Source organism: Sceloporus occidentalis, unplaced genomic scaffold (assembly GCF_023333645.1).
Source record: "Sceloporus occidentalis isolate IW3139 unplaced genomic scaffold, rSceOcc1.0.p SCAF_6, whole genome shotgun sequence".
Classification (NCBI taxonomy): Eukaryota; Metazoa; Chordata; class Lepidosauria; order Squamata; family Phrynosomatidae; genus Sceloporus; species Sceloporus occidentalis.
The window spans coordinates 84,038,758-84,163,087 of NW_028316986.1; the positions used below are offsets into that span (position 1 = coordinate 84,038,758).

The 124,330-nt window shown below is 39.7% G+C and overlaps 1 protein-coding gene across 1 annotated transcript; it reads right to left on the reverse strand.

The window, feature by feature from the left end:
• Positions 1-19,996: 19,996 nt before the first annotated feature.
• On the reverse strand, positions 19,997-120,455 carry ADGB (androglobin). Its single transcript, XM_089530233.1, has 35 exons — positions 120,316-120,455; positions 110,799-110,976; positions 109,705-109,797; positions 108,421-108,492; positions 105,150-105,359; positions 103,081-103,220; positions 102,072-102,158; positions 99,581-99,780; positions 97,468-97,584; positions 95,303-95,397; positions 93,840-94,014; positions 90,055-90,145; positions 87,633-87,765; positions 86,948-87,005; positions 77,125-77,293; positions 74,386-74,449; positions 68,553-68,655; positions 64,476-64,620; positions 63,329-63,443; positions 61,578-61,745; positions 60,207-60,342; positions 53,645-53,776; positions 50,002-50,095; positions 46,299-46,433; positions 45,198-45,351; positions 42,805-42,992; positions 41,077-41,261; positions 38,464-38,657; positions 34,352-34,463; positions 30,367-30,551; positions 28,410-28,565; positions 24,768-24,870; positions 23,458-23,569; positions 20,975-21,158; positions 19,997-20,353 (listed from the first exon to the last, which is right to left on the reverse strand). Exons 1-35 carry the CDS (start codon positions 120,387-120,389, stop codon positions 20,156-20,158), a joined length of 4,755 nt encoding a protein of 1,584 aa, XP_089386359.1. The 5' UTR covers positions 120,390-120,455; the 3' UTR covers positions 19,997-20,155.
• Positions 120,456-124,330: the final 3,875 nt, after the last annotated feature.

Here is a 124,330-nt window from a genome sequence, read left to right on the forward strand (position 1 = left end):
GAACAAACTGGGGACAGAAACATGACAGAACCCCACACAGCCCCCAACTGAGACCGGTCAGACATATCATCAACGAACTATAACCTATTCTGGACAATAATGATTGGGCTCTTGGTGGCAGGCTTTTAGTTGCCTACAGCCAGCCTCCAAACCTCAAACAGTTCCTTAACTACAGACGAACACACAACATTGATGTGGACCTGGCTACAAAGCCTTGCCTCAAGCCCAGATGCCAACTCTGTCCATACATCTATTTAGGAAATATCATCACAGGTCCTAAAGACGTCACACACCACCCACTTGCTCATCCTCTAATGTGTTTTATGCCATACTATGTCAGAAATGCACTTCAGCACTCTGCAATGGGCTGGTCCCTGTACAAGGGATAAATGGACATAAATCAGATATTAGGAATGGGAATATACAAAAACTGGTTGTAGAACACTCCTGGGCATTCCACCTTGGACTTCAGAACAGCAGTCCTTGAACAAAAATACCACAAAGGAAGATTTGGAAGAAAAACAGCAGAATTGGAGAAACAGCCGTCCATCAGCAGTGGGTAGAACAAAGGCAATGGTTTTCTGCCATAGTACACACATTTTAATACTAGTTAACCTACCAGCCTCATGAGGGCTCTCTTGGCCAGTTCATCACATCTTCTTTTTGGCATCCACACTATATCCCAATACTCATTCATGTGGTTATCTACTAACCTTGGTTTTATGCAACCTTGTCCCCCAATGACCATCTTATTATTAAAATGGAACTTGTCACCTCATCTCCACACCCACAAAGTTTTGCATTCCTATGGTCATTCTCACAGACGGACCTCTATATAGGTCTATCCCTGGGCTTTTCATTCCATCAAATGCATCTGAGGAAATAGGCTCAAGTCTGCAAAAGCTAATGCTACCAACTTCTATCATTCTCTTAGTCTCAAAGGTTCTGCAAGACTGCTTTGCATATCGATTACCTAAATAGACATTTGAACCTAAAGAGATAGCAGTTTTCAGCCCAAATCAAGATCCAGACAGTGGTTTTTGTTTTTTTAAAACATATTGACAATTGTTGATGGCTATTCTTTTGTGAGCCACCTTGGGCCCTAATCCAGGAGAAAGACAGCAAACATAGAAAGGAAGGGAGGGAGGGAGGGAGGGAGGGAGGAAGGAAGGAAAGAAAGAAGACTTCAGGGAAGTGAAGTCTTGGGAAATGACACAGAATTGCCTCAAAAGAAGTGAAATATTGAAACCAAATAGATTTATGAAAACAACTTATAGGTTGTATAGTGTGAACTCCACTTTGAGAGGTAATGTGACAGGTAAAGCTGCACAGAATATGGTCAAAGTAAATGCTAAATATTGGAAATCACAGGAAAAAAACCTGGAGAATCATGCTTGCTTTAATCAAGAATAATCCACTTGGAATGGAAACTCAGAGTTTATCTTCCTGATGCCTGAGGCAGCTGAATCTGAGTTTAATTCTGAATCAACCATCTTTATTTATACAAGCTGGGAACCTGAGGGTGCATTTGCCACACACCCTTGGACATCATTGCATGTCACAGTGTGATTGCATCTCTTGGAGGGTTGCTGTAGGCTTTGTGCTTTAGTAGCCGCGTGACTGATAGACATTCAGTAAATGGGTCTTTTTCCCCTAGCACAGAGATACCGTGAGGAGAAAGCCATACCTGTCAAATTTCTGCCCATCATACAGCTGTTAAAGGCATGGACACTTGTCAAAAAGCATCGTCACTGCAGAAATGCCAAAAGTACTAATCCTACATATACAAAAGCAATGTTGTTGTTGTCAGGGGTGATCTGCTGCTGCTGCTGCTGATGATGATGATGATGATGACGATGATGTGATATAGACTCACTTTTGCCAAAGAGAGAGAGAGAGAGAGAGAGAGAGAGAGAGAGAGAGAGAGAGAGAAGTCAAAGTCATTCACATTACAGGTCTGTGGGTACACTTTTCACTTTCTTTGTTACCAAGATGGGTTTTGTTGCGGTGGATTTAATGAATCAATAAGAAAATGCTTAGGACTGGTGCACATTGGTTGCTTTCTTTGCTTGGAGGAAGAGAGGAAGATAAAAGAAGCTACTTTAAACCATGCTAAGTCGTTGTCCAGCTAGCCTTGTGTTTGTTGACTCTGACTGACAATAGTTCCCCAGGGTCTTTGGCAGAAAGGTCTCTCCCATTCCCTGCTAGCAGAACCTTTTAGCTGGAGAGGCCTGCAACTGAACTGAGGACCTTTTGTATATAAAGCATATGCTGTGCTTTCAAGCTTATGACCTTTCAAACCGCTGAGTAATAGGTCCTCACATTGAGATTATACTGTGCAAACCAGATTCTCATGGACTTCATTATCTGAACTGGGAAAAAATATTTGAGAATTGCAAAGGTGCCATAATTAAGTATTGTTCTTGTTGAATATATTTCTATACTGCATTAAAAAACACAAATTGCAAATCATGCGACCAAGAAAATACGAAAGATCTAAAATAATAAAACAACAAAACAGTAACATATTTCATTAAAATCAATAAACAGCACAAGGGATAAGATTAACCATAAGAAGAATGGCTTCTCTTCATGGGCATGAAATAAGTCTTCAGCTGTTGGCAGAAACATCCGATATTGGAAGGCCACACGCTCATTCCACAGTGTGGGTATTAGATGGTAGAAGGCCCATTTCTGCTTTACATGAAGCTCACTAGACATTGTGTTGTAAGTGCACACATATCTCCCAATGAGATGAGATGGTCTATCTCAGGGGTGGGCAACCGCATGGGGGCAGTCTCCAATTTTCCTCACAGACAACCCCCTCTAGCATGCTATACCTTCTCCAAGGCAAGCCAAATGCTGCCTCCATTTCCCCCTGTAGTCCCTCTCAAAATTGTAACCAGAAAAGATATCATGCCACTTTCTGTTACCATTTTTTGAGAGACTACAGAGGAAAATAGAGATGTCTGGGGGTAATGACAAGTTCTTTGGGGTTGTGTGAGTGGGTTGGTCATGTTTTCCATTTTTTTCTTTTAGCTAGGGGAGCATCTGTGCAGTTTTCATACCAAAACTGTCCCCAAAATATGCTGACTTTTTAAAAATTAGGGAACTTGAGACAAGCTTTGGGGGACTGGCAATGGTCCTCAGGAACCACAGAGGTGGTGTCCAGGGCTGGATGTGGCTTGTAGGCCCTACCCTGCCTATCCCTGATATTTATGTAACAACATTGGAAGTCTTATGAAAGTAGATTACTTCCGAAAATGACATAATGTGACCACCCAGATGTTTTTCTTTATCCTAGGCTGCCAGCCCACATAGCCAAAGGTAGCTTACCTATCTATGTGATCTTGTTCTGAGCCCCTCCTTTCTTCTGTTCTTCCAGCCTCAAGCACAAAACAGTAGTACAAAAGGATCTGGAAACCATGCCCTACGAGGAAAGACTTAGGGAGATGGGTATGTTTAACCTGCAGAAGAGAAGGTTAAAAGGTGGTATGATAGCTCTGTTTAAATATTTGAAGGGATGTCATATTGAGGATAGAGCAAGCCTGTTTTCTGCTGCTCCTGAGAACAGGACCTGGAGCAATTCATTCAAACCACATGAAAACAGATTCCACCTAAACATTAGTAGAATATCCTGACAGTAAGAGCTGTTTGACCGTAGACCACACTTTCTCAAAGAACGGTGGAATCTCCTTCTTTGGAGGTCTTTAAGAGGCTGGATGGCTATTTGTCAGGGATGCTTATTGTGAGTTCCTGCATGGCAGAATGGGGTTGGACTGGATGGCCCTCTTAGGATCTCTTAGCTCTATGATTCTATGAAATGGAAGAGGAGGTTTATTGAGCCTCTGCTGGATTGTCACTGGGAGCTCTCTGTCTTGCTGAGTTCAGCTTGGTGGTCATAAACTGCTTTAGACCTGTTTTACTGTAAAATGTTGGCAGCAGAAAAAGTGCCTTTCATAGATAAGGTTTAAAAGAGCCAGCAGTGAGAAAAGTGACTAAAGAGCAACAAAATGTGGCTAGAATGACCACACTCTCCTGTCAGCAAATTGCCAGACAGCCCTCTAAGAAGACCTCTAAGCTTTGAGCATCTGCACAAATTTATAGCAACCTTTTGCCCCATTAGAAATGTTCTTTAAAAGAAAGAAAGAAAGAAAGAAAGAAAGAAAGAAAGAAATCCAGGAACTGTAAACCTTTCTGCTTTTCTACAGTGTGTCCTTAAACTGCATCAATAAAAACCAGTGATGTCAGTGCTAAGATGGACAATGAACAGAACCAACAATTCTTTCAGCTCTTTTAACAATAAATTGTACTTCGCAGAATTATTGTATTAGTACAGGGTAATTGACTATCAACGTGCCATCATTAAACTGCACTGCAGTGAGATCAATCCCATGTGTCTGGCATGTCAGGAGGAGGGAAGCCACCCAAGACATTATTCTGCCTGAGGACAAAACAAAAAAATAGCTGCTAATTACATTCAAACCTCAAAGGTCCATAGCAATTAGATTCAAGGACCATAATATTTCACAACAAGAAAGTTAATTATATTCTTTGGTTCACATAACAATTTTTTGGGTGTTTGATGAGGAATAATGTAATTACACCCATGCCAGAGCAGCAGCTCCGTGTGTCACACTGCAAATAATTTTTGCTGCAGTTTTCTGGGTGTCTCCCCTTGGAAAATTTGGTTAGCATCCTTAAATGTGCTTGGCTACAGCTACGGATGCAGTGCAGTCGGGAGCCCAGACTGGGCTGCGCCTTCCTAATTCCTGTTAGAAAGGTGTAAACCTGATATTTGCTGTAGAGTATTTGCTGCTGCAATCTAGTCTGAACTATGTAGAACTGTTCTGGATGGCTGAATGGTGCGCTTTGATCCAGTATTTACACTGAAGGCATGGAGCATCTTTTGTCAGCTTCGTTTGTAACTATCTTGCTGTGCATATCCTATTGTACAAGCCTCCCATCTGGTTACTGTAATTCATTATGCATGGCTGTGAAAAATAATCTACAAACCTGTTAGGCCAAACTGGAGGAGTGAGGTTGTTGACTGGAACTGACTGAAATGTCCATATAGTATGGATACTTCAGAATCTGCACTGCCTTACAGTCTGTTCTGCACCTGCTTTCATGCTAATACTAATCTTTAAAGCCCAATGTTGTTTGGGGCTAGCATATTACCTCCTCTTCTTCTGTTGTTGTTGCTGTGTGCCTTCCAGTCATTTCTGACTTAAGGCAATGGCAAACTGCCTCTGAACAAATCTTGCCAAGAAAGCCTATGATAGGTTCACCTTAGGGTTGCCATAAGTCTGAAATGACTTCAAGGCACACAACAAACACACACAAGGTGAATTTATCATGGGGGTTTCTTGGCAAGATTGTTTATGGGAAGTTTGCAAGGCCTTCCACAAGGTCACCCAGTGAGTTTCATGGCCGAGCTGGGAATCAAATCCTGGTGCCCAGAGCCATAGTCCAACACTCAAGCCACTATGCTACATTGGCTCTTGTGTATATCTGCTTGAACTTTAAGATCATCTTCTAACGTCCTTCACCAAATGCCTTGGCCAAAGGGGTTTATTTATTTTTATTTTACTTATTTTATTTCTTTGTATGCTGTCTTTTTTTCCAGAAGGGACCCAAGCCAGGTGACTAGCAGGGAAAGGGTCTTTTCAGTCTTGAATTCTTGCTTATGGAAAACCCGATTCAGAAAGGTTTGTCTGGAACTTATCATGTGGTTTCTTAGCTACCTGGTGAAGACATTTTTGCTCTCTGTTTTTCCAACATTAAAATGTTTAATGTTTTTCAGATTTTTGCACTAATGTGATCTCTTGTTGATGGTTTTAATTTTTTTAGCCTTTTGTTTTATTTTGTTGTACTCTCCTTATTTTTATTTCATGTCTTTTAAATGATCTTCCATTTTTTATTGAAAACAGTCCAGAGCACCTTATCAAAGTTTGCTCATCTTTTCATGTCTTAGAAGGCAAGCAAAATCTATGTTTGGGGAAGGATTGCATTTGTGAGGAGCGTAGAGAATACAATGAATAACAAGATTACCAATATGTTGTGTTTCCCCTTAACAATGTCTGCTTAAATAGATACTGTAAGGTGCAGCAGTTGCATCCTAGGAGTCTGGCGCCAGGATGTTATACAAAAAACCCCAAACAAATAAACAAAATGTGAGATTGCAGTTATGAAGAGAGAAACAAATACGAGTAACAAGATTACTAAAATGTTGTGTTTCCCCATAACAGAGTCTTCTTAAGGTGATGTTTTAAGGTCCAGCAATTGCATCCCAAAAGCCTGACTCAAGGGTATTTATACAAAAATAAAACAACTGTGTGTGTGGGAAGCTGAAGAACAGATTGTCAGGACTGAAATCCACCATAAAAGACACAATTGAGGCACAACCAGGAAGAGATGGACCCAGGAAACAGATGTAGGCTCAGTTGCTGCTGCTGCTTTATATACATAAAAAAAGGACAAAATTCCATCTATTAGTCCATTATAAAGTAAATTGATTGAAACAACAGAGCTTTTTTTTTTTTAAGTGAATCAAATTCCTATTGATTTCATGAATGAACTCTATTTTAGTTGTGATGAAATACTGAATTCTGGGTAGACACTGTAGGATGGTTTTGTAATGGGAATAATAAAAGGGAATAGGAAAATTGCTGCCGCTACGCAAATGGACCAACTGAATTGCAGAGAAGGAAGTTCAGAGTCTTCGAGGGTTTCTGCTGACAGACTGCAAGACCCAGTGAAGGAATGCATTCACTTTTGAAAACCCTCTTTACCAAGACCAGAACATGGTGAGGAAAGGAGCATAGTCATAATATAGAGAAATATGAATTACAAGTCTTTATGCCTGGGAAAGAGTTGCTGGGACAGCATAAAATTTTTGTTTTTTTGACAGCTAATGCCATGCTACTTTTTTATTTAGTGTTTTGTTTTTTAAATAGCCTATTTATAGCCACCACTCAGCAGCACTGAGTATACATCTTGCTGTAGGGAAAATACTGAGATTCAAAAGCTATGTTCTGTCCAGAGTGCATCTGAAACAAATCTATATTTGATACAGAACTAGCATCCCCCTACTTTTTTTGTTTGTTTGTTTTGTTATTTGCTTCATATTTGTCAAGCTGCCTTGGTTCATTTGGAAAAAAGTTCACTTACCTTTGAACTCAAGAAGGCTTGGAAGAAATCTTTTGTGCATTAAATAACCTTTCACAGTCTGGTTGTTAGCAATAGTTCAGTGTGCATAGGTGGGGTAAATATTACCTGTTCACCAAAAGTGAAAGGGCTTTCTTTTTGGATCAAGATGTTTTTATGCTGAGCACATATAGAAATACCTCCCTCTAGTGAGTAAATATGGTAAATGGTGGATGATTTCAACAGGCCACCTAGTAAAATGCATCCAAGAACTTTATATTTAAGAAAGTGCTTCACTGCATGCAGGGACGTAGCCAAGGGGGGGGGGGTTCTTGGGGTCCGGACCCCCCCTTCCGTTAGAAAAATGAATGGTGCGTGCTGCTGCGCCACCGCGCCCAATCCCCATTATAATGGTGGCACTTAGTCTGGACCCCCCCCCCCTTCCTAAAATCCTGGCTATGTCCCTGCTGCATGGTGTAATGGTTTGAGCACTGTGTGATCTTTGGCAAGTCACACACTCTCAGCCCCAGAAAACCCTGTGAGAGGTTCACCCTAGAGTTGCCACAATGAAGACACACAACAACAACAACAACAACTAGCTCCCAAAATGAAATAATATTGTTTTAAATCCAAATACTTCAAGTTTAATGTGACTAACAAAGGCAGCAATTCTTTTCAGATTCAGCTGGGAGTAAATGTCATTGAACCCCTATTGAACTTATTGAAATGTACTTCTGAGCAGATATGCATAGGGCTGCATTATAAATTTCTTTGTGCAAGTAATCCAACGAGAATTATGTCTTGAATTCTATATTTCTGATTCACAGCAGTGGATTTTCTTAAGAAATTCATTTGCTGTTTCAAATTTCAGATAACCCTGCAGATAACTTAACATCTGACGTTATTATTGATTTACTTAGGATGCATGTCTCCATGCCACCTTTCAGCTTCAAGGTCAGCTTGCTTAATTATAATATCAAAACCACACATAAATCTTTTTTAAAAAATCACAAATGCAACACAAACACAGCAGTGTTTACAGACCACTGATTTGAACCTCTGGGCAGGGCCTGACTTTTTAATCAATATATACTGCTTTGTAAAAAAAAATGTATTCTTTAAAGATTGTTTTGGTGATGGCGATAGTGATAATTATAACACAGCATATTTATTCTCTGTTCCTGTTACTGTATGTAGTATTATTTAGAATATCTATAAACTTTAATGTTTTTTCAAAGAAATTAATATCCTGATAAGTCTGAACAGAAAGGCAAGTTTTGGCTCACAACTGAAGAACTGTGAGGGATCCTAGCTGTACTGAATTAGGGGAGGCCCAACATTCTTGAAAAAGTTTGGGCAAGGAACATAGAATCATGGAGTCATAGACTTGGAAGAGATCACAAGGGTCATCCAGTCCAACTCCCTGCCATGCAGGAACACACAATCAAAGCACCCCAGACAGATGGCCCTCCAGCCTCTTTTAAAACCTTCAAAGAAGGAGCTTCCAACACACTCCGAGACAGCATGTTACACAGTCGGATAGCTATTACTGTCAAGACGTTCTTCTTAATGTTGACGTAGTTTTCTGTAGTTTGAATCCATTGCTCTGAGTCCTGTTCTCTGCAGCTGCAGAAAACAAAATTGTTCCATCGTCAGTATGACATCCTTTCAAATATTTAAACCGGGGTATCATATTATGTCTTAACCTTTCTTTCTCCAGGCTAAACATACCCAGCTCCCTGAGCCTCTCCTCATAGGGCATGGTTTCCAGACCTTTCACCATTTTAGTCATCCTCTTCTGGACCTGCTCCAGCATCTCAACATCCTTTTTGAATTTGAATTGTGGTGTCCAGAACTGGACACAGTATTCCAGGTGAGGCTTGACCAAGATAGAATAGAATGGCACTATTACATCCCTTGATTTAGACGCTATACCTCTATTGATGCAGCCTAGACTTGATTGGCCTTTTTAGATGCCACATCACACTGTTGGCTCATGTTCAACTTGGGGTCTACTAGAACTCCTAGATCCCTTTCACATGTACTGTTGTCAAGCCAGGTGTCCCCCATCTGGCATCTATGCATTTGATTTTTTTCTTCCTAAGTACAGTACCTTACATCTCTCCTTGTTGAAATGCATTTTGTTAGTTTTGGCCCAGCTTTTTAATCTATTGAGATCATTATGAATGTTGATCCTGTCATCTGGGCTATTAGCTATCCCTCCAAATTTGATGTCATCTGAAAATTTCATAAGCATGACCTCTATTATTTTATCCACGTCACTGATAAAGATATTGAATAGCACTGGGCCCAGGACAGAACTGTGGCACCCCACCAGTCTCTTCTGTCTAGGATGAAGAGAATTGGTGAGCATTCTTTGGATTCAGCTGTTCAACCAATTACAAATCCACCTAATAGTTGGATTGTCTAGCCTTTTTACAAGCTTGTTTACAAGAATATCATGGGAGACCTTGTCAAAGGCCTCACTGAATTCAAGATATGCTACATCCACAGCATTCCTTTCATCTACCAAGATGGTAATTTTATCAAAAAAGGAGATCATATTAATCTGTCATGACTTGTTTTTGAGAAACCCATTTTGACTTTTTGTGATTATGGCATTCCTTTCTAAACGTTCACAGACCCTCTGTTTAATGATCTGCTCTAGAATCTTTCCTGATATTGATGTCTGGCTGACTGGGTGATAATCTCCCCCCCCCCTTTGAAAATGGGGACAACATTTGCTCTTTTCCAGTCTGCTCGGACATCTCCTGTTCACCAGGAATGCTCAAAGATTATTGCCAATGGCTCTGATATTACATTTGCCAGTGCTTTTAATACTCTTGGAGGCAGTTCATGCTGTGTTAGGAGTTCAAGTTCATCTTGTTTATTTTCCATGCTCTGTGCATTAATATAGAGACAGCTAAGACAATGGGCTATTTACCCTAGCTGTCTGTTTAAGTTTTTTTCACTCCTACTGTTGGGTTCTTGTATTATTTGCCTGGTTCTTTCTATAACAATCAGGCTATTATTTCCAGCATTGATGAACTGCTGCCCTCCAGAACACTGTCTCCCTCCCATACATAAATCAGTTTAAAGCTCTCCTGATCAGATTTTTGAGAGTGTGGTCAAGTTAGCAAAGGTTATCAATGAGGAACAACACACAAGCTAGGAAGGGGGGGGGGGCAGCCATTTGCTTTTGCCTACTGAGAAGGCAAGATTCCATCCATTACTCTCCTCTCTTCCTGCTGACTTAAGAGAGAGGGAGATAGCTGCTGCATGCTTGTGACTCTCAAGCTTTCTCTTGTACTACAAACAGTAAAATGCAGGAGTGGGGTGGGGAGAAGGAAAACTGGATCACTGCACTGCTTTTCCTCACATTTGTAAAATATCTTTGGTTTGGTTGGAAAAACTTCCCCTAGAGAAGCAAGGTGGTGGAGGGCTGTTTTCCCTTGGCCCTTTGACAACAGATCTGTTGCAATGCAAGTTTTCCACCCTCATCCCCCAATGACCATTTGCCATATAGCAGAAAAGAAGTGAGACTAGAGATAGGGGCTTGCCTAATGTTGCCCATGCATTCATGGTTGGGGTGAGCTTTGAAGCAAGGGCTCCCCATCTCTCTCAATAGCCATTGTGCTGCCTTCAGCTCTGTTCAGCTTCAGCAGCTAGATCACTCAGATGTACAGACTGGGTCTGATGTGGGGTTTGGAGGCCGGTGAAGGGTTGCCATCCACTTAATACTCCACCGAGAGCAATTGTGAGAGGTTTGTAAATACATTTACAAGGATAAACAATTTATTATAGAGCTTCTGTTGGAATGGATGCAAGAGAGACCTGAAAGAAACGAGACTAACTAGCATATTATTTCTCACTAGTGCATGTTTCCCAGATGTAATGGGGTAAATTATACCTTTATAAAGCATCAACATCAATTACTCACATCTAAAACATAATGTGGATTACTGTGATGTTTAATTAAGAAGTAGTTTTTCTTTTCTTTTCTTTTCTTTTTTAAAAGCCTCACATAATTCTTATAATTTAGGAAGATAAACAGTTCTGTAATGCAGACCAGAGAAAGATATTGATAATGTACTCATTCCAGCATACTGATTTTGATGCTTTATTGCTTGTATCAAATAAATTCTTTTTTGTTTTGGAAGAAAGAGTTGCGGAGCAGCTGCTGTATCATCTTCTGAGGCATGAAAAATATCTGTTCGCAGCATGGTGGGAAAAGGTTGAAAGCAACTGAGAGCCATTTATATGCCAAATAGCCCTTCATTATATGCCTAAAGGCAGGGACTGATTATCACACTTTGTAAACAATGTTGGAAGCCTCTTTTATCTGAAGAGCAAAGTAAAAATGTTTCAAAATAAAAATAAAAACTTCAGAAACCACATCATGTGGATATGACAAGGAAACAGAGTTCTGCAAGAAGCAGTATGTCTTCTATTAGAAATTTGGGCCAGGAGGGCAAACAGCCTAGTTTAATGGTGGAACTTGGGAAAGGTGAGGTGAGGGGGATGCTGGTTGGGGGATTCTGGGAGTTGTAGTCCAAAACTCAGAACATTTTCAGGGCTTTTATTAGTCTATGAAATTCATGGGATCATCTTAAGTTGACAGGTGACTCCCCTGTGCTCATACACACAGGCATGGCTAAACAACATTCATAAAAATCCCATCGTGTGTTACGGAAGAATCAAAACTTCTGCTAAGGCAAAAACAGGGGAAAGTGTCATTAATTCAAAGGTCTGATAACTATCTTTTAACACAGCCTTTCAAGCCTTATCCTTTGAGCTGTCATTCATCTGCATATGTGAAACCTTCGTTCTATATTTTTTGAGGCACCTATCCAAAATCAGAGGTTGTTTGCCAGCAACTCTAGCTACATCATTTGGACTTTTTGACTGTTTGGTTATGAAAGAGTATGGCTGCTGTACTGTATTATAGAAATGCATTATTCACTGAAGTCAACCGAGTATTTTATTCTATTCAGGTTCTGCTATCGTTTGTTCCGGAGCTCATTTTTCCTTTCTACATTGTTGTTTTTCTCCATTGATATGTGTCTGTGTACCACCTAGTAGAGCTGGAAATAGAAACGACACTGAATTCCACCCTGAATGGAAATTGCCAGGGAATTTGCACTAGTGATATAGTTCAACTCTGCTTAAATCATATTTGCTCCACTAATTACAAGCATTCTCCATGTGTGATTTTTAAAGTGTTTTATTTTGAGAGCTCTACCCTGTTCTCCCACTTGGGAAAAAAATAACTGCTGACATGAACAGATCAGAGCATATTACCTAAACACTGGCTCATGAGGCTCCAGGAATCTCAATGCCCTGGATCTTGAGTGAAAATGTCAATGCAGAGGAAGCGTCAGCTGCTTTGATTATATTAAGCAATGATAGTTTTTCAGAGCAGATGGCAGGTGGGCAAGGCATCTGCATTAGCAGGACATATTCTTCACTCATCTCAATCTACTCTTGTCTATGGAAGTAGAGCCTAATGCCAGTAAGCAACACTACTGTTTCAGATATGCATAAGAACAGCAGGAACTGGGACCTGGGCTGTAATTGGGAGGCCACCTTCCTATTCTTGAAATGAGGATAAGAAGCTATGTGCATATCAGGGTAGAGGGATACTTTCTCACCGAGACCAGCTGTTAAAGTAATCAAGTTCTCAGCACGTGCCAACCATGCCTATCAGCCATGTTAGCCTGTTCAGATGAATGCTGATCATACAAGCAAAAAAGAAAAAGAAACAAACAGGACATCTGATCCAAATAATCTCAACATTAAGTACAAATGTAATTAGTTTCAGGATAAAAATGCCTAGCTTGTAATTAAAAATAAACATTATGACAAGCAAAGATTGCCATTATCAATTTACTTGTGAAATTCCTCCTGCTTTTATTATACATCAACTTCCTGCCAAGGAGGTCAAGGTGGCATGCACAGTTCTCCATACTTGCCCCTCATTTTCATCACAAACAGTCAGGTGGCTCACTGTGACCAAGCTGAGCTTTATAACTAAGAATCTGAACATGCATCTCTGTAGCTCTAGTTTATCACTTTATCTTTACACTGGATCTGATTTGTACTTTTGTCAAAGCAAATCTGATATCCAGAGGCTTTTGCTGAAAGCAGGAATGTTGCCTGAATGCCATATCTTACTTATACATAATCATGTGCCTTAATGTGACACGGTCACATGATGTTAGTACAGGGAATCTTTGTACCTGTGAAGGCTTCAGTGATGCCTTGGCCAACACTGTAGCTCACATAGGTACAAAAGATGGAATACAGAAATGCACATGTATGCCACAGAAGGTGCTGAAGCCAGGAACTGGGCTCCTGGAATTAAAGAATAAATGTTGAAATGAGTGGCAAAACAGCAGCAAATTTTCAAATGGAAAAATCAGAGCTTGCCAAATCTTTTCCAAGATGACCACTTCATATGAAAGTGACATTACTTGGAAAGAAAATTAGCTTATTAAAGAAAAAAGAGCTGAAATCAGTTTCAAGAACCACCAAGACATTGCCATTTTGGTTACTAGCCATTAAATATCTGAGACAATACTTTTGGAAAGGCTCTAGCTGTGTACTGAGAAAAGCCTTGACAAATGTCAGCACAAATATAGTATTATTGGCTGAATGAGAGCTCAGATTTTTATGGAGAAACAGTCTCTGACATATGAAGAATGAACATGGTTTATTATGTAAAGTTTATTGAACCATTCAAAAATTGTGGTGAAACCCCCCCCCCCCAATACTGTTATTTGATACAGGGTATCAATTATTTAAAGAAAACAAGAGCTACAACAAACAACTCATATTGAAACAGTTTAACACTGCATCAGAATTTATTTCTAAGGGGCACAAATTTGAAAGATAAACACCAGATATTTCTCAAGGGTGAGAATAATTTAGTTGCCACAAAGATTGTTATTCCTATTGTTCAAATCTAGGAAAGGAGAATAGGATATGCAGGTGATCTGAATGATCTAGCAAGATAGCAGTATGAACTATAGTTAACTGATTTCCATTGACCTTGGTAAATGTTTCTGTGATGTTAATTCTTCTCAAATACATTAGCTGCCCAAACCATAGCATGGCCAAAGCCAGACCATTACCACATCATCCTATAAGAAGTACAGTTGGCCCTCTCTATCCACAGAGCCTGCATCCATAGATTCAACTATCCACTGTTTGAAAATATATTTTAAAAAATACTTAAAATCAAACCTTGATTTTGCCATTTTATATAAGGGACACCATTTTACTACACCATTATATATAATGGGACTTGAGCATCTATGCATTTTGGTATCCCTGTGGTGGTGGTGGCCATGGAACTGGTCCCCGGTAGATACCAAGGCCCACAGTGTTTGATGTCAGTAAGTGAGGTGCTTTCAGCAACCTTAAAGAATGGTTATTGTTCTTGTCTTCCTCATTTCAGTATGGAGACAGTTTGTTCTTCTCGTTTTTTTCCCTTATCAGCTTTTTATTTCTCTGAGGAGTGTTGTACTATATTTCCTATTTTTCTTAATAGTGGGAACAACTGTCCTGCCATTCAATAACCGAGTGAGTCTAGTAACTGGATTTAGGCCAGAGGGTTTTAAAGAGCCACAGCCAATGCCTTCTAGCAGTGTTGTGGCAAACTTAGAACTTGCCTTGCCTCCCTTGATCTTGCCATGGCTAATTTTGCTTTGGTCAGGATTCATGCTGGGTAATGCTCATCTTGAAAACCATCTGGTTTATCCATGTGTACACTTGAAAAATTCTCAAACCACGCAATACTTTTCTGGGTTAGGTTTTTATCCCTTATTGTTTTCATGCAATTTCTATTGTGCAGATATCTTCTTGTGTAAAACAGTCCTGGTGTCACAGTGGTTAAATGCCTGTACTGCAGCCACACTCGAAACCACAAGGTTGTGAGTTCAAGACCAGCAAAAGGGCCCAAGCTTGACTCAGGCTTGCATCCTTCCGAGGTCGCTAAAATGAGTACCCAGACTGTTGGGGGCAAATTAGCTTACTTGCTAATTAGCTTACTTGCTGTTCACTGCTATGATCTTTGGAATAGCGGTATATAAATAAAACAAATTATTAATTATTATTATTTATTTTTTAAAGGAAACATTTTCTCTGATTTTTTTTCTTTTACACTGCTTGTTAACAATGCAGGCGATCTGCTGGACTATGGACTCTACTGGACTATTCTCCTGACCTGGTACTTTGCCCAATAACCAGGCTTCACTCCCCCACCCTCCTCCTTAGAGAAAGGGAAGCAGGAATGAAAAGGTCTCAGCAGACTGGAGGAGAGGAATACATTTCACTCACTTGTCCCCTTCTTAGACAGGGAAAAGGTTGGGGAGGAGTCTTTTTGCAGCTGGTGCAGCTGGAAGCTCCCTGAGAAGTCTATGTGGAGAAAGAGGAGTGAGAACAATCCTGCTGACTCTTGGGCTGAACTCCCAGGAACTGTCTGAAAGTACTGGCAGGAGAAGCCATACTGGGAGTGATCCTTGGTTACTTGGTGCTTCCCGAAGATGGCTGAGTCTTAGACTGGGACTCAGCCGGCTCATATAAGTGATGGCTAACAGTGGGATGGGAAATTTCTCCTAGTCCAATCAGAGGTATTAGCAGGGATTCTCTTTCAGACACAGGGGAATCCCTTCTGTCACTTGTGGGAAATCCTCTCCTTTAGGAAGTTGTCCAGCATCTATGGGGGCAACTAAGGCCAGCTGCTAAGAGCGATGCTTTCCTCTTTAGATCTCTCTCTCTCATTTTGTCCATCTCAGATCAGCCAGACCAGTCAACAGAAGATGCCCAATACTAAATCATTTTTGGTCTTAATATTGTCACTTACATTGATTCTTGAAGGAGTCTGTTCCTTTGGAGACCTCTGGTTTACTTAGCCTTTCAAATATACACAGTAATACTATCCTGGTGCACATTTCCTTGTCCCTCCTCTAGCATTTGTATGCAAAATCACAATATTTTGCTGGCCCTGTCTATTTTACCATGTTTCTGTTTTGTGCTCTATATCTATATCTATATCTTTCCTTCTCTCCTCTTTGAAGTTCTAGGAGAATATCCCAAATCTTACACAGGGGCAGAAAAAGCAGTGTAGAGGGAACCAGTGCAACTGCACTGCCACCATTTAAAATTAGTCAGGGCTCCCTCGAGGACTGGAAGCACCAGAAATGTAAGAAAGGTTCTGGAAGCTAATGTTTGTGTCACTGGAGAGAAATGAAACCCAGACTTAAATTTTTGCAGCTCTACTAAGCAGAATAATTTTCTTGGTTTCTTTCCAATTCAGATGAATCAGACTTGTCTTGACACATTGACCTTCATTAAACAACCTCTGTAGTCATTAGTATTACCTTTCCTGGAAAATGATTTCAGAGTTTAGGCACAAGTAGCAGGCTATATATGAAGTATGAGATCAAGTGTGGTGTAGTGGTTATTGTATTAATAATAATAATAATAATAATAATACTGTTTATTTATAGCCCGCTTTTCCAAGGGAGATCAAAGCAGGTTACAACAAGGGTATAAAACATTATACAATTTGAACAAACAGTATATACACATCATTAAAAACACTCTAGAGTTAAAAACACCATAAAATTACAGAGAATAAAAACCAAAACAAAACTAGCTGGAAGACAACTTAGATTAAGGGGGGAGAGCAGATATCACGACACATGGGGGAAAGCCTGTTGGAAGAGATAGGTCTTGAGCTTCTTCCTAAACAGGTCAAGGGAGGCAACAGAGCGGAGCTCGCCGGGAAGGGAGTTCCAGAGCTGCGGAGCCGAGTTGGAAAACGCCCTCTGTGCAGTCAAGGTGTACTTCGACTTAGGAACCCTCAACAATTGCTTCCCGGCTGATCTGAGAGTGCGGGACGGATTATATGGGGAGAGGCGGTCCTCCAAGTACCCTGGGCCCAAGCCATTAAGGGCTTTACACCTTGTATTGGGCCCGGAAGCGAATAGGCAGCCAATGAAGAGCTTGCAAAATAGGTGTTATGTGGCTAGTCCTGGAACATCCAGTGACTAACCTTGCTGCCATGTTCTGTACTAATTGAAGCTTCTGGGTTTGGTAAAAGGGTTGCCCCATGTAGAGCGCATTACAGAAATCCAACCGAGAAGTTACCAGAGCATGCACCACCGTTTCAAGGTCCCCCCGGCCCAGGTAGGGTCGCAGCTGGTGTATCAGCCGAAGCTGATAACAGGTGCTCCTGACTGTCGCATCCACCTGAGATGTGAGGTGGAGCGACGAGTCCAGAAGCACCCCCAGACTGCGAATTGAGTCCTTCAGGGGGAGCATGACCCCATTCAGGACAGGTGGAGAAATCTCCTTTCCCAGGCCAGGAGAACCTATCACGAGTACTTCAGTTTTCTCTGGATTCAAGGTGAGTCTGTTTTCCCTCATCCAGCCCATTACCGACTCCAGACAGGCATTTAGAGGAGAGATGACATCCCTAGTCACTGCATCAGTCGGAGACACAGAGAAACATATTTGGGTGTCATCAGCATACTGATAACACCGCGCCCCGTGTCTCCGGATGATCTCTCCCAGCGGTTTCATGTAAATGTTGAATAGCATGGGGGACAGAATGGCTCCTTGAGGGAACCAGATGTAAGTGCCCTCTTATCGAAGCACACGTCCCCCAGCTGCACCATCTGGAATCTGCCCGAGAGGTAGGAACGGAACCACTGGAGTGCAGTGCCCCCGATACCTAACTCCCTCAGGTGTTCCAGAAGGATACCATGGTCAATGGTATCGAAAGTACATTGCTATATATCGCAAATCAGGATATCTATGCAAAATTAGCTGTTGGAAAAGCTGCATGTAACAGACTCTTCCTTTACAACCAGATCTTTTCCAAAAGCTAATTTTAACCAGATATCCTCATTCACTAGAAATGAGAGAAGCTTCTTGGAAGAAAGCTATTACTAGATATTTGCCCAGACTAATGTCTGAAAAGTGTCTCCATAAAGAGCTGGTTATTCCTATAGTGTGGGAGCAAACTGGGAGAGGATTGAGCAGCAAAGCCCTAAATGGGAACAATGACAGATCACTGCAGTAGAGTTAGATGGTACCAGCTCCATGGGCTCTTTCCAACTGCTCAGTGTGCAGAACAGAGGTGACAGAAAAATACTATTTAATAATAATAATAATAATAATAATAATAAATTTTATTTTTATCCCGCTTTTCCACAATGATCAAAGTGGCGTACAGATTAAAATTTCAACATCGAAGTACATACATAGCAATAAAACAGTATATAAAAATATCATGTTAAAAACTATTACACAGCCAGCTGAGTTAAAAATCCACAAAACAATGCAAAAAGCATTACAAGATAGGGGGAAAAGGACATAATATTATAACTCAAGGGGGGAAAGCTTGTTGAAAGAAAAAGGTTTTAAGATTCTTATTAAAAAGATCCAGGGAGGTGGTGGAACGGAGCTTGTCGGGAAGGTTGCTCCACAATTTTGGGGCTGAAATGGAAAAGGCCCTTTGGGAGGTCGCCACGTATTGTGCAGTTGGGACCCTCAGCAAATTCTTCCCGGCTGACCTGAGTGTGCGGGGAGGATTATAGGGGGAGAGGCAGTCCTCCAAGTACCCTGGGCCCAAACCATTTAGGGCTTTATAGGTAACTACCAACACCTTGTATTGGGCCCGGAAGCGAATAGGCAGCCAGTGGAGATCTTTCAAGATAGGTGTTATATGGTCTGCCCTGGAACATCCAGCGGCCAATCTTGCAGCCATGTTCTGCACTAATTGAAGCTTCCGGGTTTGGTACAAGGGTTGCCCCATGTAGAGCGCATTACAGAAATCCAATCGAGATGTTACCAGAGCATGTACTACAGTTTCAAGGTCCCTCCGGTCCAGGTAGGGGCGCAGCTGGCGTATCAGCCGAAGCTGGTAACAAGTGCTTCTGACCGTCGCATCCACTTGAGATGTCAATTGGAGCGACGAATAGAGAAGCACTCCCAAGCTGCGAGCTGAGTCCTTCAGGGGGAGCGTGACCCCATTCAGGACCGGTGGACAAATTTCACTACCCGGACCCAGGGAACCTATCACTAGTACTTCCGTTTTCTCTGGATTCAGGCTGAGTTTGTTTTCCCTCATCCAGCCCATTACCGACTCCAAGCAGGCATTTAGAGGAGAGATGCCATCCCTAGTCACTGCATCAGTTGGAGACATAGAGAAACAGATCTGGGAGTCATCAGTGTACTGATAACACCGCGCCCCATGTCTCCGGATGATCTCGCCCAGCGGTTTCATGTAAATGTTAAATAGCATGGGGGTCAAAATAGCTCCTTGAGGGACACCAGATGTAAGTTCCCTCTTATTGGAGCAAACGTCTCCCAGCTGCACCATCTGAAATCTACCCAAGAGGTAGGAACAGAACCACTGGAGCGCAGTGCCCCCGATGCCCAACTCCCTCAGGCGTTCCAGAAGGATACCATGGTCAATGGTATCGAAAGCCGCTGCTTGGATCACTTGTATAAAAAATCTGCTTGGATCACTTGTATAAAAAGCCTGGGCGATGAAGGACTGAACTGTCATTCGTCGATTTGTGCCTTAATAACATACTCACTTCTTGGCCAAATTTAATAACCTAAGAGGTGATATCCAGATAACTATCCTCTCTGCTCCCACTATACTTTCTTTTTGCCTTCTTATTGAATCATCTTTCCATTTATTCTGAAAATCAGCTGAAAATAATGAAAAGCATGCAAACAATTTCATTTCAAACATTTATTGCTTTTAAAGTGTAAAAATCAATTGTAAAGTTAACCATAGAATTTTAAATCAGTGGCATCAAAAAAAGGGTGATGCAATACTAAGTAGACTTTAAAATAACACTTGAAAACAAGCCAGAACTTTATAATCTGCTGCTGAAGATGTGTACTCTGAAAAATACTGTGGAAAACGTATACTCTGTTTTTAATCAGCAAAGCAGTTTGTGCAGTTGATTGTCAGGTAAAATTATTTTTTCTTCCCTTTACCTTTACCTTTTCCTCCCTTTTTTTTCTGTACGTCTGGGGTTTTCTTCTCTTGTTCTGCTCGAAGGGCGGCTTCTTCAGCTGCTAGGGCTTCTAGTCTCAAACGCTCAGCTTCTAGTAGCTTAGCTCTGTATGCTTCCCGGATGCTAAGAACCCTGCCTCGTGCTTCATCTAAGGATGCCTAGCCAAAGACAAATATACCCATTGAGTGCCAAATCAGTCTTTAAGTATGTAGTAAGTGTAGATGTGGTCTCTCTTTTCTCCTCCCACTGACCCCTCATCACACTCACACCATCTCTTCAGCATTTTAAAGAGATACAGGCAAACACCACATCCTCTTTCTGCCAAAATGTAGATGTCTGAGGAGTAGTGGTGTCACAAACCCCATTAGATGTCACCTAGTGCAATCTGCACCCCCTGTACCCCCTGGTGTATAGTGTATAGAATGTAGAGGCTTGTATCTTTTTATGCCTAGAGCCCAAATAGATTTTTCTCACAAAATTATTAAGTATCTAATGAGCAGATGCATTACACTAAAGGTATTTCAAATGTGTCCTTATGGGCTGTTTGTTCATACATGTCCTAGTTTCTGTTTTTGCTATAACCACATATTGTACTTCTCCTTCCTCTTCATTATGTCAGATTTGGATAGATGACAAAAGTAAAAGTAGGGAAAAGTAAATCGATGAATTCATGGAGGAAAATACCAACTACATACAGTCTCCCAGCCCAAACAAAATTGGTTTCCATGCTCAGGAGGAGAAAGTCATCTCAGACAATTAGCAGAATTATATAGACTTACTTGAAGATCTTCATACATCTCAAAAACGTTTTGCTTTAACTGGTTCCTAGCCATGAGTTCTTTCTGTCTATGTTCCAGAACCACCTCTCGAAATTGTCTGAAGACATTGATTTCCTTTTCCTTAAGCATCTCTTGTTCTCGAATAATAGACTCATTCTTCAGCACAGGCTCAGGCAGTGTTTTTCTGAGGATAAAGATGAGATTATATAGCGCTCTTCAAAAAACTGCTATATAAGAATTTATTTTAGGACTCTCTATAGTTGTTGTTATTTTATTTTCTTATATCCCACCTTTTCCCAATATAAGGAGGCAAACAATAAATATAAAACAATACAACAACATTAAAATATATAAATATAAAATTTAAAAAGCAATTAAAACCATTTTAAGAGTTAAAACAGTTATAAATTAAAATGTAACACGTTAAAAATACAAATCTTAAAAATTTTATTGCACAACATTTAAAACCCAGCTCTTATCAGCTTAAAAGGCCTGACTGCACAAAACATCTTTTCCTGATGCTGGAAGGATAGTAGGGATGGCATCATCCTGGCCTCTCTAGGGAGGGAGATCCAAAGCTTGGGAGGAGCCACTGAGAAGGCCTCTCTCTTGTTCCCACCAAACATGCCTAAAAGGGTGGTGTGACAGAGAGAGGGGCCTGTCCAGATGATCTCAAGACTCTAGGGGGCTTATACAAGGAGATACAGTCCTTAAAATAACCTGGATCCAAGCTGTATAGGGTTTTATAGGTCAAAACCAGCACTCTGAATTGTGTCTGGAAACGGACTGGCAGCCAATGGAGCTGTCACAACAAGGGAGTTGTATGCTTCTTGTAGTCAGCTCCAGTTAACAGCCTGGCTGCAGCTCATTGAACCAGCTGAAGTTTCTGAGTACTTTTCAAAGGCAACCCCACATACAGCACATTAGAGTAATCCAAACGGGATGTAACCAAGGCATGTACCACTGTGTACCATCTCGGCCAGATGTGACTTCTTCAGGAATGGGTGCAGTTGGCACACAAGTTTTAGTGGTGCAAAATTACTCCTGAGCTTCTAGCTCTGAATCTAGAAGTACTCCCAAACTATGAATATGAGTTTACAGGGTAACCCATCTAACACAGTATGTAGACTGTATTCTACAGACTAGCACGGTTATATCTTTGAATTCTACCATCTAACACAGGATGAATCCTTGTTTCCAGATCTGTCTTCCAACTGACCAGGAGCACCTCTGTCTTGTCTAGATTAAGCTTCCATTTGTTTGCCCTCATCCAGTCAATTATACCAGCCAGACACCAGTTCGGCACAGGAACAGCTTCCTGGGAATTAGGTGGAAAGGAGTGATAGAGCTGGGTATCATCAGCATACAGGTGACACCTGTCTCCAAAGATGTCCAAAGTCTCCCAGCGGTTTCATGTAGATTGTAAAGTACAGTACATGGTGGCCAGGACTAAACCCTGAGGGACCCCACAGGCCAATGGCCAAGGAGTCAAACAGGAATCTCCTAACAACACATTCTGAGAATGCCCCTCCAAGAAAGAACAAAGCCTCTGTAAAACAGTGTCTCCAAGCCCCATCCCAGAGAGGTGACTCAGAAGGATACCATGGTTGATAGCATTGAAAGCTGCTGAGAGGACCAGTAGAACCAACAGGGACACACTTCCCCTGTCCAGTTCTTTGCATAGGTCATCCACCAAGGCGACCAAAACAGTTTGTGTTCCACAGCCAGGTCTGAAATCAGACTGACATGGACCTAGATAATCCATCTCATCTAGAAACCCCTGGAGTTGAGAAGCCACAACACACTCTAGCACCTGGCCCCAAAATGGAAGTTTGGAAACTGGCCTGTAATTTCCTAGTACAGTAGGATCCAGGGAAGGGTTTTTTTTCCCAAAAGAGGTCTTACCACAGACTCCTTTAGGTATGTTGGGACCCTGCCTTGTTGTAAAGAGGCATTAATCACTTCTCTTACCCACTCTACCAGTCCTCCTCTGGCCTGTTTAATAAGCCAAGAAGGGCAAAGGTCTAGCATACATGTAGTGGCTCTCACTTCTCCATGGATCCTGTCCACATCCTCAGGCTGTACAAATTGAAAAGTATCCATCAATATTGGACAAACAGGAGCCAAGGTTACATCCATCGAAACTGTAGCAACTCTGGTATCTAGGTCAGAGCAAATCCAGGAGATTTTAAAAGCAAAATGGTGGGCAAATTCTTTACAGCGAGCTGTTGAGTGGCTTACATTCTCCTCAGGACCAGATTGTAATAGATCCTTAACCAATTGAAACAGCTCAGCAGAATGTTTCTGTGCAGTTCAGGTGTTAGACTATGCACAAATGTGAAGACTCAATGAGTTGCTTAATATGAAGGCATAAATATAGGGTTAGATCAGCTGTTTAAAATATTTCTTAACTTTTACATTTTGAAATTTCAGTAAAAGGTATATCAGCCCAAAGTTACAATATGACACTTGCTAAAATTTACCTAATGTAGGGGGTGAGATCAAGAGGCTCCCATTCCTTCCTCTGAGTTGCTGAGCTGGCTTCAGTTGCTACTGGAGGGGACACCATTGGTTCAGAGGCAGGAGAAGCAGGTGCTGGCAAAATTATCAAAAAACCATAATTCTCATCAACGTCTTCTTCTTCATTATTGTCAGTTTGGCAAGAGAATAGTATTCCCCAAATGGGACCTTCTCTTTCTCCCAAAACTTTATTACAAAACTATCCCAAGGTGACACTGAAGGAAATATATACAGTAGTCCATTCCCTTACATGGGGGACCCATTCTGGACCACCACCACCTAACGTAAGGGAAATTCCACATAAGCTCAAGCCCCATTCAAGCCAAGAGGGCTTGGGCTCGTGGCGACATGGCAGTGCATGTGTGCCATGGGGGCTTGCGCCATTACTCTTTCTGGTGCGTGGAGCCATTTCTTCCAGCATGGCACGTATGCTGGAAGCTGCATATTTACATTTGTATATACAGTTAGCTACTGACTGTGATCCAGTTTTGTCTGCAGAATGACATGGTCAGATGGGAAGTGAAACTAGCCTTGACTACAGTAAACTCCTGATAGTTCAGTGGAAAGAAACAGATGATTAGTACTGTCAAACTGCACCTCTGGTAGACACTGCCTCTATAGTCCATGTGCAACACTGTCCATATAAGAGCCTTGGTCCCATAGCAAGTTTTAAGCCCTTTCCTTGCAGCCCTATTAGTGGATTAGTGTCTTCCCAACCCCTGAGCCGACTGAAATAAGTTAAATGCCATGCTTCCTCTGCAGTCTTTTTTCTCACTGTGTCAGAAGGATTGCCTGCAGGTTGCTGCTGGCTGTCTTTGGATTGTTTGGGCATTCAAGCTCTGATGATTGACATGTTGATGGCTGTCCTCTTGGATGCTAGGTCCTAACTGGCCTCTGAAATGGCTACAGGCTTTACTTGAATTAGTGATTGCCCTCTTACTCACTCCAGAAGGAAGGGGGCTTTTTTATATATGACACTCACCTAACATGAGAAGAAGGGGGGGGGGGGATTCCCACAAAGATGTGCAGATTGTCTTTCCTTGCTGTAGTACTAGGACTTAACTTTGGCTAGGATCCTGGCCTTAATTCTGCCTATGTGTCTATCAAAACCACAAGTTGGTCAAAGACACCCATGATTCATATTTTGTGGCTAAGAGGCACATGATTTTCCTTTCCAGGAATTCAAAACCTCTATGAAAATTCTACACCTGGAAAGCTTTCTTTTGAAGCTTTTATAGGCAAGAAGGCTTGTGTTGTGTAAGCATACACTTGCCTGTTTCTCCAGAACCCACTGCTGTGCTGGTACTTTCAGCTTCAGAGATCACGAAGCCTTTCCTCATGCATTTCTTAGCAAATTGCATGCGCTCCTGAGCAGCCTGGGGAACAGAAAAATATTATAAATAATTGGAAGAAAAGATACTGCAAGCAGTATTAATTAATTAATTATCAAGCCATTGATATCACTGAAAAAGATGCATTCAAAACTATGTGAATTTTATGTATCAACAGGGATTTATAGATTGTACATGCTTATCAATGCAATCATGAAGCTGACATAATTATCTCAAAACTGTTCTTTATTTCTATTCTATTATCCCTAAACAGTATTTATTTTCCCATTTTCATGCATTCTAAGAAGGTGTTTTCAAAGACAATAGCCCAGAAACTGGCAACTGAAGATGACTGATTCAATCCATTTTGTGGCTAGTACTGTGAACACACTTAAAACAGTAGGGTGAGCTTCAGTGGCAAGTACTGATTCTTTGGGTTGATTGTACCCAACACACACACACACACACACACACACACACACACACACTCTCTCTCTCTCTCTCTCTCTCTCTCTCTCCACTTATCTGGCTGAAATTTATCAGATGTTGTCCTCCCAAGAAGAAGCTACTGTGCCCATCCATTTCTTCCAAATTTTAAAAAATGTTATACTCATTTGCTGATTATAGTCAAAGTTGAGATATACAAATCTTCAGTTTTTGGGAAGAGACAGTCAAGTTCAGCCCTCTTGTGAATTGGCACTTGCCTAAAGCAGTCCAAAGTGAAGTGACTGGGATCAAAAATTTCTTTTTCTGTGTATGCCCTGAGTTGTTGTTCTGTAGTGAAACAGTGCAATACTGTGAAGGCTTTTTACCTACTGGAGATCCTTCTATTATCAGTGCAAATTGCCATGGCTCACCATACCTGGTAGTTAACTCTTATAAACAATTGATATGCAGCCTATGACGTTGAGAGCCAACATGGCATAGTGGTCTGAGCATTGGACTGTGCCTCAGGAGACCAGGGTTCGATTCCCACCTGACCATGAAACCCACTGGGTGATCTTGGGCAAATCACATACTCTCGGCCTCAAGGGAATGACAAATCTCCTCTGAACACATCTTGTCAAGTAAACCCCACGATAGGTTCACCCTAAGGTCATCATAAGCTGGAAACTTAGGAAACTAAAGCTCACTGTAGAATACATCCTGAAGAACTACTGCCAGAGTAGATAATACTGGGCATCATGCACAAATAGTCTGACCTGATGTAAAGCAATTTCCCATGTTACCCATTATGTTGTGACTGCTTATCTGACACCTATACACAAAAGCTCCCCACACCTCCACAGCAGCAGAAAAAAAGTCAACAGTTATAAAATTTGCCATATGTTACATGTTGTTGTTGGTGTATAACATGTAACATATGGCAAATTTTAGAATTTGGACTGAGTAGTTTAATTATTTTAATATGTGATGAAGTCTTCCCTGATGACTGGAAGATGAGTCACTGAATTAAAGCACACGTGTGGGTGAATGATTCATGTCACAACATTGAGCTGCTAGGCTTGGAATGACAGCAGCAGAAACAAAGTCAAATCAATATTTCTTCCTTATATTATGCAAGTAAAAATTGTTTAATGGTTAGCAGTTAAAAACAAACAAAAAACTTTCGATACATAAACAAAACACACAGACATTAAGACAAAATATTTTAAAATCATTTGTAAATGAGAATGGATTAGCAATGCTTACTAAACACTAGTATTAAGGTCAGTGTTTGCAATCATAGCTCTGCTGTGTTTCTGCAACAGTGTTAATGCTCAGTTAAGAATATAACTGCTGGAATGGACCAAGGGTCCATCTATTCAGCATTCTTAATCCAACAGTAACCAGCAGGATGATAGACCCCTGGAACTACACGATTAATTGTTTTGTAGATGTGATCACACAGCTACTGACAACCTGGTTCAAATCAGAAAGCAAGATAAAGGTCAGGCAAGGAAAGCAGCATCATAATGCTGAAGGAAAAAGATGAATATAAAATTAGTAGGCTAAGCTATAGGCAACTGCATTGCTAATATAATGAACCCTATTAAGAATGAACTAATATTTTAATTCTAAATCTTAGTGCAGTGCAAACTTATGTATAGTTACATAACAGGAAACAGAAGGAAAGCTAAATAATGCATTACTCCCTAATATACATTCTTAGCTTTGTAGTTTTATTATATGAGCTTATGAAAAATCCTTTAACTTACTATGAAGTTTTCAAATTTATTATCAATGTATTAGTACAAAGCAGTGGCGTGGTGCCTCTGATATCACCTGGTGTGGGTGCAGGGCTTACAAAGCAGAAGGGGTGGGTCTTCTGCAAAGGAGGTGTGGGGAGGCAGGGCTCAGTCTTGCTGTCTCCCTGCCCCTCCTTGCTGAGGCTTGGTTCTCGTCAGAGGAAAATAGAGCCTCAGCAAAGAGGGGTGGAAGGGTGTATACACACGTGCTCTCAGCAAGACTGAACCTGGCCTCCCCACACCTCCTTGCAGAAGCCCTAACGCTTTGGCCTTGCTGCAGCCCAATTCTCCTTCAAGGAAAACTGGACCATAGCAAGGAGGGGGGTTGGGGGGCAACCGGGTGTCACTCCCCTCTGAGGTGTCACCCGGTGCAGTCCGCATTCTCCACACCTGCCAGTGACACTACTGGCACAAACAGTACTTTAAAAAAAAGTTGGTGTATTGGGGTGGGTGCATGGCAGAGTAAAAAGGGCTGCAACACCTAATTTTCTGGAGCGCTGGACAGCCACAGCATATCATTCTGGCTGCCACTTGGGGGCAACTGGAAATGACAATGTGTCCACTTCTGGTTTCCTCCTAGGATATTTTAGAGGTTCTTTTGGGCTATTTGGGGATGGAGAGCCTCTGGAACAGCTTAAGGTACATACATTTTTCCACACTGTCAAGATGCTTTTCTGACTGAAAAACTACATATTTGGGTAGAATTTTGGGAGTTAGGTGCCAGGCACTTTGGAGATCCCAAGCATCAGGCTGGATCCTTCAAAGATCCACATGCAATCCCAGACATGCATGATTTATAATCCTGTTAAAGAAGACATCTTTTTCAGTCAGCAGTAAAGTCACCACAATTGCCATCATCACCAACTTGGGTTATCTTCCCAAATGAAAGAAAAGCCTAAAGTCAGCTTCAACATTTTAAATGTTGATCATGTTCAAACAATCTGTTCTCCTCAAATACAGAAACAGAAGAACAGGGTGAACAATGTATATTTTCCTATAATTTAGTAATCTAAAACTGTTTCTTGGTGCACTCTCAGCAGCAACCCCAACTCACCTAGCACTGGGATGGTATTTTTATAAGGCAAATCCTTTCCAGAAATACAGTACGCCCGCTCCATACATGGGTGCACCATATGCAGCTTCCACTTTACGCGGAAGCTGTGCTGCAATGGAATGAATGGTGTGTGTGTCTATGGCATGCGCACGCCATGCCAAACACAAGCCCCATTCACTTGTGCTTACATGGAATTTGCCTTACGCGGGGGGGGGGGGGGGTCCAGAATGGATCTCCTGCGTAAGGAGAGGCTCCACTGTATTCATTTTAAATGTTTGTGTAATAGGATAAACCACTGATACCTTGACAGCTCTTCCAGGCTCTGCAGCCTCCCATGCTTGCTTCATTGCTTTGATCTCATCTGCTCTCTCAGTGTCTTTCCTCAAATCCAGTGCTTCTACCTCATGTTGTTCTGCAACTAGACGCAAGATCCAGAAGGGCTTGTTTGGATCAGATTGCTGGAAATGAAGACACAGATCAGGACCAGAGGAGCATATAGATCTTGGATCTCTCAAAAGGATAGTGCTAATACATCCCTGAAAAGCCATGTAGTAGACAGACATTTATGTATGTCCACTTTAGTAAAACAAGTCCTCAAAATTTACCATCTCACAAATAAGCCTAGTTCACTCACATGACCTAATTGCTGCTATCATCTGAAAATATTCTTCTTGACCCTCTTGACCATGGTTTGACATTATGTTACCCTTCTACTAACATGGTTAGTAGCAGCAATACTGAGTCATGAAATCATGGATATGAAATTAAGCCACGTTTGACTTCCAGTTTTAAAATCTAGTGTCCAAGCTGGTGTTTAAGTGTACTTCCAAACACCAGTTTGGACACTAGATTTTAAAACTGGAAGTCAAACTTGGCTTAGTTCCATATCCGTGCTAACATAATGGAAAACATTATGCCAAACCATGATCAACAGGGTCAAGAAGAATTTATACATGATAGGTGGGAGCATAACTGTCACTTGCTATTTGATGTTTCTTTATTGTCTGTTTTATTGAATCATTTCCTGTATTGCTATGTATTTTATATGTATTAACCTACTAGAAAGGCCCCTTCCCCTCCACCACTCCCTTCTCCTTTTGTGTCGTGTCTTTTTAGATTGTAAGCCTGAGGGCAGGGAACCATCCAATTAAATTTACAGCGCTTTATAAATAAAGGTTAATAATAATAATAATAATAATAATAATAACAACAACAACAACCTGCATCTCCCAGTTACTAACTTATTGGTATTTTGGTGGTATTATGTCAACACCATTCCCTAATCATTTCTAGCAAATCAGTAGCCTGAAAGGGTTTCATCTTATGAAATTCCACCTTTCCTATATAGCAATGAAAAAGAAATTACTGCAAGTGGCTATTCATAAGCCTGGTACGGTCACCAATGACTGGTGTGAAATCCAGTAACTTTACAAAAAAGAACACATTTCTCTATCTTTATTTGTATGTCTCACTTGCAGTTTATTTTCTGTGGTACACAAAGGGTAACGGCAGATAAGGCACTGAAGACGTACGTTTAAGGCATTTGTGATTATTTCCACTCTTACTCTCTCTTAATATTGCCAATATGATATCTATTACAATGTCAATGAAATGGGGCACCTGAAGCACTAAGAAGAAATAAGAAAGCTAGAGGGAAGCCCAAGGAGCTCTTGTGGAAAATTACCCTATCTGGTTTATCAACAATTCTCCTGAAAAAATATGGACTGAAGCATGTAATGAAAGGTAAATGTGAATATGGATCCTACACATATGGACAAACACAACACTGCAAAAGACAGCAACACATTTCAATCTAATAAGCGGTGTCATACAGAGGTGGAAATCTTAATCTAATAAAGGCCATTGTTGGGGCAGGGGAGATGATAATAACAGTGAATTAAATATTTTTGGGCTACGTATTGGTGTGGAGAGATTTTTATTTTTATCATTGTGACATCAGTGATGCAAATAGTGGTTGGCATTAAAATTTAATTACTTCAGCAAAATTAAAAATTACATAATATGCTTTCAGACAGGGGAACATTTTGCATTCCATTCCATTACACAGTATGTGACGACAGCTACTTAGAACTGAATTATGCCACAAACCAATGTGAGTTTTAGATCTTATACTAATCGGAAAAGAAAAACAACCATCAAGAAAATATTTTTATCAAATTTCTCTCCACTCCTGGGCAGAAACTGAAGAAATACAACCAGAGAAGACAGAAAAAATATACTACATTTATTTGTACCTACCTGTGATTCTGGTCTAGTGGCCGATGGAGGCTTTTCTTTAGCTGTCTTTTCTGCTTTGTCTGTTGTTTTTTCCTTTGTTTTTCTAGTTGCTTTGGAAGAGCCAGCAGATTTTTGCCCTTCCAAGTTGCTGTGAATATCTGGACTTAGAAGTGATACATTCTCTTCATGTTTTTCAACAGGATGAGCTTCACATTGCCAGTTGAGTTTACATGACAACAATGTAAATCTCATTAATAACATTATAGGGATTAATTAACTTTCATTTAGATGAACACTATTTTCATTAAGATTGGCACTCTCCTCTGAAACATCTATGCTGGAATGTCTACTATCAGACCAGCAGAACATTGGTGCGTTGATAGTCCTTGAGGCTGCATCCAAAATCTCATGACTGGTCTTGCTCTTACATGATCTCTCCCCACTGCAACTTCCTGCACCATCTGTGCACCCACAAATCTAATCTAGAGAGTATCCCAGGCCTCCAGAACAGACTGAGGTGTATGAACAGGGAATCTCTTCCATCATTTGATGTATGTGCTGCTGGTGCACTGACACCAATTGATACTACTCATGTTTTTGGAATCTGCACTGCTAGGCATAGTTCTTGGTTGGTGCAGCCCCAAACAGATGAGCTGCTATTGCAGGTTCAATCTAATTAACACCATCAAGCAGACAGAAAACTACCAAGATGTGTTGCAATGAGCCAACAGAAGAACTTTCCATTTTGAACACAAAAGCAACATCCCAACACAGAATTACTATATTGTACATAATATATTCTTCACTTTTTCTCTTTTGGCAGTATTTTCTGCAGCTACCCACATGCAGAAAAGGATAATATAGACAAAGTTATACACATTAAGTTTTACTGATTTCAGTGGAAGAGATTATATGATTATATATATATATATATATATATATATATATATATATATATATATCTGAAATTGACAGAGGGTAAGTACTCATGAATGTGGCTTATTGTGGATGTTGGCTCTTTACCACTATCTAAATTCTACATATTTCTTTATGTTCATTGAGGATAGACTGTGTGATACTGGAGATAAAACAGCCACAAAACAAAATTTAAGCAAGAAAGTAAATGTGTGATAATTCACTTTGTTAGTTAAACTAAGCATGAAGACCAAAATCTTCTATTATGTAACTTTACATATTTTTAGCTATATAGCAGAAGTCCTAAGAAATCCTGTTAGTGAATTGCAAAGATGTGTATCGGGACATTGACACAAGTACATGGATGCCCTATCTGTATTGGACCTGTTGTGTATCATTCCCATTGTGCATCAGTCCCATTGCACAATGGTCCCATTGCCAGTTCTACTACATCAGAACATAACAGCAGCCTTCTATTTGATACAAACATAAAGAAGCTGCCCAATTCTAATTTCTACCTACATAAGTCCATTTATGAAGAGGCAACCTCCACACAAGATTCTGGCTAACATTTTTTTTTTTTTTGTATTCATTTACAGTAACTGTTCATGAAAAACATCCTTTATCTCAGGTTATAGGTAGATGGCAACTAGTGAAGTATGACTTTCATTATTTTCAAAGGAAATATGGTTAAATAATATGCCTGAGGTCAGAAGCAGTAAACACAAAATGATTAAAAGCCAAGAAATATTTTTAAAATGAAAGCAGTTGTGGTTATTTAAAAGTAAGAAAAAAAAACTATAGGGATAATATTTATGTGAAATAAATATTGATGGTATAATTCAAAGGAACAATGTGATTACATATATGATACTGTATATAATTTTATATCATTATGTTGTCATGATAAATTATGTTGGCACTGTAAATTATATACATTGAATTATTAAATTCTGAAGATTAATGCGTGCATTAGCAACTTCTCTATGGGTAATCGGTGCTAAAAAATTAATGAAGACATGTAATTCTATTTGGGTCTTCAGATATTCATGTTTTTGCTGGTTCTTTTAAACAAATTTTAGGCAGAAGTAATGATAAGACTAATGGCATAAAGATGTTTCCCTTTCTGATCTTGATTTCCTGCATTCTTCTCATGCAACAGCTGCTGCACAGGCACAAAGCCAAGCATAGAGGTGCTACATTTTACCAGGGACCATGGGAGAATCAGGGCACACAACAATAGTAACAAGATATCAGGAGGCAAAGGAAGCATGCAGATGCTTGACAATATACTTTTTTGCAAACTTATTTCTCTCTATCTATGTGTATATTGTATCCAGTACTTGTAAGATTTGTGGGAACCAGTCAAAGCAGTGCCAGATACAAAGAAATCAATTTATGAACAATGAGTGGATAGGTTTTTTGTGGGGTTTTCGGGCTATGTGGTCATGTTCTAAACAAATTTTCTTCCTGACGTTTTGCCAGCATCTGATGCTGGCGAAATGTCAGGAAGAAATCTCAGAACTTGGCCACATAGCCCAAAAACCCCACAAAAAACTATGGATGCCGGCCATAAAAGCCTTCGACTCCACAGTGAGTGGATAGCCCAGGCTCTATCTTGTTGCTGCTGCTGCTGTTTCTAAATAGCAATAAAATGCTGTTTGGCCCTCTTAGGTATGTATATGGAGGGCCATGTAGGGGCACCGTCCAGAAATCAGATTGGGCACCAGCTTTTCTTGGTGGCAGCTTGAGCCAGTACCAATAACAGAAAAAGAGAGCTAGGATGTGGCTTGGGGGGGGGGTCTTCATTCCTTACAGAAAGCTTCCCCAAAGCCTGCAAGATGGGCATTTCTGACTGGTTTTAGGTGGCTAGGTATGAAATCTAAACAATAGCAAGGGAAATGGAATTACCATTTTGAAGAGGCAGCAGAAGCATCCATTTTAGTTTGCTTTCACTGAAAAGGCTTTTTAAAAAATTTACACAATTTTGCTGCTGTTTTAAGGGGTAGCAGAGTCCACGCTACAGACCAAGATGTGAAGATAATTGTCTATGAAATCCTCCTCACACTGTCCAAAATAACTATTGCAAATATCACTTTTAAATATGTTTTGCCTGAACATGTTAATCTGGATACAAATCTACTGTAGATGGCACTGCTGTCTTATATTACAGAAGAACTGAAGCAATTTTCACATATGACAAAGGTTTCTAGAAACTGCCAAGTGACAAGTAGGTTTTGGTAATACTTTAGCACTATCTCCAAATGAAAAATCATTCTGAGTTTATATCTAGCATATTTTAAACTTTTTTTGACAGCTTCTCTCTGACAGATTTCCATGAAAATTTTTTAAAAACAAATAATGTCTTGACTCCTAAAAACAGCAAGTGGAACAGCACCTATAGAATATCACTTATAAACTTTATCAACATCTGTTTTGGGTTGAACTCTTCCCCTGACAGCTCTATCCCCCAGGATTCTCCCCATAGTCAAATATTTTCCAGAATGAAATTCAGTGCAACATTGAGGTGTTGTAGCAGTTACAATGATAAGAAGTGTCATAAATCAAGCAGACTCATCCACTGCACTGCCACCTATCGATATAAATAGAATCCTCCCTCCGTTCTCGTGGTCTTCAGACTCACATCCCTTGCTTATGAGTGCAGGACAAACAGAGAGGGAAAGAATGGGGTGCATGCCCATGCCAATATTAAAGCCAATAGGGTCTTAAATATAAGCTAAAATCTGAAATTTTCCAAAATCCAAATATTTTAATGAGTGGTTGAGATAGTAACACCTTTGCTTTTTGATGGTTCGATGTACACAAAATTTGTTTCATACACAAAATTATTGTAAAAAATTACCTTCAGGTTAAGTGTATAAGGTGTATACAAACTTAATGTTTAGACTTGGGTCCCATTCCCAAGATTACATATATGCAAATATACCAAAATCTGAAAAAAACTCCAAAATCCAAATCACTTCTGATCCCAAAAATTTTGGATAAGAGAGACTCAACTTGTAGTGGAAGTTTCTCTATATGCAATTAATTTACAAAGAACACATTTTAAACATGTAAGACACTAACTTACCTTTGATTTCATTTTTTTCTAATTCTTTTAGTGCTTGAACAAATACCATTTGACTCTCAGTAAGTGGCCAACTATTATGCAGCACTGAAGCTTGTATAATATACTTGTGAGGCTGTAAAATCCAAATAGAATATATTATTATTTCATAAATAAAGGCCATTATTATATTAGTAACATGATTTTAACAATCATAGCCATGACAGTTCAGTTGGATTCCTATGGTTAGAGGAAAGGAAGAATGAAAAAGATGGCAAAGTAGTGATGTTTCAAGAATCTGTTTGTTCTCAGTCTGTAAGAAATAACCTTATTGGCACCACTAGGCTTAATGCTTATGTTGGAATTTAGCTATCTGCTGATTGAACTGATCCTTCCTTTGCCTTGAAGACAGTGCATTTTATTTCTCTCCTTTCTCCTATTTAATTTTAAATGGTTTGATTAAGTCAGTTTGATCATTATTGCACATTACAGAGTGCCAAAAAGAGGCACCTCCCCGGCGCCTCTCTTTGCTCCGCAGGAGCGCCGCAGCAACCAAATTCTGTGGCACTGCTGCGGAGCCAAAAAGGAGCGCCCAGAAGCAGCTGCTTTTTGCGGCGCCGCTGCAATGCCACAAAGCACCAGAGTCGGTGTGGTGACGTTGCAGCTGCATCGCCCCGTTTGGAAGAGGTGCAACTGCGATGTTACCGTTACGCGCCCCGTCTGGTGGATGCGTCGCAGTCGCAACTCGTCCATGACGTATGAGGGTTGCCGGGCATGTGGGCGCTCCGCCCACCAGGCAACCCTGGCACATGACGAGGGCGCTGCAAAGGCCTATCTGTTCCGGGCCATTGTTTCATATAACATATTGATTAACATTTTTATTATGTATTTACTTTTTGATGTAAAAAAAGTCTATTGGTAAACTGTTCCTTATATTTTTGATTAAAATTTTATGTTTTTGCTTGTTCCTTTGATATTGATTGGTTATATTTATATTTCACTAATCCTCCAATGAACTCATGGCTCTCTTCTTCCTCATGTTATCCTCTGCAGGGTAGGTTAGGCTGGGAGAGAGACAGAGATCAGTTGAAGGACATCCAGTAAGTTTTATGATCCCAGTAGAGAGCTGAATCTCTGTTCTCCATGCTGGCCCATGATACAGTGGTTTCTCCACTTTCATGAACTTGACCTTTGCAAGTTTGGTTATTCGAAAGCTCTCTCCTGGCTCTGCCCATGCCTGAGACAGCTGTACTAGGTATTGGAGGAGAGGTGGGAGGGGCTCACCTTATTCACAGCTTTTTTACATTAGCAAGGGTCTTGTACCCCAAAGCCCCACAGGTGTGGAGGGCTGACTGCATTATGAAAAAATATTTGGGCACAAATCTCATAGAAGAGCAACATGCAATAAATGGCTGCTGATGGTTGTTAGATAGTGCTTTCTCCTGCATACGGCTTCATGTTTTTGTGTTCCTTGAACCAGGGCTCTGCTTTGCAGTCCATCAGCAGAGGTTTCAAACTGTAAATTCCTGAAAAGCAATCTAACTTGCAAAACATGGTTGAAAAAATACAGAGGAGAGAGGGAATCTACAGATTCAGTAGAAAGTAAAGGTCTTGCAGCTCCTGGAATGTAACTGGCATGAGAGGATATGCTGCAAAAGACTGTGGTTTGCTTCTCTGCAGCAGCCAGAGAATGTATGTGCAACAACAGGTTTGAAGGATAAACTTCTTTGTTGATATTGAGAGTTCATGCACTTATGTTCTCTGCTGTGCAAATACAGAAGCTGTTTGTTGTTAACTGCTCTTGACTTGACCCCGACTCATGGCGACCCTGGGGATGAGACATTTCCAAGAATCCCTATCCTCCACTGCTTGGCTTAGGTCCTGCAGATTCAGCCCCATAACCTTCCTATTTAAGTCTATCCATCTGGCATGTTGTCCTCCTCTCTTTCTGTTATCCACTACCTTTCCAGCATTATTGTTTTTTCTAGTGAGCCATGTCTTCTCATTATGTGGTCAAAGTACAGCAGCCTCAATTTGATCATCTTGACTTCCAGGGAGAGTCCAGTCTTGATCCATCCAAGGATCCATTTGCTTGTCTTTTTGGCTGTCCACAGTATCCTAATTCTTCTTCTCCAGTACCACGTCTCAAATGAATTGATTTTCTTTCCATCTGCTTCCTTTACTGTCCAACTCTCACATCCATACATAGTGATTGGGAATACAATGGATTGGACAATTCTAACATTAGTGCTCAGTTGTATATCTTTACAGTTTAGGAGCTTGTCTAGTTCTTTCATAGCTGCCCTGCCCATTCCTAGTCTTCTTCTTGTTTCTTTACTACACTCTCAAATTATTGTGAGTTCAAATATTTATACATCCTACCCCAATCCTTATCATTTTTTTTCTTTTGGAGCATCCAGAAGTAGTGATGTTAGTTTGTCATTTTCCATGCAATTGTACAATTTCATCTTCCATTCTGATATATCTGGAATCTCTGTCTCTTTCCATCTATTTGCATATAATATCCTGGCAGCTGTAATCATGTAATGTAATATTTTCCCAAATTCTTTCTCATATTTTTCTTCTGTCATGTCTAAATGCAAACTTTTGGATCTTTTTTCATTTTAATCTGTAGGATCTCCATTATCAGATTGTGAATCACTGTCCAGTATTTTCTTGCTTTTTCAAAAGTCCACCACATGTAGTACATGGTTCCTTTAGCTTATACTTCCAACATCTGTCCTCCGAATTTTTATAAATTTTACCTAATTTCTCAGGGGTCAGATACCATCTAAATTGAATCTTGTAATAATTCTCTTTTAGATCTGTTGATAGAGTGTATTTAATTCTTCTTTGCCAATTCTTCTCCCAATCCCTTAATTGCATATTCTCCCCAGTCTCTTGAACTCATTTGATCATGCAGTTCTTTACTAATTCACTTTCCATTTCCATTTTAAGTAATTCTTTATATAATTTAGAGATAATCTTATCATTTTCTTTGAGCAATTCAACAAACTAATTTGGTTAGGTTTGTTGAAAATCGTACCATGTTACTATCCATTTTGTATCACCGCTTGATTTGTTGGCATGAAAACCAATGTATTTCATTGCCTTCATTTTCTATTTCTTCTCTTGCCTCTATATTAAATCTCTGCTTGTTGTCCATTTTTAATACATCCACATATTTTAGCAAATTTCCTTCTGATATTTTTTTCCGTTCAATAGAAGCTTCCCTTGGAAAGATCCATAGGGGTATTTTTTGTTCCACACTCTATACAGTGCCTTCCTTAGGACATGGTTCTCAAATTCTCAGTTTGTTTTAACTTGATCATAAATTAGATAAGTGTGCCAGCTGAAGTAACTGCCTGTCACCTCTAGTTCTAAGAGTTTTTCATTTGTCAATAGTAGCCATTCTCTCAGCCAATCCAGGCAACATGCTTCATAATAAATCTTAAATAGGCCAACATAAAATTCCAGTTTAGGTTGTCAAATGCCTTTTCGGTGTCAAGGAATATTATAACTATTTTCTTGTCTATTTTTTTCTCATGATATTCAATGCTATCAACTAGATTTCTAATGTTGTTTTTTATGTATCTTTTTGGCCAAAAAAAAAAAAAAAAAAACCAAACAAACCCCCAGCTTGATCTTCATCAATGTACAATCAGCTCTCCCTATAGGCAGGCTTGCCTTCTGCGGCTTTGAGCTTATGCGGAAGGCAAGCCCCAGCAGAAATACTGGGGCGCAAACACACGCCGCATGCCCTGTGTGCCACCATGAGCACCCCCCATTATTTTCTATGGGGCTTGGGCCTCATTTTCTATGGGGCTTTCTATTGGGGGGGGGGGGGGGGCAGGGTCCAGAATGGATCTCCTGCATATGGGGAGGGCAGACTGTAATCAGTATTTTCTTTAGCCTTTCTGCCAGGATCTTTGTGAAATTTTATAATCTATATTTATTAGGGAAATTGGTTTTTCACTAGCATTATAGTGTCGTTTGTATATCTTAGATTGCTGATGTTCCTTCCTCCTATCTTCACTCCTTCTTCTATAGGATGAGTTGTTTATGTAGAATGAAACAACTTAGCAGAAAATTGTTATTATTGTTTCCCAGACCTTTTCCAATTTAAAATCTCTCACCTGAGGAGGTACACTTTCATCAATAATAGGTATAGTTATCGTTTCTTCTTCTGTTGAAACTGGACCTTCTTGTGAAGTCTTCACTGAAGATTTGATATTTTTCTGAGTAGCTACAGCACCTTTTTTCTTAGGGACTACAATTTCAGCTTCCTTTTTGGGAGAGCTTGGGGTCACCCCACCCTTACTTGCTGTTGCTGTGGAAGACAAAGTTTAAAGACTGGTGTTTAATAATTTGAATACAAGTGCTTAAGAACTTACACTTTAAATATATTTATATAATTGTCTCAATCTCCCTCTCTCTCTTATCATTCTTTCTACCTGACTAATTATATAGCATCCTATGATAAACTTTTCCAAAGTGGAAATGCTGGACAAATTTCAGATGGGACAAATAATTCTGAACAAAGTAACAGTTCAATGTTTTGTGCTTTTTATTGGTCATTTGGGATGAAGTTAGAAGACAGACATACACAATAGATGAGATAAATAAAATATTATAGTTTGCAAAAGACAATGAGCCAAATGATAATAATAGTTATTTATGTATTTATTTATTTCTCACCCGGCTCTCCCCATGCATCAAGATGTGGGACAACAACAATTAACAAATAACAACATCAGTTAAAGCATATTGGTTAGAACACACATCACTTTAAAAGGACAAATAAGGTAGGATACAGACCGCCCATAAAGGGTGATCTGCCTGTGCCTTGTTTTGTTGCACGAGGGAGACACAGAGGACAAACCGTGTGGCTCCCTTGCACAACAAAAAGAACCTGCAAAAAGTAGGTTCTTCTTGCGGCACCATTATGATGCTGCAGTGCACCACACTCGCGGTGTCACAATGATGCCGGGATGTGCAGACGCTAGGCACAGGGTGCTGTGTGCACAGGGTACTGCCATTTTGATGCCCTCATCACGTGCGAGGGGCGTCTGAAAGCGCCGCCCCTCGCATGTCACGACGGCATCCCATAGGGCCCGTCTGTATAGCGCCTAAGATGTACTGATATTAAAACAATCCGTATCTAAAATTTGTTATTTAAAATTCATAATTTAAAAATCATCTGGATAAGCCTGCCTGAAGAGAGTAGTCTTCAATGCTCTTTTAAATTCAGACAGCATATTGTCAAATCTATTCTGGCAGGTCATTCCAAAACAGTCTAGGGGCTGCTGAAGAAAAAGTCCTCCGGCTGACAGTTGCCAACCTAGTCCTCACTGACTGGAGTAAATGTCCACCAGAAGACCTGAGCATATGGGGCGGATTATATGTGAGGAGGTGATCCTAAAGGTAACCTGGAACCAAACCATGTAGGGCTTTAAAGACAATAACCAACACTTTGTGCCTTGCCCAGAAACTAACTGGCAGCTAGTGGTGTGATTTTAATATTGGTGTAATGTGATCACTCCTGGATGTCCCATTAATCAATTTGGTTTCTGTGTTTTGAACTAACTGAAATTTCTGAACTTGGTACTGTGGTAGTCCAATGTACAGCATACTGTAGAAGTCTAACCTTGAGGTTACCAGAACAAACATTACCATCTTTAGGCCCTTCAATTCTAGATAGGGGCACAGTTGGCATAACAGCCGAAATTGATAGTAAGCCATCAATTTCGTATCTATCTGAGCTGTCATTTGGAGTGATGAATCCAGAAACACCTCCAAGCTATGAACACAGCCTTTCAGGGGGAATATAGCCCCATCCAGAGCTGGTTGACACACCTCCAAACCCAGGTTAGGACCTTTTACAGTAAGCACCTCTATCTTGTATGGATTCAGTTTCAATTTGTTTTTCTTCATTCAGCCCATTACCTCCTCCAGGCATTCATTCAGAAAAGACACAATATCCTTGGCTGAAGCTGTATATGAAGGCACAGAGAAATATATTTGGGTATTATCAGCATACTGATAGTACCCCACCCCATACTATGCAGAGATATGTGTGATAGCTAGTATTGTCTTGCAAGGTATTTAGTGCCTGTGTATAATTCTGTGTATAAATTATCATTTATTTTTGACAGAACTCAGTGTCATTGATTGGATCCATACTGATCTCTAAGTTGAGAGAACACCCCATGAGCAGAATTCAGCTTGGGAAACTTTGGCCAGTGTGAAAGGGAAGTAGGTGATTTTTGTGATTTTTTCTTCCTACTCCAGCACCACAACCCATCATGATAGTTTGTGAGAAAAACAGAAGGTTGAAGAAAGAAGTGACAAGTCTCTATGTGGTTGATCTCAGCATCCCACAGGGGTGAGCCAGACTGGATGAAAAGCACCCATGTTTCTCCATGCCCTGATTTGTGTGTGTTTTTAGCATTGGCTCACAGCTAAAAACTGCAGTAATCAGGTTTGCATGTGATGTTAGTAATGTCTAGAATCAGTTTTCTATATTCCACTACTTGGTTTAATATGTAGAAAAATGATTCTAGATTTTACTAACATCACATACAAACCTGATTCCTGCAGTTTTTAGCTGTGAGCCTGATAAAGTACTAACATTTAGACAAGTACTTAGCACAAAATGGAGGTACAGGTACACATTCAAATCTATTGCACGGGTTTATGTTCCTTTGTATGAAACAGTCATAACCCAGCATACAATATATGATGCTTACAGAAGCTGCTTGAAGGCCTTTCAGAAGATATGAAATTAAATGCTGGAATAACAACATGGCCCTTTCCAACAGAATTCACCATTTCTTCCTCAGAATCCAGAACCTGTAGTTTAATTATTGTATCTGATTTAGAGGTCTGTACCTGGACAGTAGCAATAAGTGGTATGGTGACTTTTACTGCATACCTGAAGAAAAATATCAAGACTAATAATTAATTGTGCCAGATATCATTATATTCAGCAAGTCAAAAGAATGCAGTTATTAAAAGCATTGTTATTGGGAATTGTAGATTTACTTAATCTTGCCTCAGTGTGTTCTGAATGCAAGTTACCATATACAATCAAAGTTAACTGTTCATTGCAAAGCTAATGAACTAATGGGGAAAATCAAATATGAAAAAAGAGAATAATTTGAAACAACCCTTTTCTAATCCTTTTGTTTGCATACACAGGTGCATTGTTAATTATCCTGAACAAACATTCTCACTATGTTTTGGGACACTTTTGCTTACGTTAATATTAAAATTTTCATGCCAGTTTCAGTCTCTTTAAATATTTCCTGACTATTATCACAACTCCTAATTTAATCCATAATTCCAAGCAAAAAAAGGAGGAAAGCGATTCCAAGTGAATTGGAATAGCTTCGGAGAACCTCTTAGCATTTCTGGTCAATTGGTGGTCCGGCTTGTACTTGCTTTTTAGTCACATAGATTTCAGAAACGAAGGGGCTCTCCAGACTGCCCCTAAGGCAGTGGTTCCCAACCTGTGGGTCGGGACCCCTTTGGGGGTCGAATGACCCTTTCATGGGGGTTGCCTAAGACCATTGGAAAACACCTGTTTAATTACAGTTATGAAGTAGCAACAAAAATAATTTCATGGGTTTGGGTCACCACAACATGAGGAACTGTATTAAAGGGTTGCGGCATTAGGAAGGTTGGGAACTACTGCCCTAAGGGGTGGCATGCAGCCACAACTTTCCTGGCTGGATCAGGCCATGGCAACCTCACATCATGTCCCTGATCCAGCCTCTGAAGAGCGCAAAAAGGAGCCACAAAAAGTGGGTCCTTTTTGCACCCTCAAAGGGGTGCCACAACTGCGGTAGTGCAGCTTCATGATGCCCCTTTGGTGCTGCATCATTTGGACTCAGCACCAGAAGTGCGTCATGATGGTGTGCGCTGTGTGAGCCAGTGCATACCAAAATGGCGCCATGGGGCGGAAGTATGGCAAGCATCATCAGGACACTGAGCCCTGACTCTGCCAACTGGCCAGTGCTTTCTGCCAGTCTCTACAGGCCCTAAGGCCCATATGCAATGTTAAGATTAATTTACTGTGTACTTGTATAACCATTACTGAAAATATGATAGGTTATGTTTACTCTTATTTTTTTAAAAAACAGTTCACATTATACATCATAGATATATTCAGGAGTGCTAGCAAATTACAGCTTCATCTTAATTGCAAATTATTTGTCATTTAAGTGATATTCAGTTTGTTTAATTGCTTTCCAGTGTAACAGGAAGAAGTTTCACTGTATTTGCTAGGGATCTTTTCCTAGCATTATTTCCTAGTATTTTTCATAGGGTCCTTTTTTACCCCCTGGACCAAAACAAAAATACATTATTTATCACCAATGCATCAACATATTACATGGCTAAAATAACACATACAAATGTGCACACTCAAAAAACCCACATATATGCAAATATCCTATGCAATTCCCCAATTTTACCTGAATATTATATGCTTCTCATTTGGTACATAATAGTCCTTAACTTCTTTAATAGAATACAAATTGTTTACAATATCACGAGACAGAACAGGAAGGGGAGTGCAGGAACCTATAAGACGAAGCCTCCACTTTCCTGCCATCACAGGTGATTCACCAGTTTGAATTTCGGCCATAAATGTATATCCTTTCTGTAATAAAATAGTCAATTTTGTAAAAAAAGAAAAGAACCCATCTAAAAATGATAGTTTATATACAAAATACATGGATATATACACAGTCCGCCCTCCCCATATGCGGGGAATCGGTTCTGGAACCCCCCCCCCCATGTATGAGGAAAAGAGCATATGCTCAAGCCCCATAGAAAATAATGGGGTGCATGCTCATGGCGGCATGTGGTGCGGGTATATGCCCCATTATTTCTTCCGGTGCTTTCCTTCCGTGTAAGCTCAAAGCCACAGAAGGCAAGCCTGCCTATGGGGAGGCTGACTGTATTAACAGAGAAAAATATTATACAGTGGGTCATTGGAATCTGCTGGGTTTGGGTCAAGGAACCCAGCAAATATCAAAACCCATGGATATTCAAGTCACATTATATACAATGGGGTAGTAAAATGGTGTTCCTTATATAAAATGACAAAATCAAGGTTTGCTTTTTATAATTTTTTAAAAAAATATTTTGAAACCATGGATGGTGGCGCAGTGGTTAAATGCCTTTACTGCAGCCACTCACTCAAAACCATAAGGTGGCGAGTTCAATACCAGCAAAAGGGCTCAAGCTTGACTCAGGCTTGCATCCTTCCAAGGTCGCTAAAATGAGTAGCCAGATTGTTGGGGACAATTAGCTTATAGTTGTAAACCGCTTAGACACTGTTAATTCAGTATGAAGCAGCATATAAATGAAGCTGTTTGTTTGGTTCGTTGAATCCGTAGATGCAAAAACTGTTGCCAAGGCACTGTATGCATAACAAAGGTCTGAAAATAGGTAAATATGGTTAAAAAGAATCCCATTCATGAAGCCATATAATATCCAGTTTAGGAAACATGGGGGTGGAAGCGATGGGCAGGAAAAAGTGGCTCAAACCTGCTTTTTCTGAAAGCAGTTTGAAACCGCGCTGTTCACAGTGGCTGCTCCCAAGGTGGCCCGAATGCACACAGCCCAACCGCACAGTGCAGCATCAAGCCATGCCACTGGGTACTTTTTGTTGCCTCCCCAATATCCATGAGCACCATTGCACAAACACACTGCCAGTGACTTTCTGCTGCCTAGATAGTATCCCATTGGACAGCCACCCCTTTGAATGGCCACAAAGTTGCACCTGAAATCATCCACTGGTACAAGGCACTGGAACATTAGTGTGCTCAGTAAAGCATTGGCAAACCACAGTGGAACCCCCCATACCCTCTTCACCCACCCCCTTCACCCTATGCCCCCTCTTGGACTGTCTGGTTTGTGTATGTTGTAATTACATCCACTGGAGATGTCACACTTTCACTTTTTTGCATTGCCATCTGGACTGCTTAGGTATGGCAGCTCTGTCCTTTTTAGATGCGCATCTGCACCAGTGCATTTATATGCAGATTTAGGGTTAGGGTTAGGATGAATCGCTCCTTCAGAACCGCTCTGGTGTCAGGGCATTTATATGCAGGGTTGAAGGTGCGCATTTTCCCGGCTAAGTCTGAATATCCCAGGTTGTTTTTGCTCCAATTTTTAGCCCTGGAGCATGGCTTCAATCCAATTTCCACCCACTGTGCACAATCTACGTCCTGCCTTCAAAGTGGTTTGAAACCTTTTTATCTGGCCTATGTGTTTTACCCCATGTTCCACAAAGTAAATTCTGTTACTAACATTCTGTAGCAATCTTGAAACCTCCTATAATTCCAGAACAATACCATATATATGTAATATCAGTATCATTCAAGTTAACATTAAATTAACTGCAAGATCCAAGTAGTGTCAACTCACTGATTCTGTGGCGCTTGCCTGAATGGTGACTTATCAAGTTCTCACAGGCTCAGTCGGTCTATTCTATTTGGGAATGGCAATTTGATTTAGACTCTATGGCCTGTTACAGACTGCCAAAATAAAGCTGCTTCGGGTCTCTTTGGAGATATGCTATTTAAATGATGCATGGGTCCTAAGAATCCGGAAGTTGCACCAAAGCTGCACTCCAGTGCTTAGGAATGGAGTGTGGCTTTGGTGCGACCTCCGGACTCTTAGGACCCATGCATCATTTAAATAGCATACCTCCAAAGAGACCCGAAGCAGCTTTATTTTGGCAGTCTGTAACAGGCCTATGTTCCACATTTCAGGTTTACATCTATTATGAAGATGCCCTATTAGTTTTGGTTACTCTTCATTGCAGTTAAGATGCTGAACTACTGGTGATTCTTACCTTATTCTTTGTATAAAGATGTGGTGCAACTCTGAGAAAGATTCTAGGTATTTCCACCAATGTGTCATTGTCTACAACATGCAGTACACAGGTAGGTATGGCTGAATAAATTTTTGGCACTATGAACATATCTTCAGGAACATAAAATACTTCCCTAAGAAAAAATGGGGGGGGGGGGGGGGGGGCTCTATTAGACCAGAGATTATTTTTCTGATCTATGTCAATTTAGCACATGATACCCATAAATCTGAAAAAGTTTTCTCAAAATAAATATTAAAGGTGCATTTTATCTCAAATGTACAGATTAACACAAACATTTTGACTTTTAAATCACAGCTTTGAAAGAATGTATTACAAATAATGGTGTTAACTGTAGTGTGTTAATTTTTGGGATAATGAGGGAACAACACTTTTAATGCTATGTAGTGAGCAAAATTTATTCATTAGTCCTAACCACTGCTTTTTAGGGTCATTTGCAAGATTTAGAGGCATTTTAAATTATATGTCCACAGTATTTTTAATTTAAAAAGTAAATACAGTAGTACAATATTCTTGAAATAATGAGTAACAAGCCACAATATCATGTTCCCTCTTTAAAAATAACATCTGCAGAGTAACAAATAACTTTTTCAAAAGTACCATTTCAAGACCTAGTTTAAATAACTCAAGAATGCATTGGAACATCCAGAGATCTTGGAAACCCAATGAATAACAATTAGCAAAGATCTTATGTGCAGAGTAGTCAGAGAGGTGTGAATCTGGTAATTTAGTATAGATTCAGGAAAGATAGATTTTTTAAAAAGGACTGAAAGAATCTGTCAGAAGGATTCATGATTCCTTGTTTGAGTGGAGCAAAGGGAATCAAAAAATAGCAAGCTATAAAAAGATTTTAAAGAACTAGAAAAGGAGGCACATGTATTTTTCACTATAGAGGAGGAACATGAAAAGATGACCTGTCTCAAATCAACAAATATAGAGTAAATGCAACAGGAACTTTAATTCAGTATGTGAATTTCAGCATATAAAAAGAATGAACTGTAAAATTAAGTTTACTTGTGATTATATAGAGTTCATATGTGACTGAACAATAAAAAAATTCACCTGAAGACCACAAACCAAAAATTTGGGGGCTGGTCCCCATACGTAACAGTATAATCAGCAAAAGATGTCTTAGTCCATTCATCTTCATAGCAATGATATTTTTCTATTGATTTGCATTTACTTTTAAATATATCTCTGTGAAAGACAATAAGCAAGTTTGAAAATATCTATTAATACAATTTTCAGTACTACATGGTTCAGGCTAGTTTCAGTGTATATAAGGAAAATATATACAGGTGGGTTTCAAGTAAACAAACAGCATTGCTCATAGGTTTGTTCTGGATCCTAGAAGGATGCAGATAATAACTAAGAATATATATTTATTAAAATATATTTTTTAGAGTTATTAGAGCCAAGATGGCAGTTTAGAACACTTCCTACATAAAGAAAATATATACAGTGTATTATGGAAAAGCATCTTCCTCACTAAAGGACAAACTATTTGTGACAGACAGATATGTATCAGAGGAAAAGATCCAGTTTTAAGAGCAAAAGCGATGTGCAAGTAAAGTAGGGATGGAAAGAATATTCATTTGATATTTGCTTCTCGGTCCAGAAAATAATTTCCTGAGCCTCATTAAAAAAACACCAGGAAGAACAGAGGCAGCCATGGGGCTACTGTGAGATTCTTGGCATTTCCTGAAGTATTTGTCTGTGTTTTTCTGTACAGAAATATGTTTTCTGCAGAGAACAACTACATGTATTTTTGCACAAATTTGTTTGCTACACAGAAAAACCATGTTCTATGCAGGAAGCATGTTTTCTGCACATAAAATGTGTTTTTGCATAGGAAAAAGGGGGTATTTCTTTACTAATCTTCCAGAACCATGAACAGTGATTGGGAACTAAGCAGATCTTTCTGGTCTCATCCAGCAGGGAGAATTTTGTAGGAATTATTTGTTCTTTCCGGTCAAGTTGAAGAACATGAAGATATACATCCAAAGAGTGAGGGATGTCAAATTGTTTTCTGATCTGTTGCTTACTTCTCTACAGTTGTGCTCTGATGCTGCTTTTCAGTTAGACTTTGATAGCAGAAGCAACACTGTTTGACTGAGGGGAGACTGGCTAAAACTGCAGGTGGTATTGTTCAACCCACCCAAGCTTTCCTTCTTTTTTCTGTCTTTAAAACAGAACTGCTGCTTTACACATGACTAAAGTAGACCTAGACATGACCTGGGAGAATTTATTTTCTGATACATTTCCCCCCAACTAAATCAGATCTGTGACATGTGTGGAGAGGTCATAGAATGATAGAACTGTACGGATGGATATTATCCCCTGCTGATGCAGGAAATCCACAGCTAAAGCACCTTGGACAGGCTGATATTCTAAAATATCAAATGAAGGACAGCTAAAGCTATTATTATTATTATTATTATTATTATTATTATTATTATTATTATTATTATTATTATAGCAGTTCCCTTGCCAAACAGCTCTTAACCACCAGGAACTACTTTGTTATGTTTAGCAAAAATCTCCTTTCTTGTAATTTGAACCCATTGGTTCAGATTCTACTCTAGAGGAACAGAAAACGAATTTGTTCCACTTTTGACACACTTTCAAATATTTAAACATTTGAAAGATATATATTATATCTCCTGTCAGTTTTCTCCACGCTAAACATATTCCTCAAAGAACTTCATTTTGGACACATGCCCATTTTTTGATAATTTTAAATTCAGGTGCCCAGAACTGGACACAGTACTCCAGATGTCTGACCAAAACAGAATAGAATGGAACTTCTAGTGATTTGGTCCTTGCACTCTGTTGAAGCTACCTAGAACAGCACTAGCCTTTTTGGTGCTACATCCCATTTAGCCCTTGATCTACTAACAGTCATAGATATTTTTCACACACAATGCAGCTCTCACCTGCCTTATATTTGTGTACCTTGCCTAGATACAGAACGTAACATTTATCCTTGCTGAAATTAATTTTGTTCATTTTGGCAAAATACTCCATTTTCTTATGGTTATTTTAAAGCCTACACTTCCTAGCATGGTATCCTCTGTCGATCTCATGAACATTCCGCCTCCTCTTTCATCCAAATTATTGATATTGATGTTCAGAGACTATGACTTTCACATAGAGTTTTTTTTTTAAAAAAAACCCACAAAACTTTCTTTGAATATTTGAAACAGTTGTTATTGATTATTTATAACATTTTCTCCATGATTTTTGTTGGTTATATTATATAGCAATAGCAAGTACATTTCTATACCACTTATCAGTGCACTTAAGCACTCCCTAAGCGCTTTTACAAAGTGTAAGCTAATTGCCTCCAGCAATCTGGGTACTCATTTTAGCGACCTCGGAAGGATGCAAGCCTGAGTCGAGCTTGAGCCCTTTTGCTGGTATTGAACTCGCAACCTTATGGCTTGTGAGTGAGTGGCTGCAGTACAGGCATTTAACCACTGCACCACCAGGGCTCCTTTGTGTCACCAGGGCTCCTTTGCACCACCAGAGCCCCTTATATGTGTGCATGTGTGTGTGTAGGCACATAAGGTTGTCAAAGACGTGTTTAAACAACAACAACAACGAGCACAGTTTTCAACTGATTCTTCTTGTGCTTTGGTCTAAGCCAGTTCACACATCCCCAGCTGTTATCATCTATGGAGAGCAACAGTTTGTGGAAGGCTATGCCTGTATGTATTCTGTCTACTACTGGTAGTAATTCTCCAGAGGAGACAATAGAACTTGCAAAAGCTATTCTTCTGGACAAATCCTAGAATGCCCCAGCCAGCATGGACACTGGATTTGGATGAGATGTGTGATCCAAATCCAATTTTTGATATAGCTGTTCTTACAAGAAAAATAGTTAGCAGATACATTCATGCATTTTCCTCATCCTATTTTGTTTGACTCTGAAGTGTCATAGATGTTCAAAGTAAGTACCAGTATAGACCATTTGAATCATTAAGCTTTGTCCATGGACACAAGTAAAGTTACCAATACTATTATCTGCTAAGCTACTTTCTCCAAATCAATGTACCACAATTAACACTGTTGGGAATGGATTAGCTCAACCAAATCAGACCACAGTCCAGTTTCTGAATTCATTGTTGAATTAATCTCTCCCAAGGCTCATTTATTTGAATCAATACCCTGGTCTCTTTAGAACTGTGGAAGTGAACTGAATATATACTGTATGTGGATCTGTTTGTCAATAGGCACATACATCATCCAGTTATTTGAGAACCAGATGTAATACAACATTCAGAACTGGGCAGATAGATTTATATAAAGTAAATTTTGATTAAAACAAGAAAAAAGGTCCAGTTTATAACTGATATAATCAGGTTGTGTGTGTATGTGCCTTCAAATCACCTGCTGACATCAATTCTCCCCATTAATTTCATAAGGTTTTCTTGGGCACTCTGAAGGTGTTCTGCCAGTTCTGTCCCCTGACTCATATGCCACTATTTGCTAAACAATGACTGCAGTTCAACAATGTCTGGAGGGAAGCATTTTGGGCACTCTTGATCTAAAGAATAAACTTAGTGTTTTGGCTCATTTGGTAAAATGTTCTTCAGATTGGGAATAAGTCATATAAATATGCTTTGGACCCTATGTGGCCTAGTAAAGCTTTCCTTATAACATTTGAAATGCTAGGTGGGAAATGAAGAAGGAAAATAAACTTTTCTGAAGCAAAATGTGGAACTGACATCTGTGGCATTACAAGAATCACAAGACATATTACCTCAAAAATGTCAAAGAATGTTGTTCAAAATTTGGCTCAATTAGAGCCCACAATTTCTGGAGTGTATCTTTGACTCTAGTGTTCTCCTTTGTACCTGTAAGTAAATAAATAAATAAATAAATGTTATTAGCAGATATTCAATATATAGACTGTTTTTCAGCATATTTATAATATTTATTTATATTTAAATATTATAGTATATTTATTATCAGATACCACTCCAAGCTGAAACCACTCAAAAGACCTGCTGCCTATTTTGGACAATTCCCTCTCACAGGCCTTGGGTGATAGTTCTGTGCGCATTTATAGAAAGTGTTACAATCGCAAGCAAAAATTCACTAGCAGTGACAGTCCTCACAACAAAAATCATCAGTGAGCACTTGGGAGTCCACCATGCCACCAGAGATCCTAATGCCTCTTTTCCCTGTGCTGCCTCAGGAGGTGAGCATAATAGATTCCCAAGACAACATGGAGAAAAGAAGCATTAGGATCTCTGGTGGTATGGTGGACTCTGTAAGTAGGGAGCTGGGATTCTGACAATACAATTACAGGAAAGAACTGATGAGCATGTATAATAAGAAAAAGTTAAAAAGGACACAGAGTTCCACATACTTCAATAGTTATAAAATAAGCAGATACTGTAAGGAAGGGAGATTGTGGTATAAGACTTCGTAGTGTATAAAGGGGATGTTCTTCACCAGCTAGATCATACTGCTTATTGCTTATAAAATATGTGGCAATAAATCAGTTGAACATATTCCCAAAATTATTGAAGAAGGGATGTCTCTGGGCTATATAAGAGATGAAGAAAAAAATCCTATTAAGAACAAATCCCAGAATACCACTGTTTTATGTTCTCCCTAAGGCTACATCCGCACTGCAGAAATAATCTGGGTTTAGCTGCCTTCAATTGCCATGACTCAATGCTATGGAATTCTTGGAACTGTAGTTTTGTGAGATAGTTTGGTGGGTTATAGACCGCCTGCACCCGCCCGTTTCCCCGCCGGATCGGGGCCTTAGAAGCTAGAGCGGCAGCCGCTGAGGCCCCGATCTGCCGCTTTCCAGGCCGTGGGGAAGCGGCAAAACGCCGCTTCCCTGCTGCCTGGAAAGGGGTGTCCTTGGGGCTCCAAGCCCCAAGGACACCCCATGACGGCAGGGAGGAGGAGAAAGGGGCCGCTTGGCCCCTTTCTCCTCTGCGTCACTGGGCGCAGCCGTCTGAAGGCTGCGCCCAGCAACGCAAAGCCAGGAAGGAGCTCCGAAACGGAGCTCCTTCTGGGGCCTTGGAAAGGGAGCACTAGGCACCCTGGGGCGGCCCCAATACGTCACAACCGCGCCGCCTTGTTTGGAGGCGGCACGGTCGTGACGTAGTGATGGCGGCGGCCGTGTGGAATGGCCGCCGCCATTTTCTACGTGCAGAGTGCGTACTAGGGTTAGGGGCTTCCGGAAAGGATGCCCCTTTCTAACCCTAGTACGTGCTCGTCGCATACTTTAAGGCCCGTTTGTAACGGGCCTTAGTCTTCTCTGTCAGAGAGCTCTGGTGCCACAACAAACTACAACTCCCAGAATTCCATGGCAGTGAGCTATGGCAGTTAAAGTGGTGTCAACCTGTATTGTTTCTGTAGTGCAGATACAGCCTAAGATTCATAAAGGCACGGACCCTTCCTTGGGTACACCAATAGTATCAGGATGGGGCTCAATTTTAGAACCATTATCACAAGTTGTGGACTATTCTTTGGAACCCTTTATATCCTCCATTAACAAATTAACATCTTTAAAACTAGAAGTAAGAGACATAAGGCACTATGGACATAATAATATTATATATTAGTATACCTCAGGATAAGTCACTAGTAATTATACAATCCAATCTGGGCAATAGGAAAATCAGATACCCTCCAAAACATTTTTCTGGTTTCTGTAGCAGAGATAGTATTAAGTATTAAAAACAACAACAACAACAGCTGAACACAAATATTATTGGCAAATTAAGGGGGTGGACATGGCGTGCCCCTTGGTACCAGAAACAACAAATCATTTTATGGAAAATTTTGAAAGAGAATTAACTAATCCTAATGCATGGTGATGACCTAAATATTTTCACAAAGAGACAATGGCATGTGTGTTTTCAATGGGGCTCCAGCATACATGGTATTTCCCTTACATGGGGGGGGGGGGGGTCTGGAATGGATCCCCTGCATAGGGGAAGGGCACACTGTATATCTTATCGGTGTTATTTGTAGGTGATTTACACTTAGAATCGTAGAATCACAGAGTCTGAAGAGAACCAGGCAGGAATGCAAAATCAAAGCACTCCTGACAAACGGCCACCCAGCCTGTTGAAAGATCTGCAAAGGAGGAGACTCTGAGCTGCATATTCCACTGTCAAACAGCTCTTACTATCAAGAAGTTATTCCTGATCTTGAGGTGAAATCTCTTTTCCTATAGTTTGCATCCATTGCTCCTTAGTCTTTGGAGCAGCAGAAAACACGCTTGCTTCAGGCTCAATATTACACCCCTTCAAATACTTATACAGGGCTATCATATCACCTTAGACCCTTCACCATTTTGGTCACCTTCCTCTGGATATGCTCCAGCTTGTCAACATCCTTTTTGAATTCTGGTGCCCAGAACTGGATACAGTATTCCAGATGAGGCCTGACCAAAGCAGAATAGAGTTGCACTATTAGTTCTCTTGATCAAGACACTATACTTCTATTGAAGCAGCCTAGAATTGCATTGGCCTTTTTAGCTGCTGCATCACACTATTGACTCATGTTCAACTTGAGGTCTACTAGGACTCCTAGATCCCTTTCACATTTAGTCTTGTTAAGCCAGGTGTCCCCCATCCTATATCTATGCGTTTCATTTCTAAGTGCAGTACCTTACATTTCTCCCTGTTAAAATTCATTTTGTTCGTTTTGGCCCAACTTTCTAATCCATTCAAGTCATTTTGAATTTTGATCCTGTCCTTTGGGGTATTAGCTACTCCTCCTAATTTTGTGTCATCTGCAAATTTGATAAGCATGTCCTCTATTCTTTCATCCAAGTTGTTGATATAGATGTTAAATGGCACTAGGCCCAGGACAGAACCCTGTGGCACCACGCTGGTCACTTCCCTCCAAGATGAAGAGGAGCCATTGCTGAACACTCTTTGTGTCTGGCTGATCAACAAATTGCAAATCCACCTAACAGTTGTACTGTATAGCCCACATTTTACTGGCTTGTTTGCAAGAATATCATGGGGGGGGGGGGGGGCATTTCTTTCATCTACCAAGCTGTTAATTTTATTTTTTTAAAAAAAAAGACAGAGGAAAAAAGAGAGAGATCATATTGGTCTGGTATGACTTGTTTTCTCAGAGACCCATGTTAACTTTTTGTGATTATGGCATTCCCTTCTAAATGTTCATAGGCTCACAGACTATCTTGAGTGCAGTCCCAATAACAGGAAGTAGCATGGTTAGGGTTCACCTTACCAACTGGATTCACAGCCCTCCTGAGTAGTTTCTTGGGATGTATTTTGGGGGAAGGTTCTGCAGAATGGTGAGGATTTTGTTTTGTTTTGTTTTAAACTGAACCTAGGGCATCACATCCCTCAACAATATTGTTAAAAATGTGATGATTAGGCAAGGTGGAGAATCCTAACCTGGCTTTCTGCCATTCATTAACATCCTGACATAAGTCCCTCTCCAGGCAGTCTGCAGTTTAAGTGCAGCTTCTTCTTCCTCAACTGTGGGTTCCTTGTTCTGCCAAGGAGAAACATTTGTTTCCGTCACCTCTGGAGGAAGAAAAAGAACCAAGGTTAGCTGCTAGAGTAATGATAATACTGAGAGCCAGCATGCTGTAGTGGTTTGAGTGTAGGACTAGGACTCTGGAGATCAGGATTCAATTTTCCACCTGGCCACAGAAACCCACTTAGAATCTTAGAATCACAGAGTTGAAAGAGACCACAATGGCCATCAAGTCCAACCCCCTGCCATGCAGGAACTCACAATCAAAGCATCCCCAACAGATGGCTATCTAGACTCTGCTTAAAAACCTCCAAAGAAGGAGACTTCACTACACTTCGAAGGAGTGTGTTCCACTGTCAAACAGCTCTTATTGCTGCTGACTAACTTCAGTAACACTGATTATTTATATTATTTTCATTCTTTTAAAGAACACAGACAACGAAGGGCCCGATCCTATGTAACAAAGCAGATTCTGCTAGAGGAACACCCCTTTCCTTGCCTTTTCTCTCTCCTGTGCATACCTTAACCCTCCTTTTCTTAACACTATGGAGCAGATCTGGAGGTTGTGAAGGCAGGGCTGAGAAGGGGTTGGGTTGTGGGGGTGGAAAATTCCACAGCATGGTCCTCTGAAAGGCCTAGGAGTATGAGGGGTAAAACAGTGGGGGGGGGGGAGAAGCAATACATTATGAAATAATGGTCCTGCCTCTGTCCGCCTCCAAAAGGACTGCTGCTGCTGGAGCTGCTGTTGTTTGTTTGCCGGGCGGCTCCCTGAGTTCGGCTGAAGACCTGCGCAACTGCGCACCAACTCAGGGACGCCGCCTTCGGACTTTAACATCTTGGGGCTCCAGCAAGCGAGCCAGGGGACAAGGAACACCTGGGGAAGGCAGGGAGAGGGCATGCCGGTGGCAGCGGCACACACAAAAGCCAGGCTGCCTGGTCTCCTCCCCCATCCCGCCTCCGTCCGCCTCCCAAAGGACTGCTGTTGCTGCTGCTGGAGCTGCTGTTGTTTGTTTGCCGGGCGGCTCCCTGAGTTCGGCTGAAGACCTGCGCAACTGCGCACCAACTCAGGGACGCCGCCTTCGGACTTTACCATCTTCTCAGTTGCGCAGCTGTGCATTTGCACAGTCCCGGTGGGGAGAGGGGGAGGTATGAGAGGTGTGTTCCTTGCTAGCGTTGCAGCAGCGGAGAGTTGTTGTGAAACTCTTCCACTGCTGTTTTGTATGGTAAAGGAGGGAGAAGGTTATGGATAAGGGGCATGTTATGGCTGGGGGGAGGTGATGGTAGGTACGAGCGGGGCCCCTATTAGAGTAGTGTGGGGTAGGGGGAGGTATGGCGGTAGGAAAGTGGAGAAGCGTTACAGGGGAAAACGAAATCGATGTGTAATCTATCTTGCCTTCCTTCCACCTTCCTAACCAAAGAGGCCTGAGGGTCAATCGAACCGTACCACAAACCCTGTCTCTGCTCCTTTGCAATGCCAGGTCTGTGAAGAACAAGTCCCACATTATACATGATCTGTTGGAGGATAAGAACTGCGACCTGGCTTGCATTACTGAGACCTGGCTTGGGCCTGGAGGCGAAGCTGTGTGGGCACAGGCCCTCCCTGCTGGGTTCTCAGTTAAGGACCAGTCCAGGTTAGGTGGGCGGGGGGGGAGTTGCCTTGATTTATAAGAACACCCTTCCTCTAACCAGGAACCATGTCCGACAAACCTCTTTTATCAAGTGTATTTACCTCACCCTAAAGGCCAGAGACAGCCTGGAGATTCTGTTGGTCTACCAGCCACCCCGTGAGCTAACAGATTCCCTGGCCGAGCTGACACAGCTGGTCTCGGAGCTGGTGTTGGAGTCCCCCAGGCTTCTTGTCCTGGGGGACCTCAACATCCCCTTCGTGGCCAGCCATAATCCATCCGGTGCGGCTCGGGAGTTCATGGATTCCATGACTGCCATGGGCCTGTCTCAACTGGTCATGGGGCCGACGCATCCTGCGGGTAATACACTCGATATGGTCTTTTGTATGGACATGGAAAGTCCGTGGGCGGAAGTAACCAATATTTCCGCCCTGTCATGGATGGACCATTTCCTGGTGGAGGCAAAAATCAAGGCATCTACCCAGATCCCTCCCGAGGGTGGCAGACCTACTAGAATGGTCCACCCTCGAAGGCTTATGGAACCCAAAAGGTTACAAGAAGCCCTAGAGGGGTATATGGTTGGATGTGATGGCGATTCTGTTGATGCCCTGACTACCACCTGGGACACTGATCTCTCCAGGGCTATACACGGTATCGCTCCCAAGCGTCCTCTCAGGCCTGCTTCCAAAAAACAGCCCTGGTATACCGAAGATCTCCGGGCAAGGAAGCGGGTCCTGCGACGACTAGAGCGCAAATGGCGGAGACATCAGGACTTAGCCGACAAGGCACTCCTAGCCTCTCTTTTAGACGACTATGGAGTGGCGACAGACGCAGCAAAGAATTCGTTCTATGCTGTGTGTATCGCGTCCGTGGAGTCGCGTCCAGCAGAGCTGTTCAGAGTAGTGAGGGAGCTCACACAGCTTCCCTCCTTTCTGAAACCTATTTTGGAACTATCCAAGGCCTGCTGTGACCAATTTAACAACTTCTTCGCAGACAAAACCTCTCGGATAATCTCGACGCCATTATTGGGTCAGAATCCAGAGTAGAGGCCTCCAGAGCTTCCGTGGACTCTATTGTACTGGATCATTTTGAGTCTGTAAGTACCGAGGATGTGGACAAGATCCTTAGAAGCATTAGGAAGACAACCTGCTCTCTCGATCCCTGTCCCTCATGGCTAGCGGCTCAGGGGGGAGTGGGTGTAACCACCTTGTTACACCGAATTATTAATACATCACTCAGGGATGGGCAATTTCCAACCAGCTTGAAATTGGCCATAGTGAAACTGCTGATTAAAAAGCCCTCCCTTGACCCCCTGATGCATAGTAATTATCGGCCCATTTCACTACTGCCATTTTTGGGGAAGGTGATCGAGAGGGCGGTTGCACTCCAGCTTCAATCGATCTTGGATGATACTGATTATCTAGACCCATTTCAAACTGGGTTCCGGGCAGGCTATGGAGTTGAGACTGCCATGGTCGCCTTGGTTGATGATCTCCGTCTGGGCATGGACAGGGGTAGCGTGTCCCTGTTAGTGCTCTTGGAAATCTCAGCAGCTTTCAATACCATCGACCATGGTATGCTTCTGGAACGCCTGAGAGAGTTGGGAATTGGGGGCACTGCGCTCCAGTGGTTCCGTTCCTACCTCTCGGGTAGGTTCCAGATGGTGCAGCTGGGAGATGTGTGCTCCGACAAGAGGGCACTTACATCTGGTGTCCCTCAAGGAGCCATTCTGTCTCCCATGCTATTTAACATTTACATGAAACCGCTGGGAGAGATCATCTGGAGAAACGGGGCACGGTGTTATCAGTATGCTGATGACACTCAAATATATTTCTCTGTGTCTCCGACTGATGCAGTGACCAGGGATGGCATCTCTCCTCTTGATGCTTGTCTGGACTCGGTAATGGGCTGGATGAGGAAAAACAGACTCAGACTGAATCCAGAGAAAACAGAAGTACTGTGATAGGTTCCCCAGGTCTGGGTTTGGAGATTTGTCCACCTGTCCTAGACGGGGTCACGCTTCCCCTGAAGGACTCTGTCCGCAGTCTGGGGGTGCTCCTGGACTCGTCGCTTCACCTTACATCTCAGGTGGATGCGACGGTCAGGAGTACCTGTTATCAGCTTCGGTTGATACGCCAGCTGCGACCTTACCTGGGCCTGGGGGACTTTGAAACAGTGGTACATGCTCTGGTAACCTCTCGTTTGGATTTCTGTAATGCGCTTTACATGGGGCAACCCTTGTACCAAACCTGGAAGCTTCAACTGGTTCAGAATATGGCAGCAAGGCTGGTCACTGGATCTTCCAGGGCCAGTCATATAACACCGGTACTTAAAGATCTACATTGGCTGCCTATTCTCTTCTGGGCGCAATACAAGGTGTTGGTTATCACCTATAAAGCCCTAAATGGCTTGGGCCCAGGGTACTTAGAGGACCACCTCTCTCCATATAATCTGCCCCGCACTCTCAGATCGGGTGATAAACATCTTTTAAGAGTTCCAGATGCTAGACGAGCCATTACTACACAAAGGGCCTTTTCCACCGTGGCCCCTAAGCTCTGGAACTCGATCCCCGACGAGCTCCGTTCGACCTCCTTCCTAGCCCAATTTAAAAAAGGGCTGAAAACGTATCTTTTCAAACAGGCTTACCCCCAATAGCCCTGTTGCGATTCCTCTCCCCCCCCACTGTTATTACATCGCCGCTAGCTTGGAATTGTTATTGTTATTGTTGTTTTATATAGTGTAATTGTAATTTTTGATAATGTTTTTATTGTAATTTGTGTGTTGTTGGATTGCTAAATCCACCATTGTAACCCGCCTTGATCTTTGGAAAGGCGGGCTAGAAATAAAGCTTTTATCATTTATTTATTATTATTTAAATATTGCAACAGACCAGAGAGGGGCTGCAATGTCTGTTTTTAAATTTAGGAAGGGGGTCCTGATCATGCATCTTGCCCTAGAAGAAGAAACTATTATGCGAGCAGTGCCCATTCCACTGTCAGACAGACAGCACTGGATAGAACCCTAAAGGAAGCATACACATACTAAGTAATGGTCTGTTTACATGCCATTTCTTAAAAAGAGTTTTGGAAAGACTCCTTTTCCTCCTGCTCCAGCCTGTTTACCTTATTTCATACTGTGCTATTCTTGATGTTTGCCTCCATTTTTGTCAGGCTCTTGTCTATTACTGACTTAGAGAACTATTTTGTTTCCAAATGTTGTATGTGCCTTTAAGTTAACTCCAATTTATGGTAACACTATCATGGAGTTTTCTTGATGAGATTTACTCAGAGGAGGCATGCCATTGCCTTCCTCTAAGGCTGAGAGTGTGTGATTTGCCCACGTTTTCCAGTGGGTTTCCATGGCAGAATGGGAATTTGAACCCTGGTCTCCTGGAATATAGTTCAATACTCAAACCATTACTCCATGCTGGCTACACCTGGCTTTTTCATATATCGGCACACAAATCCTAATAAACTGCATTCAAAATAATAGGATTCAAGGTCCTCCAACAGAAAAGGTTCTCTTTAAGGCACATAAAGATTTTTTAATTAAAATAATGTATAATTAACTTATGTGGTTTATTACCACATGTAAATCCGTTAGCCGGTAGCCCAGATGATTTTTAATTGTATTGTGTTTTTAAAATGTTGTACACTGACCTCAGTCCTGTGACAGAAGAAAAGCGTGATATAAAAACCAAACAAACAAATTACAGTAATAGAAAACAAGCCCATCACTGAATATTAACCTCTGACTACTACAACAGATTTTTAGAGATAATACTGTATATTGTATTTTATCAGATACATTGAGTAAACAAAGTGAGTACTTGTAATTTCGCTGGCAACTTTGAAATGTAATACAAAAAATGGACTTCTTGCTTGAGTCAACTTGGACAGCTCCATTCTCACAGCAGGTTTAATGTGTTTAAAGTTAGCAGTTTGAGAACATAAAAGGCAAATTGTGTTTTCACTATGTTTACTTTGATACTGAGTGCGAGACATATGTCTTGCAGGTTTAGATAACTGACATACTCTTCTCTTTGTGTTAGAAGCTAATTAAAGCTGAAATCTAATAAAAGTTGAAGAACACATATAGGAATCAAACATTTTCTTTGCTCTTACCATATACTTAAATGATTGCATCAGTGTTGTAATCTGAAGCTCCAAAGACATGGGAAGAAGTGGTTAAGCATTTTATAGAGTAGAAATTTTAGATTATATTTGAAAATCTGAATTAAAATCCATGAATATTTTTTTTTAAATTATGTTGTATAAATCATGGCTTGGCTCAGTTATTCCTAGCTTCACTACTACCTTCAGCATCTTCAATGTGTTCTGTGTACTTTGCAAACAATACTAGGATGGCAAACACAAAAATTCTCAATATAATTAAAGACAAGATGTGTACTATTATTATTATTATTATTGTTATTATTATTATTATTATTATTTTACAAAAGTGAGGTCGGCTCAGAATATCAACAATACTTTGTTCCAGTGCTTTTTGGTCATCCTTATTAAATTATTCCTTCACTCTTATATCCATAATGATGCTGGGAAAATTACTTAAATAATACTGGGTTAATGCATAATTATATTAGCCAAAAAAGATTAGGTCTGTTATATTACACATAAAAACAATGAGGTGCATCAGCTTTATGAGCAAATCCCTACCTCCCTACTTGGTGTCTCTGGGTTTGTAGTGTTATTTGCAACATTTAGCGGATTTTTTTTGCTAAGTTAATTATTAATAAAATATATTATTATTATTGTTGTTGTTGTTATTACAACATAAATTATTAATAAAATACATTAAGGTAAAGATACATTATTTCAGTGTTATATAATACCTGAAGATTCAGTGTCTTCAACAGATACTTCGCTGTGTTTAAAATCTAAAGTGAAACTTTTGTAAGCAAATGCATAGTTAGGAGGAATATTCCCTAATATTTGTTTCATCAGGTGCCAAAAAGCACTATTGAACACCTAAAATGTAAAAAAAAAAAAAGCTACTGTCAGCAAATGAATTTAAACAAACAATTGTACATGCTCTATTTCTCATTTCAATGCAAAACAAAACACAGAGCAGAAAAAACATATACTATATATACTCATTTAGGTTAATTTAGAAATTTAGGTTAAAAAATTGACCTCCAAAAGACTGAGTCAACATATCTGTGGGTCAGTATAAATACTGTACTTTAACTCATATATATATCCATCCATCCCCTGATGAAACGCAAGAGTTTAATCTGCCCTGAAAGCATTGAACCCTTCTACTCTCTCATCCAGATATGAGTTGCCTCATAAAACTCTTATCATTTCATAATACTCATTGGTGCATCTGAAGGAGTGGTTTAACATCCAGAAACACTCATGCTAAAATAAATAAATTAATCTCAAATGTGCTATTATGAGTCCTTCTTCCATCATCCCCACTTTCTTCTTTATGTGGGTCCCTGTTGTTGAAATAATGTATCGAACAGTTAGGGCATAAGGACCTGTTCGGAAGAAACTGTTTTCTCTTCATCTTGTCTGCCTTAATCACTTGGGTGGCACATTGAAACAAGGTGATTGTTCATTATTTATAACATGGCTAAGAATTAACCAAGGTGATGAAATATCACCTTGTGAGCACAGCATTTGATTCTATGTTCTTTTGTTAATGAATATCCAGGCATAGAAATTAAAGAGATTAAGATATTCATTCTCTTGAAAAGGGTGTTAGGTTTTTTTTAAAAAAAATTCAACACTGAGTAATATCTCTAGACAACTCAAATTATTTGCCACATAACTACTGAGAACATGTTTACTTGAGTGTATATGGGAAACAAATTCCGAATTTTAGTAATGAGCCAATTCAGTTAAAGGACTACATTTAAAAACAACATTTGGAGAGCATATATGAAGTAAAATTAATTAATTAAATAAACAAACAAACAAACTGTTTTTTTTTGTGGGCCCTTGGTATCCACTGGAGTTTGGTTCCAGGATCTCACATGAATACCAAATTACATGGATACTCAAGTTCCATTAAATACAGTGGCATAGTAAAATGGCATCCCTTACATAAAATGGCAAAATCAAGGTTTACTTTTTGGAATTTATATTTAAAAAAATATGTTCATGCTGTGGATGGTTGAATCTGTGGATGAAGAATGTGTGGATACAGAGGGCCAACTATATAATGAAATATTAGGAATAGTTTTCTGTTGCTTTACCTTTACATGTTCTCTCAGTATTCCTGTGCCACTGAGGTCAGGAGGACAGTGCGTTAATTCTAGGGATTTCATGGCTTTGGGGAGGTTTTCTGTGTGTCCAAAATTAGTTAACACCATTCCAATGGCTTTCATGATAGCTGAAGCTTGTTCCATAAACCGGTAGCTCTCCTGAGAAGAAAACATGAACTATCATAAGTCAAAACCATTAAAAGTTTATTAATACTCCAAAACACATATACTGAATTTGGAATTAGTAAAGTATTAAATTGATGATACTGACTATTCTTTTCAAAATTCATACATAATTGCTTTCATGTAAAGCAGCCCAAAGAAGAGAATGAAAAGGTAGCATAAGCTGTCTATCATGTATGAATTTATTTGCTGGTTCTGTCAATCCCCTGGAAAGCAAATCCTACAAAAGAAGAGCCCACAACTGCTCATTTCTTGAGCTGGACAGAATCTTTGTGTATCTCAATTTACAGTTGCTTCTCAGGATTTTGTTCTCATGTGATTTGCAGGGAAAAAAGAGTACTTGCCTGCACACAGTTCAAGTAAAAGAGCCAGTCACTAAATTTCTGAATTCTTCTTCCAATTTACACAAGCAAATTTATTTCTTAGCAATATTCTGTGATTACGCTTTCCATTTTTAAATGAAATTTCAAGACTATCAAAGTCCTGTTTTCTTAACAGATCCACAATTAATAATTTCCTACTCTGGCCTTTACAGTTCTCAGGGACCATCAGTCGAGATAATAATGTGTACTTTTCAAATAGCAATTATTTCTTTTATTTTCCGTTTCTCCCTCCCTCTGGTCCATTCCATATTTATTAGTGCATAAATTGAGGGAAATGGTTTATCAACCTTAATATATACAATGAAAGACTCTGATCAAGCATAGAGTTTCATGTTTCAGTATTTACATCTACTTAACTACCATGAAGGAATACAAAAATTATTTGCAAAGGAGTACTTGTGGATTAATAACAATTGTCCCCATAACTGATGGATTTTAAATTTTTTTATTTGTGCCAGTTTCAAACTGTATATCCACTAGATTATATGTGTATATGTCTAGATGTCATTTACTTATAAATGTTGTTCCTGTGAGTGAAAAAAGAAAGACTACCACAATATTAATTGAAGTAAATAAGCTGAAGAAGACCAAACAGACTGAAACATCCAATTCAGGATCCTGGGAATAGACGCGCAGTTATCACCTCATCTAAGTTGCTCATATTATTAATGTATTATTGTTTTCTCATTTTTCTGTACATCATATCAGGACTCTATGTATAAGTAAATTTAGTGATTGTGGAATCAGTGGTTTTATGTTTGCAAATGCTTATCATATTTTGTACTGTGTGCCTTTTTGTGACACCAACAGGACATTTTTGCAGTTTCCATACTTTTGATTATTGTAGAGTCACATTTATTTATTTATACATACATACATACATACATACATACATACATACGTACTATACCTCAATCCTTACTGGAGGTTACAGGGTTTTTTCTGTCAGAGGAGTGAGTGCTGGGGCTTCCCCTTTATGTTATTCTGTTACAGTGTAAGTGTATATATGTCTTAGCAGAATGTACATAATCCTTTCTTAGTATAAAATGGAATCTAGGAAAATACTGCAGCATGAAAACTTTGCTGAATTATTTTTCAAAGTCAAGCACAGATTTTTTAAAAAAAGTTAATGGCGATCATGAAGAAAACAGTTCCAGCTGATACAGGAACAAATACCTTCTCAAGATTTGGCAGAACAATATCTTCTTCACCAAATACACATGGCACCATACTACACAGAAGGATATGGTGCCCTATGGGGGAACTTGCAGTGAAGCTCAATACATGACGCCTACATTTAAAAAAATAAGCATACTAATGAGCCACATAACTCCAACATCACAGTAGTTTTAACCATTCTTAAAATAAACAGAACCTCATGTCACTTTTCAAAGCTCCACTGGCTTCTTCATCAGGCAAAAGATGTTTAAAATCATACAGGTAAAGACCCGTTGTCCTTGCTGCCAACATGGCCAAAAAGGCGAGTGGCCTTTGCCTGCACTGAGATCCCTCTAAAACAACTGAACAAAAAACAGACACAACATCTGATACAAAATGTAGGCCTGTTACTCTACCATCATCTTCTCCTGCATGCTTTTAAAAACCTCTTTTGCCTGATGAAGAAGCCATTTGAGCTACAAAAGCTTGCATGACGTATTTTGCGTATTTCGGTTTACTGGCAAATAAAACTCTAGCTTATTTTGTGAGGTATTTATCTCCATGTAATATATGATGCCTAATGTAAAGTAATGCACTTAGTCTAATGAACATTGAAGTAGATGGGAAAACGAGTTGGTAAGCCCCCTATTTAAATCTCATCTCAGCAGCTCACTAGTAGTTACTTGGTCATTTTAGACAAGCTGCTGTTCTCTGAGTCTTGTCTCTTCTACCTATAATATGCGAATAATAGCAAAGCCTTAACTGAAAGAGGTATTGTAACCATTAGTACAGTAGAGATCTACTGACAAATAGTGACTAAGGTCACAGTCCTAAGAAAACAAGGCAGTAAAGTCTATTCAACATAACAGGAATGATTTCTTGAGTAAACACACATAGGACTGAGAGGTAAGGTAATGACCTGGCAATTATTGAATTCCTGGTACAAAATTTATTCTGCCACAAAAGTATGGTCTAGATAAAACAAATTTCTCAGCTTCAGATACATATAAAGCAAAACTAAAATAATGCACCATCTATGTTACAGCATTGTTGTAAGAGTTAAGAGTTATGAGGTATTATATGCAATGTGCTTTGAACACTAAGGAGAAATACAGATTATTTCTTTTACTGTTGCATTAGAAAGGTGCAGTACACTGGCACATACCCAGCAGGAAGACTTATAACAGCAGCTTTGGCGGCATAGGTATGGATCTTTAAGATTAATTGTCCTGGAGCCAGATTCTTCCATGAGTAACTTTCAATGATGAGAAATCCCTTGGGCAAAGTGTGCCCTATTTTTTGTGCAACAGCTATACAAAAACAACATACACATAACTCATTTTTATAACTAAACAGTAGTCATTATGTCAATATAAAGCAGGATAATGAAAACATAAATGAATGTATTAATTGCACTAAATATCAAAGACTGATTAGGACTCTACTATATAAGACATGCCCATATCCAACCATTTTGATATCCATTAAGTGAGTAGCCATTTTTAAAAATTATATAAATTCCAAAAAGCAAACCTTGATTTTGCCATTTTATATAAAGGGTGCCATTTTACTATGCCATTGTATTTAATGGGACTTGAGCATCCATGGATAGAATTTATATGCAGAGCATACCAAAAGGAAACTGTGGTTAGAGTAAAAGAAAGGAAATATTGGGGTGAAACACACAGGCATGAAGCAGCAGCCTCTGGCTGCTGCGCTCATACAGATGGCCTGGTTATAAAGTGGGCCACTGCCACTGTGGTCCCAAACAGGCTGCCTTAGGCAGCCTCAGGGTGGCTTCTGGCTACATTTTGGGGCATGCATCATCTGCACCCCATGCTCCTGAAGCATCCGGATGTTGCACTTTTTGGCACATCAGTTTTGGGCCATTGTTGAAAGAGAAATAAGATATTTAAGATATGCATGCGGAACCAACCATATTACTAACAGAAAATATTAAAGACTTGGAATGACTATTGATGAAAATTAAAGGTAAGAGTACAAAAAGTATATCACAGCTGCATATTAAGATAAAAAATAATGTCCATAGAAGATCTACATAATTTTAAAGACCATGATAAAGACATGAAGATTGTTCCAAGATTTTCTATTCCTTGGCTCAGTCATCCACCAATATGGATTACAGAAATGAGAAGAAGACTAAGGCTTTGTAGGGCTGCTATGAAGTAACTAGATAAAGTTCTTAAGTGTAAAGATGTATCATTGAACATCAAAATCAACCTCATCCACACCTTAGTATTTCTGATTTTATGCTTGGTTTTGAAAACAGAAGAAAGCTTTCAGAGCAGAGCACACAGAACTAGACAAACAGAGCTCAGCTAATAGGCAAGGCCAATAGGAGCTAGCAGCCACTAGCTAACTATATAGCTATACAGTTCCTGGAGCTCAGCTAACAGGCAAAGCCAAAATGCATTTTGTGTGGGTGTTCAGCAGAGAGGTTTAGCAGACGAGGCCCCGGCTTCTGTTTCATTGCCTACTTAAGTTTATTAAATATGGATGGTGAGGGAGCTGCTGTGGTCACCTGCAACAGATCTGGTATGTCTGTGTTTTTGCCAGAGAATGTGAGTAGCTATACCTGCATCAAGTGTAACTTGGTTGCCCTGTTAGAAGAGAAGGTCCAGCAAATTGAGTTCCATGTATCTACTCTTCAGCATATTAGGAAACATAAGGTTTTCTTGGAGAGAGTGGAGCAGACTGTCCTGGATGAGGAACACAAAGGGATGCCTCTGAGGAGGAGGTCATTTCCCCAAAGCAGGAGACAGCCATTTGGAGGAATGTGACACACAAAAAACAAAGGACCAGATATCATTCTGTGGGGTTTGGAGCTACAGGATCGATTCAAAGCTCTCTCCCTTATCAGTGATGAGAGGCAGCAACAAGAGCAATAATGTCAGTCATCAGAGAATGTAAAGGAGACCTTGGAAGTCTCAGCACATGGAATGGCCCTTGCCAATTGTCAAAATACAGGTTTGGTGATGATAGGGACTTCATGCTCAGGGGAAAAGAAAGTGGTTTCTGGGCCTCGAGAGATGGGGCAGAAATCTATGATATAAAAGACAGACTGACAAGACTCATCAATCCCACTGACCATTACCATTTCCTTTGGTCCACATGGGAACCAATGCAAGACATAGCCTTCATGATACCACAAGAGATTACAAGGCTCTGAGTAGGAAGCTGAGAGACCTTGATGCAGACATGTTATCATTTTGTCTTTCCTCCCAATTGAAGAGCACAGCCTAGGAAGGGAGAGAAGAATAGTGGAGGTGAAAAGCTGGTTCTGCAGATGGTGCCACCAAAAACAACTTGGCTTCTTGGACCATAGTGTGCAGTTTCATGAAGATGGAATTCTGGCAAGTGATGGTTTGTACCTCACAGCAGTTGTCTGGAACATTTCTGCTAAGAGTCTCACAAACCTGATCAGGAGGGCTTTAAAGTGAGTTATGAGGGGAGGGAGACAGTATTCTTGAGGACAGGAGTTCAAGTGCTGGAGATAATAGCCCAAAGGTTATAGCCCAAAGGTTACCGAGAGCACTGGGCAAATAGTACCAGAACCCAACAGTGGGAGGAATAAACTCTTAAATAAACAATACGAGGAATGACCCATGGTCTTAGATGTCTCTACAGTATTGTACAAAGCATGGGAAATAAACAAAATGGTGTCATTGTGATGATCTCCTATAGACCCCCCTATGCTAGACTGGGGACTAAGACAATGCCTTCCTGGAACAGATGACCAAACATTCAGAAAGGAGAGGGATATTTTAACAATCCTGATATTTGTTGGAACTCAAACTCTGCCAGAAACTTAAGGTCCAACAAATTCCTCGCTTGCCTTGCAGACAGTTTCTTTGTCCAGAATTTGGAAGAGGCAATAGGGGATTCAGCCATTTTAAATCTGATCCTAATCAACAGTGATGACCTGGTTAATTTGGGGGGGGGGGGGTGACAGAATCCTTAGGTGGGAGTGACAGTGCTGTCCTGGAGTTTGCTCTGCAGTGGGAAGGAGAAACACACATTCCAAACTTTAAGAAAGTTGATTTCAGTAAACTTAGGGAAATGCTGGGGTTTATCCCATGGTCAGGAATACAAAAAGAGAAGGGAATTCATGATGAATGGGAGTTTCTTAAAAGTGAGAAGGCACAACTTCAAACAGTTTGAATGAGGAGGAAGGCTCCAGTACAATGAATCTGCTCCATGATATGGCTTAAATTTTAAAGGATATACCCCAAGTGTTGAATGCTATATCCAAAATTTGTTCAGTACTCTGGCTAGTTCTTTAAAATTCAGATTAAAACCCAGAGTGGATTAATTGGGAATAGGTTTTCTATTGAATACTCTGGGTAAAATGGACAGACTATGTCTAATTATATCAGAGTACAATACATAATAATATAGCTCTAGCACATTGGTGGGCAGAGTTCAGTCATGGGAGATTTACTTTCTTTAATAACTAGAACTCTAAAATGTCACTAGCCAGAGCCTATTGCAGGAGGCACAACATGATGGCTAAACTACACATTGTGTTAAATATGTAGCAGAGAAGAAATTTTGTTGCTGCTTGTTGATAAATTGGGAGTAAGACATCTTTGCTAACCTACTCAAAGCACCCAAAGATCTTCAAGTAGATAAAGGGTGGGCAAAGTGGCTGCATTTAGCTCAAGGCCATTTCTACAGCCCTTGCCACCCCCATTTTTTTCAGTTAAAAAAAGGTGGATTGCTGTTCTTGCAAGCCCCCTTTAAATATGCTTTATGTCCATTTAATTCTAAAATCGACTTGATTTTCTAAACCTGAAGAGGACTCCCAGCCACTTCTGGTTTCAGATTTTGGTACAGTGCTACCTCGGGTTACGAAATTAATTCGTTCCGCGGCGCTGTTCGTAACCCGATACATTTCGCAACCCGAAAAGGCTTTCCGTTAGCGCTGGAAAGCCGCTAGCCGCTAGCCGCGCTTTGAATTTCGCGCCGAAACGCGCCGAAATGAATTTCGTAACCCGAAAAATCTTTCGTTACCCGGAACAGTTTTTTCCAATCTAACTTTTTCGTACCCCGGAAATTTCGTAACGCGATCAATTCGTATCCCGGGGTACCACTGTATATTGTATCTTCTGAAATGTTGCAATGGCAAAAAACTGACTTCTGGACTTTCAAGGTTGCCTTCATTGCAGTTACCCACCTAATCCAATCAATATTAACTTATTTTTCTTTATACTGATCTTACCTCCTAAGTCTCCCCAGTGTACTAATGCTGAAAAATTAACCAGGATATCAATTGGCTTCAAACTGTCCACACATAAATAATATAATACACGGTCATCTTGCATCTGTAAAGAGAGAGAAGACTCATGTTTAATTTCTATCTTTTCTGTATTGCAATAACAAGTCTTTGACAGCATTTGGGCTCTGTTCCAAGTTCCTTAGTTCAAGGTACGGTATAAAGTGAATACTGAAAGATCTCTACACCTTTTTATCAAAGTTGTGAACAATTAGATTTTGTGTTATTCTATTAACAAAAAGGTTAATTTTCTTCTATGAAGGTTTTTTATGTATGCATCCCAAGTTACTATTTTAAACTGAATGTAAGTATTTAAAAAGAAAAGAGACCAAGAATACTAGCTAAAATAATGAAACACTAGGTTTACAAATGTTGAAACTTGACCTTAATTAATTAGAACATATTGCTTAAATGCAAAATAAGCTTTGAAGTCAAAAGGAGTCTGCAGGACAATTATGTTAGTCTTTGGTGAATTCATTACTTGGATTCACTTAAAACACTATGAGAGATGAAGTACATTAAAAGTAGGGTGCATAGTTTAATTACATAACTGGAGATCCTAGTTGAATTTTGAATATAGACAAGATATTGGGGATACTGGGAATTTCTGTTCAGCTCCATGGCCACTAAATTAGTTTGTGATACAGAGTTCCATCATATTCCTCACACTGTTTAATAGGCATATGAACCCACTGAGTGAATCATAGAATCATAGAGTTGGAAGAGACCACAAGAGCCATCCAGTCCAACCCCTTGTCATGCAGGAAATCGCAATCAAAGCATACCCGACAGATGGCCATCCAACCTCTCTGTTTAAGGACTTCCAAGGAGGGACACTCTACCACTCTCTAAGGAAGTGTGTTCCACTGTCGAACAGCCCTTACTGTCAGGAAGTTCCTCCTAATGTTGAGGTGGAATCTCTTTTCCTGTAGTTTGCATCCATTGTTCCAGGTCCTGTTCTCTGGAACAGCAGAAAACAAGCTTGCTCCCTCCTCAATATGATATCCCTTTAAATATTTAAACAGGGCTATCATATCACCTCTTAACCTTCTTTTCTCCAGACTAAACATCCTCAGCTCCCTAAGTCATTCCTTATAGGGCATGGTTTCCAGACCCTTCACCATTTTAGTCGCCCTCCTTTGGACACACTTCAGTTTCCAGACATTAGAAGTTTTGGGGTGAGGCACCATCAATGTGATGATAATGCTATTTACTTCTCTTTTTCATTGGAGTCAGCTACAGCTCTGTTGTATGCTGTAATGTGCTGGAAAGGGCCCCTTTTGGAATGCACTGAGCAGATATAGCACGACCCTTCTGGTAGCTGAACAAGGCCCTTGATGTGATCTAAGTAGAAGGCCAATGGCCATCACACATCAAGAGAGTCCTATGAAGATTCAAAAGGTGTTGCACATTTAGGGAACAGTATAGGAAGTGTCCTGGATAAGGTGAAATTCTGATAGCATTTTAGGGAAGAATGACATGTCAGAGCAAAATACCACTATCACTCTATGAAAGAGAAAGAAATGGAGGGTTCCAGCTCAATGTTGCTGTCTCACCAGCCCATCAAACAGATGTGTGTCTACCAAAAAAGATAGTTTTGAGTGTCAGTAAATGTTAATCTCATGTAGCTAACAGCTCAAATGGTTTGCCTATGAGCATTTAACACAGTCAACAAATTCCATGAGGGAACTAGTAGTGGCTGAGAGAGGTATAAATTTGCATGAACCCCCAAAAAACAACTTAACCTAAAAGTGGGTGAAAAATAATGATTATGATGATGAAGGGGAGGAATGTGTTACAATTGATGATTGCTAAATCTTGAGATATGATCAGCTAAGTTTCTTATCCACAAGGTAAGTAAGAAACACAACACATCCTTGGCTTGTTAAGTCATAAAAGAAGAGTGGCTGTCCTGAAGGATTGCCTGAAAAGGCTTCCATTTATACTAATAATATCCCTTTGTCAAGGGTTTCCTGGAAACCTGTAAAATGGATAGGGATATGTAGTAAGAGTCCTCATGGGTGGACAAGCCAAGCGGTGAGGTGTAAAGTTTGAAGGTCTGGATGCAAGACATGACCTCTGTTCTGAATAAGAAAATTGGGTCTGTCTACAAAATTGCAAGACATGAGTATGGCAAACCAAGCCTAGTTTACACAAACCAAGACTAGTTTTGTTAAAAGGAGAAATGCAATCCAATATCATTATCAACAGGGGAAATGAGGGAATACATATAATGTACAGTGCTCCAGTGTCATACGCGGCTTTCAGCATATGCTGAAAGCTGTGTTGGGAAAATGGGCAGTGCGCCCTATAAGGGGTAATAGTGCATGCGCCCATAGTGCGCACATGGTGCTGAGCCGTCGCATGCATGAACTCCATTCATTTAAATGGGGCTTGAGCATAGGCGGAATACCGGAACAGATTCCCTGTGTAAAGGAAGGGTGGACTGTATTCTCTCCCTAGTTGTTTAGAAATGTGTTCCCTATGAAGTCTGTGGTTCTTCAGCCCTTCGAGTAGCAAACAGATCTATCTCCGGAATGGCAAACTAGAGAGGGTGCCACAGTTCATTTGTAGGACACAGTGGAAATATGGCTAAGGGTGTCGGCCTTCTCATCATCCTCATCTGTAAAGCATGTGCCTGATTATAATATATACTGTGATGGATGACGGAGATGTCCCCCAACTCTGACAGGATGCATCCATCGTGTTTTTGTAGGCTGGGCCCTAGAGACTGATCACACTGAGGGTGTTGGACAGAAATACAGTCTAGTATTTCACCCTCCAAATATGCTACAATGAATTGGATCTTCTGCAGGGAGGGTGACAAAGTTCATCAAACCCTTTGTGATATGGTGGCCCAAGAATGTAAATTCTTCTGGAGGACGCTGAGGGGCCCTTGGAACCTGTAAGTGGCCAACAGATATGACAGTCTAAGGGAGGCCAGCAGGGGATGAGGACCTTTTTTTATCAATGGGCCTCATCTTTCTTCTGCTTTTTCTTCTTTCTGCAAAGAGGAAAAGCATTCCATTTGACAGGAGAGATCACTAGATCAGACATAGATACTGTCCACAATGGAATCAATGGCTGAAATCAATGCAGAGTTGTCATTGCTACTGAAGTCTGAGAAAAGTTTGAAAAGTTTTCTCCATTTCAAAGACTTTGATAGTCTAGCCTGAAGAGTTTTTCCATCTCAGAGACCTTGAGATAGTAAAGATGATGCTTCATAGCATGTTTCAAAAATACCCTAAAATGTTTTCAGGAGTGTACTATGTGGCTCTCTTTCAAGCAAAGCAAATAACGAGAGTATTTATCAGTTTGGGGAATTTTAACCTTCCTTGCTTCTTAAAGATGGGACTTGGAAGCCATAAATAAAAGGAATGGTGCCCTGGGCTTGAAAGCCCAACAAACAGCTAAGATAATATTAAAAGAATATATGAAAAAATACCTGGGATAAAGCAGCAAAGAAAATACAGAAGAAATATTTTAAATATTTAAAGGAATGTCATACTGAGGAAGGAGCAAGCTTGTTTTCTGCTGTTCCAGAGAACAGGACCTGGAACAATGGATTGCAAGCTACAGGAAAAGAGATTCCACCTAACCATTAGGAGGAATTTCCTGACAAGGGCTGTTCGACTGTGGAACACACTTCCTTGGAGTGTAGTGGAGGCTCCTTCCTTGGAGGTCTTTAAACAGAGGCTGGATGGCCATCTGTCGGGATGCTTTGATTGAGAGTTCCTGCATGGCAGGGGGTTGGACTGGATGGTCGAGTCTTTAATTCTATAATTCTAAGAAAAATCTAAATGGCAATAATGAGGAGGGGAGGATTGCTTAGTTCAATACTCTTGGAAGTGAGAAATCCCAGTGTACTGCTGCTGTGGTAGATGAAAAGGAACAGAGGGAAAACATAGATGTACTGACACATATGTTCTGATGAGAAGTGGTGGGGCTACCACCAAAATAGCAATAGCAATAGCAAGTACATTTCTATACTGCTTATCAGTGCACTTAAGCACTCCCTAAGCGGTTTAGAAATTGTAAGCTAATTGCCCCCAACAATCTGGGTACTCATTTTAGTGACCTTCTTGGAAGGATGCAAGCCTGAGTCAAGCTTCAGTCCTTTTGCTAGTATTGAACTCACAACCCTAGGGTTTGTGAGTGAGTGGCTGCAGTACAGGCATTTAACCACTGCTTAGCTTTGGAAGCTCCTAATTATGCTCTTCAGAGGCACAGAGCAATCTCTAAGAGTCACAGACCACAAAGAACCACTTTTTCACTGGATAAACAAATTGATTCCATGGGTCAGAATGCTCAGCACCAGTTTTAATTGGTTTACCATTTATGGCATTTCTGGTAAGGATAATTTAGGCACAGTGAGCCACGAATGGATAACTTCTGAATTAGACTGTAATAATGTGTTCTGTGTCAGCCTGTCCTTGAAGATGACTCAGGAACTACACCTAGCATGAAAAGCTGCAGTACGATTCCTGACTGGAGTATTGGATAGACATCATATACCATATCACCTGTTGATCTCATGTATAAGTCGAGGGCAGGTTTGGGGGCCAAAATTATAGATTTTGCCATGACCCATGGATAAGTCGAGGGTAAAACTTGGAGACTCCTTAAGTGTATGTATGTGTGCGCAGAGCAAGAGAGACTATAAAGCTTTTTGCTTCAGTGTTTCAATTTTGCTTTCATCTTCACTCCCAGACAGTGCTGGCCAGTGCTGATGGGAAAGGGACTCTGTTTTTTTAACAGCAATTAATCGCCCAGGACTCTTTCTGCTTGGCTCAAGAGAAAAAGAAACTCTCTCTCTATGGGGAAATCTGAAAGAGCTGCTATCACATTACCATACTGACCCATAAATAACATGGGATTTTGGGGGCAATTTTTGGGCATATTTTTTAGACTTATAGACAAGTATATATGGTAGCACCAATCTTAAAGTAGTTGCCAATTCACTTCCAGGCCAAGTTCAAGGTGCAGCTGATCTACATCTCTAAATGGCTGGCACTTTGATAGGAAAGGAATGTCCTTTCCTTGGAGGTGTGATTAGTGCTAGCACCAAGTGAACATGCAGCTTTTAATTAAAGCCTTTGTTATCTAATGTACTTTTCAAATGTACATACACATGGTTTTAACTGTTTCACTTTTTTAAGTTTGTTTAGCATGTTAAATTCTTTAATGTTTTATATTTGGAATTGCTTTAAATTGTTTACAATATTTTACTTATTTGCTGTCCTGAGAGCCCATGGTACAGGACAGGATACAAATATTCAAATAAATAAGAAAAGTAAAAGGTGAATACATGTAACATTTCCCTTTGCCCTTACTAAAGTTAATCTAGTCACAGCAATCAAGCTATGGGCAGTGAGAACCTCTGCAATAAAACTCCTATCCATATATGAAAGGGGAGGTCGAAAAGGAGCCAGTAGAGAGGTTCTAGTAGGTTGGGTATCTAACTTCATTCAACTATACCACAACATTTAACTTTGAATGGTTACTTTTGTTACATGTTGCATTCAAATTGTTGTTGAATGTCAACTAAAATTGAAAATCCTACAGTATTTCTGATCCCAAAGTATCATGTTACTGTTCTTTTTAATAGCAGTCATTTAGGCTTTTAGTATTTTGTAGTAACATTTTATCTAAAGTTATTTTTTATCAGTCAAGACAAATGTTTATCAAACATATGCAACTCTGGAATCTATTGGGATGTCCTGTATATTATTCCTAGCATTTGCAAACACATGAATACAGCAGCATCCTATTCACTTACCCGAAAATCTGACTTCTGATAGGTGTAGGCATAGGTATTTGGTTTGTGAAAAATATACAGTTTCCTAAGAAAAGTGAATATAATTATTTAAGAATTAATTATATAGCAATTCCACAGTGTCACCATATGCTGAATTACTAGAACAATGAAATTAACATCCCCTCATATGAACATTCGATTATTATTATTTTGGTTATTACTAGTAATAATAGTGGTAGCAATGGTACTGCATAGATTATTAAGTTCAAACATGTGAACAATCCATTAATAAAACCCACAGCAATTAATTAGATTGCATCCACTACTGATTACTGAAACCAACTGATTATTTTGTATCAGTTCTAAATAACAAAAAATATAAAGGGTAAAAAGGAAAATCATGGCAATTGTTCTGAATGCAGAGGTTGCTTTATGTTTTTGTGTCTGTTGACTATATTTGGAACGTTACCTAGGTTCTAAATCATCTGTGTTGCAAGTTATTCAAATAATAATTTTCTCGCCATCAGCTCTTCAACCAAGAATTATGTTCTGACCAGAAAGAGAAGCAATCTTAATCTCCTCTGTACTTATGCCTGACAGAACTACTGTGATTTACCTTTGTTGTCACATACATAAAATGCAGATTAGCCTATTATAGTAAACGTTCAAAATGTCAGTTAGAGTTGCATCCATTACAAAGTTCTATGACTCCATTATCATGTTCAGCTTAAATTCAGTATTAAATACAGTACATTAACCTGACAGAAAAATACAGTCATCAGCTCACGATGGACAAAACTACAACAACGACAATGTCATGCATCTTAGGCTACACACAATGCATTTTCACTTCGCTGCAACTGTACTTTCATAGTTTGTCATTATTTGTCATTATTTGCTTGGCCTAAAATGTTAAATCCCTCCTTGCCTGGTAAAAGACTGCTTAACATATCTGATAAACTTTCAGAAATGTATGACAAGGACTTTTTCTATGCAGGCAGTTATATCACTCCCTTTTAACAAGAAGCTCAAGATTGTTATTCAGCCCATCCTGTAAAATCCTCAGAGCATTAGCTCACCACCACCCCTCCTTCATCTTAGGAAGTTCAGGGACGTAGCCAAGGGGGGGGGGGTTCTTGGGGTTTGGACCTCCCCTTCCATTAAAAAAATGAATGGTGTGTACTGCTGCGCCGCCGCGCCCAAGCCCCATTATAATGGTGGCACTTAGTCTGGAGCCCCCTTTCCTAAAATCCTGGCTATGTCCCTGGGAAGTTGCATTGATCCAATAGTTGTGACATAAGGGGACAAGTGTTGCTTTAGTCCTTAAGTACTGAGGCCTGGTTAGGAATATAACTTCTTTGGTTTACTGATTTCTTCTCCTTCTCTGTAACTATATTCCCTCTGTCCCATCTCTTTGACCTCAATTTTACTCCCTCTTTTGACTTTGCCCTTCATGTTGGCTTGTCATAGGGATGGGAAGAATATTAGCCATTATTCATCTCCTGGCTGAAAAATGATTTCTACAACACTCAGAAATGCCTGATAGGAAAAATTATACAGCAGTGAAAATTCTGTGCAGTTTTTGCATGTTGTGCACAAATCTGCACAAATGTTTCAGGAACTTACTCAGCACAGAAATACATACACACACACACACATCCCATGAAATTTGTATATAAAACACTCTTTCTAGATTGTCATGTGTGTTTTTGTGCAAGTTTGCTGTTTTCAATCCCCAAACACTCAGCAATTGTGCACAATAAAAACTTTTGAATATATAACAAAATGAACTGTGCTGGGAATACCATTTCTTGCTTTTGAAAAATTGATGTTAGGTAGGTCTAGATGAAGGTATCATTGTGCAAACGACCTGCCTCCTTTAAGAAATTTCATGGAGAAGTGCAAATGATGAAGTCTTTAGTTTGTAACTTTCTCATATATTTCCACTATTGTATTAATCTTATCAAGGAGAAAATATCAGAACAAGGATATAATGGTTTTTGGTTGGTCAGAGTCCTCTCTATAGAAAAGCTCTTAATTCAAGGAAGAAACTCATAATCATAGGCATGCTTCTTATGGTCTTAATACAAACACATAAAGCAAGAAGTCAGCAGAAAACATTGGCGGGTTACATACCGCCATTTGGGATGTCCTCAGGATGTCCCAGTTTAAAAAAGGGGGGTCTCTTCTAGACGCCCCTACTCCTGTTACGGACTCTGTCGGTAACAAATGGCGGCAGCCATTCCACACGGCCGCCGCCATCTTGATGTAACGGACGTCTGCGTCTGCACGTCGCGCCCCGGAAATGACGGCGCGAGTGCGCGACTAGCGCCTCGCGGCGTTTCTTCCGGGGAGCAAGAAGGAGCGCGAAAAGCGCCGTTTGGCTGCTGCAGTTCCCGGACGCTGCAACCGGCGGCGGCACGAGACGGCCCCTTTTGGGCCATCTGTAATGCGCCATAATTATGTATTTTTTGGAAAAATCTAATAAGTTACCCAGCCATGTTGCTGGTCTGTACAGCAGGGAATGAGAATTCATTTTATGAATAGCAATGGTTTGGTTGGATTCAGATGAAGAAAGTCCCACAAGTCCCAATGAAATTAATGGGATTAAAGTTAGTCACAACTGATATTTTACACTGCTTATAATTTGGGATCGATGTGTAACTAACTTCCACCAAATAAACCACTGTTTTTTGTATAGTGTGGCAAAGCATAACATTTCCAGAAATATTGCTCCAACAACAATAAAACACCTCTTACTGAAAACAAACACAGAAATCTTCATAGTCCATCCATATTTCCTTGGAAATTGGGTTCTTTTCTGCTTCAATTTCTTCTGGAGTTTTGTTTACTACTTGGCTGCTGACAGCAGCGTCTGTTGATTCAAGTAACTGAGCTGCTTCACTACTCATTTTTTCAGTTGATTCACCTGTATGAAGAAAAATGTGAAGATTTCATAAATACTATTCTGGGCAGTGTAGAGAAATGATACTATAGTTGTGAATTTGTAAAACATAAAAAGCAAACTATGTTCCTCTTAATAACTTCATAAAACAAAGAGACAGTCTAAACTCTCACTGACTGCTGTAAAAATATGTAAACTACAAAACCTTGTAGGTTATGTGGACAAAATTTTATTTCAGTCATCAAAAAGTATAAACTCTCCTTCTCTAGGCAAAATGTCCACTCCACAAAGCTTACAATGTCATAGTAAAACAATATGAGGTATAATCATATTGAAACATAAAACTGGATGTAATGCAAGCTTTGGCAACAGTAGCAGAAGTACAGTGTGCACGTTGTGGGTAATAATAATTTATGTATTTATGTGCTTGTTTATTTTATATTTTATCTTTCTCTCAGCCCAGGATTCAGGGTTCCTTACAGCTATTTAAAAACACAAAACAAAAAACAGTACAACAAAACTATTAATACAAAAGTTAAAATGCAATTAAATCTAAGTTCCGTTTTAAAGACACATGTTGAAGACACAATAAAATAAGAATACACCTACTCCATTGAAAGCATCATCTGCCACAGCAGATTAAAAACTAAATGCCTCACAAAATAAAAAGATTTTGAACTGGTGATGGAAAGACAGCAGGGAGAGCAGCCAAATGGACTCCCAAAGGGAGTTCCAGAACTTGGGAAATTCTCTCCTGTGTCCTCAGTGACATGCTTGTGATGGGACCAGAAAAACCCCTCCCCTAGAGGTCTTAGACTCGTGGAAGCATAGAATCATAGAGTTGGAAGAGACTAAAAGGAACATCCAGTCCAACCTCCTGCCATGCAGGAACACACAATCAAACTACTCCCGACATATGGCCATCCAGCCTCTGTTTAAAAACTTCCAGAGGAGGAGACTCCACTACATTCCAAGGGAGTATATTACACTTTTGAACAGTTCTTACTATCAGGAAGTTCCTCTTAATGTTTAACTGGAATTTCTTTTCCTGTAGTTTGCATCCATTGCTTCTTAGTCTCTGGAGCAGCAGAAAACAAGGTTGCTTCAGCCTCAATATGACACCCCTTCAAATATTGAAACAGGGCTATCATATCACCTCTTAACCTTCTCTTCTCCAGGCTAAACATACCCAGCTCCCTAAGTCACTTGTCATAGGGCAGTATTTCCGGACCCTTAACCATTTTGGTAACCAGCATCTGGAAATGCTCCCGCTTGTCAACATCCTTTTTGAATTGTGGTGCCCAGAACTAGACGCAGTATTCCAGGTGAGGCCTGACCAAAGCAGAGTAGAGTGGGACTACTGCTTCCCTTGGTCTAGACCAGTGATGGGCAACCTTTTCGGCGTGGTGTGTCAAAATTCGGCAAAAAATTGAGCATAACTCGCATGGTGTGTCACTTCGACAAAAAACATAATTTACAAATGTAGGACACATTTTTTGAAAAATGGAGGACATGCCAAAAAATAATGATTTTTTAAAAAATGTTAATATAAATGCATGTTTCTTAGACATGGTCAAAATGGAGGACACTTTGTTATTTAATAACAAAAATAAAATAAAATAAAATAACCAAGGCTGGGTTGAATATATTTAAAAATAAAATAAAATAAAAAACCAAGGCTGGGTTGTATATATTTAAAAATTAAAAAAAAAAACTTTTCCCTCCCCCTGCCCCAGAGGCCTATCCTCCTCCTTTGCCTCCTTCTCCTCCTCTTACTCCTTTGCTGCCGCCTCCTCCTCCTCCTTTGCCTCCTCTTCCTCCTCCTTTGCCTCCTCCTCCTCCTCTGCCTCAGCCTCCTCCTCCAAGGCTCCTGACACTGGCCAATGGCAGACTGGGGCTGGAAACCAGGCCAGCCCCTGCTCGTCTGCCATTGGCCAGAAGGCTTAGGAGGCGAGCGCTGTCCCTTAAGCAGTGCGCGCAAGCGCGCAAAACGGCAAGTGCACGCTGCTGCCGGCCGTGGCCCAGGCAAGCGCCGTGGGCTGCGCAGCAGCTGCGCTGGGAGGGAGGGGGAGGAGGAGCGGTGGAGGCAGAGGGTGGCGCAGCGCGGCCATGGAGGAGGTGGGTGGCCGGCCAGCCGCGTTAGCAGCCGCGATAATGACCGCATGAGCGCGCCCGGCCCAGAGGCTGGGCCTGGGACAAAGGCCCCAATTGGGGGGAACCGGGCAGGGGCGGGCAGGGCCCCCCCAAAAGCAGGTTTGTCCCAGGGGACGCCGCGTGTCACCCCAAATGGCTACACGTGTCATCACTGGTCTAGACACTATACTTCTATTGATGCAGCCTATTATCCCATTCAATTTTTTAAGCTGCTGCATCACACTACTGACTCATGTTCAACTTGTGGTCTACTAGGACTCCTAGATCCCTTTCACGTGTAGTCTGTTAAGCCAGGTATCCCTCATCCTATATCTATGCATTTCATTTTTTTCTGTCTAAGTGCAGTACATTACATTTTTAGCTGGAAGAAGAGAAGATTAAGGGCAAGTATTTGACAGTAGAGTAGAAATATATAAAAGGCTGCCAGGCAGAAGAGAGAGTGTGGATATGCCCTCTTTGGTAGGATTAGAACCAGCACATAGAAAATGAATGAATCAGAAGGACATAAGGAGACATGTAAAAGCTATTCAGCAGTGGAGCTGATTGCCAAGGGATATCACATGTTCATCAAACTGTGAGAAAGAGAGAAGGGATGGTGAAAAAAAATAACTAAACAATGACTTCTGAAACTGCAAAATCTTCCATTTTCAACATATACTTTTCAAAAGCGAATGCAGTAGCAATTAAACCTTTCTGAGAAGACTCTTTCATGGTGTGGGTACCATGATGGGTGCCTTCCCCTCATTCCTGCCCCTTCAACCAAAATTCAGTTGCTCAATGGGGAGGACAAGGAAGGTCTCAGAAACTGAGTAAAGTTCTTATGTAGTGCCCTAGGAAAGGAAGCAATTTAACTTCTTAGTAGTGATAAAACTATCATTGATTAACTATTTGTCCAGACCATCTGACAAAGCAGTCTTTTGTTTGATTAACATCTTTTTATACTGGGCTGCAGTCCTCCACATAAAAGAAAGTCTTCTTCTTTGGAGCATCCTTGTTTTTGCTAGTTTGGAAGAAACAGTCAAACATCTAGTGCCCAGGAGCAAATAGACTAAGGTACGAATGTCCAGAACTATATACATGTGCTAACGTTACAATAGCAAATTCTCAGAAACAGATTCCCCCCACTAACTACTCATCTGATCTAAAATGAGCCAAAACAAATTCCTCTAGCCTTACTTGAAACAGAAACTTAAAGCACTGCCTTACAGAGGTTGTTGGATTATAACTCTCATGTAAATTTACAGCGCTTCATAAATAAAGGTTAATAATAATAATCATTCCTCACCACTGCCTATGCTTGTGAGGGCTAATGGATGTTAGCCAACAACATCTGGAGCGCCACAGAATTTGAATATTATGAATTAATTGAAATTAAGGTGGAGAAAAAGCTGTGAACATTTGATCCAATACAGAAAAATCTGAAATGAAAAGCTACAAAGTGTGCTTTAACCTCTAGAGGTCTCTCTAGGTTAACATTAAACTATACTGAGACCAAGTGCTTGCTGATGTTACTTATTTCCTAATACGGAAGCTATGTAATATATGCTGGCCTATGCCAGCAATGCCCTTCTACACTCTATATTGGACAAATAGGACAGTCTCTATGTATGAGGATAAATGAAGATAAATCTGACATTAGAAATGGCAAAGCCCCCAAATCTGCCGCAGAACATTTCGACCTTCCCAGACACACAGTAAGGGATTTACAGGTCAGTCTTTGGACAAGGAAATTACAAAGGAAGACTGGAAAGAGAAACAGTTGATTTGAATTGTATAGTGTTTGGAAACCAGGGAAACTGACTTTTGGTAGGCAAATGTATTGTTTTCATACATCCACACTAACTGACCACTGTGAAGAGCTGAAAGACCTGTGTTACTTCAACCAGCCCTTTGAAAATAGGGCAAGGGATATGATTCATATCTTACTGAATTGTACTACATTCTACCCCACTCTCACAGCTGTACTGTATAAATATGCTTTATAACCTGAGACATTAATATCACCCTGTACTGCATTTGAAGAAGTGGGTTTATATGTATGAATACCCATTCTAAAATAAAAATCCAGATAATCTTAAAAATATTCCATTTTTAACTTTGTAAGGACATGCCCTTTCAAAGCTGCTTATGCCTACAACCATGACTCGTAAAAGACCCTAGGCAAAGGCAAAGTACTCAGTCCTGAAATACATGCTTCTAAACTATACTTGCTAAAAAAATTCTTCTGGCCTTTCACTTTTCCCATCTTGTGTATCTTTCATACCATAAGATTGCTTCTCTGCCAGCCAAGAGGATATAAAGCACAATTCACAATTATTACAACAAAAATGTCTCAAATAGACAGGACTTCTCAAGACAAATAACTGGCTGCCATGGAAATGACGGGCATTTCTGCAGTTCATTCTTATTTTCCCTATCCTGTGTTGTGTTCATAGCAGATATGATAATTAATAATAATAATAATAAATTATTTATTTATATTCCGCTTTTTCCTCGTGGAATCAAAGCGGATTACAAAAGAAAGGTATCAAATACAAAAAATGTAGCCTCCCCACCAATTGTAGCATAACATACATAATAACCATAAAATAATTCTACAAAAAACAGAAATGAAGAATAAAGAATACAACAAATGTATTACAGATAACAAACATAATACTGTAAAACTTAGTTATTTGATTTCTAGGGTTCTTATATTAATGTTTGTTTCTGTTATTACTTTTTTATGCACCATTGATTACAATGTTTTATATATTGTTTGATTATTTTCTTGATCTAAGATACTGACAGCTCTTTTTTGTCCCCTAGAAAATGTGTGGGGAACATTTAGCAGTGGTATAAGTAGTAGACTGACATGAAACCTTCCTGAGACTCTGTCACAGAACTTTAATATCTGAAATAGAAATTGAAATCAGTGCAGGCTGAGAATCCCTTATCTGAAAATCCAAAATATGAATGTTCCAAAATCCAAAAACGTTTTTCATGTGTGGCTGAGATAATGACACTTTTACTTTCTGATGGTTGAATGTACATACACTTTGTTTCATGAACATAATTATTAAGAATAGTGTACTGTATACAATGACTTTCAGGCTTTGTGTATAAGATGTATATGAAACATAAATGAATTTCATGTTTAGCTGTAGGTCCCATCTTCAAGATATCTCATTATGTATATGTACATAATCGAAAATCTGAAGAAATAAAAACTGAAATCCAAAACACTTCTGGTCCCAAGCATTTCAGATAAGGGAGACTCAATCTGTTCCATACTTAAAAGTAAGACACATTGTCAGAATTTGTCTGCTCATTGAAGATTAATTCAAATGGGAAGGGGTGTCACCTTTCTCCCCCAAAATCTGAAAAAATGCTGTGTGCAATGCTTCAACCTGACAAAATTAAAAATATTAATGAGACTTAAGTAGACTGAAGCCAAATCTTTCTATGTTCTACTTTCTGCTCTTTTAAAATAAACTAAAAGTCAGCATTCAAACCCTACATCATTTAGATAATACAGTCTGCCTCTGCCATCTGCAGGCTTGCCATCCGCAGACTTGAGCTCATGCAGACAGCAAGCCCTGGAGGGCCAAATGACACCATAGGAATCCATAGGATTCTCACATAGGTGGTTTTTCCCATTCACAGGTGTGTGTCAGGAACAGATTCCCCCGCTTATAGGAAGGGCCACTGTACATATATTTTTTGAGATAACTGATGTCCAATGATGTCAAGCAAAAAGTTCAGATATTTTCCTGACACAATATTAAAAGTATTTACAAAGGGGGAGAAGTCATTTCTAAATATCTGCAGTCTCAAAGATTGGGAGGTAAGTGCATTATGTACCTGCAGTTTGTAACGCATTGTCCCTCGCCAAACATGCACAAAGATTATCTATTCTATTATAATTGCATGTTATCAATGAATCATATATAATGGTAAATAAATCATATAGATAATTAAAGACGGTGTTCACAATTTGTTATTTAGTTTGAAAAATCAAGTTAATAAATAATATTTCCATTCCTCTACTTTTTAAGAATGATTAGTGTACTATCTTTTCAGCTTCCATTTATGCATTTAATGTACTTTAGCAGCCCCAACTTTTATGAATGGCTTTAAAAAGTATTTTCATCTGATAATGAAGAAAAGTGGTTTATAATCAAGCCTTTAGCCAGCATACATTTTCTCCACATGCTGGCTTGAGAACATATTTGGGAGGATGAGTGATGTCTGCGATGGACTGTAATTCCATTAACACTGAACAATGGCAATATGTAAGGTATTTGACATGTGGTGTCTATTATCACAAATTCCAGTTCTAAGCTTCAGCAAATTACTTTGTTGACTAAAAAAGCTTGTTGATTTCAAAACACTTCCATTAAATAAATGAATACCTTAAGCAAAACCCATTATTTCACTTTTCATCCTTTTTGATTTATGATTTATACCCTGACATTTTATATGAAGCTGAAGTTACAGAAAAGCATTTTGACACAGCACCATTTCCTGATTCAGTGTGATGTTATACAGTTTGACAACACATACCATTAAGTCAAAATACATTATGAAAGAAGCTTTAAGGTTATATTCTTCATAAATACATTGAAAAATAATATTTTGCAAGAAAAATAAGCACAATGATGTAAGCAGCTGCTCAAATATTAAGAATAAATAAGATAGTGCATGTATCCAGGAAGACACACTAAACTACAGTATATACCACAAGCCATCAATAACGCCAGGAATAAATTCTTCTAGAACATGGCCACATAGTCCAAAAAACCCACAAAAAACTATGGATGCCGGCCATGAAAGCCTTTGACTTCACATCAATAAACTGTTTGGCTGGTTTTACAAACTTCTATATACAAATGAATTTATAAGTGAAATAAATAAGCATATGTCTTATGGTGTTATCTGCTGAAGCTTGGCCAAGGTTAATTAGAAGAATGGGGTAGGGGAGAACATTATGCAGCAGGCTGCCTTATTTTTTTGTTACAGTAATTTTTGATCATGACCAAGTCCAAGTGTGCTGATCAGAGTGAGCTGTTTCCCATGCCCCCTCTTTAATAACCATCACCTTCGTGGCTGGTGTGGGATATAAAGCAGTGACTGGCACTGGGACTATCTTGAGAGACTAGTAAAGTGGTTACCACTTTAGGGACACACAGTAACGGTATCTCTTCAATCCCTTAGGTTGAAGGGAGCACACACAACATGGGTGAGAGGCAAGGTCTGGTAACCCAAAGTGAGAGTGTGATTGATTCTGATGAGGGTCTGAGACAGAGGAAAGAGCAAGCATTACTCAGGGGAAAGCTGAGTGCTTCAATTGATGTATTCTGGTACTTGTTATACAGTCATATGTTTGCCTTGTTTCTACATGTCCTTGAGTAAATCTCAAGAGAGCGGGGGAGGAATGGGATGCTTCTAGTGGGACAGGAAGGTATAGTACTCAGGGTTGGATAGCCAGAATAGGAGGATACATGTCCTATCTTTCAAGTTCCAGGTTGCCCTGTCAACTCACTGTTTGCTTTCTTGGTGTTGGTGCTGAACACTATCAGTCTTCAATAAAACCATCTGCCATGTCCTGGTTTTGAATAAAAGGGCTGACCTGACATGTGTTACAGAGACATGAGTGAATGAACCTGGCAAGAGTGGATTTAAATTGTTTTTTTTTTTTTTTTTGCACTGTCCAGTTTCAAGTGTTAAATGGTTTAGTACACCGTTAATGTTTTAAAATTATTCTTATTGGCTTAAACTATTTTAAACTGTTCCAACTGATTTTATTCTATACTGCCCAGAGAACTTGACATTAAGTGTGGGACATCATTATTTTAATAGAATTTAAAATAGATTAATACATACAGTGAACATAACCCATAACATGTGGGTTATGCCAACTGCTCATGGCAACTGATTGAGGCAGGAGTCCAAAGTTCTATTCTATTTCAACATAGCCTTATGATCACTTGTTACAATGTATGTTGTATTCATAGATATAAAATATTCTATACATAATATATTGGATAGAATATTGTCAAAAGAAAGAAGCTATCCCTCTTTTCAACATGCAGCCACTGGGTGTCCCTTCAGACTTTGTAAAATGACCATTCATGACAGGTATCAACCTCTCATTCTCAGGATGGCTAAAGGAGCTATCCACAGCTAGTGGGATATACCTTGGCCACACAACTCAAAGATAGGAGTGGCTGCTGTTAGGACACCATAAATGCTGTGGTTGTTGCCATAGATCTGGTTGAATGTGCTCATACCTGCTGAGGTCTTGAATTGTGGGAATAACATCATCATAAATGTAAACAACTCTTTAACCATCTTGAAATCATCAACTTTGATGCTCTGATGTTGGGTAATTTGTTTTGTTGCCTCCCCACCATATATGCACACCATCACACAAACACACTGGCAGTGACCTTGACTTATCTCCCTCTTCCTGCTTAGATGCCATCCCATTGCCTGGCTGCCCCTTTGATTGGCCACACAGTTGGATGTGCAATGATCCACCCAAAAAGAGCATTGGTGCATCAGTGTGTGAGTGACAGATAGGCAAAGCAATATCATATCATACAAGTCCTCCCTAGATGCCCCCTTCACCTCCATTCACCACATGCCCCCTGTAGGACTTTCTAGATTGTGTATGTTGTAATTAAATAATAATAATAATAATAATAATAATAATAATAATAATAATACTTTTATTTGTATCCCACAATCAAAGCCTCTGCCTTACTGGGATTCAGCTTCAGTTTATTGGCCTCCATACACTCTACCCCATTACAGCATTGATGTTCCAGTCTCACTTGGTTTTGATGACAAGGAAAAATAAGAGTTGGATGTCTCTAAAACTCCAGACTCTCAGACGACCTTTATGGTCACCATAAATCAGAAATGACTTGAAGGTAGACAACAACAAAGCGGTGTGAGATCTGAACCAAGGGCTTTCTGACACAAAGCTCAGTCACTATAGTATATAAGACAGAAGTGGCTTTTCAGTGGTAGCACCCAAAATTTAAACATATCTCTTCAGACATATATACTTGCCAACTTTTAAGTATCGCTTGCAGTCTATCCTGTTTGTGTGTTTAATATTAACTACTTTTAATGGATTTTAAAATTTTTACTCCAATAGCCAATGTTATGTGAATGGACCATTGCCCTCCCCATTCCTCTTCTTCTCCCTGCTCCTCCTGCATATTCCACTAAGTTGCTCTGGAAGATCCAACACACTGGTGCATTTTCTGGAAGAATGAAGGAGTCTATTCTGCTTGCAGATGAACAAAGGTGGATTACAGTCATCATCATTATTTTAAACAGTTTTTAAACTCATTTTCTGTTCATTGTTTTTGTTTTTATGCAGTTCTCTGACCCATTTTTAGTTTTGTGCTGTATACCATCTTGAGACAAGATATGAAGAAATAAAAATTCCACAAATAAACACAATTTACAAATAATTACATATTTCATATTATCCAACCAAACAGAGCACACATATTTCACAACTATTACCTTTAGTGGATCCTTCAACAATATGTTGTGGAACTAAATTAGAAAGTAATGTAGATTCCTACAGAATGAGGGAAAAATCTTGTTTAGAACATTGTTGACTTAATATTATGAAGCAATTTATTTTAAAACTTTAGTGTCTTTCCTCAAACATGGTCCTTCCCTGTGTCTCTTTAACTAAGGCCTGCTTCTCATAATTAAATCTGTCTTAAAAATACGGAGAATGTAGTCTTGTAAACATAATTTGCACTTTCCAACCTGGACCACAGCAAACTAGGAGTTATTTTACTCCAGTGTTTAACGCCAGAGCAGGGCTTCATCCTGGATTTCTCCAGTGTTGGCCACATGCTTCATTTAAACAGGTAGGTTCCAACATGTGGCAAAACCACATTTTCTCGCTTGTGTGGACAGTCTCTAGATCGCAAGAAAACAAGGGCAATGACAAGTTGCACCTGGTTGTAATTCATCATTGGGATGGGCTACATTAAGCTTGGTGACTTGAGACTTACAATACAGCACAACTGTTATAATGCATTTTATGATATGACATTATAACTACAAACCAGTGTTTTCTGATTCATTCATATGCAAAGAGCTTCAAAATATTTTTTTTAAAAAAATGATTCTACAAGAATTAAGAATTATAGTTCTTTTACAGTTTTCTTACAGTACAAAATAAAATCTTGACCTGAGAATTGTCTTCTGTACTCATGGGATTTGAGTCTCCATACATTTCAATTATGTTTTCATCACTTTCCGTGACAGAAGGGAGGGTGGATGCTGGAAGTGATCCCCTTTTGAAGGTAGATGGTGGGAAGTGGCTAAATAAAACACAAGCAAATCAATTTGCATATCTAAAAATTAAATAATGTTCAGTCTTCATTAGCCTGTTCTTAGGGTTTCTGCTTCCATTTTGATTTTTTTCAATGGGGTAGGTGAAAATGACATCATTGTCCCTACTGCCATTTACATCATTATGATTGATTTCTCCACTGAATTCTCCATTTCTAAGGGAGCATCTCTCTTTGTTCTCTTGGGACATTTAAAAATAGCTTCTTGGTGAACAAGGAAGTGGAAATGAAATAGTTCCTTCTGATCTTTAAGTATAATAAAGTGTCATGCTTCTGCACCAGCCATTTCTTACTATTCCCCTGACCATTTAACATTTGATATCATTTATTATGGGCTCTTGCTGGACTGGGGTGTAAGTCCTTACCTTAGTTTTTCTCTTCATTATCTGCTAAGCTTTGGGTAGTTCCAGGTCTACGCAAATGCCTCTCTCATTCATGGGATATATGGCTTTGGCTCAAGCCCAACCATGGGAAAACTTAAGATTATAATAGTATATTTGACAGTGTCTGGCATAGAGTAATTATATTCCAGTAATAGTGTTAAATACAATAAAAAGAAATCCTACTAAGAAATAGTTTCTGTGTCCAAAGGATAATGAAACTGACTTCAAAAATGATGTTCCATTATGCTTCAAATGTACTTCCTTGCATTCTAATGAGATATTAGTCAATACTAAAAAAATATTTTTGATGAGTTCATTCTGAAAATGAGCTGTTCTTCAGAAAAATGAAATACCATCTCACTAAACAAGTCTCTGTAGTTGAATGGCAACTTCTCATAGAAAACTAGTTGTACAAAATTTCAATGTTTCAAATATATAAGCAGACAATATTAGTGCCATCCTGCCAAAGTATGCAAGTAGTATTGAAGTGTCATGATGAACCAACATTTCTGGTGGATTTCGTTGTCTTTGGACATTCGAAATTTTTATATTTCTCAGTATGATATTGACATTCATAATTGCATTTTTACTACTATACAATTCACCTGTGTAAGACCAATTCTCTTTCTGTAGTTTCTGCATCTGTCTTATTTTAAGTGTGGGGAAGCCACTGTTGCCTGGAGTAAAAGTTAAAGGGTGTTGATATGTTTTGTGTTGAAACAAGAAGAGGTGAAATGATAGCTGACATGTAAAATAGAACTATATTGTACTGGAAACCAGGACCACAGAAGTTTACAGTGTTATATGTCAGGGTGGTACACTGCCTAACAGCAGGTATACTGTCATATGGTAGCTGATGGTATACAGATAGTTAGATATATGTGAGAGGTTTCTGCCTTGTATATAAAGATAGTAGAAATTAAAAAAATAGTAAATTCTGATTGGCTGTTTTTGAATTGTCTGTTAATCCCTTCTTTGAAACTAGAAAATGATGTGCCTGGGAGCTGAGCACTTGGGAAAAAGTTGTCAAAGAACACAGAAAGAAATGGAGGAAGAAACAGGAAGAGACTGCATGAAGCAGAGAATGGAGAAAGGCCACAAGCAATTCACTTGAGACAGCTTATGCTGCCCCATGAGGAGCAATGGCTGAAGCATTCTTCAAGACAGGGCTGTGCTCACAGCATCAGTGAGTAAAAATGAATATCTGAGTCAAACACTGGCTATTAGACTGGAGTGGAGACTGAACTACTCTGCAAAGAAGCCTCATATGTATCCATGTAAACAAAAACCCAACCAACCAGAAAGGGGAAAAAGAACTAAGGCTTTATAGCCAGGCAGTGAGTTAACTGGGGGTGAAGTTTATAGGCCCATTGGCAAAAGGCTGGCCAGTTTCTTCAAGGGATAGGGACTGTTCATGAGAGAAAAAAAATAGCAACCTAGAGAAAATGGAAGCTTATAGTAAATCTTTATGTCATAATTTTTACAGATATATATAATTACTATTTTAAACACCCTCATTGCCCCTTGAATTTAATTATTGGAACCACTCTATGTTTGTTCTCCCATGCATAAATTTATCAGACATTAGCAGCTCCTAGAAGAGACAACAGATATCTAGGAAATGAAAGTTCATGTTTTATGTTACTAACAATAAAGGGATAGTCTGCTAAGTGACTAAACCCCCCCTTTATTATATATACCAATCCCTAAAAAGGAGATGTCCCTCATAAATTCGTGGTATCCACCAAAAGGATGTCAACAAAATTGGTACTGTTATACGCTGTTATTAGAACTATTTTTGTTGCACAGATTGCCCAAACCCAATGTAGTACTAAATTTAATGAGATCCACTCATTAATATAATTAATATGCTTACGTATCTCTTGGTATGGGCATTGCAGAAAGTCTGAAGTTCACAAAAGGACTAGCAAGTTCAATAAATTGTTCTAGCTTTTTAATCACAGGTTCTGAAAAATAAAGGAATGAAAAAAGGAGATCTCTGTAATTCAAAAAATGTAACTTTTTCTGTTCAAATTCTCATACGAAAGTAATTGTACAAAAACATCCAGGAGGTAGTTATTTATTTAATATGCTGCTTTTTTCCTGAAGTGGGATATGTTTTCTGGAAGTTCTGTGCATATACACTGCCTCTGATTCTAGAGTATACAATGTATGTAACAGAAATTTTAAAATAATTACTATGATTTAACTAAAAAAACGCAGTACATCTCATCTTAGTGTGAGGTTTCCATAAGCCTGCGTAGTCTGCTAAGTAAGTGTTAAGGTACTGATGAGCAATTTCAAGCTCTCTCTTCTTATGTTTCTTTAGTACTGAACTAGATTTGAATGACAGGCCTCAAAAATTATGAGAGGGATGACTATCCTCTCTTAAGCAGGCCATATGGGTATTTTACTCTGACTTGAAAGACTGAAAATTTTTTTTAAAGTTTTTCCGAAGTTATTGTGTTAGAATTGACATTTTAATATTGTAGACAGGATATTCTTAACGTCCCAGAATAGATATAGTTGACATGTCTGTACTTGAAATTGCAGTTCAGGTTTGATGGTTTGCATTTTATTACAGTTTATATCATAGGTGAGGTTTCAAATGAGTGGCAGACTGTATCTATTTCTATATAGTATCTATGGTGACTGAGGGATGCAAGCCCCTCCTGCCTTTTTTGAAACTCAAAAGTATCAACAAATGCAAGAGACTCTGTGGGCAAAGCTGTACTGCTCTTTTTGGACTATAGCCAAAATACAGTGCCTTTTAAGAATAGATCTGAGATAACTCTCTGGGCCTCAGCTTTAATGATGGTTGAAGTCGTTGAGGGAAAAAGGCAGGAGAAAGATATTGCCTTTAACCAAGGTTGGTATGTAACTATATGAATGGTGGATGAAATCATTGGGATGTAGTGGATGCCTGCTAAGTACTAGAAAGGAGATGTGATAAACAGAGCAAGCGAGTCCCCATGAGGCTGGCATATTAACTAGTGTTATAATATGGGTAACATGCCAGGAAACCATTGTCTACAAAACCTTATGCTGCCAACATCTCTGTCTCAGTTAGTCATAAAGGTGCTGCAAAATCCCTTTGCATACTGATCCAGACTGACCTGGCTATGCCTCTGATTTATACGTTGTATCAGTCATTTTTGAAAACAACCTTGTGATCTCAGTTATAATAATAATAATAATACATTGTTTATTTATATACCGCTTTTCCTATAGATCAAAGCGGTGTACAGCAGATAAAATGGATACAATAAAAGATGTTGGAGTTCCCCAGGGCTCTGTTCTGGGTCCCCTTCTGTTTTCTCTCTACACACTATCCTTAGGTAAACTCATTAGCTCTTTTGGTTTTTCCTACCATCTCTATGCCGATGACACCCAGTTATATCTTTCCACCCCTGACCTTTCTCCAAGGCTTGAACAGCAAGTCTCGTCTTGCCTCACAGCCGTCTCGCAGTGGATGCGCCATCGGCGTTTGAAGCTCAACATGTCCAAGACGGAGCTTCTTGTCTTTCCTCCTAAGCCCACCCTTCAACACTCCTTTTCTGTCTCTGTGGACAACTTTTCTATTCAACCAGTTCAGCAAGCCCGCAGTCTTGGTTTTATCTTTCACTCTTCTCTGTCGTGTATCCCTCAGATCCAGACCACAGCCAAGGCTTGTAGATTCTTTTTATACATTATTGCCAAAATCTGACCATTTCTCTCTGCCTCTACTGCCAAGATCCTGGTTCATGCCCTAGTGGTCTCATGACTTGATTACTGTAACGTCCTCCTGGCTGGGCTTCCTCTTTCTCACCTCCGTCCTTTAATTTCTGTCCAGCATTCAGCTACACACATTATCACTTCCACCCACTGCTCTGACCACATCTCTCCTGTGTTGGCATCCCTTCACTGGCTCCCCCTCCCTTTCCGCATTCAGTACAAGCTCCTGCTGTTGACGTTCAAAGCCCTCCATGGGCTGCCCCCCCTTACTTATCAGACCTTATTTCTCCTCACCTTCCCACTAGGGCCCTCCGTTCTGGTAGTCAAGGTCTGCTGTCACAGCCCAGGATTTCCTCTGCCCCATCCCGGATTCGCCCCTTTTCACTTGCTGCCCCTCACTCCTGGAACCTTCTTCCCCCACAAGCAAGGGCCATCACTTCTTTAACCAGCTTCAAAACGGAGTTGAAGACCATTCTGTTCAGAGAAGCGTTCCCAGGCATTGCATAATTGTCACTTGCTATTTGATGATCTTTTCTTCCCTGTTTTATTGAATCATTTCCTTTATTGCTATGTATTTTATATGTATTATCCTACTAGAGATGTCCCCTCCCCACCCCCACTCCCTTTGTGTCGTGTCTTTTTAGATTGTAAGCCTGAGGGCAGGGATCTGTCCAATTAAAAAGATTGTATGTACAGCGCTGTGTAAATTTACAGCGCTTTATAAATAAAGGTTAATAATAATAATAAATAGCACATTAAAAACAAATTAACAAACAGTAATACGATTTACAATCCAATATCGTTATCTAAAAGCATACAATTCAAAAATATTAAAATTGATGTTGTTTTACATTATTCATGGGATGCTGCACAAAGCAGGAACATGCTAAAATAGTAATACTTTTTCTGCAAGTTATATGTTACTGAAGAGACACAGCTGGAGATGCAAATTAGTAGCATCTATGCAAATCTATGTTGCAAATAATTTGAGCTTTAGCTACTATGCTACCCTAGCATATTATAACTTCATTAGAGATAAGTCTCTTCAAGTGATGAACCAAAGGTTAAAATGTATATGAGAATTACCTATAAATACTGGTGGCATGGTACATAAAATACTTGGGAAAGTTTAAAAGCAATTCACAATGTTAGAGGGGAAAGGTGCTGCTGACAGAGAGAGCTGGTGCTGGTAGACAGCAGCAGTGCACATTAAGAACACCAGTTTACTTGTTATGTGAACCTGTTTCCTACATTGCAAGTCTGTGACATACCAGAGATTGTTTGTTTTAAAATGCTTATATCATGACATATCTACAAGGAATTCTAAGTAGCTTATAACACAATCAGTAATTTAGTGGTTAAAAATATCTGTCTGATTTATAACATAGCATAAAACATGGCAACAGCAGCAGAAAATATCACAACCATAATCAAAATATTTAAAATGTTTTAAAAAGAACAAACAAAAACACCAAATGACCTTCTGAAAAGGAGGGATTTTAGTAGTTGAGCGAGAGTCATTAATGAGAAAGTGAGATGGGTCTTCCTTGGATAGTTAGACACAATTACTGAAACCCTCCTCTCTTTAGTCTCAGTTAAGTCTGGGGTTATTTTCAGGAACTGTTTGGACATATAAGGAGGCTGCTAAAAACAATCTGAATAGGTAGGCAGACTTATACAAAAGACATTCCTTTAATCATCTTATCACTAATCTGTTCAAGGATTGTAGGTCTAATTTTAAAAAATGCAATTCTGTTTAGACCCAACTGCATGAGACTCATTTCACCACTGACATAGATGATAAAAGTATCCTTTGGCTTTATAAATTATCTCTTTGATCCTCAGAATGACAGTTAATATGAAGTCATTGGAGACAAACACAAATATTTAATGCTAGATTGTTCTTAGCTAAAACTAAATTATAGTGCAGAGCCTCTAAAGACACACCTTGGGGTTCATCTGTCACAATTGTTTCCTTTTTTTGTCGGATAAGCTTCCAACGTGGTACAAATGGTGGTTTTGGAGGTGCCACCAATGGGCCTGACCTTGTTCTAGTAAGCAGTGCAGGATGGCTGTAAATGTGAGAAAGACCATATTCCCGTAACTTCTCAGATGAATCAGCCTACAAAATACACAAAAGAGGTTTTATTACAAGCCAAAAGATCAAGAGAGTTTTTTCATTTCAGTCCAACTGTAAGCTTTGTTAGAATTTTAAGAACCTAATTCTTAAATATGGTCCATAAGATTAGAAAAAAATAATGAAGTGTTTTGGGAAAAGAAATATGCCACCAGTGCTGATATGCCTGTGTGCAGAACAAACCTCTATAACCACAGCCCTAAATGAAAGAGAAAAGGGTTATACTGATTGGATATTCTTCTAAAAGTCATATCAATGCCCAGGATTTTTATATTTAGTGTGTGTGTGTGCAGTATATTTTGAGTTGACAGATTCTCTCAAAGATAAAATCAGCCAACTTGGCTGGTCTGAAGATTAATTATACATTTTTGATTGTATCACAGTATGCTGGACATCCAGAACTTCCCACATGGAAAGTTTCTGGTACTACAGTGAAGATTTCCTTGTCAAAGATAGAAATACTATAAATAATTGTGTTCTAAATATTCATGGTCTACTGCACCATGCTTATAAAAGAAAACATTTATAACATTAATTTTAACTTTACAAGACAAAGTGCTTGGGTTTTTTAAAAACAAACAAACCAAGAACAACAAGGTATATATAGACGTACAACTTTTCAGAACTATTTTTGGTTCTTCAGTACTAATGTACTGAATGGCCAAATTCAAACTGCATTCTTGGGTTCTTTGAAGAAGCCCATCAACAAATTATAGAGGAGCAGGTTCTTTTTCTTCAAGCAGCCTCCACACCCCCTCAATATTTGCATCAGGGGGCTGGAAACTCCCTGCAGCAGATTTTTGTGAGAAGGGAAGGAATAGGAGGCCATTCCAGGCAAGGACATCACTATAGGGTGTGGGGGATTCAGATCACACTGGGTGACGTATCAGAAGGGGTGAACATTCAGTGGGTCATACTTTGCAAAACTCCACTGGCCACCCCCCTCCTCTAAACAGGGTGCCTCTGCCTTCCATTGGCTGTGGCTGAGGGTGGGGGGGGGGTGATGCTGCTGCCTGGCAGCTCCTTCTGGGTCTGGCAGAGCTGCTAACCAAGTGGGGGAAACACTAGGAAAAAGAAAAAGAGTTACCAACTGTGGTGACACCACATCTATAGGTGTAGCTATGCAGGGGCTGTAAGGAGGGAGAAGAAATAGTCTCCAATATAAACCATTTACGAGCTTCCTTTGCTAGCATAAGGACCCAGTTAAATCCTGGCCAGTGTTTTGATAAATCAGGTGTTTTGATACACCAGTTAAAATTATACAAATACTTACCATTTTCTCTAATACAAAGATCTTTCTTTCAGACACATATAGAGGCAAATAGTAAGCATAGGCCACCATCTGAGGCTGCAGTGGTGCTGCAGAACCTATTAAAAAGAACCCATTAAGCCTATTAAACTGTTAAAAAATAAGATGTTAACACTGTATAACAGACAATATATTTATCGTAGCAGGCAATATATTCATTAGTAACGAACAATATCTTCATTAGGTGCTATGATGCTATAAAGGCAATAAAAGAAGTTATGAAAATCACTTTCTCCAATATAGTTCCAAGGAAGTAATCCGTTCCAGTGAAGTAATCTAAATGGAGTTATGAAAATAACTTTCTTCAATGTTCTCTTCACTTAAATTAACCAGTGTTTTCAGAATATTAGTAATGACTACTAGAGTCATTTGAATAGCACACATGTTGTTCACCTTAAGACTAAGAATGCATTATAAATATAACTGAAGTCATGCAATGCCTTTAACAATTAACACTAATTAAAATTCTTACATAGTGTTTCACTTCTGGGGCTTAAAGTTTCCTGTAATATAAAATTACAGGGTTTGCTTTTCTTAAAAATTTTCTTTTAATTTTCTTTTTGCCTCTATTAATGCAGGGACAGACAACTTTGCCAGGTCCAGGAGCCATTCTTTTCCCCATCCCCCGGCAGACAATCTCCAGGGGATTATATGGACTGCCAGAAATCTAAATGAAACCTGAAAAGTGCCAAAGTCCACTTCCAGTTTTGAAAATATATATTTTAATGTTAAAAAGAGGGGGTGGGCCCTGCAACTTTTTAAAAAGGTGGTTTGCTTTTTCAAAAGGAAAAGGCAACAAATACTGCAACATGAAAAATAAAAAAAAATGGAATCCCTAAAATAAGAAGCTACTCTAGTTGATGACTGAAAATTACCAAGTAGGGACACATCTATACTGCCCACTTAATCCAGGGCCAGTCCAGAGCATTATGCCCCAGACCAACTACAATGATGACCACACGGACAGGGCCAAATTCAGTGTGACACCGTGTGTTTATGTACACAGGCCATCACCGTTGCTTCTGCTGAGGTCATGGGACACCCAGACATTTGATCAACATGGAGAAAGGAAGATGGTGCCTCATTTGCTATCTGGAGAACTGGATCAGGTTGAACTGGAACCAATCCAGCTGCTCAGACAGTGAAGAGAACTGGAGCTACTCCAGAGTTTCCTGGAATCTTCAGAGTAAAGTGCAGATTCTCTTAAAATAGATTAATATCTTTAAAAAAGAGGTTTTGTTAGATGTGGCTGTTTGCCACTTGGACAGATCACACTGGGACTAGGATGAGTCTGGCACAGACAGTTAGTGCTCTTAAAAATAAACACACATTTGTCTGGTTTTTGTCTGTTTGTTTTTTTGTTTCTGTGGTACTGCAGGAGGGAACCGTGAGTGGTTGAAAGGGGAGAAGTCTAGCAGGTTTAGGGTGAATGTGGACTCCCCCATCTCCATAGTTCCTGATCTCAACAAATGGAGAGAGAAAGTGCTGTTTAGAGAATTCCAAATAGCCAGATGAGGGCTGGCTTCCTCCCAGCCCTCATTAGGATGGTAACATATATAGTAGTTATTAGTATCTGCAAGTACATAATGTTAGCAGTGCATTTAGTATATGAGCAGAGCAATGTACAGTATATGAGATATGGTTGTACTGGAGGGTCAGTGACTTCAGGTAATTTATAGTAAAGTGCGCCCACATCATATGTGGTCGCCTTTTAGGCGACTTTCAGCATATGCTGAAAACCATGCCGACTGGGTTGCAATGGCGTGTGTGCCTGTGGTGTGTGCACCACCCCGCACATCATGCATGAGCCCTATTATTTTCAATGAGGCTTGAGCATATGCGCTATTTGCCTTACGTGGAGGAGTCCGGAATGGATCCCCTGCTTAAGGCAAGGGCACACTGTAACATAGAAATTTGGGGTAATATTTACATTATGCCATGTAACAATTTATGAAGTTCTTGACAGTCATCCCCCCCCCCCCCCCCGGTTGTTTGCTATTATTTACTGCAGACCCTTTTGGCAAATGATTGCAGTTTTTATCAGCTGTACATTACTATGAATTACTACCAATAAAGTGTACCATATTAAGAGGAACTGCTACATATGCCAGGGACCATTTATAATTTACCATCCATAAACATCTGAAGAGAAGTTGGAAAGTCAGCAGACATTCGTCCAGACTTAAACTTATCCTTTTCACCATCTTTGCTCTTCTTCTTCCCAATTTCTTTTTGATCTGGCTTTTCTGAAGGAAATGAATACAGAGATTCAAGCATATCTGATCACATACTATGGAGTAGTGCTTCTCTCAAGTAATATAGAATCCTAAAATTCAAAATGCTTTTCCATGTTCCAACAAACAGAATTTCAAGGGTATATCCACCACAATTCTGTGTTTAAGATTATTCCCTAATAATAATTCATCACTCATTAATTTATCTGTATCAAGGGTGAGCAAATGCAAAACAGTGGGGTGATGTACTTTCCTACCACTATCATTCCATGGGCCACACTCCTACCTAAGAATGGCAAAATACTTTAATCATGTAAAATGGTTTTAAAAAATGGGGGAGATTCAGGGAGCTTTGAGGAACTGGCAAGGGTTTTAAGCGCCACCAAAATGGGGTCTAGGACTGCATGTGACCCACGAGATTCCCTTTGCTCACCCTGGTCTAAGGTATATTAATGAACATCACCTAAAAGGAACTATGGACCCAAATACCCTAAAAGCAACAGATCCTGTCTGATCTTGGAAGTTAACCAGGGTCAGCCTTCATTAGTTCTTGGATGGGACACTTCCAATGAATACCAGGCGTTGTAGGCTATATTTCAGAGGCACACCACTACTGAGTATTCCTTGCCTAAAAGAACCCTATGAAATTCATGGAGTCACCATAAATTAACAGCTGACTTGAAGGCACATACCCACACAGTAGCAACTCTAAGAATCACTCGCCAGCATAGATTTTGCATTAGGATCTCCATGCAGATCAGTAAGTCACAAAATAGCCTAGACAGCTGAATGCAGAAGCCTTAGGGACAGATACAGCAACATTGATTGGAGAGGAATTTGCACCATGTCTGGTCATTGGCTTTCCTAGAAGCCTGCATAGTCATACTGAGTAACACACAGCAAATTATGAAAAAATTACTAAATCAGTCTGTAGAATCAGTATGTAGAGAGATCTTGTAGCAGCTTTGAGGCTAACTGAAAGAAAGAAGTTGGCAGCATGAACTTTCATAGGGTTCAGTCTACTTCCTCAGATGCTTTTGTTCCACTCCACCAAAAGCATCTGAGGAAGTAGACTGAAGCCTATGAAAGTTCATGCTGCCAAATTCTTTCTTTCAATTAGTCTCAAAGGTGCTACAAAATCTCTCCACATATTAAATTTCTAAGTTGTTTATTAATAAAATAGATCTATGTTGCACTTTACTTTCTGAATAGCTTTCAAAAAGCCAATCAACAACCAGTTTGTTGCACACTGATTTTTATAAATCATTTACAGGGCTGTGAAGTCAGAGGCATGAGGTTAGAACCAGAAACAATTTTGGATGGGGTTGCAGAGGGTGGAAAAGTACCAACCTTGGTTCTGTCTTCAAAATAAAAACATTTAATTTTATAACAATATATGGCAATATATCATTTTAGACTTATATTTTATCTTTTTAAAATCTATTAAATGCCTAGTTTGTTGCAAATTTACTTTCATAGGAATTTAGGAAATTTTTCTTGTTCAGTGGTCCAATACAATACATTTCTGTGCATATTGAAAATCTTCTGATTTTAAAAGGATTGAATGGTACCTAATGGTACACTGAGGGCTGAAGCAGACAGTCTGGAAGGAGAGGGCTCTGGCTGCTCCAGTCCCAATCAGGCCAGGACTGCAGTGACCACATGGCCCGCTCCTGAAGCAGGAGCAGTTTCCAGCCACTTTGGGGGCATGTGTCATATACACACCACACCCCCAACGTGGCCAGAAGCCACTTTATTTGGCTTGTATGTTTTGGGCCTGAGTTACAACTGTATGGTAAGCTATGTTCTAAAACATTCTAACATTTTTCAGTACTAGTAATTCTTTGTAGATTCTAAGAATTATTTAGTGGTTATTTGGTGGCACATATATTTTCCTTGGAAAAAGTTCAGAGTCCACTACTTTGCACTTCACCCATCCCAAACAGGACTATAGTCATGGTCTGCCTTTCAATGATCAATGTGACACACTGTTTGTAAAATCTTATACCTTTGCCAGTTTTCTCTGCTTTTTCTGGCTTCTCTGGTTGCTTAATGACAGGTATAGAGTCATTTTTAATATCAGAGCTTTTGAGATCTTTTTTGGTATCCTGAAGAGATGCTTTAGTTTCAGGGGGTGACTCTTCTGGTAGCTTAAATTCTGGCAATATTTCTTTTAAGAAGTCCCAAACTTTATCCAAATATCCAGACCTTTAACAATATAAATACATGTTATTTTAAACTACAATTGCTGTCCACTATTTGTTCTCTATTCTATACTGTATTCTATACAACAGTTGATTTTTTTAACTTATGGGAAGAGAACTAATGAAGCATCCAAACCATATTTTCTTATTCTATGTGATGCAATTAATTAAAATTTAGTTTATGTGACATCCTCATATTTCTGATGCTAATTTCTTCTGTGATAATGCAAGAATCCAGCTATTACTTGAAAAGAAAAGAAAGCAAGGAGGTAAACTATTTTTTTCTATAATACTGAGGGAAAGAAAGGGGAATCAATAATTCCAACTTCCTAAAACATAACCAAAATTTAGTAATAAAAATATACAACAAATACATTGAACTGAGCAGGTTCAGAGTCATATATCTAAAAACTACTATTGCAATTTTGAATAAAATATTTTTCCTATATACTTTAAACAAATTTCAAATGGACATCATATACAAGACAGACTCAGTTACCCAAACTGAGATGTATAACAATTTTAGCAACTTTGGGCTAAAGAAAGCATAATGTATTTCAACAGTGGTAGCTTTACAAATAACTGTACAGATGAGATAGCTTTACAAATGACAGGAACACAACAGTTGGATCTAGAGCTAGAAAATAATCCTAATTGGCAAAGATGACCAAGGACCAGCTGAACTGATATCTGAATTCTCAGAGTCCAGGGACGTTGGAAATTCTAGGACTATCTTTGCCTGCTCCTAACTTTGTGCCAACACTGTGGCTAGAGGAGATATGGATCTTTTTAATGCCTACTCTGCTGGCAGAACTTACTCAGCAGAGCATTTTCGTTGGTAAATCACTCTGGCCAAAATCATGTTAGTGACACATACATACAAATGTGTGGCTAACACACACGTAGGGCTCTTTGAAGGAAGGACAATATGGTTTTCTGTAGCCCTTTGCCCAATATCTAAAACAACCCTGCTGGGCCCTGGGAGGGGCTGCTGCTGCGGCGGATTACTGAGGGGCCATTCAGATGTTGGATTTTTTAGCACGACTATGCGAATCATCTCACTCACACTTTCCAGGTTTGTTATTCACACTATGGAACTGCATTAACACACATCTCTGTGAGTTTGGTTGCTCACATGTGCAAGCATTCAAATAAAGATGGAGCCAACAATGCGAATACATTTAGAACATAAACAATAGCAAGTATATTTCTGTACCGTTTATCAGTGCACTTAAGCACCCCCAAACAATGTGTAAGCCAATTGCCCTCAACAAGCTGGGTACTCATTTTAGCAACCTTGGAAGGATGCAAGGCTGACTCGACCCTGAGCTCCTGGCTGGTACTGAACTCACAGCCTTGTTGTTTGTGAGTGAATGGCTGCAGTACAACCATTTAACCACTCCGACATCAAAGCTCTTAAACAAGGCATGCAGCGTTTTATCCCGGGTCTATTCACATCAGTTATTCACACTACTGATGATGCAGATGTTTTAAAAAAACTTAAGGGGAAACCCGAGATCAATTATCCTGGATTGAAGTGGGTTTTTGGCACCCCCCAGCTCCCCGACTTAATTGGATGCATTTGGGAACAACCAGAGAGGAAAAGGAGAAAGCAGGGAGGCAATTCAATCAATGCAACACTGAGAGGAAGATATCGGGAGGATAAATTCCCATTTCATTCCCCCTCCAAGTAAAGATGAGATGGTTTGTCAAGGTCTGAGAGACCTCTTTGCTCCCTCCACTGCAGCATCTCCTGGGGAGTTTATGAAGTGGGGATTTTTTGATGAGATCCAGAGACCAGAGAACAGCCCTTGTGCCCTGTGGAAAAAAATGGCCATATATAGGATGGAGGGCTGACACAGAACTGCAGGGGCAGGACGTTATATGTTACCCACTTAATATGGGAACTCAGCGTATGCCAGCAGATTTCTAAGCAGTGGTTTCAGCCAGCAGAAAGGCATAAGAGGCTTGTAGCTAATCTTAAAACACTACAGCCAGTGTCTCTTTGAGTTAGGATTGCACCAACCATTAGTGTAGGCATATTACAAGGGGTCTATTTTATATAAGACTAAGTTTGGATCCAACAGATCAAAAAGATTTTAGCAATAACAGTTTTGAACTCCTAATTTTCAAGACATAAAGCATTTGAGTTTTTTAAAATGGCCTTTCACAGGATTGATTTTGACTGCTCTTAAGGTCTGAGTCATAGTGTAAATCTATTTTTTCCCAAAGGCCAGATGAATCAAGTACAGCAGAAACAAAGAAAAAGGCATGCCTTTTAAAACTAGAACTTACTGGAGTGGAATAATTTCTGGTATCCATCCAGTAAGTGCATGCAGAACTGTGAATTCACCTAGTTCTCTTTTTCCATTTTCATGTATACTACAAAAAATAAAAATGTGCATGTAAGTATACCGATATTCAAAGAAATAATTTTATTTATGCATTTACTGTTTACTGCCCCCCTTCCATATATCATACATTTTCTTCACTAGTCATTCTACTAGCAAGTAAACAAGAATATTCAGAATTCTACTTACTGCTTAGCTGTAAATAATGAAAGGGCTACAGGTCTCCTTTCTCATCTTTTTAGCAACAATAGATTGCAACAGACAGACATGTACTATGCAGCAACTTAAGTTCTCAAAGGTCTAAGGAGATCAAAATGGAAAACAAGACCAAGATCTTTCTCTAGGCAATATAATTTGATATAACGTAGTGCACCCACTCAGTTATATTCAAATGAAAGTGTGGCCATGTTGGCCAGAGGTGGTAAAATCAGGTCATTTTAAAATATCTGAAAAGCAAACCAATTTACCTTAAGGTATCATCATCATCACCACCATCATTGTCCTCTTTTCCCCAAAACCAGGATTATATGCCATAATAAAAGTGTTTCATTATAAAATAAATTGTATTTTATATATTACATTACTCCAAGGTAGAAAATTATGGAATGTATTGTTAACAAGCATAGATTTGCAGAACAGCAAAGCCACAACGCCTAATATTAGGTGCTGTATATTAATTCTCAGTCACTAGTACAATACAAAATCCAGAGTTTTATCTATAACCCATTGTAATCTGAACACCATGAACATTTTTTATTTTTACAATCATTTCCTTTCTTTGGTGTAAGCTTAGGGTCTTCCTAGGTTCACAATATCAAACAGAGTTCAAAAAGATACACCATTAGTTAATTCATAATAAACAATGATCCACTCTATGTATTTGGTTCTTCCTTTGTTACAAATTGTTCTGTTTTGATCTCAAAACCAACAGATAGGAAGCTTAGAAAACATACTCATTGTTTGCTAGTTTAATGATGGCTTTGGATAATATAATTGGCCAAAGTTCAATTTCACATGTTGTAGCTGGAAGTAGCATGTAATTGTCTTCACTGAAGGGTATACTGTCATCTACAATGATTTTTCTCCAGCACCCCTACATAAGAGAGAGAAAGGAAATTATATACTATGGGATAGTGCTGAAAAATGCAGCTGGAATGAGAATCTGTGATACAGCAAGAACTTGACCCTAATTATAGGTAATTTAAATAAACAGAGAGAACAAATCTGCAATTCCAGTAGAGTCCATATGAACAATGGGAAACAATACAGCTAGCATTTCAGAAAATTTGTGTGTGCATCAAGAAGCTATATCCCAGTTGTCCAACTGGTGTGGCTATTAGCAAAGAAAATGTATCCTTTCAGAACAACCTTCTTATATATAAAAATAATAAAGAAACAGTTTGTCATTATTTATGAAGTGTGTGCTATCAGAAGATGCTACTGAATAATAGTCAAGGAAGGAAAGAGAGCCTGTGTTATTTTTCAAAGGTACTAAATGGGGGAATGAAGAAGACTGGATACCTATATAGATGTTGTTAGACACTTATGTGGAACATTTCCATCAGCATTAAGTGAAAACTGATAATGTTATTGTAGTGAGCTAATGTGGGATACTTCTGGTCATTTTCCACATGCTGCTATTGTGACAAGGCCCAAAACACACAGGCCAAAAGAAGCGGCTTGCGGCCTCTTTGGGAGCATGGTGTTTAGATTATGCACATCCAAAAAGCAGCCAGAAGCCGCTCCAACATTGCCCTCTGGTCCAGATCAAAAAGGAGTTGGTTTAAACTTTAGGAGCTTTGGGAGCAGGCTGTGTGGTCACTGTAGTCCCAGCCCAATTGCAGCTGGGGCAGCCAGAGGCTGCTACTTCCCAGACATCTGCTTCACCTGCAAGTCTCTCCTCTCTCTTGTAAGTAAGAGGCATATCCTCCATTACTGTATAGTTCTTCCTTCGCCTTGATCCTAGACACATTTCAGTAGCATCAGTGAAGTGGTACTATCCATCCTTGCCTTATACAATGTGGAATTTATGTGCACTACCACTGCTATCATGTTAAAAAAGAACACGATTCAAGTCTATTTTACCAACTTTATTATAACAATTAGACAAAAAGTTCCTCATTTTAAAACATTTTAAATGGTTTTCAAATAAAAACATTCAAATAAAAACATTTAAATGGGGTTCCAAACAAGAACATTTTCTATTGGGCTTGGGTATGGGGTCTGAGGAATGCTTCAGGTGTCTCCTAGAGTATATCCCACAGAAATAAGACAAATAGGTGCAGAAGTGTATTTCAGTCACTGTTGTGCGAATGATAATATTTTCACATTTTAGTCTTTTTCTGATTACATTGATACATCAAAGAGCCAATGCCAGCCATGTTTCCTATATGATGAACAATCAACAATATAGAGATGGGGAAGGCTCTGGCAGTGAACTCCTTAGCTATACAAAAGCATACAGCTGGATAATGACCACGACTGCCAAGTGTAAAGTGACCCATACCAAGAATATATAAAATATATAATGCAAACTGAAATATATAGTGCATGTTTTACATTAAGAAGTTTCTTTTGTTTCTTGGGATAAAATACAAAATTGTAACCATACCATTTATAGCTGTTGTCAAATAAAAATTCAAATAAAAATTATGTAGCAATACTAATAATTATGAGCTGCCACCAAATATAATGCTCAGCTGGTGAAACTGTGGTATCCAGAGCAACTGGGAAGGGCCAGCCACAGTCCCAAATGCAGCTCTCCTAAAACCCTAAACCACATCTGGAGTGCTGAAAACCTCCCTGAAAGTGTTAGTTGGGGAGGTCCAGAGAGCTGGTGGGGGACAGGAAGAAAAGTTCTGCTACAACTGAAAGCAGATAGCTGGACCAGCTGACTGAAAAATGTTGATGTTAGTACTATTATTAGTAGTAGTACACACACATACAACTATATCTCCTGCATAGTTTTCTAAATAAATGTTATGCAAAGTTAATGTATAAATAAAACAAACATAAAACTTACCATCCAGTACAATTTTACAATGTATTTTCCATAACTATTGTACAATGGCATATGTCCCTTGACAGCTTTGCATAATGAATATATATGTTCCCATGGTTTCCACAAAAGTGCAGGTATTTCATTGGTATTAGCTTTAGCATCAGGACTTAAAACTGCTGCATTATATATTTTCCAAACTGCATAGATTTCACTTATTATCCATCGCATCAGCTGAAGCCAGTGTGGTGTAGTGGCAGGAAACAAAATAACCAAGGTTAGCTAAGCTTCATTTGGAATCTACTCATTTTGGTTCTTTCTGCATAATACATTACACAATTGCAATGATTACAATCATTCTATTTGTACAGAAGATAACTAATAAAATGCTATAGAGGATAGTTTTCTACGTGATGTAGTTCATAATTTAAGTATGGGTGAAACAGGGCATAAAACAAATAAATCTGGGAATGAATAGAAGCTAGTCATACCAAAGAATAAATAAGGCACAATATGAAGCAATTTTTTCATTATAATCCAAATCAGAATAGTATAAATATTTAAAACAGGCTTGTTAGGCATAATATAAATTTTGCTTATCTGTGAAATTATCTTTTGAGTATTGAACACTTCATATTTTAAATTGTGTATGTTCTATATAATGGTATGTTTTAAAGAAGCCTTAAATATATTTTGTTCTTTGTGATATACAATCCTGAACTTCTACTTTTCTAAACTGTAACAGTATTGTTATAAATATAGTTACACTAAGTACGGTATTATTCCCCAACAAACGAAATTCAAAATTAAAGTTACACAAGTCTCTCTAGTTTTCACTTGGTGACACTGTTTCTAATATTTCCAGAGCTCTGTATGAGTGCATCTATGTTGTAGAAATAATGCAGACTGACACCGCTTTAAGGACTTAGCTCCATCCTATGTAATCATAGGAGATATAGTTTTACAGATCTGCCAAAGAATTCTGGTTCCTCACAAAGCAACAAATCCCAAGATTAAGTAGGCTGGTGCCATGGCAATTATAGTGGTGTCAAGCTGCATTATTTCTACAGTGTAGATGCACTCTGTGTGTTACACCACAGACCAGTAGCTTCCAGTCTTTGGTTCTCCAGATGATTTGGATTCTCAGCTCTCAGAAATCATGAACAGCATTTCCAAGAATAAAGAGATTCTGGAAGTTGTACTGAAACATATGTGGAAGGTCAAACATTCAGAACCACTGTCACAGGCCTTCCAAAACTAAGTTATTTCTCTACATACCTTTGTATTTTTAGGTCAAATTCACACTTTGTCAAATCTGTTAAATTCACACTATGTAAACTGTACATGAAACAGAACACTAATTTTTCTAAAGTCCGCATTGGAAACTGATGCTAAGACAGTATGAAACAAACTTAACATTAGCAAAATAAGAAAGGAGTAAAACTGTACTTGGCAGACTTATTAACATGCATTCTAAAGCCAGACACCCCGTAAGGACCCCATCTAAAATTTTACACATGTATGATGATTGTGCATTCACAATGATACATTGTTCCAGTATAACCATTTTTATCAAAAGTGACTTTAACTGAATTCTAATGAATATGAATGGTTAGATGTAGACTGTAAATCGAATATACTATTGATTATACCAATATGATGTTTGTGAAGGTATCGTGGTTTGAGACTTTTCCCAATCTTTTGTCAGTTGTTCATGGGTGCCTTTTCTGTTTTGTATACACAGGCTGCCATCTTATTCATACACTACCTCAGTGTAACTATGCTGCAATAGCCACAAAAGAAGTAAGACAAAGGGCCAGAACAGACAGACAGGAAAAAGTGCCTTGATCTTGCTTTTTCCAGCACAGTTTGTTCCCAAGGCAAGCTGAATAAGCACAGGCCAACAGCATGGCATGGCATCAAGCCATGATGCTGGGCAATTTTTTTGGGTTGCCTCCCCACCATACATGTGCACCGTTGCACAAAAATGCCACTTCTGACTTCCTAGTACCTCCCATGTCTGCCCAGATGTGATCCCAATGGATGGCCTCCCCTTTGATTAGTCACACAGTTGCATGTGCGATACTCCACCCATACAGGGCATTGGTGTGCAAGTGATATTCTGCAAAGCACAGTCGTAGAGCCCCCCATGTTCCCTTCACACACACTCCTTTATCCCATGCTGGACTGTCTGGTTTGTGCACATTGTAATTACATCCATTAGAGTTGTTGCACTTTCATTTCTTTGCTTTGCTGCAACCCTGCACTCACGTCGGGGCATATGCAGGTGTAAAGATTTTCTGCCTTGACTATCCCAGCTTCTTTTGCTCTGGTGTTTAGCACAGCTCCGGTCTGGTTTCCAGATGCTTTCAAGGTGTGCATCATTTAAATGGCCTGCCTTCAAAGCGACTTGAAACCGCTTTATTTTGCCTGTCTGTTTTATCCCAAAGTCATTGGTGCCATCCAGGAGAGAAGGCTGCTGGCTTCAAAGAGTCTGTCTCTGGAAAGACTCACTTGGAAAATCTCTTACCCCACAGTACATGCAATTTTCTAAGTCTACATTTGTAGAGCAGCTTGGTAATGAAGACTGTTTGGAGAGGCAGCCTTCTTCCCCGAGCAGTGACAATGACAAACCCATTTGTCTTCCGTGGAAAAGTGCAGCAGCTGTTGGCTGTTATTGTGTGCCTTCAAGTCATTTCTAATTTATGGTGACCCTAAGGCAAAATTTTCACAGGGTTTTCTTGACAAGCTACTTCAGAGAGTATTTGTCATTCCATGCTCTGAGGCTGAGAGTGTATGACTTGCTCAAGATCACCCAATGGGTTTCATGGCCGAGCAAGGATTCAAACACTGCTCTCCGGAATCATAGTCCCATGCTCAAGCCACTGACTATACCATGCTGGAAACTGTTGTACAACCCTGGAAAATTTGTTGCTATGTGCCTGCCACTGTGTAACTTGAGGGAAATTACAACTATCAGCCATTATCACCTGTTAACTAAATCATAGTGAACAAACAGCATATATTTAACACAGAGCATTAGCGTGATACAGTGCACTGATAGAAAATTGTTCTCACAAAATATAAGTTCTTGCGTGTATAAACATCTTGATACATTTTAAAGCTGAGAAATACCTTAATCTATCCCTCCTTCCATGGTGCTCTCTGATGCAGGCTACTTCATTCTGCCGCCGGAAAAGAGCTGCCTGTTTTCATATACAACAAATACATTTTTTCCATTCATCTACATAACAAATATGACTTATTTCTTAATAAAAAGTTATTATTCACATACCTCACTGTTCATTAAATGTTCATTGGGTGGAAAGAGGTCAAACCAAGTTTCATTTTTTACTACCACAGGCACCTAAGAGAAATTAATTATTTTCATTAAAATACCTGTGAAAAATCTTTCTATACTTTCTAATATAATTTTAAAATTTTAAATGTATTTATACATTTTAGTTGTTTAAAATATATATATAACTACTTCAGTTAGATTCCCAGCCTAGTTGGGGGGAAAATTAAAACTGCATATACAACACACATACACACACACACACACCAAAGTAAAAGCCACAAAATCATAGGAAAATAAATACTGGCAAGAATAAACTATATCTAAAAAGCATGCACTCACAAAAAGGGGGCACTGACAGGACATATTTCCCTGGCCCTGGGAGGACAAATTAATAGATTCAACTAACTAAAAAGAAATTAAAATAAAAACAGAGAAAATGACAAAGCAATTTCAAATAACAACAAATTCAGGATCTTGGTGGAAGGATAAAAAGAGGCAGTGTTAATAGGCATTGTCAACACCAGACACACAGGGCAGTGGTTGCATAGCTCAATCAAGATCTGGTGCATTTCACCCATTTCTGCAGCTATTTTTTCAGAAATATAAATTATATTCAAGTTCCCCTTCCCAATCTTCCCAGTTTACATGCTCAAGGGGTCACTATTAACAAATTGCTCTTCAAAAACAGGCAAATCAAGCATCACTGCCAAACAACCCTTCATACATCATCCAGAAATTAACCTGTTTTTGGTTGGGACTAACCTAGTAAGTTTGGAACCAAAATTGGTTTGAAGGCAATTATTCTGTTCCTTCCATCCTTACTTCATGGATTGTTGAGCAAAACAGAAGTCTGTTCCAGTGAACATGAATTTGTTAATCATAAATAGTAGTGTAGATACTTATGAAATACACTTTGTTATATCAGTATTCTGATTTTTTTTCTGGTTCTTGGCTATTAATTTATTTTTGTACAAGAACCCAAGAGATCACTATTTTAAATAAGCTGTTGTTTCTTACTTATTACAGTTGGATCTCTCTATCAGTGGGCTAAACATCCATGGATTGGAGAATCTGTGGATGGCCCTGCCCAGTTGTCGTGCATGCAGCTGTACTAAAATGACCTTGCACACACCAGCATTGATTGACAGTAATGGGACTTGAGGTCCCACATTTTTTGGTATCCGCAGGGGGAGCTCTTCCTGAAAATGAAGGCCAATTGCATAATATTACAGTTGTCTTGTTTTTGTTTTGTAATACATCCAAACAAGTACTTCTTACCTTATTGACTAAGATTTCTTGTGGCCTCTTCCAGGAACTCACTTTTAAAGAAGGAGGAAGTTCAATTTTTCCTTCTGGGTCTTCAAAGAAATGCTAGGTGAAATATTAAATTACAAAAACACTGTATGTTGTTACATGCTGTTAAGCTGGATTCAGTTTAAGGTCACCTTATGAATGATTATATATTTGATGAATTAAGCAAATGAAAGTCATTAAAATCAATGAAAGCTCAGCCAATCATAACTAACTTGTCCCAGATTCATTTTATGCAGACTGGAGGGCTGTCTGCATGAGCAATAAAATGTAGTTTTACCCCATTTTGAAACGATGCACATGGCAAATATGGAAAGAATCCAGGATGAAGCTGCACACCAGGGTTAAACACCAGAGCAAAATAAATCCCACCTTGCTCTGGTTAAAGCCAGAGTGAACTATTGCACTAGTGAGTGGACTAGGAGCCAGTGCAGAGATGGGGAAGGGGCCAAGGGAAAGGGGGCATGTATGGGGGGCCTCCATTACCATGCTGTCCCAGTGCGTCACTAGACGCACAAATGCTCTATTCAGAAAGTCAATTGTGCAATCAAGTAGGCAGTTGCAGAGCCAGTTGCAGAGAGCGTTGAATGGGCTGGCAGTGAGGCAGGATGAGAGAGGCAACTGGTGGCTGCTGGTGGTGCGTCCATGCACATGTGTGCATTTGTTTGGGACAGAAGAGAGAAAAAACGGTTCTGCACAGCTTGTACTGGCGAGTACCGCATTTTGGCAGGTCTAAAATGAGTTTGTCCTATCAGAAGAATGACAGTGTGTACTGCCCATGGATGTCTGGCCCATTGTGGAAGCTGGCAGTGTGGTCAGTGGGTTTTACCTGAGAGTCGGGAAACCCTGGAAGCAAGCCCACTTTCCCCCTCTGCTCAGGCCCTTAGTCTTGCCTATTTTTAATGACCAATACAAGACAGAAACACTACAAGTTGCCATTTGAATGTACAACAAGTCTGGAGAGTGATAACGGTTTAAAAGATGGGTTTAAGAAGATTAACTAATTAAGTGATACAAGGGAATCTACTGCAAGATTACTCAAATTTAGTAGGCAAACTTACTAAAAGAGGACTTTTTCCTGATTTATCTTTTTCTTTTCCACCTTTCCCTGCATCCCACTTCTCTGCATTGATATCAGCTTCATTCCATTCTGGCCAGATAGGAAATCTTCCCCTCCTTCCCTCAAATAAAGCACCCTGAGGGCTCACACCTGAGGCTGATCCAGAAAGAAACCAAGGTCTGAAAGAAAGTGAGAACACAAAAATATCTTGCATTTCTTTTGGAGTTTTATATGACAATAACATTACATATTTATTTATTCTAATTTAAACTTAATTAATGTTGATGAGTTTGATTTCTTTTTCAAATGTCAGGTAATTAGCATCTCTAAAAATAAAAGAGAATGCTTTACTTCAGTAGTTTACTATGGTCATTGTCTACCATCATACATTGTCAATGACAGAAGCATCAGATTTTCTTAAAGGGAGTTTATTCCAAGGTCATAAAACCATTATTAGATTTATTAACACAGCAGTAGCACATTTAGCTGACTTTTGTTTGCACTGCACAGGATGGGATACCGGAAAACTACTTCTGAATGTCTTTTATCAAGAAAGGCCAAATAAGAGACAATCCAAAATGAAAGAATGAAATAGTGCTAGTTAGATGAGACTCCCAGGCCAGAAGGCATTCAACCAGCTGTTGGAGTTGAGCAACCTCTGTAATACTGCAACTTTGAAAGCTTGCAACATATATTTTGTGCATTTGGTTGGTCCCATAAAGGTATCACTGTTTTGTGGATTTTGGATGTTGTTATAATTTGCTACATGGCTGACATGGCTACCCCTTTGATTTCTTGACTCTTGCAGACAAGTTCTCTTTTTTTACCTTTTGTTGTCATCTTTTGGTTTTGCTGCATTGGTTATTATACAGTAGCAGTTCTCTTAGACTTTTTTCCCTGTGCATAAGTTGCTGAACTGTTGCATTCAGGAATCTGAACCTATTTCTGTAACTTTTTTTCTTTTGTTTCTTATCTGTCCTTAACTATTTTTCCTTGTTCTTTAAATTCTATAGAACTGTTCTTCATTTTGGCATGGCGGTTAGTTTAAGTAATAAGCTTTTCTCTAATTTTCCATATTAACAGTTCATGATCTGTGCCAAAATTTCCTTCTGGTCTTGGTTTTGCAGAGAGAATGGAGTTTCTTTATCTTCTGCTTCCACTTATGTAGCCTATTTGTAACTACATTTTATTACTTTATTGGTTTAATTAATACACAACTCATGTATTTTGTGAAAGATGGGAGAGATATAACAAGTCACACGTATCAGTTCACCATACATACACTCACACGCATGCGTACAAACACACATGCTGGATTCAAGTTGACATTCAGATGCATCTACTTTCAGATGGGCCAGACACTTAGTTTCTTTTAAAACAAACAAACAAATGCTTAGAATCCAGGCTAGCTAATGCTACTAATGCAGGGTGAACAAATGGATGAACAGATGTCATAGCTGCAAACGAGTATAAGGCATTGCAAAATGTAGGACATTCAAGAAAAATGTAGGACATCACAAAATTAAAAACTCAAAACACTCATCTAAATATAAACTCATGCTTCTTAGGTATTCTCAAAATGGAGACATTTTAATCCACAGATTTTGGCATCTACGGGGGGAGGGGGGGAGGAACCAAACCCCAGCAGATACCAAGGACACACTGTATACAGAACTACACTCTTAGCTCCTCAATAATATGCATACAAGCAAACACCAACTAACCACAAGGAAGGGAAAAAACTATCCTTTTTTTGCCAAGAGGAGTGATAATTTTACTTGAAATATGTCTTTATAGATAAAAAATGTCACTTAATAGATGAGAACAAGCTGCCATCAACCTCTTGATTTAAATTTGCTATCTACAGTTCAGCAGAAGCTAAACTTAAATATTCCTTGACAGTTGAGGCCAGAAGGCTTAGCTGGTGGTTTGTTGAAGTAAAAGAGAGATATGTTGTCCTGACCTGACATCCTTTCACATAGGGTTTTGTAAAAAACCTCATAGATGCCTAAGATCTCAATCATGTTATAGGTAGACATCTGATAACCTGGTTAACATCAATCAGTAAAGCAATGTAGAAACATTTGCTGTCACTGGGTTCTTGGTTGAATGGTTTCTTCTTTTTCATACTAGAAGGCAGCAATATATTCTCCTGGCAAAAAAGATACTAAGCCTGAAAGCTGCTATCTGATAAACCTGAAAGTGACAAATGGCATGGTCAGTCACATGTAAAATATGCTTTTGGTAGGTGGGCTTCAAAAAGGGTAAATCAGCTGGTCTTCAGCTACTTTGCAAAAAAATATACAGATTATTCTGGAAATGGAATATACTGTACATGCAAACTCAGTTAATAGGTAGATGTTTCTGGGCATTACTTCTTTAACAGAAAATGTGGCACCAGAGGCAAAGATGACATGGAAAGTATAATATAGGTTGCTACAACACTAAAAAGAACAGTTCAAAATGTTTCAACAAATGTTTTATTCAACACTTAAAACATTGTCAGGTGAAATGAAGCAGCCAGTTCAGGTAAATCTTGTATAAGAAAATAAAAATATTTTGAACCTTCTACAGACCACTTGAAGGCTTTTTCAAAAATGAATCCAGGCATGACTTTGTCTTTTACCAGCCTCCCACTCTTCTTATGATTTCCATTCTGGTTGTCAAACTTACATGCTTATCATACTGGGAGGAAGGAAGGCTTTTATTTTTGTTGTTGGTGGTGTAGAATTCTATTCTTTCCCAGCTCAAGCTTTGTATCTTGCCTGTTTACCACACACACACACATCTGCAGTCTGACACCAAAAGTAAATGGGCTAGTCAAGCATTCTATATGTTGCTGTTGTTGCTGCTGTGTGCCTTTGAGTCATTTCCAGCTTATGACAACCCTAAGGCAACCCTATCACAAGGCTTTCTTGACAAGATTTGTGTCCTTCAAGTTATTTCTGACTTAAGCAAACCCTAAGGTAAACAGGGTTTCCTGGAGCGAAGAGTGTGTGATTCACCCAAGATCATTCAGTGAGTTTTCATGGCTGAGCAGGAATTCAAACCCTGATCTCCAGAGTCTTGGTCCAACACTCAAACCACTACATCATGCTGGCACATACAGTAATATAGTCTAGTCTTGATAAGAAAATGTTAACAGTGACTTTTGAAAGTGGAGTGGATAAATGCTCGGAAGACTAATGCATCAGTGGCACCTAAACACACACAACTGCTCAAAGTGCATGTTCCATTTACCAAACACTGGGATGACTATCATCATCTTGCCCTAAGACATCTGGCTAGAATCAGATTGCTGGGATTGGTGGCTCTTTGGCCCAACCCAAGCTACACTTTGGAGCACCTCTTAGGTTTTTACTAACCAGGCACATTTGAGTAACTCAGATTAAGCTATAAAATCACACTTCAGTACTTCTAGAAAACAGCAAAGTAGGTCATTTTCTAAGATTGTCCACAAGTGCTTCCTAACCACATGGACACTCTTACCAAACAAGCTTTCTTTTGGATGAAAAGAGATACATATTCAAGAACCAAGAAATGGATTAGACAGCTTTCTGATGTAGCAACATACAGTACTCAGTTTTCAATTAGTGTGAAAGGTATCAAGCAGGAAAGAAATAAAAGGACTGGCAATCTCCTCTCACAGTAGAGATTGAGAACTTCATGTGACTTTTAATCAACACCAAAGTTGCTGAAAGTCAAGCTATTTCTGTATAGATTAATTAAGTCTCAGAGGAATCCAGTTTTTTTAAAAAAAATGGCTTATTATAAATGCTTATCCAGACATACTTTGAGAATAATGTGCCATCTAGCATTTTTAGATACCAAACTGAAAGTAATGAAAACCAAAGTTAGAGCATAGGTCCAAGCAAACTGTTGTGTTTATACCAGTACTGTATCTCTGATAGGGAGCATGTAAATGTGACACATATCAGTATGCAATCATGCAATAAATGTATACAGGAGGAGAGTTTGTAGTTCCAAGATGTGGACTTGTGGATTTGCAACAATAAGGAAAGCCCAGATCAATGAACAACAGATCGTACAGCTCAGCAATCTACACTATTTCCAAGAATTGCCAGACAGCTGTTTCTTGGAAACCCACAGAGTGCTAAGTAAAAAGGTTTTTCTACGCTGCATGGTGGCTGAGGAATTTTGGCAGCTGTAATCTAAAACATATCTTTTCCAGGCTCTGCTTCATATAAACTGAAGCACTGAGGTTCCTCTCTCAGCTATTATAGTCAATAGCCATTAATACCAATGTGGGTTTTAATAAAGCATTTTAAAGCTATCTAAGGCGTGTTACAGACGGACGGAAAGTGGCGGTCTGCCCGCGCCATCATTAACGGCAGCGAGAAGCCCCAGCGGCCAAACCGCGAGACTTCCTGCCGCTGCTAAGAAGCGCCAAAATGGCGCTTCTTCTTGCGTTGCGGAAATGATGCGGTGAGGCACTAATGGCGCACTCGCCGCATCATTTCCGTGGTGCGACATCCGAACGCTATGTGTCCGCGACATCAAAATGCGCCCCCCGGCTGTATAGGGCACCGCCATTTTGTACGCGCAGAGTGCATACTAGGGTTAGGGGCATGAAGAAGTCACGTCCCTTCCTAACCCTAGTAAGCACTCCGCGCATACTATATGCCCATGTGGAATGGGCCTTAGCTACTGACCACCAACCAGTACATGCTGGGTGATGAATTCCATAAATTAACTATGCTGCCATGAATAAATGGGCAGTCAATTTCACTGGACAGGTGGCAAGTCTAATGAAAGCATTATATAGATTTTGACTACTTAGTAACTCCTACAGCTCTCCATTTCTGTTGGCTAAAAGATGTGTCTTTGGTTTAATTGTGGGGTGAATTGGCCAATTTGTTGTGCATTTTGTGATAAAAGCATGGCAATTGGGGAGAAAAGTATTTCTGTTGGCTAAAAGATGTGGATGCTTTGTCCTGTGAAGGCTTGTCAGCCATTTTTCAAAATGACCACCAAACACACCCTTATCTTTAAAGAAAAAGGAAGCAGCAGCCAAGAATTTATCTCCTGCAAGGAGAGTGGTAAAAACAATGCAACTGAATGATTGACCTTACACTACAGTGTGCTTTTATAAAGAATGTTTTCAGCAATGATACATGGTAGCTTTTGCTGAAACAAACAATTCAAATTTGGGCATAGACACAGGTATTGTATTTATTTTTTTACTAAAACACGTTTAACCAATAAAGATATGGGTTTGTTTGTTTTTTTAAAAGTCCCAAGGTGATAAAATTGTACTATGAAAATGAAGTGCATGTGTTGCTTCATTTTAGTTTTATGCTTTTGAATCTCTTTGATAAAGGTGACTATGTAAACATGTCGATGTTTACATGCATGATGCCAAATGATGTAGACTTGAATGTTCATTGTATTGTTAGAAGGGTCTTACAATGTGAAACATCAAAAATATCAATTTAAACAAATAAAAATCAGTGCCGAGATGTATATTCTGCTCAGTAAACTTGATAGAAACAGAAATGAGCTTTCATCTTTATTAATGTGCAGGTTCGTTAAACAAAGTACTGGGTAATACCACCTAATAAAGCATTTAAACACACCATATAACTTGTGTCAAATAAAGTCATCCTCATTTTTTTTCATACACTGCACTTGTGCTGGCTGCCATTTTGAAAAATTGCCACCAGCAACTTTAGGAGCCAAATGAATCCCTTCACTATCCAAATCTCTTTAATATTCAGTAAGCAATCTTTGCACCAGATGTCATGTTTTTTCAACAAAAAGCACAATTCTTTTCAGTTATTCCACCCTGACTATAAAGCATGTGACAGATACTCTACAAATCACCCTAACTAGGTTTTCTTGGAACAAAGTACAATTATCTGTAGTGCGGCTATATATTCCAGATAGGAGGAAAGAAAAAATAGTGTAACAGAAGGAGAACTGATTGCAGAGTGAAAATCTTACATGCAGACTGACTTCTCATCCGTGACAATAAGATTAGTCACTATATTTCACCCTAACCTACCACTGTTTTAAGGATAAAATGAAGGGGAAGACATATATCACTCTAAGCTCCTTCCAAGCTCCTACACGGAAGGACAAATGGATATCTGAAAGGATTTTCCAAACCCTGTTACCTTACTCATTCAAGGTCTTAAGTAAAAGCTTCAAATTTTAGGTGAACAGGTGTCAGAGCAACAAAGTGGTTTTACTAAACACCTTCAAAGTATATACTGTATGGAAGATTGAAGATAAAGTATCAACAAAAACAAACATTAATGGACAAGAGTTAGTTATTACATATCTGCAAACATAAGGGATTTGTTTGATGCAAAAAACATCCTTCCGGCAACCCAAAAGATTATTGTATACAATACCTGAGCATTACTAGATTGCCAATAAAGAAATCAAATAAACAATGTAACTGGAAGCAGAAAATGGAAATGCTCCATTCTCTCTGCAAAAACAAGACCAGAAGCAGACCTTGCCACAGACCATGAACTGCTAATATAAAAAATAATGGTAAAGCTAAACAAGTACACTAAATCACAGCATAAGAATACAATCGAAATAACAACCTTGTAGAACTTGTGTTTAATGAACAGATTTGCATGATTAAGCCAAATTGACTGAGATGCAGAACAACTGATGCAGAACTCTGAGTTCAGAAGAATGCAAAGGATTGCATTGTCTCAGAGAACCATCTGAGAAGAATGCATCAGGGAAGAATTCAAAGAAGAAAGCCAAAAAGAAAGAAAAGCATCACTGCATAACAGATGGAACTTTTCAAACAGCTGAGAACAAGCAAGAAGTAAAAGATAACATAAATGGGCTGACAAAACTCTCCAACAGTGGATAAAACTGATCAGCAATTTGTGCATAAAGACAAAGAGAACCACAGTGGACCCTTGTTATACGCTGGGGTTTGGTTCCAAGATCCCCTGTGTATAACAAAATCCGTGTATGCTCAAGTCCCATTAATTATAATGACATAGCAAAATGGTGTCCCTAATAAAAAATGGAACATCAAGGTTTGATATTTGAAATGTATACTTTTTTGGAACATTTTCAAACCGTGGGTGCTTGAATCCTTGTATAAGAAGGGCAGACTGTATTATAATAATCAGTGAAAAGAAATAGAAGGCAACAAAACCACAGAATGAGAGATCTCTTCCACAAGAGTCAAGAAATCAATGAGGATGCTACATGCTCAAGAAAAAAAAATATAACAGATGGGAGCAATACACTAAAGGGCTATATGAAAGAAAAGAAAGATTGCCAGATTTCTTCAAAGAACATTTTGATGACAAACCCACAATTTTAGGAAACAAAGTGAAAGTTGCTTTCAAAGCAGACCAACAAAGCTGCTTCTGGCTACAGACATAGAAGCCATCCAAGTTCTAACTAAAGCTGCCAACAAATATGGAAAACAAAACTTCCAGTCGTCCACAGACTGGAAATGCTCTGTATACATCCCTGTCCATACGGAAGGTGAGATCAGTGATTGTAGTAACTATTGGGCCATTGCATTCATCTCCCATGTAAGCAAAGTGACACTCAACATTTTACTACAAAGACTTTTACAACATCTGGAACAAGAACTGCCAGATGTCCAAGCTAGATTAAGAAAGAAAGAAAGAAAGAAAGAAGAGGAACTAGAGATCATATTGCAAACATATGCTGCTTACACCATTGAATTTCAGAAGAAAATCAGCCTCTGCTTTATAGATTACAGAAAGCCTCTCATTGCACAGATCATGAAAAACTATAGATTGAACTAAAAGAAATGAGTGTGCTACAACATTTGATTGTTCTGATGGGAAAGCTATACAAGACCTACTGTCAAGACAGAATTATTTATAATTGGCAAGGAGATTAAGCAAGGCTACACCCTATTAATTCAATGTATTTGCAGAACACATAATAAGGAAAGTGGTATTAGACTCAGAGGAAGGCGCTTTGAACATCTGAGGGCAAGCATTATCCATTTAAGATATAGGTGTGCACAATATTACTGACAGGAAATATCAAAAACTTGGAATGGCTATGGTTGAAGATGAAGAAAATACAAAAGCAGGGTTTCAGCTGAACATTAAGAAAACAAAAATAATAACTGCAGATGATTTTTGCAACATTAAAGTGGATAATGAAGATACAGAAATAGTTAAAGTTTCTCGGTATCTTGGCTCATTCATTAATCATATTAGGGACTGTATTATTATTATTATTAAACTTTATTTATATAGCGCTGTAAATTTACACAGCACTGTACATACAATCTTTTAATTAGAGTAATAAGAAGATGAAGACTAAGAATAAAAAAAAAACTAAATAAGAACTTCAAGACACATAAAGATATATCACTAAGTACCAAAAAAAAAAAAAGAATAATGTATCCCAGAGTATTTCCAGTTTTGATGTACATTTGTTAAAGCTGGACAGTGAAGAAAGCTGAACAGAAAACAACTGACTCATTTGAAATGTGGAGTTCTGCAGATAACATGGACTGCCAGAAACAGCCCCTCCCAAAAAAAAGGGGGGGGGATGAATCAAGAGCAAACCAAGTGTGAACTGTCCCTAGATGCTGGAAGGCTATTGTAGAATCGTAGAGTTGGAAGAGACTGCAGTCCAACCCCATTCTGCCATGCAGGAAGTCTCAGTCAAAGCATCCCTGACAGATGGCCATCCAGCCTCTGTATAAAGACCTCCAAGGAAGGAGACTCTATCACCTTCCGAGGAAGTGCATTCCACTGTCGAACAGCCCTTACTGTCAGGAAGTTCCTCCTAATGTTCAGGTGGAATCTCTTTTCCTGTAGCTTGCATCCATTGCTCCGGGTCCTAGTCTCTGGAGCAGCAGAAAACAAGCTTGCTCCCTCCTCAATATGACATCCTTTCAAATATTTAAACAGAGCTATCATATCACCTCTTAACCTTCTTTTCTCCAGGCTAAACATCCCCAGCTCCCTAAGGCGTTCCTCATAGGGCAAGGTTTCCAGACCCTTCACCATTTTTGTCGCCCTCCTTTGGACACGCTCCAGTTTCTCAATGTCCTTTTCAAATTGTGGCGCCCAGAACTGGACACAATATTCCAGGTGGGGCCTGACCAAAGCAGAATACAGTGGCACTATTACTTCCCTTGATCTAGACACTATACCTCTATTGATGCAGCCTAAAATCGCATTAGCCTTTTTAGCTGCCGCATCGCACTGTTGACTCATGTTCAACTTGTGGTCTACTTGGACTCCTAGATCCCTTTCACATGTAGCCTCCTTAAGCCAGGGTCACCCATCCTATGGCTGTGCATTTCATTTTTTGTTGTGTTAGTGCACTATGTAACATTTTTCTGTGTTGAGGCTCCGCTCTGGGCCCCACAACAACTCCCAGAATTCCATAGCCTTGAGCCAGATAAAGAGTTAAAGCGGGGCCAAACCAGGTTATTTCTGCAGCCTTTGGTCCCTCCCTGCAAACTGGGAAAGGGAGAGAGGAGGCTGCTGTTTAGAGGCGAAAAGGCGCCTTACTCTTTGAAAGGGAGGCCTGGCTGGAGGACGTTGTTCGTCTTCAGCACTTCCTTCTTCTTGGCCAACTTCGACATCGTGGCCGCTTCCTCAAAGGAGCAGGCCTCAGCGTTCCCTCCGTTGCTAGGAGACGCTCCCGGACGTCGCCCTGGACCGTAGAGATAGGAACGAAGGACAGATAGCGGAGAGGGTAGAGCACTTCCGGTGTATAGAGCTAGGAAGTTATAGACAACAGCACCATTTCACTTCTTGTTGTTGTGTGCCTCCAAGTCATTTTTGACTTATGGCGAACCTCTCCTAAGGCTTCCTTGGCCAGGCTCTTTAGAAAAGGCTTTGCCATCCTCTCAGGCGGAGAGAGTGTCCACATTACTCTTACTGTGCTGCTATCCCACTTTTACTGCTCTGGCTGCCTCCCGTTGCATTCTGGGGTTTGTAGTTCAGTGAGGCCTAAGACCTCTCTGGCTGAGGATTTTAAACACCTCCTCCTTTAAACTGCAAATCCCAGAATGCAACAGGAGGCAGCCAGGGCAGTTAAAGTGGAAACCCAGCACTGTGAGTCTGGTGCAGTGATCTAGTGAGACTGGCCCAAGCTCACCCACTTGGCCAGACTTTATGTCAGAGCTGGCGTTTGAACCCTGGTCTGCAGTTATTTCTGGCTCATGCGGACCTATCAAGGGGTTTTCTTGGCAAGATTTGTTGAGAGGGGCTTTACTTTGGCCTCCCTCTGAGGAGAATTCAAAGACTGGGAAATGTAGGGGATCAAGAGTGTAAAGCCGTGGCCGCCAAGCTGTGCTCTTTAAAGGGCTTTTGGACTTCACCTCCCAGAATCCCAGACTATTGGCCAACATGGCTGAGGCTTCTGGGAGCTGGAGTCCAAAATCTCTTACAGGGCACAGTTTGGGACCACTGGTGTAAAGGGATCTGTAGTACCATTCAGGCACACTGAAAGAGAAAGGTTGGTAGCATGAGCCTTGGTAAAGGAAAGATCCAAAACACACTGCAGAAACAATCCAGTTTGAGACCGCTTTAACTGCCCTGGCTCAATGCTAGGGAATTCTGGGAACTGTAGTGTTTGTGAGACATTTAGGCCTTCTCTGTCAGAGAGAGCTCTGGTGCCATAATAAACTACAGTTCCCAGGATTCCCTAGCGCTGAGCCAGGGCAGTTAAAGCGGTCTCAAACTGGATCATTTCTGCAGTGAGTTTTTGGACCCTGAATCTACTTTCTCAGAAGCATGTGGAAGTGGGCTCAGGTCTACCAAAGCCAGAGTGATCAGAGGTCATAACCATGAAGGAGGACGAGGCAATGCAAAATGTAGGACCTTCAAGAAAAATGGAGGACATGACCAACTCAGAACCAAAAACACTCATAGAAATGTAAATTTGTGCTTCTTAAGCCATACTCAAAATAGAGGACATTTTGGAATTCCTTCTGGACAGAAGGCTAAAATGTAGGACAGACCCTGGAGAAAGGAGGACCTCTAGTCATGCTACTGACTTCGCAGACTCTTTAGGGAGTGCTTAAGTGCACTCATAAGCAGTATAGAAATGTACTTGCTATTGCTATTGCTATAACTCTTCTCTTTTGGTTAGTCTGAGCCTGAGAGAGTATGGCTTGCCCAGGGCCACCAAGTGTATTAGGATTTGAACCCCAGTCTCCAGAGTCGTAGTCCAATGCTTTTCTTATCAGCACTTCTGGTCTGGAACAGAACTGGAGCACCACTGTATTTATTTTATAATGTATTTATTGCACTTGTGTCCCGCCTTTTTCTCAGTGTGGCTCCTTTATTTGTTTCCTTGGAAGTTTTGTACCATTAACATTTACAGTGCTCCCTTATTATTCACTGGCATTTGGTCCCAGGACCCTCTGTAGACAACAGAATTCATGGATGCTCAAGTCCCATTAACTACAATAACACAGCAAAAAGGTATCCCGTATATAAAATGGGAAATCAAGGTTTGCTATTTTGAATTTATACTTTTTTGGGAATATTTTCAAGACATGGATGCTTGAATCCGTGGATAAATAATCCGTGGATAAGGAGGGCTGGCTGTACAGTTACAATGGCATCCCAAATCCCCAAAACCGTTGTTACAATAACATTCAAAATCCACCTTTATTGGACCAACCCAATGCACAACATTCATGCTGCAAGCTTTGGAGGCTTCAAGCTACAGCTCCAATGAGCGGAAAGGTGGGCAGGGAGGCAGAAAGTTCAAATCCCATGGCTCCATTCACTTGAACGTGGTGAGGGTCTGAGAGGTGACACAGAGGATGCTTCTATACAGTAAAAATAATGCAGTTTGACACCACTTTTAGTGCTTGTATTCCCTATTACCATCTATGGATGTGAGAACTGACTGGACAGTTAAGAAAGAAGATAGGAAGAAAATAAATTCATTTGAGATGTGGTGCTCACTGAGGATCCCATGGGCAGCCAAAAAGACAAACAGATGGATCATAGAGAAGATCAACCCAGAAATTTCCCTGGAAGCCAAGGTGACAAAACTGAGGCTGTCTTACTTTGGACACACCATGTGAAGGCATGAATCACTGGAAAAGACAATAATGCTAGGAAAGGTGGAGGAAAGTAGAAAGAGAGGAAGGCCCCATGCTAGATGGATGCACTCTATTAAGGAGTTCATGGGTCCGAAGCTGCAGGACTTGAGCAGAGTAGTGGAGGACGGGATCTTGGAAATGCATCACCCACAGGGCTGCCATGGGTTGAGATTGACTCGAGGGCAGTTAACAAGCTCTATCCTATGGAATCCTGGGATTTGTAGTTTCACAAGGCCTTAGGCTTCTCTGCCAAAGAGTGCTTGTGTCTCACTAAACTACAAACCCCAGGACTGTGTAGGATGACAGTTAAAATGGTGTCTAACTGCATTATTTACAGTGTAGCTGCACCCCGTAGACTTGCCTGTATTATCTTGGCATGAGATGTGATTTTAATTTTTATCTTTTTGTTCTGCGTGATTTTTTAAAATGTGTCCCAACTGCAAAGGAAGACAAGGGACTGCAAAATGTGGGGCATTCAAGAAAAATGTAGGCCATTAAAAAAAAAAAGCTAAAAACATTCATGTAAATATAAATTCATGCTTCTTTGCTATGCTAAAAATGGAGGACATATTGGAATTCCTCCTGTACAGAAATGTAGGACATGTCCTTGAAAAGGAGGATGTCTGTTCACCCTGGATGGATGGATGGATGGATGGATGGATGGATGGATGGATGGATGGATGGATTGATCCACAGGCATTCAAATAAGGCAGTAGCAGAATTGATGGTTTCACTCACAACTGCCCACATTCCTGGTGAGGGAAAGAACAAGAAATCTCCTGCTAAAATAAATATGCTAGTCTGAAAGTGCCACAGAACTCTTTTCTACACACACACACCAACAGACATACCTGGCTACCAATCTAAAAGATATAGTGACAGTTGTCAACTTGAACAGCATTAAAAGGGGATTAGATAAATTCATGGAAAGTAAAACCATTGCTGGCAAGATGGCAGCGTATCACCTATGGTAGCAGAGGTAGCATGCTTCCATTTATCTGCTTTTAAGATATGTGAAATAAAAGTATAGCTGCACTCATGCCTTACACATGCGCTTCCTATAAGTATCTTATTGGTTGCTCTGCAAACAGAATATTGTTGTCATCGTATCTGTGTGCCTTCAAGTCATTTCCAACTTATGGCAACCCTAAGGCAACCCTATCATGGGGTGTTCTTGGCAATAATCCCATTGGGGGAGAAAGGTGGGATATAATTCCCACAAATAAATAAATAAATAAATAAAGACAGACTTGTTCAGAGGAGGCTTGCCATTGCCTTCCCGAGGCTGAGCATGTGACTTGCCCAAAGTCACCCAGTGGATTTTATGGCCAAGCACGGAATCAAATCCTAGTCTCTAGAGTCATAGTCCAAGACTCAAACCACTACACCACCATGGCTCCCCATACATGCATATAATTTTCAAGACAATACTCTTGCCTTGAGATTCCTTTCCCGCATCC

Excerpts from the sequence above, each read along its gene's own strand:
- ADGB (XM_089530233.1), bottom strand. The coding sequence starts at position 120,389 with ATGTCGAAGTTGGCCAAGAAGAAGGAAGTGCTGAAGACGAACAACGTC. Across the intron at positions 53,777-60,206 it reads TGAAGACACTGAATCTTCAG|AGGTGACGGAAACAAATGTT; the intron begins GTATTATATAAC and ends TTCTTCCTCCAG. Across the intron at positions 28,566-30,366 it reads CCACTAGACCAGAATCACAG|CAATCTGATCCAAACAAGCC; the intron begins GTAGGTACAAAT and ends CTTCATTTCCAG.